Source organism: Cupressus sempervirens, chromosome 4, assembly GCF_028749045.1.
Source record: "Cupressus sempervirens isolate cs-2001-9-10 chromosome 4, ASM2874904v1, whole genome shotgun sequence".
Lineage (NCBI taxonomy): Eukaryota > Viridiplantae > Streptophyta > Pinopsida > Cupressales > Cupressaceae > Cupressus > Cupressus sempervirens.
This window is the reverse complement of record NC_143121.1, coordinates 255,698,196-255,842,374: the sequence shown is the minus strand read 5'-3', so window position 1 is coordinate 255,842,374 and position 144,179 is coordinate 255,698,196. Positions and strand designations below refer to the sequence as shown.

General features: G+C 32.9%; 1 protein-coding gene across 1 annotated transcript; it reads left to right on the top strand.

Annotated features, from left to right (window-relative positions):
• The first annotated feature begins 59,077 nt into the window (after nt 1–59,077).
• LOC149560951 (putative nucleoredoxin 1-2) lies at nt 59,078–128,147 on the top strand. Its single transcript, XM_089827713.1, has 3 exons — nt 59,078–59,167; nt 120,989–121,405; nt 127,485–128,147. Exons 1-3 carry the CDS (start codon nt 59,078–59,080, stop codon nt 128,145–128,147), a joined length of 1,170 nt encoding a protein of 389 aa, XP_089683839.1.
• Nucleotides 128,148–144,179: the final 16,032 nt, after the last annotated feature.

Genomic DNA, 144,179 nt, shown 5'->3' with positions numbered 1-144,179 from the left:
CATACTCCTTCTTAGTGTAGAAGGATACTTATAATCTCAATCATTAAAGATATTCACTTCAAGATCATCACTTTATCTTGATCATCAAATGACTAATGAATTCTCACCTACACAATATTTGATAGCATGTGTGAGGTACCAACTTTCTTTTTCCCACAAGAACATCCTAAGACATGTAATCATCTACCCATGAGGGTCATGAAATATCCCCATACTAAAAATGGTTCAAGTAGGAATGAAACATTGGTTATTATTCCCCCCACAATGTAAAGTGCATACTCTTATATCATTGAACTCTTTTGCATCACATCAAGTTTGATGAATTCTTTCTAATTTACAACTTGCTTTTTTCATCCATAGAAGCTCCAAACATTCATTAAGCTTAATAGTAGAATTAAATATGTCCTTCAATTTTCTTAAACTCATTCTTGATTCTTATCTTGCTCTTTTTCCTACAAGAACATTCTTGAAAGAAAGATCAAGGCAAAATAGCTCTTATAGGACCGAATGTAATAAAAATAAGAGAGACAACTACAATACTCAAGGATAATAATAATCAAATTTTCATCATAAGAGTGTGATATTGATTCTTGCCTCGAGACAATATCATTTTTCTATTCTTTAATGTCCAAGTGACATTCTTATAGATTGATCTCAAAAAATAAAAAACAACCATTTCTTTAAAAAACTTAAGGTTATCTATATATATAGATTTTATTACAAAATGTTATTTTAATTTATATAATATCCATATCCATATCCTTTTAAACATATAAATGAATACTTTAAAAATTATCATTACTAATAAAATATAACAATGATTATGAAATTCATATTAAAAAAATAATGAATAACCCCTACATATTTAGAAATCTTTTCTTTATCAATACCAAATATATTTAAAAATTAGATGTACCTTGATCCCTAGTCTTTAATTATCATATTCAAAAAATAATCTAATAATATAGAGATAAATACTTACCTCTACATCATTCTTGTCTTATTTATTTCCTACGCAGGATCTTGGAACAACCTGGGTTTGTCTTAAACAAGCTCCACTCTCTACAGATGTACAATAATTGAATTGGAAGGTGAACTAGACTAGACCACTAATTCAGTTTGAATTGGACTTTGATATGGCTATTCACTTGGGTAACATAGCATATATGTGAATAGAAAATATGAGTAATATTTTGTTACATGCACTAAGACAAGGAAATCTAGTCCCTGCAATGCATAAAGGGTTTGGGTGACTTTTCTCTAGATAATTGTCATGTTTGGTTAGATCAGTTTGTGATGGCAATCATTCCTCTTGGTAGAGTGGGTTGCTTTGGAGGAGAGACATTGATATTGATCCCAAAAGAATGCTCTAGTCTCAAATACAAATAGATAGGTTACAAACATTGGGTTTCTTGTTCTGTCTATCTGGGAATGAGAAATTGCTTTAGACAATGAACTTGCAAGGCATGTGAAAAGCTTAAAAATTAATTGCAAAGATTTCTCTTATTTGATAGATTGGATAGCCTACCTTCTTGGTATAGAGATAACTAAGATTTGAAATTTTCTCTCAATTGATTATGTATTCATTATTGTAGCATTCATGTATTCTATAGGATAATATTTTTATGCATATATATTATATACAATGGAACTTATTCATTAATTAGGAAGTTTGTGTGGTAATCCTTTAAGTAAGAAGCTCCTTCATTACATCCCTAATGATCTTGAGTATCTTTATTGGATGAAGCTCTATATCAAAATAGAACCAAGGTTTCTATTTTTGCCATCATTGAAGATCCCATAATAGGATATGACTACCATAATTCTATCCATATTTTTTTCATACTCCTTAAGCAATGAAGTTAAATTATAATCCTATGGATCTTGGAGTTGTGTTGATCTAGACTAGGATGGCACATTGTCATCCATACATATCTTGACTTGAAGTTCTGAAGTTTTCTCCAAATGATATTTGAAGTAGCTAAACTTGAATGCATTTAAGTACTTCTGTATATTTGCAGTTGGCTCTGATACCATGTTATTTTTCTAAGATCATTTCTGCAAATGTAATAACATTACCAATGTGATTGATGTCCTCCAAGTACAAATTTAGATCTCATATAAATATGAGAGGAGGAGACATGTCTCTATAGTTACTCATCATTAGTTAATAGATAACTATATGTATAACTTGTCTTTAAGCATATATGTAATATTAATATATTAACCATAAATGTAATATATTATGTATAATATATATAATATAATATATATTATATATAAGATATTTATCTTAAAAATGATTTACCATCAATAAGTTATCTCATGATAAAATCAATTTGACAGAAGTGACAACCTATTTTAATAATATTTGGATTATTTATCATTCAAATAGTTTAATTATTGTAAAATTTGAGATGATGCAAATTAATGTTTTTTAAGATTATTTATATGCATATATATGTTAAAGAAAGTCGGATACAATTTTCTAACTTTAAGAGATTCAGATAGGGTGACAAATAGACACATTTTGTAAATCTTTCATAGTAGGCCATCTTTTGGGGATACATGGGAGAAACTGTGTGTGTGTGTGTGTGTGTGTGTGTGTGTGTGTGTGTGTGAGAGAGAGAGAGAGAGAGAGAGAGAGAGAGAGAGAGAGAGAGAGAGAGAGAGAGAGAGAGATTCATATGGTAAGGGCCTATCTCATTAGAGATAGCCTCATGTGGTTTAGTACAAGGTCAAAAGCCCTTATCTTCCTAGTTCATGTGGTTTTGGAGTTTGTGTTATGCTAGCATTACTAGTCATATTAAAATCTTTTTACTTATTTTTTATTAGTAATAGAGTGCTTTATATTGATAATTTAAAAAAGATATTAAAAAGTATGATAAAGAAAGAGAGACTACACAACACATCCATTTTATCAACCACAGTACCAAAAACTATTGCCCTTGTACAATATGTTATTCTTTGACAAAATGATCATAGGCTAAGAAAAAACTGAGATCTTGTATGAGAGAAAACTCTCCACATCCAACCTAAATAGATACCCCCAGACACCTAACCCAAGAACCATTTTACAACTTCTTCCTTAATGAAACATGGAAGGTCAAAACTAGCGATAAAAATACCATGCATACCACAAACCAACTTTTTCTTAGGCATTGGTTCTCATTCATCAAGTAGGGATACATCAACCCCTGCCACAAATGCATGTCCAACCCAAGTCAAGTGACTCAACCCCACACCACCATAATGAAGTGGCTTTTGCTGCACATTAACAATTACCAACACATACATACCATCACAACCCAAACCCCACCATCATCCATCCTAGAACCCTTTTAGCGAAGCCTCGCTAAAATCTTCCATTGAATCCTCAATGTACCATCCTTACTGAATAGTGCATTCGACTTCACTAGCATCATTTTTGCACCTCCTCACCACCCTATCACTCACCAAGATTCATGCTTGATCATTCAAGTGAAAAAAGGACAATAATTTACACCATTCCAACCATGCATTTAGAAGATGAACTTCTCTAGGGGCACCTAAATACCATACTAGCATGGGTTGTTACTCACCCATACCAGCACCAATCAACCTCTAGGAATGTCTTTCCATGTGAATACCAACACCCAACTCTTCTATTTGAATGGTGTGTTGAATTCCACCACTCCATTTTGGCTCCACATAAGCTCTAGCTAAATACATCACCTCTAGATTGGAATCATTTACAATCAAAGCTAATGCCAAAAATAAAAGGAGATATCTAGATTTGATCTTTTCCTCCAATCCATCACCAAATAGTCTTCTCTGAAGAGAAACTTTTAGGCCTCTAGAATAGATCATCATCAAGCTTAAATACATTCCTCACTTAGGTAACTATGATCGACCCTTTCAAAGAAGGAATCTTCCCATCAGTTGTCAAAGAAAAAAAATATTTTATCTCTCTGCACCTAAACTATGTTTATTATCAGCCTCTCTAATATTTTGCATTAAAAGGAATGTTGAGTGTAGGATATTAAACATCTACAAAAGCCTCTAGAAGGATCAATTCCCAAAGATTACTGATACTTTTACTAAAAGCTATCCAATCTCACACACACATGCCAAAGGCATAGACTCTTAATTGTCTATTGTCACTCCAACTCTATCTACATATGGGAAGACTATTGTAAGATTGTAACCAACATTAGAAGCATGAATTCTGATGATATTACTATGCGGGAGTATTGTAGATATGTTATAATGATGATATATTACATTCATGACTGAGTTTTTCATTGATGTCAACACACTAGTTTTTTGTAGTATATGACAAAAGAATAGCAGAAAGATCAAGTTTGTGTGCATGACTAGTTGAGTATTCTCACTATCCAAAGTTATGAGAGATACTTTTAAGAATCTAGTATGTGCTGTTAATTTTGGATGAAAAAATGTTATGTCTGGAAGAAGTTATGTAAGTTTCAATGATGTCTATTCTGGTAATCTTGTTATATCTCTTACCAGCATTGTTATTCTAAGAATTGAGGTTGAGGATGTGTAGAAGACATGTTGATGATGATGTGGTCAAGCTCTCTCATCATAATATTGCATGTGCAGAAAAATATTCAAGTTACAAGGCAGTAGATTAATGTTATCGCTAACTGTAATGTTTTCTTAATGTGGTCCTATAAAAATTAACTAAGAAGCTCTAATAGTTGACTCAAGGAATTGTTTTATGGACTTGGTATAAAAGAAGGGCATTTTCCTTTATCATGTGTATCAAAGAGAACTGATAGTAAGCAATAGAGAGAGTAGAGTGAAAGTGAAGGAAACTTCATTACTGAGGTTTTGATGAGTGATATGAGGTGTGATATTTGGATCCAAGGTTTATGACCTAGTCTACAAGGTTTGGAAATGATTTTTTTGGTTGATAGAACAAAGGAAGGAGAACATAATAGTAAATTGCATGTTTGAATAGTGAGCTCTTCTTGTAGTTGAAATTGCATGTTTGGACAGTGGGCTCTTCTTCCATACATTATACTACAACTCCTAACAAGGATTCAAAGTCTCCTAACAAGAACTCATTGTACTAAATGTTGAATAGACTCCTAATAGGGTCCATCCTCTAACAAAAAAATATTTATATTAGTACATCATCATCTGAGCATCATTTCCACTAGGGTTTTCCCTTTGATCAATGGTTTCCCTAGTTAACATATCTGGTGTAATTTTCTATGTGCATCTTATTATGGTTATTTTTTACTTTGGTTGAATGGTTAAGTTTTCTTAAAGAATATAAATGTTTTAATTGTTGGATAGCTAATTCAACCCTCGCCCCCCCCCCCCCCCCCCCCCCCTTCTTCTCCTCTCAATTTTCTTGGTAGACTATTGTTTCTAACAATTGGTATTAGAGCATCAAGTCCTTGAAGACAAAGTTTAACAACTTTGTGAGATCCATAGCAAGCATGTCTAGGAAACAGAGTCCAAAGTTCAATGGAACAAATTATGATAGTTCAAAGGAAAAGATGAAGATATATCTATTGCATATGGGTTTAGGATATTGGATCTTGAAAAATTAGGGAAGAAAATCATTGCTGAAAAAGATTTGAAAAATTGTACTGAGGATGAAAGAGATCTTTTTATGTGTGACATGAGAGCTAGAGAACCACTATTGACTGCACTTTTTGAAATTGAATATAATAACATAAACTCACTTGTTACTTCACATTTGATTTGGAAAGCTCTGGAAAATAATTTTCAAAGTGATGCACATTCTAAGAAGGTGAGGTTACAAAGTTGGATCTGTGCATTTTAAGATGCTAAAATGATGGAAGATGAATCTACAAGAACATATATAGGTAGAATTTCAAAAATTACTACAGGTATTAAATCTCAAGGAGGAATCAAAGAAGACGATGAGGTTATATGGAAGATATTGAAGACTTTAACACTACCATTTAAGTCAATAGTTCAAATGATATAGTTGTTGATTTCTTGTACCAGTGATTTCAAAAAGGAGACATTGCTTGGAAGAGTTTAAGTATTTGAGAATGAGCTTAGATAGTCTAGAGAATTGACCAAAACTGAAATAGCTCTTAGAGCCTTGAATATTCCACCTAATTTATCAAGAAGCACAAGTGCTAGAGCAGATTTTGCTAGATTTGATGAGGATAGAAGGATTGAAGGAGTAGCCCTTCTAGTAAGAATAGAGAAAAATGGTAAGAAAATATTTAAATGTTGGACTTATGATGAATATGGTCATTATGCATCCAAGTGTCCTAAAAGAGAGAAAATGTATAAAAGAAATTATAAACCTAGAAGAAATAGAGATTGTTTGTATGCAAATAAAGAAAATGATTCTGATGAACAAGAAATAAGTGCTAGTGATGATGAGATAGGATTTGTTACAATTAAAGAAGAAAGTTTAGAGAAAGAAGTTTTGGTGTCATAGGTTGAAAAGAAATCTAGTTGGATAATTGATAGTGATTGTTCATATCATATTACTAGTGATGTGAACAAGTTTGTTGACTTCAAATGTCAGGATGGATGCATGATTAGAGTTGCAAACAATGCAACATGCCAAGTTAAAGGTATTGGATCTATAACTCTTAATGGTAAAACTAACATTGAGGATGTATATTTTTTTGATGGTTTGAAGCACAATCTTTTGAGTGTTGGAAAACTAGTGGACAAAGGTTATCAATTTCAATTCATAGATAAGACAAGCATGATCAAAGACAAAGATAGATAGGTAATTAGAACATGAACTAGATCCAGAAGTAATGTATTTCTATTGAATCCTACTAAGATGACATGTTTGGTTACAAAGGTAGATGATGGTTATGGCATAAGAGATTTTTTCATATAAACTTTGATAGTATTGTGAATACCAGTAGTATGTTTTCAATTAGAGATTTGCCTAAAGATTGTAAAACCTACTAACACAATTTGCAAGGAGTGTGTATTGGCAAAGTGTAACAAAAAAAATTTCCTTACAAAAATTTTAATACTATAGCAAAATTGGAGATAGTACACATTGATCTTAGTGGTCCTACAAAGATTAAAAGATTCAATGGTGAAAGGTATATTATCATTCTAGTTGATGACTTTTCTAGAATGATGTCGGTTGCATTTCTTAAAGAGAAATCTAAGGTATTTGATAAGTTTAATATTTCAAGAATAGAGTTGAGAATGAATCTAGTATGAAGATTAAATGTTTAATATCAGATAGAAGAGGAAAATTTACTTCAAATGAGTTTAACATGTTTTTTGAAGAAAACGGAATCAAAAGATAGTCATTAGCTCTAAGAACCCTTGAATAGAATGGCAATGCAGAGAGAAGGAATAGGTTAGTTACATAAGAAGGAAGAGCCATGTTAGCTGAGAATGACGTATCTAAGAGAAGCTATGAATACAAAGATCTACACTATGACCAGAGTGCAAGTTGAGAAACAAGACCCCTTATGAACTATGATTTAGTCACTCACCTATAGTTAAGTATTTTAGGATTTTTTGTAGCAAGTGTTCTATCAAATGAGATGATGATATTGGTAAGTTTGATGGTAGAAGTGATAAATGTATGTTTCTTGGTTATTAATTGAAAAGAAAGGCTTATAGATACTATAATATGAAAATAAAGACTATCATGGAAAGTGAAAATGTAAGAATTGATCAGAAATTCAAGATACAAGAGAGGATAGTTGATTACAATTCAAATGATGATGTTGTTACTAAGCCAAGGAATGATGAAGTATTTATTGAGACTAACAATGATTTGCAGAATGAAGGAGAGCCAAGCCAGGAACAAAGCTCAAAACCTTAAATGGAGCCAAGAGTTGAGATAACAACTCCTACTTTGGGAAATAATATGATAAAAAATCATCCATCTGAGTAGATCATTGAAACAAAGATAAAGGTGTGATGACAAGAAGTAGTGTCAATGAAGAACTATGTTTGATATGTCAAGTTGAACCTAAGAATGTAGATGAAGCATGCAAATATGATTATTGGAAACAAGCTATGAAAGAAGAATTGGATAATATAGTAAAGAATGAGACATGGAAATTGGTCCCCAGACCAACAGATAAGAATGTGATACGAACTAAATGGGTATTTAGGAACAAGATGAATGAACAAGGAGAAGTTGTATGGAACAAGGCAAGATTGGTATGTAAAGGTTACTCACATCAAGAAGGAATAGACTATGATGAGACCTATGCTATAGTGGCTAGAATAGAAGTAGTAAGGTTATTCTTAGCCTATGCAACACAAAAGAAATTGAAAGTATATCATATAGATGTCAAGACAAATTTTTTGAATGAAGAACTTGAAGAAGAGGTATGCATTGAATAGCTTGAAGGTTGTTCTTTGACAAATGACAAGGACATAATATGCAGACTAAAGAAACCATTGTATGACTTGAAGCAAGCACTCAAAACCTATTATGTGAGGTTGGATAAGCATTTGACAAAGCTTGGATATAGAAAAGGTAGAAATGGTAGGTATCAATATTGGAAAGAAATTGATGATGGTTTGATGATTTTGGTAATTTTTTTTTTTATTATATCATATTTGGAGGAAATGATAAGAAAAGTGAAAAGTTTGCAGAAGAAATGAAGAGACAATTTGAAATGAGTTTGATAGGAGAAAACAAATATTTTCTAGGATTGCAAATTATACAAAATAAAGAAGGAATCTTTATTTCTCAAACTAACTACTTGAAGTATTTACTAAAAAAGTTTATTTTGGAAACATGTAAGCTTGTTAGAACACCTATGGTAATTGGACACAAGTTATCTACAAAGGATGAGACACCTACTATTGAGTAGTAGAAGTACAAATTTATGATTGGAGGTTTGCAATATTTGAATCATACAAGGTTGGATATTGAAAATGTAGTTGGAATCGTCAAAAGATTCTACGTTGATCCTAGAGAAACATATTATAAAGTAGTTAAAAAGATATTTAGATAGTTGAAAGGAACATTAGAGTTCAGATTGTGATATGAAATTTCTAATGATTTTACTCTAAGTGCTTATATATGATGTTGATTAGGCAGGCATTATGGATGACAGAAAGAGAACAAATGGTGGAGTCTTCTTTCTTAGAAGAAGATTAGTTTCTTGGTTGAGCAAGAAGTAGGATTGTACATCACAAAGTACAATAGAAGTAGAATATGTAGTAGCAACAAATAATTGCAATCAAGTTGTTTGGATGAAGTAGATAAGTATGTGCAGGATCATGGATAACCAAACTATGCTCTTAAGTGGCAATAAAACAATAAAAAAATCAAGATTATGTTAACTTGATGTGCAATTTTCTACTTGTTATTAACTTTATATCAAAAAGTTGAAAGAAAAGAATCTCTAGAAAATTGAATCTAGTTTCTATACTACTAGGACTTATCTCAAAAAAATAAAAAATTGATTGGTCAAAAATTTGAATTCTAATGCAATATTATAACAATTTCAGAACAAAAATAAGAAGTAGACGAATGTCTAACCACCTTAATCAAAATCAAATGATAATATTTTTTAATAATATTCTAGATATAAGTAATAGACTCATGCTTGGATGTGACACATATTTTTGGGTATTTTTATTCTAAATAAATAATAAATAATAAATTTTTGACTTTAGTATTTTTGGAATAAAAAAACTCTCGTATCTAACCATTTTAACTAATTCAAAACTCTACAAAATTCAAATTTTCAATTTTTTTCTCTTATAGTAGAAGAAACATTGAATGTGATGCATCTTTTGGATTTAAAAAATGTTGTACCATTTGAAAGCTCTAGGTGTTTTTCAAGTAGTGTGTTAGTCAACACTTTATACTTAACTCCATTAAAAAATAAGTAATAATTACTTACTAAATTCATAATTTGACAAAGTTTACATTTATGGAAAGATAAGAACATTCTTAAAAAACTCTTTTCATTTCAAAAAATTTTAGTTTTAAAAAAATCGTCAGCTACATGTTTAAGTAAAAATCACAGAAAATAGGCCAGAACTCATTTTTAGCATGTTTTTAAAGTTGACCATAAAGCACTACTACACGACAGAGCTATTTAGGATGATAAATAAAGAAAAACTTTTATTATCGTCTAAAACATATTTCATATTTTAAATCATATTTTTTAATTTTTAACTATTTTTTAATAAAGACAAAAGCATGTTTGAGTTTAATAAATTTATCATTATTATAATCTTCAACTCTTGAGCGGACTAAACGGTAGGTGTCGCCGCTAGAACTCATCATCTGCTACATCTCCAATGGTGCGGACTGGGGCTAGACGATCGGCTGATTTTATCACAGAGGCGGAAAGGGTCATCATGCAAGGCCTTGATCTTTTTATATGTAGGAGGATGCCATTTTTTATTTTCTATGCCCCAGTTGTATTCTTCCATGGTTCTGCGCTTGATTCATGACCAGGTAGAGGGGGAACAGAGTTAATCATATAAGGCAGAGTGAGGGGCACAGGGGTAACCAGGCCTTCCTTTTATGTAATTGGCCGGTGAATCAGACAGGTATAATATTTCCATACGAACCTGTAAATCTCATGGGTTTTCATTTTGTAATGTTACATTTGCACATGTATTAAATTTTTTATCAGGGTGAAACCCCTTTTTTTTCATTTTACAGTAGGCAAGTCAGAATAGTGGACCTATTCACCGTGGGAAATTGTGATATTGTGGAAAGAAATAGAGTGTCGAGCAATATACTCTGTGGGAACCAACTGCGATCTATCTAAAGGTCAAACGCTGGCGATCACCTATTCAGGAAGCTACATCTTTTCCTTGGCACAGACATTTGAAAATCAGTGGGACATTTGCAATTGCTGGAAGATGGGTAATAGTAACCCTAGATTGGAAAAGGGCAAATAAACATCTATATCTAAAACAGGTGAGAACCATAACCATTAAACTCTCGTTGAGACTTGATATCAATTTTTCATTTGCAAGATGTCGGTAGCTGTTGACAGAGACTTTCCTTTGATTGAATCAAGAATTGGATGTTGGGTTTTTTGAAATATTACCTTAAGTGTTTTCTTCCTTTTGTATTTGGAGAACTATGTTCTGTTAAGATCTATACATAGTTCTTTAAATTTGTTTTGTACCCAACTTGATGACATATAATTATATAGAGAATTCATATTACTTAGTGTGGAACAAGGAGTCCCATTATAGAGTTCCAACTGTTTCTTTCCTTTTCCTTTGATTTGTATATATTTATATGTGTTATGAGAGTAGAAAACTAATGTGATTCTTGGTGACTTAGATTTGTGTCAAATTGCTCCACTTTAGTTACACACGTCTTATAAATAGGAATATATCTACATCAAGAAGGTTGTCCTCCTTGATCAAAGCATCAGCGTTTTTTATTTTTGGTACTCTGTTTTTGGTCTTTGAATTATTTTTCTATCTCCATTTGTGATTCTAATATGGCTGAATAGCAGAAAAATGTATGAAAGCCAGAAATATTGCAGTGTAAAGTTGTGAACATAATTCTATAAGCATTGATTGTCTCATTTTCAAGGGAGATCCTATTTATATGATTAGCTCTGTACATGATGTTCATGTTGGCTCCTCTCATGCCAAATCACATGTTTAGGAGTTCACAAGATTTTTTTTGAAGTTAAACAACTTCTATATGCCCTATTTGCCCGAGATTTTCGTGATTACCTTACAATAAGTGCTATGTTTTGTAATTTATACCAAAAGGTTGCTTCTTCCATGCAAGCCATGTCACTTGCTTTCTGGATTATTGATATGGGTAGGGTGTGGAATGATTAAGGCTTGATCATTGGGTAACTGTTTATTTATCATCTCTAAGTTTTTTAATATATCCTACTTTTGAATTCTTTTTTGATGGGATATCACTTAAATATGGAATAGGGGGGTTGGGAGGGAGGCATGGGAAGATACCCGAGGAAAGCAATTGGACATAGCTCATGCTTTAGAAGGATTGTCAGTAGATGTAAAAACTGGGGTCTAGGCTAGTTCCCTTAGAATAGTAAGGTGTTTCAATGAAGTGGGTGAGGGTAAGGCTTCCTAATTTGGATCGATGGATGGCTGTATAGGACAGGGCTCAATAGCATAAATTCCATACTGTGAGAGGGAGGCACATCACTCTACTATTTCATAAGCAACCCCCTATTATTCTATGGCAAGAAGGATATGCTACCCCTAAAAATTCTATGCAACTGCTAAAATATAGGAAATGCCACTTGAAGGTGTCGGAGAGAAAGATAACAGTCATATTCACTATGTACCCAACTCCAAGCATGCACTGTTTGTTGTATGGTAGTGCTACATTGGAAGGGTAGCCATTCACAAGAGTTGGGGATGTAAACTATGTAATAAGATATTCATGGAAATTCTTTCACAAAAAAGAGAAAAATATCTCTAGGAGGGATGTCCACAAGTACTTAATCATTTCAAGGTGCTTGTGGATGTCCATCAAGTACCTGGTACTCTCAAGGAGCTAAAGGATGGCTGTGTCTTTCCCAGAAAAAGAAGGTAACTATTTGTAATAATAAATATTATTATTTTCTTTCTATGGCCCAGCCCATGAAGCTTTTCCAGATTTTTTTCCAACCAAACAAAATTCCTATGTTTTGATATTTCTTTGTGTTTGGGGGTTGTGTCCCTTCTGTTGGTGATACTATTACCAGTAACATGAATTGTTTGGAAGGGGAGGGAGAGCGGTGGGGTTGATGGGGAACATAGGGTGGAGATCTTTTGATACTTGTCATTTTTCCTTGTATCAGTTTTTACCACAAAATTAATTAAAAGTATTTTTGTCAAATACAGACACACACCACCCAAATTTTATATAGACAATAATATATCTGCAAAAATTATATATCCAGTAACTTTGAACAGAAAACTTTGCTCTAGTGGTATTAAAATTTTGAATGCATTTCCATTGAGGCCGATTTTTTGATCATACATGAAATGTACATTATATCATTGCTCACGATTCTATTATATCTTGAAGCTTCCTAGATGCATTTTTCTCATCTGCTAAAGTGAGAAGCAAAGTCAAGAGATATAATTGTACACATACTGAGGCATGTCAAATATTACAATTCATAGCCTTACAACAAATTTTTGCATATTAATTTGCAAATGAATACCCGCATACATATATATTCAGAAGTAGAGATGTCAATTGTACATCATAAACATGAAATGCATACACATTCATACATATTAAGATACCCGTGGTTAAACTCTATGATCAATTTTACACAGTCATTGGAGAAAAGGGCAAGGAATTAAATGATTTATTTTCTAACCTTATAATACAAAATTAAATGCTAAATAGAATGTATTATTTTACTAAATTTTGTAAAATGCAAATTGAAACAACCATACATAAATTTGTAGAATAGCATCTAGATGAATCAATGATATCTTTAGTTTATCACATAGAGCTAACAAAATATTTGTTAGAGTACTTAAATGTTTTGATTCTTAGATATTCTTGTTAACCATGCTACTATGCTTACTCACTAGTTTTTTTTCTATAGTATCTACTCAAATTTCTTGTCTCTTGAAAGCAATATAGTGGCATCCAAAAAACTCACTCGAGCTGTCAGTGACTTTTTCATAGCCACTACTAGTTTATGATTTACCAACATGAGCACCTCTAAGGAGCCCAAGGGTAAATCTATTCCCACTCCTGATCTCTTGAATCCAACTAGTTTTATTATGCATCCTCTTTGGATATGAAGTAGATCTACAAAGACACTTCCATTTGAATAATATTTTCTAATTAAGTAGCATTCTTATTTCTCATATTTATTATGTAAATAATTAGTAAATTGAACAATTTTAAGGTGCCAGATAAAGTTCACAATTTCAACAGATTGTCTTCTCTATTAGAGTCAAGATTTGAATTTTTTTAATCTGCTTCAGAGTAGTTACTAAAAGAGACCACTCTAAGAGTATCATATGCTAAATTCATCATAGGCTATCATACACCAGCTATGTTCAATGTGGAACTATATCCAATGATGTTGTGTGCTTGCACTAAATTTATTTGGAATGACTATACTCATTCTAGTGAGACAACTTATAACAATCATGTTTGAAAGTAGTGTCAGATCTCTTGTGTTTTTTATTTTAGTAACATATATACTATCACTATTGGAACGTGGATAAAGGAAAACATTTCCTTTGACATGTTTTTACGTTATCCAATTATGTTTATGTTTGATTTTTTTGTAAGGTACTAAGAAGTGTATGTCAAAATATGGCCCATCTATTGCTGATTTAAATATAGTGTCATGCTCCAGCTAAAGCATTAAGAAATGGATATTCTAATTTAAACTTATTTTTCTAAATGCTTCATCATACTTTATCATTGAAGGGCAGTAGGTTTACAGTCATTCTGTGGCATGTAAGTTGCATTGGTCAATTGCTAAAGTATTCAAACTTGATGTCACTAGTAGCATTGAAACTTATTGTTACTAACTCATCACTAAAAAAATAAAATAACTAATGAGTGCAATTTTGTGGAAATGTAGTGAACGTTTGATTTATTATAAATTGAATGTTTTAACTCTCCTATTATTGGCATAAAAATTATAGTAGAAACCCTATGTTTGATATTATTTCTTTTTGAAACTTAACCAATCAAATAGAGATGTATGTTTTTAAAGTATTAGATAGCAACCAAAAGGACGGGGGGCTGACGCCGAAGTACAAAAAGGCTGAAAAGTCAGTCGGAGGTTACCTCCATGTCATCTAACTGATTTTGTAAGATACTACCTAGAATTCAAAACTAACAACATGATGTTTCAATAGATTATGCATTAAAGAATTTCTATTTTATATTTATTACTAAATGAATTGACACTTGAGATATGAGTTTCTGAGTTTGGCACATGAAAGAAATGAATTTCTGATTTTTATTTATAGCTAAATGGTTGATGTTTGAATGATTGATGAATACATGATGGCTGTTTGAATGATGAACGTTTAAATAATTGACATTTGAATGATTGAATTGATGGATGAATGGATTGATCTTTTAATGCTTGCTGGTTTGTTTGCTTGAATTCAAATTTTTTGAGTTGATTGAGTTTTTTGGATTATTGATGTTGGGATTGATTTTCTAATTAGATGAATAGATTGCATGAAATATGCAAATATGCATGGGGATGTGCATGTGCATGTGTATCTGCATACACATACAAATACACATACACATACACATACACATATACATATAAATATACAACACATGGAAGAGTCACAGTTACGTCGTTGTTGTGCATCAATCTAAGAATGGCGAGATTTGATCCTTTACCACTAGGTGGCTTTTGAAGAGAAAAAATTCCTCATAAACTCTTGATAGTGTACAACAAAATGTGCATATTCAAAACACCTGCAATGTCTGAAAGGAATATTCATGTAGTTGAATATGTGGGACTGGTACTATCCATTCTTTGTCTACATTAAAACTAGAAGAACTTTGTGGTAGTAGTGTGGAACTGGTGTGTAGTATCATCTGAGGTGTGCAGAAGTTTTCCTTACAAATTGTTAATTTGTAGCTTAGAATGATACCAAAATTGTAGTGGTAGGTATGGAGGGCAGGCCCAAACAGGAACTGTCATGAAAGAGTCTTTGCTGGGGTCAAAAGAAGGTTCGAAAGGATTCAAAAAAATTCTTTTAATTCCAAAATGATGACCCTAAATTGAATATCACATTTTTGTCTACTTTTGTCTTACAATAGATAATGATGAAACCTTTCCTGCAGGGAAACAAGTCATCAATCTCTGCGTGAAAAACCATGAAACTTGAAAACATTGCTCGATGCTTTAGGAAAATTTGGGAGGTATAAATGAGTTTCTCTGTATAGAAAATGACTTTGGGGATAGATCTGATTTACTTTCGGAAACGAATGCGACCAGTTTAATCACCCATTTTAAGCATTCTAAAGAGGGTTTACAATTCCTCTTTTGCAGCATTTTGAAGACTTTTCTGAATATTAGCTAGATAAAAAAATGCATTGAGAATAATACTAGTGTCCATATGCATAATGATTGTAAATAAGTATTGGTTCAGATTGTACCTTCATGTACATTATAATTGCAATGGATTTCTTGGTTATTTCTAGAAATGTCTATTTGCCTCTACAGTTTTCTAGTTTTTGAGTTTTTAATGTTGTTGTGTCAGTGAATGGGTTGTTCAGATACCAGTTGTTCTTGTAATGGGAATGGAAACAACTGTCGATGCTTTAAGGAAACTACTGCCCTTAAGTGCAATACAACATCTAAATCCTCAAAGGTTTAACTTAAAGTATCCTCACGAGTGCCTTGAGGCTTTTCTCATTTCCATATTGATTGAATCCTTTTGTGGATTTGATATTGGGTTCATGGTTGCAAGGTTTCTGTACACAAACTTCTTGAGGCAGGATGGTACTGCAACCTTCTTTCTAACGGCACTGAAGGTTAGTTTCAAAATTTAATATCTTTTTATATAGTGACTTTGATGTTTATATTCTATTGGGTCATACAAATATATGTTGTCTTGACTCACACTGAACTTGGACTTTTTATGTTGTCAATTCTGCAGATGGCATGCATGGAACATTTTTACCACGAACCATTGAGCTTCTTATGCAATGAACTAATGAAGAATATGAGCTAGGTTTGTGTAACATGTCACCAATTGTTATTAGTTTTACATTAATAATCATTGTTCTTAGAGTACATAGTTGGCGGAAGCATATAAATCTAGGTGAGCTAGAAATGTTAATTTTGTTGGTGGAGCTTTGTTTTCATGTTGCTAGGCACTTAGGTCTTGTTTATGAATAGTTTAAGTTGAAATAACAATGTCTTGGTATATGCTACATGTATTAGTTTTCCACAAAGATGGAATGTTTGAGAATTGTGATAAAATTCTGAAATTCAAGCACTAATTTTTGGAAGCTTGGGATGATATATGCAAAGAAATACCGAAGGTTATGCTGAAGTATGCTGCAGATCTTCCCTCAGTTAATGCATAAGAGTTGGATGCCTTATTCTTTTATCATTTGCTTTTATGTTTGGAGGCTTTTACACAGAATGACTTTCTAGTTATCATACGGTTATTCATGAATTGTTACTCCTATTGAGTTCTTTAACTATTGGTCAATTTATATTTAATCTATTTTAGATTTATTGTGATGGTTGTGAGCAGACAACTTAAGTGCAACGATGGAGACATAGGTCTGAATTTGGCTGCTGCATTGTTGGATATCAAGAAAAGAAAACAAAACTGGAGCAGAGTACTTATGGTAAGTAGCTTGCAATAGTGAAATTTAAAATTTAACTTGTTCGTTTCCATAATAGTCATTTGAATTTTCACCATCAACTTCATTGTTGTATCATCTATTAAAAAAAAACACTTCATTGTTGTAAAAAGGGAGCTAGAATTAAGAGTACAAATAGTAATGTGACTTCAAAAGTTCCAAACAATATTAGCAATGGTTAAATTAAGACTTGTCTCCATATCCATTTGATCATTGTGGTGTAAATATCCACCTGAATGGACTAAACAAGTCCAACATATTTTTTTTCAGTGTTGTCTTTCTTTGGAACAGAGTCTACTGGTGGCTAGAAGTGGGGAATCTGCTAATGTAAGAGCTAGTCTAGAGCTGAAATTGGAGATATGATCTCATAAACATAATAGATAGTTGTTGTTTCGTTAAAATGCTATTAAAATATAGTTGTGAAAAAATAGTAGACAAGTAGATGTAAATATGCTTTTTATGAATAAAATACTGTTATAGGTGAAGTAACAGGGTTGGTGATTGCTTTTCGTATAAATTTGAAATTTAGGAAACTTTAGAAAACACAAAAGGGTTCAAAGTCATAAAATATTTTATTAAGAGTTTTTGTGGAAAAAATTAATTAGTGGCATCCCTAGGGGTGCCTGGGCATGATTTTCTGGTGTTCAACTGAAGCTTTTTCCATTGCCACTGTTGTTTACCAGCGGTACCTGCTCTCACAATTTTGACATCTTCCTTTTTTGGCTTTCTGTGGAGAATTTATTTACTAACCAAATTATCTGCAAAAGGTCAAAGAAGGATCATAGGCATCTATCATATAAGATTGCAGTTTGAAAGAGACACATGAAGTAACTGACAGTCAGTTTTTATTTCCAAATGGTTTCAACTTTTGTTTTGGATGAAGTCTTAGGGAAAAACAAAATGCAAACAAAAGAGGGATATTTGAGATGTGTGAAGAGTGGGTTCAAATTAAAAAGGAGCTATAGTGGCAAAATAGTAACAGAGGAACCTTTTTAAACTCATGATTCAAAGTATATGATGCAGAGATGCTGACATGAATGGAAGAAAGATAAAGTTATTTTTTAAGTTAAAGCTTTATGGCATTACTATGATAGTCTTACAACACTTAGAGTTTTTAATTAATTTTAACTTTCAGGTTTAAAATTTAATTTTTATTATATTCAATGATTAATTTATAATTATTGCAGATATAACAGTGTTTAGCATTAACATTCTGCTTGCTATGACATGCATTTTACTTTCCAGATAGCCATCTTGTTTGTGCATGTTTCTAACAATGGATTGCAATTTGGGGTTCTTCAAGTCTTTAAAAGTTGGGATGGCCAAGTACCTACTGGGGGTGGGGGTGTTACAATCCTTTGATCCAGCTTCTTAGCAACTTCTGCCTGCTTTGTAAGCTAGAGAAAGTAAATTTCTGATTTGTCTGTGTTAACTTGCTGACCCCATGCAGTGGTATAGTTTCTAAATGTTTTTTTGATTATGCCTACTTCTTGAACTCCTTGAATATGTTGTTACTGATTTGAAGGTTGATGATCAAGGTCATATAAATTTCAAAGGATTATTCATACATAATAGAGATTTGAATTGAGATCTTAAGTTTATGCAACTCCTATTTTTTGTATTTTTTATACATAAGAAATTTATTAAGTAACTCACCACTTTGAACAATGCCCAAGTGTCTTGAGCTGCTTTTACAAATCCTTTCTTGTATGTTGCTACCTGCAAATAAATTGCCGAATTTAATATTTCTCATGGACCAGATGTAATTGAAAACCTAGAACCTTTTCACATTTAATAGTACTCCCTTCTTTTGGTTTAAATGATTGAGCCTTTTAGGTTTCCTATCGTAACCTGGCCCTAATACTACATTAATTTCCATGAATGAACTTAAAGATTCGAATCTATAACCATCTGTCTCCTTTGAAGTTTTGGGTGTGGCGTCGTTCTTCCAAATTATTTAATTGCTAAAAATAATGTCATTGAAATGAGAGTATACTTGAACAAAGGTCCAGTTGTTAGCAAACTGAAAAATGTATTCCATTAATCTTAGGTAACAGTGAGCATAGGAGAAGAAAAATTCGTCTTCTCCTTCAACCATATTCATTTTTAGTCCCTGCCATACAAAAAATAAACTTATGGCCCACCAAAAAAGCTAAATTAATTTTGATTCTTCGTATAGGATAATTTTTGGAAATAAGATGTTCATGTTTGATTATGAGGACTTGAAGAACTTCTAGAAAAGGTACTAAGACTGATCCCAGATTGATGCTTCCCAAATATATTTTTAGGGCTCTCTAGAAAGAGAAATGAACGTTTCATTGCATTCCCCTTAGATAAAACAATGCCAAAACCCTTCTAGTTGTGACGTGCACTATATTTCTGAGTACCTCCATCACCCATCCCAAACATAGTATGAACGCCACTATGCTCAGGGCTGCATATTTCTAGCTGATTGCCCCTACAATGTCCAATATCTAGAAACAGATCCATATGAATGCAATAAAAATGACCCAGTAAGACGGGCGTATCAGCTCTGAGTATTTCTTAGTTTGAGATAGAGCCTTGGGGATCTGCTTTGATATATATTTTATCCTGCAAGTGACATTGGGAAACGATTTATACATGAGAGGGTTTTGAAATATGCCTGTCCGCTATCTTACAATTAACATCCTGATTCCACACAAGATATGCACAATCCTATTGAACTTCTAATCATTGCACATCACATCAGTCATGCATGAGGTAAACTCACATGGTGGTTGAAATTAGAATCATAGTCACAACAATCAGGCACGATATTGGAGTTGAGGATTAGAAAATCATTTTATATAATGTGATTCCTACAGACCATTTTGCTAGATTCAGATTACAATTTGTTTCATTACTAAATTATTTTCTTGTGGTTGTGGAAATTTGTTCTTTATAAAAGAATCCTTTTGCAAAGACAATTTCTTATTTTCTTTGGAAGAAACTCTTTTGCTTATTTACAGGTGTAGATCTAAGTTACAAATTGTCATCATCCTATATAAAGTTATTAGTTTGATATTGCCACTTTAATATGCAAAAATGGTCAAATGAAATTCACTGGGTCAATAGATAATAAAAACGTTGACCTGTCATAGATAGTTGATTAGTTGAAGGTAAATTGTGTCTTTGCAATCTTGTTTTCCAATGTTGGATTTTGATGTATTTTAGTTTTGTATTCTTATGCTTGTCGTCAGTGAAGATGCTTTCTTATTATTTGATCACATGCTTTTTTCTGTGTTGTGGTTCACTTCATACATTGGCTTACTATAGATTGAATATTTTTGTCATCTTGCAGGCAAGAAGAGTGTTTAAGGGTGTCTGAATAAAACCAGTTCACACAAGGTATTTATCAAATAAAAATAAACTTCTTTCGTTTCTTTTGAGAGTCTGTCTTTTGAAGAACACATCCTTGATTTCAAATAGCAACTTGCGGTTACAATAGTGTTAATGATCAATTTCACTGGTATACATATTATGTCCTAGAAAATTATGGTACCATTTTGAGCCTCCATCTAATTCCATTCTTGATGAGGACCTATTTTGTCAATGCCTTGGTGATTAGATTTCTTATAGCAATGTAAAATGGTTGAACAACATTCATTATAAATGGTTCAAAAGATAAATTGTATTAGGCCTTTAAGTATCACAGATGGATGTACTTAAGGAGTGTGAAATGCAGTCCATTGATCTTCACAAGGAGAATTTAGCATCTGCTCTTTTGGAAATGATAAACTGTATTGGGCCTTAATTATTTTTATTCCTAGTTGAAGCAGTGTGAAATGTAGTCCATTCATCTTCACGAGGAGAATTTAACAACTTCTCTTTCGGTAATGATTTTATTATCTCTATTTCAACATTACTAGGTAGAAGATACATTATAGAGGGAAGTAGGATTGTTGCTCTTTTTAAGGGCTAGAAGTTGCTCAAAATAATGTATGTGTTCCTCCACTGCATTTACTGAAGATTCATGTCAATATCATGCCTTTATAATCTACTGTAGATGTTCTCTCATCTCTACTTTGTATTCCCAATAGCATCATATTTTAAGTCATCTTTTAGTGAGGTATGTTCCCAATAGCATCATATTTTAAGACATATTTTAGTGACATTTGTTCAATTTTGTTTCTATTTAATCTTTGTTCCTAATAGCCACTATTGTGAAGATATCAGATCTCTGTTGATTTGCAGACCGATATATAAATCTATTTAGTGCTCTGAAGCCCACTAACAATACCCAATGAACATTAATGAATAGGGGTTTCCTGTAGTAGAGAAAGAATGTCCGAATCTCAAATCATTTCTTCATGCTACCTCTTTTGCAGCCAGCACATGGAAAGTAGTTCAAGATTTAGGAAATACTTATTGCATCTATTGGAAGTGAACATTTAAATTCCTTGCAGCTATTAGCTCCAAACTATTGTAACTAATGTAACAATTCAGAATCTATTCCATTACTCTGTATTTGAGTTTATCAATAAATCTGAAAACATGTGTCCATCTTCATTCTGTGAAAAGTACAATGTATTGGTCTAAAGGAAAAACTAAATACCCCTAGGGCTATATTCTATGTCACTATAATCTATCAGTCAGTAAAGAAGCACAGACAACAAATGGTTGGATTAATGAATTCCTGGAGGTCGGCCATTAGTCCTCTACCAGTACACATTTGCAAATTGTTTGACAAAATTTCTTCATAGTTATACTTCAACATCATATCACTTGATAAAGCTAGTACATTTATTTTTCCATGAGTATAGGCAGTCGCAAATGGACTAAGATTTATTGATATTTGTGGCTTCTTTTAAGCATCCAGTTTTAGCACCCAAAAACTTCTGCCTCTCTGAGCCTGCCAAGTCAACCAAATGGAGATGTTAGTATAGTGTCTTGTTCAAAGAAATATTCTACAATTTTCTAGCAATACATTCGATCAAAGTGTCATCTTCACGCTATTCATTTTTGTGTTTCACTAGCCTGACATGAACTCAACATATCACCACTAATCTCACACATTACGTCATAAATAGAGGCCCCAAATTTTGTTAAAAATTGGGCTCCATCAGGATGGATTAGAGCTTGCTAAGCAGCTTACAATTTCTTTCGAATTATGGTCAATGCATCTTATTTTTGCGTTTCTATTGAAACTAATTCAAAGGGAAATTGAATTCACATTAAATTTTCAAAAGAAGTTATTATCTATTAACCATATTTATCGTAGACATTTTTTTAGGAAAATAATTAGATGTGTGCTTAGAATTACGCTACTTGTATTTATTTGAGTATGCTAATTGGATAATAAACTAAATATTTTTGATTTATTTTTTGAAATCTCTAATTAATTTATCAGGAGTGCCTTTGAAGATTATGAGAAGGAAAGAATTTCTCATGGCTTCGTTATTTCTAAAAAATCCTAGTCCATCGATGTTAGACTAACCGATGAATTCTTAAATTGGTTGTACACTACTATTCCAAAAGGCTAAATATTGTAAGTGTTTACACTATGATGAGTTTCTTTTATCTAAGTTGCTATTTTTTTCCTATAGAAAAGTTCTCCTTTTCAATGAATAGGATTTACAGACTTACTAGCCATTAGATATTTTGTGTTCTGCTTTTTTGTGTCAATCAAATTAGACAAATTGAGCTTCTGATTCAACCAAAATAAAATATTCTCAAGAATTTCTTATTTGGGAACCATAAATCTATTTATTAGTGGTTTCAGGTTTGATGGAAAGTACAAGAAAAGGTCAAAGTTAAGAAACCATTTCTTGCATGGTAAGTAAAACATATCATGTTTTCTTCTAACTCGTGGACATACTATTGGCTCTAACTGTTGGTCTATTTTTTATCATCTTGGAACTATAGGTAGTATGCAACAACATACTTCAAATTAGATGGGTATGGTATAATAAAAGTTTGAGCATTTGTTGTGAAGATGAGCTATTTAAAGCTACAAGCTTTGCCCCTTGGTTTTACCTATAAAAGAATAGAATGAAATAATAACCATGGGGCACATTACCACAACTACCAAAAGAGAAAGACATTCTTCATCGTCTGGTCAGTTCTTTTGCATTTCATTGATTTTTCTTATGCGAATGCATTTCATACATAACTATGGTGCATTAGTTGATATTTGAAACAATAAGTTTCAAGATCCAAAATAAGGTGAGTATTGAAGTATATGGCATTAAAATTTATACTAAATGGATGATAATTTTTTCCCTCTAATCAATTTCATGAAGTTAGAAAACATTTGAGATTGCACCATGGCTTTGATCACAATTTTTTACTCTATTGTATATCTAATTTGTTTTCCTTTATCCATTAAACTATAGGCATTGCATTTTTATGTCCATCTTCAACATCTAAATATGGTGAATGTTTTAATGATATCATTAGGTCTTCTATTGCATCCCATATCAAGGAAAAGATGTTTTATGCTACCTCCAAAGACATACTTAAAAGGAGCTTGATGGTGTTCACTATGAGTTGCAGGTCACAAAACCCACTGAGATGGGCATTCACGTCATTAGGAATTGATATCTAAAGAAGATCTTTCCTTATGGTTATCTTCATAAAAATATGTATTTAATGCAAGGATTGTTTGTACTACACCATTAAACTTGGTTGACGTGTAATATGATGTTTGGGTTAGTTTGGCTACTTGACTATGAGGCTATAGAGTTAAGGAAAAAGATGTTTTATGCCCTCAAAAGAAATACTTTGAAGGGAGCTTGATGGTGTTAACTATGAGTTGCAACCCACAAATCCCACTGAGATATTTCCTTATGGTTTTATGGTTTTGTTCATAAAAATATGTATTTAAAATAAGGATCTGTTTAACTACACCATTAAACTTTGTGGACGTGTAATATGGTGTTTGTGTAAGTCTAGCTACTTCATTACGAGGCTATAGAGTTAAAGGAACTCAATGTTATTATTCAATGATGGATATGGCATATCTACAATATATTTTATTGGTTGCAGTGGACATAAGAAATGAATATTGGAATAAATTAATTAATATGATTTTTCTTGACAAGTTAATTTGATATGCTACTTTCTTGAGTGTCTTATATGAGATATTGAAAATAATTATAGTGAATATTTGTACTATTATTTTTTGGAAACATTAGATGTTGAAATTGTAAGAAAAAATATTAATTAAAATAATAATAATAATAATAGATTTTTTAAATAATGTCCGTAAGAGACAATAGCTGGATGTAAACACTATTGTCCCTCTAAAGACACTAGTTGGGATTAAAATAAATTGTCTCTAAAGAGAGAAAATTACTTTTGTTTCATATTGTCTTATAGAGACAATACTTCAAGACATAATTTAAGACACATGGTTGAAGATAATATGTGAGACGATATGCAACTTTTGTATTGTTGTAGATTAAGACAATTGGTTAAGGAATTGTCTAAAAAAATGTCTTTATGATAGAATTTAGGGAAACTATTTTCATACATTCTGACAACACAAGCACAATAAATATGTTTAAGAATCTAGTGTTGTATTCAAAGACTAAGCACAATTCTATTAAGTATCACAAGTTGAGAGAGAAAGTCGTAGAAAAGGAAATCAGATTGGAGTATGTGTGTACTAAAGAGAAGATTGCAGATATATTGATTAAGCCTCTTCCTAAAAGGACTTTTGAGTAATTGTGAGGTATGCTAGGGATTATGCCCCTCCCTATATTAGAGTAGAAGATGCAAGGATGCATCACTATAACAGAGTGCCACTATTTGTCTACACTAAATGTTGATGCTTCTTGTATGGGGGAGTATCTGTGATGGATAGATTCATCTAGGACTCTTGTTGGATGTTGTTTTGAACATTGTCTTTAGATACTGGAGCTAGTAAGAATTAGTGTTGCAGAGTTCGATGCAGGAAAGTTGGTTGCTAAAACCTTTGACATTGATGTCAATTGGGGTGAAGATGTGCATGAAAAACATCATGAGGAAGAAGATCATGATGAAGTACAACATGGAATGAAAGTTTGATAGAAATCACATTTGGGCATATCAATGGGGCATAATGATTGATGAAGAGGATTTGAAAAGAAAGATAGATAGTCTTGTATTTGTATTTTTGGAACGAGATGTTTTTCATTGATGTTTCCATCAATGCCAAAGAGAGAGATTGTTGGAAGCATGACTGTTGATGATATTTCGATGGGGGAGTATTGTAAATATGTTGCTATGATGATAAATTACATTGATGATTAAGTTTTTTATTGATGTTAACATAGTAGTTTTCTATAGAATCTAATAAAGGAACAATGGAAAGATCAAGATGGTATGGATGACTAGTTGAGTATTCTCACTATCAAAAGTTATGGGAGATACTTTTGAGTATCTAGTGTATGCAGTTAATGTCGAATGGAGACATGCTAAGTCTAGAAGAAGTTATATCAGTTTTGGTGATGTCTATTCTGAGATAAATTTTACAGAGGCATGGTCTGGTAAACTTATTATATCTCTTAGTAGAATTGTTATACTAAGAATCAAGGTTGAGGATGTGTAGAAGACATGTTGATGATGATGTGGTCAAGCTCACTAGTCATTAAATCATGTGGATGGAAAGATATTCAAGTTGCAAGGTGGAAGATCAATGTTATTGCTAAGTGTAACATCTTCTTAATGTGGTCTTATAATAATTAATTAAGAAGATCTAACAACCAACTTAGGGAATTTTATATGGGTAAAAGTACAAAGTTGTGTAACCTGTTAGGCTCACTTATTAGAATGATTGAATTTGAGTATTTCTATCTAAAAGCCTTATTTTCTAAATCATATGATCTAAATAAATTCATTCTAGCTAAGTTATATATGGTCTTACACTTTTCCAATTGGAAATGTATATTAAATGCATGTTTTGTACTAGTTTGTATCCAATTACTAAAGAAATAAAATTATTTCAGAAAAGTGGCATTTCAATAAGTCTAACAGTTTCTTATGACATTTTTTTAATAATATGTAAACACCATTTTATAATGCTCAGAGTCAAGAATATAATCATATAGAGTTTATAGTATGTTAATTAGATATAGTATACTATAATTAGAAAAATCTACAACCATGTATTTTGAAACCTGAAAAGATGTTGGTTTTGAGAAAGAAAGAAAGAATAGATCATATCAAAAAAAATTTAAAAATTATATGACATTCTAGAGGAGAGAGTCCTCTTCTAGAATGTATAATTTTTCTCCTAGTTAGAATAGATTTTTTTTGAAAAATGTGGTGGGAGATGAAAATTGCCAGTTTATGGTTAGGTGAAATTTTAATCTTCATAAAAAAGAAAATATAGGTCTAAAGAAATTTTTTATTTTTGATTGTTCTAGATATCTATGTTATCTATAACATAGTCTGAGATCAAAGAGAAATAAGTTTATTTCCATATAGTTTTGTGGTGGGAACTAGACCCCCAAATTCTAGCATTTTTCAGCACCTAAAAAATTATCTATAAAAATTAGAAAAATATATCAATTCTTATTTCAAATAATTATTAAAAATTATAATACTAAACTTCATCCACTTATACACATTTTATTAGTTTGGTTCATTTCCAAGTTCAAAAAGACCAGTTTTATGTCATTAAAGGTGAACAATTATACTTTTGTTAGCCTTTTCCTTTACAAAAAGGTGACACATGTTTTTGTTTCTACCCTTATGGACTCAATATAAATGAAGGAAATCTTCCTTTATCATTTTTACCAAAGAGAAGTGATAGTAAGAAACAAAGAGAGTAGAATGTGAAGTTGAGTAGAGAAAAATAGAAGAGAAGAAAACTTCATTGCCAAAGTTTTGTTGAGTGATCCAAGGTTTTCCATTAGGATCCTAGGTTTGTTACCTAGTCTACAATGTTTGGCAGTGATTGGTTTAGTTGATAGAACAAAGGAAAGGAGGACATAATAGTAAATTGCATGTTTGAGCAGTGAGCTCTTCCTGTAGTTAAAATTGCATGTTTGGGAAGTGGGCTCTTCTTGCATACATTATACTACAACTTCTAACATGGTTGGAATCTCTTAATAGGGATTAAAAGCCTCCTAATAGGGACTCATTTTTCTAAATGTTGTAATAGAATCCTAACAGGATCCATCCTCTAACAAGGAATATTTATATTAGCACTTCATTTTGTGGGCATCATTTCCACTAGAGTTTTGCCTCTGATCAAGGGTTTCCCTAGTTAACATATCCGGTGTGATTGTCTATGTGTATCTTATTATGATTGTTATTTATTTTGATTGAATGATTAAGTTTGGTTAAAGAAGATAAATGTTTTTTTTTTTTTGATATCTAATTCATTGCGCTACCCCCCCCCCACCCCCCCCAAGTTATCTTAGTTGACTATTATTTCTAACAATGACTACTTTGTGAATTTTTATCTATCATGAAGGTTCCAACTTACATGTGTCAAAATCCCAAAAATACTCTATAAGAACTAAGTTTTCCATGTTATCAAAGAGTTCATCACCTCATTGTCTTTCTACATACAAGGACTACCTTTGGCAAAAAAATGTTGTCAATCTTCCTATGACATCTAAACTTACCATCTCTATGACATAATAGGGGGATTCAAAAAATATCACCTACGAAAGGAATATTAGGTTACCAATCCTCACCATAATGTTTATCATGATGATCAACATCATATACTAAAGGAAATGATCTAAAACAAAACAATGTCATCTGTGGTCATTCACAAGTTCAAATCCAAAGGCTAGATTTGGATTAAGTCTTCCCTAATTTCTATGTTCTCATGTAAAGGACCCACCACCTCCACCTTTGAAAGTTTTTTGACTAGGGAATTAGCCTCTCTCAGTACATGAGATGGGAATGAATAATTAAATAAAAGTATATAATTGTGTATGTAGGATGCACCTTGCCTAAATCAAAGATTCAATCTACCAAGTTCATAAGTAGGATTTTTCTTATCACAATAATCATTTATATTAAGAATCAACATAATCTCACAAAAAATAGGGATACCATTTATTAAAAAGGGGAAATACTGGGGAGGGCAGGTGAGTCAGTAACTCACAAACACTTTCCCAACTATGGATATCTTTAATTATCATTACACATGCACATATGAATAAAATAAAAAGTAAACATAGCAATAACATAATGCAACTCATAACACCATTATTTATTAACTAGGGAAACCTTGGCCAAGGGAAAATCCTAGTGGCGATGGTACCCATAAAATGATCCACTAATCAAAATTATCCTGTGAAAGATATTAACCTTGTTAGGAGTCGATTACATTTTTATAGTGTATATGTCCTTTCTATAGGCTAGGAATTGTTAGAAGCCTTAGCCCTATTAGGATTTGGTGTTATAATTCAAAAAGTATGAAATTAAAGTCCACTACCAAAACATGCAATCACAATGATATTTTTTGTACACAAAAGGTATAGATACATAAATCTTTTGACAATGTTGATATCTTCAATATGTGATTTTTCCTTTGTAGCTCTTTTTACATATGTTCACATATGCTTTAACATAAAGTTTCCATCATATGCAAAGGGTATTTCAATGTCCAAAGACATCATAAAGCTTTCCATATACTAATTTTCCAATTATACCTTTATGTTCTTTCCTCTAATATTTTAAGTCTTCACACATGTCCCAAAACACCAAATTGATCTTTTCCAAGTTATGGTTAGCATCTAGGATGTTTTATCCATTTTTTGAAGTAATTATTTTGGTAAACCAAAATAATTCCTTAACACAAATTATCATTTACTTGCCTTTGCAATGTTCTTCCTAGACATGGCTACACTTGATAAAACTTTAATAACACTCTATGTACATCTCATCATGACATGTGCTATGAGATGTAGGGTTTTTGTACCCTAATCTATCTTCCCTCAAATGTGCACATGAAATTTCACTCTCTATGAACTTTACAAACCAAAAACTTATCAGAATAATGCTCACTTAATATAGATGATATGTTGCCATAAATGATAACCTTTATGTATTTCTATATTCACCTCCTAGCCAAATTTCCAACAATACCTTGATGCATTAAATGGTTGGAGAATCCCTAGAGGAAATGTTCTAGCCCCTAGAAAATAACCATACAATAGAAGAATATCAATAACTTAGAGTTTTAGATCAAAATAACAAAAATTATTATTATAGAATCATAATATTTTTATCGAACATACCTAGATGTATGGCCTTCACGGTTATGGCCAAATACAAAATAATTATTATAGTAATTCTGAAAAACCTTGCAAGACCCAACCACTACCTCTTCTAGACTTACAATATGGTAAAAACTCTAGGAAGGATCTAAACTTGGGCTCACAAGCCACCATGAAACCTTCTTGCTTCCCAAGAACACACTTACTACTAGCTATGTTGAAATTCACTCCTCCCAACTACTCCATCTTATCGATGCTGAAAATCAATGACTCTAGACAAGACATGACAATCTACTTATACAAAAAAAGGCCACAACATGGCCTCACAAGTTACATTAAATAAAGTCCCAAGCCATGTAAGTTAACTAGGAAACATACATTAAATACATATAAAATAACTAAATACTTAGGATAAGCTCAAATTTTACAATGCTTGACTTATTTATATGACAAAATAAAATTATGCACCCTTAGACATAGGTCCACGTGTCATGCAATATCCGAATCCAAAAGGGCATGAGCCAACTGCCATGGATTGAAGATTGCAAAGACAATCTTCAAGGTTTACTAGAAGATGAGGAACATGTTACCAACAACCACAAAAAAGGCTTGAAATCCAACATGATTAATAAAAACTTCATGTGCACTTTGGACAAGCTTCACCATTGTATGCCAAACACATCACCAAATGCATAAACTATAAGTAAATGAATTTGAGCTTGATGCTCCCACATATTGGATGTTTTTACTACCCTAGGACAATCCTACATTAGAGACCCCAACTACAACAAAAAAAAAATTCTTAATATTTTGGAGAGCATATTCCAAGGTTCAACACATAAACCCCAATCTGGTTCTTCACATACATTATATCAAGGGAATTATCACTGAGGAGAAACACATATATCAGAGGCATATATAGAAATTTTTAGAGGCATATTTTATGACAATGACAATAGAATCATATTAAAGGCAATGATAAAAAGTTTCAAACTGATTGTTATGTACAACACAAATATCAAAATCATATCATCACAAGCCATTGGACATGGAATTGGTCTTTATATATACAAAGAGATCTTTTTAAAGTTGCTTATTACATATTAGCACAATAGAAAAAATATTCTAGCTGCATACATTTTGTATAATCTAAATAATAAAACAATAAAAATCACTCAACACATGCTTAGTGACAAGCCATAACCTAGTTCAATTGGTGTAGCTTCTCATTAGCTAGGTTGATTACAAATTCTTGTAGAATTGTCATCAAATTATGTACAATAAAATGAACAATCAACTATTCCTAGCTAGCATTAACTTCACTAGTCTATTTAGACCCATTGATTATTGTCACAAGCTTTTAAACATAACTATATAAGGAGTGAGTTAGGACTATAAGAATTTTCCTTAGGGAAAAATCACCCAAGATCAAGAAACTCAAGCACAAGCATAGAATGGACCAAAGTATGATCAAAATAATAATATGATATTCAATTGATGTAATCTCATGTACATACACACTAGGAGTGCCTAAATATAAAGGACTCTAGAATGCTTCTAGAATGTCTAGGAGTTAACAATATGATAAGCCTCACAACTAAGCACATGTCCACCAAGAGTGGATTATCCTGCATTAAACATAGGAGTTAGTGTGATGATGAGAGGATAATCCTACAAAGATATGTTACATAAAATTATATTGTAGACATCATGTGCTTAATTAAGAGTATGAATAATTGTGTTGTCAACATGGCAACTCAGTTAATTATGCAAACTCTAGTGTTGTAGATACCATGTGCTAAATGAGAGTTGCTTACTTCTCTATTGTCAACATGACAACTCATAAGAGTATGCAAACTCGTAGGTATAAAACTAATAAATAATAAAATAACACATTAACATAAGTAAATTTAAGTAAAGTGTAATAAGTAAATACTTATTTACACCAATACCCCCCTTAAGTGAAAATTAGGAGAATGCACTTAAGCTCACAAAAGCTAGGATGAAAATGCATGATGGGTCATGGCCACTAGGCCATGTTAGGTACCCATGTACAAAAGCAATGCAATATCTCATAAAGCAAAGAAAGAGGAAAAACCTCATGGGAAAAACCCTTCTTCAAAAAAAGAGAGATGATAAAACAAGATGCATGGATGGATGGAGTAATCAAGACTCCCCTATTACAACATACATCATGTATATACAATAGAGAAGTATGAGAATAACACTATCCCAAAAGAGAAAAAGGTCTCCCCCATAAAAGAGAATAAGAAGCAGAAGAGAGGAGACAAGGTAGGTCTGTCCCGCAATGTAGAATGCTGATTAGTGATAGTTATTCCAATGTAGAAGTTCATCCATGACTACTGAATAATGTTCCTCCCTTTGGGAAGAAACAATATTGTAGGTACATATGAGATGCTTCGCCAATGTGGAAAGAATATCGATGATGAATGGTGTCTCTGAAACCTGCTCAACTATCCCTCTGTTGATACTGACTGTCACCCCTTCAAATTCTACTAAAAAGAACAATTTTAGATCTAGCAAAGACAGATGTAGAACATATTCCAAAGAACCACATGTCTCCTCAAATGATAAAGAGACCTCTTGAAATTTCTATACATAAGGATCCATAATCATATCAACCTGAAAAGACTAATCATGTAGAGAATCGATAAGAGGGTCAGAGTGAGCCCTCGCAACAACTGAAGAAGGATCTTCATCATCAAAGAGAAGATGTATATCATCTATGGTCTCTCCCATATTTTCTATGCATGACTATACAAACAAACCTAAAATATTTGTCACGTAGTCATCCCCTAATGCTAGAACTAGAAGACAAGGTGTAACCAACTGTACTAAATTGCATGGACCTATCATTGTAGCAATGTATGCATGTGGAATGTGTTGATGCTATGACCTCTTTTTGTATCTGTTAATAGGATCCCACATATTTGAATCTATTAAATCACTATCATTGTTCTCACTATCAGTTTCCATGATGTATGAAGTATGGAGAGGATTAAAGGATAAGCTAGGTGAACTTTCCTCAAAGTGAACATTCCACTCCATAGAGATCTTATGAGTCTTAGGATCCAAAAGTCTATATGTTGTAACACTATCTTCATATCCAATGATAGTACAAGGCCTTGGAGGTGGTGCCTTGCATTCCCTTAAAGATATGTTTTCCCATGTTGGACAACCAAAAAATTTGAAGTGTTTCACAACTAATGTTTTTCCACACCATGCCTCAAAATGAGTTTTTCCATCTAAGACATAATAAGGAGACCTATTAAGTATGTGATTGGCACTGCTTAATTTATTTGACTTGAAGAGATGGATCAAGAGACTTGTCTTGAATCATGCAAAATGCCATAGACTTAAGAGTTTGAATCCTCATTACCGTAACACTTTTCTTTTGCGTACTAAATGCTACTAGATTCTAAAGATCAATACCATAAAGTTTACAAAATACTCTAAGTCTTGAGTTCACATATCTACTTTCATTGTCCATAAAAATAACCTTGATGGCTTTTCTTGATTTATTTTCAACATGACTCTTGAAGGCTAGACACTTATCAAACACTTCATTCTCGTGATCAAGAAAGTAGACCCATGTGTAGTGCGAAAAGTCATCAATAAAAGTGAGAATATAGTGACCCTTGCTAATTGATGTCACTACAAAAGGACCTACTAGGACTATGTGAACCAACTCAAGAAAAAATAATGCTCTTGAAGCCTTCCCTTTATCAATCTTCTCTTCTAGATGCATATCCATTGAACAAGTTGAACATTCACCCTAAACAAAATTTGATTTTAGGTATACCTTTGATCATATTGTTTGAGGTAAGTTGATGAAGATAGTAGAAGGCAAGATTTTCATACCACTCATGCCATAATTTGGTTTGTGATTGAGATTGTGTTAGTAAGGCATGTGTAGGAGACTTAGGCACAAAGTGGGAGAAGGAATAAAGCCTTGTGCCATGATTGGCTTTACCCACTACAATCAATGAATCATCTTAAGATTGCACACCATTACTGAATTAGGAAGGAACTCAACTTTATTGCCATCTCCATAGTGAGTGATTTGGTAAATTGAAAGGAGATTAGAGCTAAGGTTTGGAACATAATGAACATCTTTAAACTCTCTATTTTCCATCTCAACTTGTCTTTTCCCTTAAATTCTATTTTTGTATCATCCCCTACAAAGATGTGAGGTACCTTAGACTACTTCAATGAAGAAAAGTCTCCTTTTGAAGAACCCATGTGATATGAGGCACTTGAGTCAAGAATCCATTCCCCTAAAGAACTTGAACCAGCCATAAGTGCTTGCCCTTTTTCCTTTGAAGTGGATGGAGTTGAATCCTTGGAAGCTTTTGGGACATTGATTTTGTTCTTCCTAAGTAGGTTTTCCAACTCATCGATTCTCTTAGTCTTGCAATGATGCTCATCATAATTTGGTTTCTTGCAATATGCACAAAATAGTTTATCCTTCTTATCATTGTTTCGCTCCTTGGTTGAAGAAGAATTTCCTTACTATGAGGAGATAGATTGTTGTGTCTCTGATTGTGATTTTTACTTCCACTACTATTTCTTGTTGTTGGTAGAACTTTTTCTACCTTGATTTTATTGGTTCTCATTGTTAGATACCAATGCTTTGGTCTTTGATGACTTGAGAATTCCCATATCTATCAACTTTGATTGTTCCAACATCAACATTTCTACAAATGCATTAAATGAAGGCTTAGAGATGGCACTTCCCATGGTCAACCTATGAGTGTTGTATCTCAAAACAAAAGATGCATACTCTAAAGGTAGCCTCTTCAAGATGTGATGAATCAATTGATCATCCTTCACAAAATTACCACAATCCTTAAGTAGTTCTCTTAATTCATTGGCTTTGTTGATATAGTCTTGAATTGTGTCAAAATTCTTAGGATCCAAGAGAAGTAGATCATCCTCAATTTGGAATCCCTTTTCCTCATCCACCTTACCATACAACACTTCAAGTTTGTCCCAAGCAGCCTTGGCTTCCTTAAAGCTAGAAATGTGGAAGAAGAGACCTCTATAAACATGTTGCCTAGATAATTTTATGATAAGGAGAGTTAATTGAGTTAACTAATAGAGAGATGGAGAAAAAATGAAATAATTATTATTTTCCACTATTTCCATATTTTCTCTCTCCCCATACTCCAACTTCTAGAGAGAAGTTTGAGGTTTGAGTTTGAGTTTCATTCTCTCCTCAACAATTTTCTATCTCCCCATATTACCTCTCCTTACATACTCAAACTTTTAGAGAGAAGTATGGGTTTGAGTTTTCCTTCTCTCACACAATCACTCTCTCTCCACATATTAAAATACTCTATCACTATGTACTCTAACTTTTTAACCTAATCCTAACTCAAACTTTCCAACCTAAACTCCAACTTTAAAACAATTGCAGGTGGCAGATGAAAAGCAAAATTTTGAGCACATTAATCCTCAAGCAAAGCATGTGACTTCTCCATTTCATCTCCTAGTAAGAATATGTAATCTAAGTGCGAGGATCTTCACTTATTTCCCAAACCTATAGCATTAATGGAAACTTAGATGGAGCATAGAAATGAGTTGTTTATACACATATCTGAGAGGAAGCTTTGAAAACTTTGATCACTTTTACATTTCCAGCGCTTGAAGGAATTGTCATGGCATGACATGGTACAAAAACAAGGCATGACCAAGAACATGAACCATCTAATTAAAGGTCCTCCTTGAAAATCTGTGGCTTTGATAGAACATAGACTAGGCACGGGAGCTATTTAATCCAAGCTCTACATCCTTAGCTTGACCATGAAAAGGGCACATGAATGGTTTGATATAAATTCTCAAGCTAACATAGGCATGGAAAAATCCTAATCTCACAATGGAAATGCACAAATAATATGTGAGAGGCCAAGAAGAATGCTATTGTCATAGTGAGTGCAACATGGCTGCAAAAATAATGAAATGACAGAAGAGATGCAATAAAAGGATACTCCAATTTGATGTGTGATGATAGCAATAAGTCATTAATCATTTCCCACTCTTTATGCATGAGTTTGGTCATAGATGTACAGCTCTGGCTATAGTGCTGCCAAGTCAACTAGTTGCTTCTTATTTACAAGTTCCCACCAAATCGAACCATAGACAAGAATATGAATTGTTTAATTTGATATCATCGAATCATTGAAAGTTGGCAAAGCATGGACTGATTATTGAATCATTGATTATAACTTTGTATTATTATATTCAACACAATTGGTTTAGAGATTGAATTCAAATGCATCCCAAATGATTAAATAATTGAATCAAACTTAGCAATGTTAGTTTGTAACAAAGGTGTATCAGAGAAAAACAAGGCATGTGACATGTTTGGTAATAATTATCCAGTAAAGGCACTCGAATTGTTTGATTAAATTTCTATCTAAAATAAGCCATTTCTAAGTCAATATAGGCCTTAGACCAAACATGTGAGTAGACCAATGCGAAGAAAGTTTGGAGGAAATTTTGTATTCCAAAGATTTGACACAATGTGTTGACATATTATAAGGCAAAGAACTAAGTTTTAATAATACTCCATCATGCACAGAATTGATGCAAATGCAAGTGGCAAATGTGTAGCAGGATTTCTAGCAAGTCCCAATATAAACCAAGCATGCTAGTTGTTTGATAGAATGCCAAATATAAGTTTACTCACAATCATCTAGTAAAGCTATTGAATTGTTTGACGAAATGCCTCTATTACATATGAAATGTGTGCATTTTTTATAAGAAGTAAATAAACCAAAATTGTATTGGTAGGGGATTAAAAATGTCTTTTGAATGCTCCAGATAAATGTTGGATCCTCCAAGTCAATTAGAGATTTTGATAAAGTTTCATAATTGCCTAAAGAAAATGGAACACTGAGTTTGATACAAATCAAAGGGAATATTGACTTTACATTCGACATTGCACTAGGATAGTGATTCGGTAAGCGATACTATCAGGTACAAGTTTCAAGATAAAAAGCCTCTTGTGATATTAAAAATCACACTTGTTGAGATATCAGATACAAAGATGGGACATAGGGTAGTTGCAGACTTGCAAAAAATGATGATCAGAGAATATAAATCACCCTTGGCACAATGAACATTGGAAAGTGGTCTAGCCCATGCAAGAGGACACTCGCTTGTAGTTCAATGTGAAAAATTTGTTTTAGAATGTATCAAGGCATATGATCAAAATTCAAAAGACATCAAGACCTCAGGAAATAATGCCATAGCAAGGCTAGATCCAGTATCTATCTCCATCACATTCAGATTACTAGTAAGAGAGGAATTTACAGAAATCTCTAAAGAATGTGCCCAAGGATACTTCCATCAAAATAAGAAAACATGTCTAAATGCCATTGCTAGGAGTTGGCTGGATCAACCTAGATGAGGACAATCATAGTTGCCAAGAGTGTTACATAGGAATATCTTTAATGAATACATTTCTGATATGATAATTCTTCTTAATAGAGTGGTGGGAAATCAGACAGCTGAAGATTTTTAGGATTGGATGTTCTTGTACATTAATACCATCACCACTGGAAAATAATTAATAGATTGGGGAGAAATGATTAGCAATGCCCTTCATCACCATTTAATAGGATTCAATGCAAGTCAAGTGTTTTACATGTCCTTATACCTAATGTACCCAATTGCCAGTATAAAGTCATGGTCCAGTCTTAATCCTTATGGGGAGTATAACTTAACCACAGAAATTTATAATTATTACCCTCAATTGCAGTTAAAACAAAGAAATGCAGACTTCCATAGGGTGAATGATGCTTTTTCTATGCTCACTGCTAGGGAGCTATAGGGAGATATAGGACTTCCAATTTCTCTTGAAGCAACTAGTCTCATTAGTACTTATGTTAGTTTTTTCATACAGTACCCCCAATTCACTTACATTTCCATTGGAGGTTTTCAAGATTGTCCTCTCATGTTGCCTCTCTTTGTAGATGACAAGTTGGTACTTTCAGAAGTTTGCAGGAAAATTAGCCAGGTAAACAAAAAGTGTAGGAACAAAAGATCAATTCCTTTCCCAATTGGCATTGGACACTACAATTGTCTTTTCTCTTCGGATGCTCAAAATATCAAGAGATCCATGGTGAACATAATTTTACACTCTTTCCATGGATGCTTCCCATTTGATGGTAGCAAGTATGTTAAAAATAACTTGGCACTTGGACCCAACTATCTCCATTTCCCTACAATGGAAGATTATTGGAAAAACTATGAAAATGACTTCAAAGTGAGAAGAAGGGACTGGATGAGATTCGCAATAGAAAAAATTATTGATTACTAAATGGGATGTGATGTAATAGGCATTATAGAGGATGATTCAAACTTGATTGATCATTTCTTCTTTGAGCGGATACAATTATTAGAATTTCCATATATTAATTGGTCTCTACTAGAATTGAAAGACCTAAAGGAAAGGACCTTCTTTGTGATTAAATGAACTAAAAATTGGTTAAAGAATAAAGTCAAAGAAGTCACCACTACTAAATCAACAAGAAGAGGTGGTGCAAAGAATAATAATAATTCTTAGGAAGGTACATTAGTTTCAACCATTCCATCTTCTATCCCTACTTCCTCAGGCTCTTTACATAGCACACAAGGAGAAGGTGATGGTGAAGATCTAGATAAAGGAGTTGATCTAGTTTTAGTATGTGAAATCAATGCAGTCACCAAAAAGAAGAGATCAAAACCCAAGGAGAAGACTTTAAAACCAATTCAACAGATGATAGATGAAGTTCCCAAAATGAAACTTTTACCATAATTTGTAGATGAGATGATTCAATCCATAGCATCTCCTACATGTTCATTGTCTCTCGAAAGCACAGAAGAAACTCAAGAGGACCACTTGTAGAAAATGAACATAACTTAGATTTATCATCTATAGTCCTACAGGTTCCTTTAGTAATCATCCCATCTACCAGTATTTCAACATCTTGGTTACAACAAAGTTTAGAGAGAAAGAAGAAAAGGATGATTCAATTAGAAGCACCAAATCTAGATGTTGTAGTCGATTTAATGCATAAAGGTGCAAAGATAGAGAAGACTAGAATGGATTCTAGACTAGTAGTGAATCCTACCTTAGGAAACTTATTTGTTGAAATTACACAACTAGTTATAGAGAAGGACATAAATGAGGCAAATGAATCTAATTTCAGCATCACTAAAGTGGATCTAGGCTAGACTACCTGTGAGGGAAGAGAACAAGATTTTCAAGTGTTAGCTACTATCCTAATGGAACAATCAAGGAGAGATAAGCAAGCTAAGAATCAACTCAAGTGTCAAGTTTGAGTACTTTCTTCATGCATCTGATTGATGGTCTGTGATTCCTTTCCAGATCCTAGCTCATCTACAAAAATCATAGGAGATCCCAAGAAGATTTTTGATGAAGAAACCATTCACGACATAGGAGAATGTCAAACTTATGGCAAGATGGTGAAAGCATGGGTAAAAAGCATGAAAGAACAAGCATCAAGCTTAGTTCAGGAGGTTAAAGTTGCATTTACCAAAGTGGTTCATATACATCAAAACATTAAAAAGGAGTTAACAATGTTCAATGAACAACAAACATTCTGGAGAGAAATTGATGCTAATTTAGTAGAGATTAAAGGAATGGACAACAATATAGTCAAATCAATAAAGTTAATCACCAGTGGAGAAGAAGAGCCAATTGACATATGGTTGGAAAACATCAGATGGAAGAATGATAGCATGAATCAATAATTGGGTGAAGGAGAGCAATTCTTAAACTCATGCAAATTATTGAAAAAGAAGGCCTTGGGGGATATACTAGTGATCATAGAAGGTATTCTTATTAGTGAGCACACTCAAAATCTAGACATATCATCCATTTTGGAATGCATAGAGGAAAAAATCAACACAAAACTTGGTAGTAAACAAAGTTTAGATGCTAGTATTATGACAAGATTGAGTAGTCTCTTAGCGACATTGGAATCCTATACTCAAAACTTGCCAAGTTACATCATAGAGTTTGATGAAGTTAGAAAGAGACATGAACTATACAAGTTGAAGATGCAGAGTTTAATTTGGCTTAGGTCATGAAATCATTTAGAGCGTACAAGGAAAACATTACTCAGCTACTCATAGCACCTACAGATCAAAGAGCAAGCTCAGGAAATATCAATGATCATAGTTAAAAGTTAGAAGTGCAAGGTTGTCTCAAGTTTTTATTTATGTATTTTGTAAAAAGGTCAATTTCAGAATTAACTTTGGGTTTGGTCAATGTCTTAATCTTTTCTAACTGTAGTTAAGCATTAAAAGTTAGAGTTGTTCATGAACTCTTCAAAGTAGCCCAAACTCTAACTTTTTAAGTAGTTACAAACCCAAAAGGTTAGTTATTCTAAAATAGCTATAAATTCCTAAAAATCAATGTAATAAGGGACTTTTTGGACTTGAAGATAGGGAACACTTATGTTTTAATAACAAAACAATTTTTGGAAAGTGCATACAATTGTTGTTCTTGTAGTCAGTCATTTCTTATGTTCGTGGTGCAAAGACATAAAAGAAAGTACATTTGGTGTTCTCTTTCTAATGAATCTAAATTGTTGAAGTGTTGATTCATCATATGAGTATTTTCATGGTATGGTGTGAGTATTTGTGAATCACTAAATTAGCATTATGTCAGTGATAGCTCTCAAGCGTAGTTCTTGTTTGCTTTCATTAACAATTTACATTGTTTTTTATGGAAACATGGAATTTTTGTGGTGCATTCACTATCAATGGTTTCCTTTTTATTTTCTAAGTTCTATTCATCTTTATTGAAAAATCAAAAGTTTAATTTTACGAGGGAGCTGCCCCTCTAAACATAAAGGAAGGTCGGATATCAAGGGCCTATCCAACTATTGGAGGTATCAATTTGCCACACACTCTATTGGGCCAAATTGTATATTTTCTAAGTGACAAATCTATTTACAAACAGAACATAACTCTGAATAATTCCTAAAGTTTGGTTGTCTTTAATTTTCCAATCAACTAGTGTTATAGCATTAGTGGGTTTGGTGATTGTACCATCAACATATAGATTTAAACCTTTTTCCATTAATCTACTCCATACAATATCTTTCCATGTAGTATAATTGTGTGAAGTTAGAAGTGAATTTTAGGTGAACCCGTGATGCAAAAAATTAAAAGAGCACAAGAGAAAAAAGAGACACAAGAACACAAAACATACCCCCTTATTCACTCAATCAAAAAACCCCCCAAAAATGATGCTTTTGGCACTCTTTATGTATTATGTGTATAATAGGCCACTTGTCAAAATGTACAAAGTGGACTTCTGATTTTGCTATTTACAATTACATTTTGAGGTTCAAATCTAGTACCTAAGAATGTAGCTTAGATGTACAAAAATTTTAAGGAGTGATCAAAGAAATAAAATGCAAAAAAAAGGACCTAATTTTGAAAGTGATATTTTTGTCCACCCAAGCCTATAATTTGATTGCACATTTGGAAAGTAGATGAAAAATTATGCACTTAAAAAAAAATAGAACCTAAAAATGTGTCTAGATGAGCCCATATAGAGTGTTTGAAATTGAAAAATGTAGCATTGGATAGGTACAGTCACCAAAAAATGCAATTTCTAAAAAATCCATGCACCACAACTAGAATCTAATAGCACCATTGAAAAGCTCAAGAAATTATACCCAAAAAAAATTTAAAAATCACACTTGATTTGGAGTCCAAATGACAAAGATATGGCCTCCCAAAGTTGGACTGTCAAATCAAAATTGAATTTAGAGAGGGATCTATGCAGAAAACTGTGAGGTTAAATTTTGATGTTCAAACACCCATCACGATAGTACAATTTGGCTTGCAAATGACAGTCAAATGGTTGTCAATTTTAATATAGTGAAAAGGTGATGTCAGAAAAAGAGATCCCCTTGGGTGATATTGACATTTGAGTAATGATGTTAGCATGATGTGTTAATGTACAGATGCACCACATGGCCATTGAGTCAGATTGTACAACATGTGACATGGGTTGTCTACGTGGCTCCTTTTTGTCATTGGATGACACATGTCTAACACATGGGTGGTTGAAATGGAAAGGTTTGCATGTGTTGGTAGGTCATCTAATCACCGTGTGGCAAGTGACTTTGTAGATGAGGTGTCAAAAAGCCAAGTTGGTGGGGCTAACAATTGATGGTTGATAGAGTAGTGGCTATGCTAACATTGAAATAGTGATCGACATTTGTTTTTTGGTAGGGTGTTTCGTTGTTGGTGTAGGGAAGGATATGCAAGTTAGCCATTGTGGATATGAGTTTAATCCCACATTTCCAAAACCAATAAAAATGTAGTTCTTAAAACATGAAAGCCGCGGCAACCAAAATAAAGTGAGGCTGCTAGGGTATGTAGCCGCTGGTTTGTTGGTGCCAGAATTTGTGAAAATACACATAGGAAAGTGATCATTGCTTGTTTCTATAATGTATGAGAAACATTTTGATTTAGAGTGAATATTCATTATGGGGGCCGGGGTTCACCACCCGAATCCTATAAAAAACAATTTCTTTGTAGGCCTGATGGTTTTAAAAAAATTTGAACAAAATTCTTAGAAAATAATCTAAAAATTGTAGAAAATTTCTAGTAAAGTAAATTAATATAGATCTAAAATTAAATTAAATAGATCTAAAAAAATGATTATATTGAAGTTGCTAATCGAGCCTTTGGGTGCTAGTTTGCAAAAAAATTTGCCTCAAATTCAACTATGGCGTCAGGTAGGTGAATCTACAGTCAAATTTCATTGAATTGACACTGTAGATGCAATGGCAAGGTTTTCTTTGGCTCTAGATGCTCCCAATGACTACAATACTCTGGGTCCAAGTCAAGGTCCTCCAAGAGGTGAAGCAAGAAAATGTTCTTCAATGGCTATGTGAAGAGAAATTCCCTTAGCTGTGATAGCATGTGAGAATTTTCCTTAGGGAAAAATCACCCAAGATCAAAAAACTCAAAAACAAGCACAGAATTGACCAAAGTATGAGAAGAATAACAATATGATATTCAATTGATGTAATGTCATGTACATACACATTGGGAGTGCCTGAATATAAAGGCCTCTAGAATGCTTCTATAATGTCTTAGAGTTAGCAATATGATAAGCCTCAGAACTAAGCACATGTCCACCAAGAGTGGATTATCCTCCATTAAGCATAGAAGTTAGTGTGATGATGAAAGGATAAGCCTATAAAGGTGTGTCACGTAAAATTATGTAGACACCATGTGCTAAATTAGAGTTGCTTGCTTTTGTGTTGTCAACATGACAACTCAGAAGAGTACCTAGACTCCTAGGTGTCAAAATAATAAATAATAAAATAATTTGCATTGACCTAAGTAAACTTAAGTAAAGTGTAATAAATAAATAATTATTTACACCAACAAGGACATATATAGCTTAACCTTAGATCAACTATAAACTACAACACAAAGGTTGCACTAGGGTATTAGAGAATTGTAATTATAGAAAACTGCTTGATTCACCTAAGTGGGTGTATGATGGTGAAGACCTATATTAGGTGAGTAAAGGTCACTAGTGGTTATAGGAATATAGCTACATCAAAAAAATTAGAATTAAAAACTACATATTCATTATAGTGAGTAGTTCAAGGGTCTTGATCCTATATATATATTTATATATATATATATATATATATGGGTCTATAGGCAACTTGGTAGGTAGAGTATGCCTCTAGTGTGCAGATGCCTTGGACATAGTTAGGTAGCACTCAAACCATGTATTTATTTTTATTTATCTTTATTTGTTTATTCATATTTATTCCACTTGGAATGAGTACCATTTAATTCACTTCTAATAAACTCAATTTCATCGCTTTCCATATCCTTGAACACCAAAATCTTTGCCTTGGATAGATAATGCAATGAAAGATTAGTGATGACATCTCATAGAAGATTATTCTAGATCGGTAGCACATTGCATCTAGTGACTTTGATATTCTTTATAATACCCAAAATATAATTCCTCTCCTCCTTCAAAATCTTATCCATCATTGTATAATTAGAGACCACAGTGTTTTTCTCAATGTACGTCTTGGGAGGCAAAATATGGAACTGTATTATGCCAATCTTCACATTCTCAATCTTGGTGAGGCCTCTAGCCATATGGCTTTCCTTTGTATCTAATAACAAACCCTTAACCATCTTTGTATCATCAAAAGTCCCACCCAATTTTTGTAAAACTTTAATGTCCCTCAAATCCACAATGCCAAGCTTTGCAGGATCAACAACATTAAGGACAATGCCAACAACAAGTGGGACCAATAATGTAGAATACTAGTTGAAAACCTTTATTATTATTATTTTATTGTATATATATATATATATATATATATATTTGTATGTATGTATGTATGTATGTATATGTATGTATGTATTTATGTATTCCACTTGGAATGAGTACCATTTAATTCACTTGTATCTATTTATAGTAAAGGTAGCAACATCATACTGGTTAGCATGGATGGTAATTATTTATTCTCTTCCTTGAAAGCATTCTTGTGTCCTTAATCCTTTCTTTATCAATCCTTATCATTTTAGTTGTAGTTGTTGATAAAATTCTAGAGAGGAAGAAAATAAAGAGCCAGGGTATGTTGCACTAAATATTTTGTAATGAATTTCTAGCAAGTGGTGGCAAATTGATCTTGTGCTTAGTACATTTATATGACATTTTATTCTATTTTTGTGAAGTAATTATCAAGTTCTTTTCACCTTGAGCTCCACAATGGTTTGAAAAAGAATAATTTCTCATTTTGTTTAAAAGATAATACACAATGAATAGTATAGATAATACACATGTTAAGAATAAGTTTAGAAAATCAAGACCAACAATGCCATCTAAATAATAAATTTAAATTATTAAACACATACACTTTAAGCCTCATGGATCAAAATGCACTGCGTAAATTATTAAAGACATCCATTTTTACCCCCAACTTTCCCCTAAAGTGTTCAATATTAGCATTCGGTAAACAATTCAATGTCTTGGTAATGAACTCGATTTCATCCCTTTCCACATCCTTGACCACTAAGATCTTTGCCTTGGATAGATAATGCAACATAAGATCACTAACGATATCTCATAGAATATTCTTTTTGATCAATAGCACATTGCATCTAGTGGCTTTGATCTTGTTTATAATAACCAAAATATAATTCCTCTCCTCCTTCAAAATCCTATACATCATTGTATAATTAGAGACCAAAATTTTCTACTCAATGTCCATCTTGGGAGACAAAATTTGGAATTGTATTATGCCAATCTTTTCATTCTCAAACCTAGTGAGGCCTCCAACCATATGGCTTTCCTTCTTATCAAACAGCAAACCATTAACCATCTTTGTACCATCAACAATCTTCTCCAATTTTTGCAAAACTTTGATTTCCCTCAAATCCAAAATATTAGGCTTTACAAGGTTGACGACATTCAAGATGGCACCAATAGCAAATGGGGTGAATAATGTAGAATACTAGCTAGCAACCTTATTGTTCAAAGAAGTGCTCACACTTTTCATGAAATAGTCATGGTCTACCAATTCGACAAGAATAACTATGGCAGTAAAAAAATTATGGCCTTTTCAAAAGCCCTATGAAAGGCCTATGAAATAATAGTAAGATGAACACCCTTAGATAAAAAAGTTCACCCATTGTTTAAGAATTGCACCGGCAATGACAACAACTATTTTCATGCCTTCACCGGAAACAATATCTTGAGATTTAAAAAGCTCTACAAGAATTTTACCTTACCGGTGCTACCTGCTAGTGGTGTCATGCGGTCACCATTTTCAAATTCTTCCAAAACTTCTCTATGTTGTCTACTTCACCTCTCATGACCCTAGTAGCAAATCAATAGATCAAATACCCTCTAAAGAAACTTTGAGTGTTAGATTGAATCCCTCTCACTTGAACAAGTTCATTCTTACTTTTCAAAATGCGCTGAAGGTGTATTGTGACCCAATTTTTTTTGTGAACACTCTACTTTTTGTCGCAATTTTGACATTATTTTCTATTGACAATATTACAAGCCATTAAATCATTTATTGTGGTGTCAGTAGTTCGATGTGTTGAACTAGTCATCTGGCACTAACATGTGACATATGTCAAGCTGATTTTTGACAAATATTTTTGTTGATACATCAACACCTATCGAATGCATCAAACTTTCAATGACAATTCAGCAATGAAGGTTTTCAATGGGTAATTGTCAAAATTTTGATAAAAATGGCATAAAAAAATAGGTCTAAATTTACTAGTATCTCCTCCCCCACCTCAGGTTCATTTTATCCACATTGTCATGTAAAATAGCAACTCTTTTGGGTATGTATTGGATCATGGTCAACCAAACTATGTCCTTAAGTGGGAATGAAAAATTAGAAAATCAAAGTTATGCCAACTTGACATGCAATTTTAAACTTGTTATAAACTTTCAATCAAAATAATTTGAGAAAAGAATGTGTAAGAAATTGAATTTTTTTTGTAAACTACTAGGCCTTTTCTGAAGAACGAAAAAATTGATTGGTAAAATTTTTGAATTTTAATGCAATATTACAAAATTTCAAGACAAAAATAAGAAGTGGGCATATGTTTGACCACCTTAATCAAAATCAAATGATAACATTTTTTAATAAGATTATAGAAATCAGAAGTAGTAACCTAGATGTGACACATATTATTGGGTACTTTTATTCAAAATAAATAATTAATTAATAATTTTCTACTATAGTATTTTTAGAATAAAATGGTCTTGTGTCAGACCACCTTAACTAATTCAAAACTTTAAAAAATTTAAGTTTACTTTTATTTTTCTTATAGTAGAAGAGGTATATAATGTGACACATCTTTTGAATTTAAAAAATGTTTTACCATTTAATTTAATTTTTTTTTTCAATTAGTGTGTCAATTAGCACTTTTTGCATGACTCCATTAGAAAATGAATAATAATTTCTTATTGAACTTGTAATTTGATATACATTACATTTATGAAAAGATAAGAACATTCTTAAGAAACTCCTTTCATTTCATCAAATTAGGGTTAAAAAAAAAGCATCATACACTTGTTTGAAGTAAAATACACACAAGAATAGGCCAAAAACATATTTTTAGGACATTTTTAAAGTTGACCATGTAGGGTTGGTATCCAAAGAAATATTAGGCCTTATAAACTAGGTACTAATATTTTGGTTTGGTATTAGGATGGGTGGGAAAAAAGTTAAAATATATTTTGAAATGCTTTGAGGCATTTTAGAACTATATTTGTTTAGATCGGCAATTTTTGGCACACCATGATCACACACATACCATTTTATCACTAACCTTCTTAGAACATTCAAAAGATCCATGACTTTCTTCTCCTCATTTGAAACAAGTGTAGTTAAATGCATCTCTACATGTTCTTCTCTTTTGTTCAATAGATTATGGTTCATTCTCAAAAATTTGTTTCTTTTTCTCCTTCTACTCCTTCCCTCAAGAATTACATTGATGTCTTCTATTAAAATCTTCTTCTTCCCTTTTAGCATAGTAATAAGAATCCTACAAAACATCAATCTTAAACATGCCAATCTCATCTTGAATATTTAATCTCAAACCATTAATATATCTAGACACATTTTCCTTAGAAAGTTCTCTATGTCCAGACAAAATTATTAACTTATTGAACTCGATAGTATAATCCTTGCATTCATATCCTTTCGCTTCAAATTTTGAAACCTTTTACACAATTCAAGTACATAATTAGTAGGAATGAACCTACCCTTCAACTTTGTAACCATCAATCTCCACCTTGTGATCTTTAGTTCGGCTTCTTCTTCTGTATCTCTTTGCAATTATTTCCACCATAAAGAAGCATGTACTAGAATCAGAGCTTTGGAACGATTATATTTTTTATGAATCTGTAATAGTAGAACCATCTGATCTATCACCTATGGACCCTTCTTGAATGAACCAAAATAACCTACCTACTACTGAATCAAGAGTTCACCACTTTGGTAATGTTGAACTAAACCAAAGAACAATTCTAGGAGCATCAAGAAGTTGTGCTCTTGAAATATTCAATTTATCCTTAACTAGAGCTCTCTTCATACATGCCCATGATCCATCATGTTCCCCTTTCCCATCCCTAGATTAAAAAAGACTCCAAATATGAGGCATCCCACTCTCTATTTGCATCCTACATAACTAATAAAACATGTGAGAATTCTTGAATTGACCTATGAAATTATCTAATGAAATGATATGTGTATTCATAGTAATGTAATGCTCCTTTTAAGAAATAAAAATTATTCTCTAAACAATGTTGCACAAACTCATGAGAGTGAGATCTATCATCACTCTTGTAAAAATGGTACTCTCTAATAATCTTCTAATTATATTCCAAACTATTAGGGGTGTATCTATATGTTATATGGAAAAACTAATAATATAAATGGAGTTGAATTACTGAGATTGTGTCTCATTTTGGGGCTGCAATGTGTAGTTCTTTGCAAAGTCAACAACTGATATAATATTTCCAATGGGAAAAGTCTCCTTACACATTCTAAATTTCTAATCCAACTATAGAGACCTATGACTATGCCTTGCATACTTGTAAAAATAATTTGTCTTGACATCTAAAATAAAACTAGCCACACTAATTTCTTTCACAACCAATTCACATGTAGAGCCCTCACCTTCACTCTTCAATGTGTATTTCACTAATTCATATAACTTTTTTACTATTATCCTCCCAAGATCTTGTTTGCACCCCTCATGGAAACATTTGTCAAACTTGGATAAGCCACCGCATTTTGAACACTTCTCATTTAAGCAAGCATTTCTATAAAAGAAATGACCATAAACTCTAGGACATAAAAATTGATCTAACAAGTCTCTAGATGATTTTGGAAGTCCACTATGACCACAATTCTCCAACATTTCATTACTGTGCAAAGTAGAATGGATAAAGTGTAATAGTTTTTGGTGCATAGAAAACTCCATATGATATTTAAAACAACTTTTATTTCAAATCTTAAGTGGCACACAATAAAATGGCTTCAAGGATTCAAAAGCCCTTTGTGATACATGCAATCTTGTACAACTCTCTCTAATTTTTTTGAACAACATAGCTTGACTTACCTCCAAATAATGTTTAGGATGTGGCATGTGGTCTCTAATGCCAATTCTAAACTTCAACACATCTTTAGCATTACGTGGGACTCTTGATCTAGAGTGCCAAAACTATATAATTTCTTGCTTCACATCATCGGTTAGATTCTTATCAAAATATGGAAGTCTCCCACCAAAATCTCATGAATTATTTTGAAGAGGATCATCAATTCTCTCTTGTCTAGTAAGTTTTCTTCTCAAAGTAGCACAATATAGATTCAAGTCAATACGAGTTTGTCTCATGTATCTACTCTTGCTCAAATTATGATTTACCAAAGAAGTTGTAATAACCCTTTGAGCATCTCTCTTATCCTTCTCCCTACTATTTTTCCCAACACTACTGAGAGAACTAAAAAGATTCTTCACAATAATGGCATTTCTTTCCCATTTTCTTACTGACACAAATCTTCAATTTGAAAAGCATAGGTCTCATCGTTTTCATCTTTAATAAGTGCATAAAAAGTTGGCATTGCTCCATCATTCTCTTGTTGTTGAAAAACATCATATATAGTCATAAAGCCCATAGTTGAATATTTGTTTGTGATTTTTTCCCTTCCAAATTATTAATAATCATTTCAAGAATTTCAATTATCCATTTTGGTGATTCAGGACCTTCATTTTGGTTATAGTTAGGAGATATGCAATGTTCTTGTGCATTTTCATTTTTGACATGGTCAATCATGGAATTTATATTATGAACTATTAAATTTTCATTCTCCAAATTTTCATTCTCAACATTCTCATTATCAATTGGTACATTTTCATTGCCCCACTGAACATAAATATTTTTTGATTGTGTGATTTCACCTTTGATCAATACATTGCCAACTTGATTCACATTTAAGATTCCTTGTCTCTTCCTTTGGTGATTTACCCTGCCTCTTTCCCCATATGTTTCAATGACTTCATTAGATACCTTTCTTTTGTGGAGATCCTTTCAACACGTAGTGCTCCCCATTTGGACAAGAATACTAGACATATAACCTTTGATCAATACATTCCCAACTTGATTCACATTTAACATACCTTGTTTCTTCCTTTGGTGATTTACCCTACCTCTTTCTGCATATGTTGCAATGTCTTTATAATATACCTTTCTTTTGAGGAGATCCTTTCGATACCTAGTGCTCCCCATTTGGACAAGAATACTAGACATATAATCAAATATTGTAGAAACCTTTCTAAGCAATAGGCCTCAAATAAAGCCTTTTCTACAAAAATGTTAAAAGGCCAAAAAAAAAATGTATTTGTTAGGTCTACAGTGACAAAGAATATTTTGGTAAAATTCTACTAATAAAAATATTCTGGTACATGATCCCATCTTTGGTAGCTGATAGTATCTGGTACTCAAAATCAGTGTCCAAAATTTGGAGGGAAACTTATTGGGAAATCAATTAATATTATATATTATTCAATATTATTACTATTATGTAATAAGTATAGTATTAATATATAATATAGTAATATATATTAATTATTATAATATAATATACTAATATATTATTATTATTGTATAATATAGTAATCGATGTACTAGGTTGATTTACCTACAACCTCATTGAACCCATTGCATTGCGATATGCATCCCTAAAGGTCCTAGGACATATGGTAATTGATCATATTGGTCAAAAGGGGTAGTAAGCTAACCTACAACCCCTAGGTACATATGGTAATCGATCATATTGGCTGAAAAGTGTTGTAGACTAGCCTATGACCCGCTTCAACCCATTACATCACAACATGTGTCCCTAGGTCTCCAAGGACCCCTAGGGATGGACATATGGTAATCGATCATATGAGTCAAAGGAGCCTATGAGCCCCTTGGCCCATTTCATTATGACATGTGTCCCTTAGGGTTGTAGGACCTCTAGAGACATATGGTAATCAACACAATGGGTCAAATGGCCCACAATAGCCTTCAACTCATTGCATTGTCACATGTGTCCCTAGGGGTTCTAGGAACCCAAGAGATTTATGATAATAAATAATATGGGTCAAAGGGTCTTGCAGGCTAACCTACAACCCCCTTTGACCCATTGCATCACAACGTATCCCTAGGGGTCCTAGGACACCTAGAGATATATACTAATCGATTCAATAGGTTGTAGGAGGTTGTAGGCTAACATACAACCCCCTTTGACCCATTGCATTACAACATGTATCCCTAGGGTTCCTATGATACCCAGGGACAATGGTAATTGATCATATAGGTCAAATGGGATGGTAGGCTAACCTATGACCTTCGATGCATTGCATCATGATGTGTGGGACACATGTAATTGATTGTATTGTAATTTAATAAAGTACATAATACTATGTAATAATTTCTAGAATACTATGTAATTTTTATTATTATATAATATAGTAATTGATGCATTGAGATGAATGGAGTCATAGGCCAACCTAAGAATCCCTTCGACCCATTACATCATGACATGTTTCCCTAGGGATCATTGGACCCCTAGGAACACATGGTAATTGATAATATGGGTTGAATGGGGTGGTAGGATAAAATCCAATCCCCTTCAACCCATTGCATCGTGGATTTGTATGTAGGCTTCCTAGGACCCCTAGGGACATATGGAAATCCATTATATGGCTTGAAGGGGGTCTTAGGCTAACCTATGATGCCCTTTGACTCATTACATCATGACATGCATCTCTAGGTGTCCTAGGATCCCTAAGGACATATAGTAATCAATCATATTGGTCAAAGGGGGTGATAGGCTAAGCTACAACCCCCTTTAACATACTACATCACAACATGTGTGCCTAGGGGTCCTAGGATAGTTAGGGACATATGGTAATCAATCATATGGGTCAAAGGGGATCATAGGGTAACCTATGACCCCATAACCTAAAAACCCCCTTCGACCGATTACATTGCAACATGTGTCCCTAGGTGTTCTAAGATACCTAGAGACATATGGTAATTTATCATATGGGTTGAAGGGGGTTGTAGGCTAACCTACCACCCCCTTCAAGTCATTGCATAATGACAAGTGTCCCTAGGTACATATGGTAATTGATCATATGGGTTGAAGGGGGTTGTAGGCTAACATACATCCCCATTTGATCTATTGCATCATGACATGTGTCTCTAGGGGTCTTAGGACCCCTAGAGACATATGGTAATCGATCATATATCTCAAAGGTGGCTGTAGCCTAACCTACAACTACTTTTGACCAATTACATCATGACATGTGTCCCTAGGGGTCCTCTAATCCCTAAGGACATATGGTAATCAATTTATATGGGTTGAATGGGGTCATACACTAACCTACAGCCTCCTTTGACCATTGTATCATGACATGTATCCCTATGGGTCCTAGAAACCCTAGGGACATATAGTCATAGATTATATGGGTTGAGTGGTCTCTGACCCCCTTCAATCCATTGAATGCAACAAGTGCCTCTAGGGGTCCTAGGACCCCTAGCAGCATATGGTAATTGAAGCAATGGGTTGAATGGGGTCATACACAAACCTATGACCTCCTTCAACCCATTGTATTAGGACATGTGACCCTAGGGGTTGTAGGGCCCCTAAGAACATATGGTAATCAATGGAATGGGTGAAAGTGGTTGTAGGCTAAGTTGCAACACCCTTTGACCCATTTCATCATTACATGTATTCCTATGGGTCTTAGGACCCTTGGGAACATATGGTAATCAATGAAATGCATCAAATGGGGTGATCCTCTTGAACCCATTGCATCATTATATGTGTCCCTAGGGTTTCTAAGACCTCTAAGAACATATGCCAATGGGTTTATGGGGTAACCTACAACCCCCTCTGACCCATTACATTGTGACATGTGTTCCTAGGGGTCTTAGGACTTCTAAGGACATATGATTGTCCATTATATGTGTCAAAGGGGCTTATAGGATAACCTATGACCACTTTGACCCATTGGATTGTGACGCGTGTCCCTAAGGGTCCTAACAACCCTAAGGATATATTGTAAGTGGTCATAAGAGTTAAATGGGCTCATAGGCTAACCTACGACCCCCTTCGACTAATTGTATCATGACATGTGTCTTTAGGGATCCTAGGACCCCTAAGGACATATGGTAATTGATCATAGGGGTGAATGGAGATGTAGGCTAATCTATGACCCCCTTTGACCCATTGAATCACGATATGTGTCCCTAGGGCTCCTAGGAGCCCTAGGGACATATAGTAATTGATGTAATGGGTTGAATGGGTTGTAGGTTACCCTATGAGCCCCTTCGATCCATTACATTGAGACATGTGTCCCTAGGGGTCCTAGGATCCCTAATGAGATATGGTTATTGATCATATGGGTCAAATAGCGTCGTAGGCTAACCCCCTTACCCAAGGTCCCATTTGACCCATTGCATTATGACGTGTCTGACATAAGGCAATTTATGCAATGGGTTGAATGGGGTCATAAGCTATCCTATGACCCCCTTCGACCCATTGCATTGTGAAATGTGTCCCTAGGGGTCCTAGGAGCCCTAGGAACATATGATAATTGACACAATGGGTCAAATGGGGTCATAGGCTAACGAACAATCCCCTTCGACCCATTGCATCATGACATGTGTCCCTATCAATCCTAGGATCCCTAAGGACATATGTTAATCAATCGAATGGGTTGAAGGACCCCTATGGACACATATTATGAAACATATTTGTAAGTCTTTTGGTTTAAAATGTACAATTAGTTCCTACTATCTAAATTTTTTAAATTTTGTGTTTTGCTGCCACATTTCGGGTCCCAATTTGAAATCGAATACCTAATTCAAGATTGGGTACATGATTAGGCTTGGTATTTACCAAACCTCTTTGGTCAACTTAAAAAACATGTTTGAGACATATTTCCCTAACATTCAGACTTCTATTGGCCAGCTAACAATATTTTTTTCATCCAAATTCAATGAAATGAAAAGGGTTTTTTGAGAACATTATCAAGATTCCATCAATATAGTTTCTATGAAATTATGAGCTTGATAAGTATTTATGAGTTAATTTGTAACGAAGATGTCTCTAAATTGTTGATTGATATACTGATTTAAAAAATAGCTATGACTTTCAAACATTATAACATTTTTGAAATTCAAAAGTTGCATAACATTCTATGTTTTACCTAGTATAAGATTTTTTTGTTTTAAATTTTTTTGTAAAGTTTTTAATTAGTTAAGGTTGTCATACATGTGATCATATTTATTCTAAAAAAGTTATAGTAGAAAATTTATATTTAATTCTTTATTTAGAATAAAAATACCCAAAAATATGTGTCACATCTAGGTATGAGTCTAATTTTTATATCTATAATTATATTTAAAAAAATTATCATTTGATTTTGATTATGGGGGTCACACATACACTTTCATTTTTCTTTCACCATGAAATATTTGTAGTACTACATTAAAATCCAAAATTTTTACCAATCAAATAATTTTTTCTCCAGATAAGGCCTATTTGTTTAGACACTACATTCAATTTACTATGAATTTTTTTCCTTCAACTATTTGATATAAAGCCCATAACTACTTTAAAATTGCTTATCAAATTAACATAACCCTAATTTTCTAGATTTTCACTGCCACTTAAGGCCATAGTTTTATTGACCATGATCCTTCACATACCCATTTTAAAATTATAAAAGTGAACTGAAAAAGTATGGAATAGGAGGGAAGAAATAAATTTTGAAGGTTAAAACTATGAATCCAAAGAGCTCCTAAGATCAAAACACTTGGAATGAATATGAATATCCTTGACACAAGTTGATTGGGGAAGTAATTAAATTAATTGATATAGTCGAGAACTTTTGAGCCCTAACTCCATGATCATTGGGGATTGGGCCAACCAAATCCTAGACTAGGTCAAGATGGGTTGACCTAGCCTTGGTCAACCTATTCCTAGTAGCAAAGTTAGAAAGCCCAGAAAAAACTCTAGATTGTGGTGTAGATTAAACTAGAAAATAATGGATAGAACAATAGATATGGTCAAAAGAGTATCAAGATGATACCTAGACGACCATGCTAGAAATCAAGAGATGATGAAGGAGCATGAAATGGAAGAGGAGATGAGAAAAAGAGACCAAAACCTCACTAAGAAGGGCTAAAAGTTTTGAAAATGAAGTGCATCCATTTAAAGATCATAGAATTACAAGAAGTAAAAGTACGTTACTAGTCACTATCTTCTAGTAATAGCATACTCACTGTAGTAATTCTTAGGCACCCAAATATCTACTAATCATCTGTGTCATCTTCATACATGCTTCTTCATACCCTTCAAAATATTTTTCACAATCCTCAACACTATCTTTCACTCTTTCCAAGTGAACAGATTCTTCAACCAACTTTGTTTTCCAAACTGCCTCTCTAACTTATCACAATCATGATATCATTGATTTACATGATTCTATCTTTCATGGTTGCTCTAAACCATGTAGAATAGGTAGTTTTCCCATACTTCCATACCCCTTCCCAATATGTAACTTATTACATGTCCCTTGTGGTAGAGCTTAGATCTCCTAAATTATGAGATACCCTAACAGACGATTCCAATAGATTTGTTCAAATCAAGAGATCTAAGTGTATAGAGTGTTAAGTGGAATGGGTTGAAGGCCAAGAAAATCTTAACACCTAAACTATTTCATAAACAATAGTGTTTTGAATTATTAATGTTTGAATTTCTAGAAACCACTGGAAAGATGACTAGTAGTTTAGAGTGATATGTTCCTAGTTATTTTTACATTCTAGTTTTGGATTGTATTACTCTTAGTCAATGATTCTTTTCAATGTCACACCTTTATCCTAATCTTTGTAAAGTAGAGATTATAGATTCTATTTTTTCCCTTATTAGTCTTTGTCCCTAGAAGAGCCAATTGTTACCCAAATTTTACTCCCCATTAAAATTTCACCTTTCATAATATTTTTGCATGGTTAGGGAAACCTATTTAAGGCATATTCTTGAATGCCAATTTTTGGCTTGAGTTATAGAATAATTTCTAAGACCCAATAGATCATTTGGAACTAGTACTAGAATACAACTCCTTATTCCTTCCAAGTTTAGTCAACATTGTTCGAATTCTCACTTCTCCTTTTAGTCCTCAACACTTTACTTTATATTGATTTTTTAATGTAGGTTTTCTTTGTTTGGTTATGATGTGTAAAGTTTAACCTTAGTTTTTTTCTTAAAATCTATCTTCATGTCCAAGTTCAAATCAAGCATTACACTTCAACTTTGGTTCTTGAACCATTGATAGGATTTGACATTGAAAATACTACCAAAATACAAAGGATAAAACACAATTTTTTAGATACTCAAATCAAGAAGTGCCACTAGTGTCTAATGGAAGTTTCTTATGAGACATTTTGGGGCCAAAGAAATGTTCAAGAACTAAGCGTGGATCATGACATCACATAATATATTATTCTTCTCTTCTTCATGAAGAGGGTTATAAATGAAGAGGTTACAAATAAATCAATTAAAGTGAGATTATACACATGGAGAAAAAAAACAAAAGGTAACCACAATTTTTTTGAAAAGTGAATAGGTGACATAGGCAAGGCTAGAGGCAAACAATTATACAATGATAGAGTGGAAATCATAGAATTGAATTGTTAAACATTAAGTTCAATTTCTTTTGTTTTAATTTCCGTAATCTCATCATTTAAAATTCATTATATAAAAGATAGAAGAAAAGAAATTGTGGGGCAAGTAGAAGGCATTGCACAAATTACATGTAAACTCTCCTACTAATTTATTGTAATTGAAGCTTGATTTCACTTTCTTTTTGAAATCGTTAAAATGCAGAAAGTATTATGCTTTGGTATATCAATTGTGTTGAACTTAACTACAGAGAAATCAAAAAAATTATGAAATATAAATATTTAGAATATGGTCACCTGAATAGTTCAGATTACACAATGTCAAATGTGGGTGATACTAAGTTGGGATATTAGAACTTTGACAATTTTTTTGAAAGAGTAAATGACATAAATTCTCACTAAATTACCCAAAGATTAGTGGATAGTGGATTCCTCTAGGAAGTTGTGCTCACTTTAGCTATGAAATGTGTAGATTTGGCACTAGAGTACATTCACAACTATAACCCAAAAACTAGAGATATCAAAACCAAGGACAAGAAGCTCTTAGCAACCCTCGACTAGAGGTTGCCATTAAAAATTTCTTTTACCTCCCAAATAGAGAAGATTATTCTCATCAATATATTTTTTCTTAATATGAATTTTAGCACTAAGAAAGGAGTGTATAGAAATATATTGCAAAAAGATTGTAGAATCCAGAGTCACTGAAGGACAGAAAGATTTGACTCAAAGGGCAAGGAAGCATCGTACAACAATGAAAAAATTGAAATGTTTTGATCTTCCAAGCAACTCTACATATGTCGACCCATGAATACCATAATAAAAGCACACCATACTTTCAATCATTATTTTTGTAGAACATAGAGCTTAAAAACAAAATATCCCTTAATGGCATTAATACAAGAACAATTGCAATGTAGCAATTTCAAATTATTAGGATACATCCTTTCTTACTTGGGTCAATTTCTTATTTGGGAGTAGCAACAAAGGCTCCCTTCTCCTCAATGGACTTCACATAAACTCTCATTTTGTAGGCTATAACTATTGTATTCCTAGGAAAGTCTCATAAAAATGATTTGGGAATTTCCCTTTTTTCTTGTATATAAAAAAGAAACTGTCATAATTCCAACACCATACATTATGTTGATAGAAATTCTAACAAACATAGCTGCTATTTTTAAAAAATTGTAAAATATTCACAATTTTCTTAGCTATCATAAATGGTGGTTAGAAATGACCCCCTAATGTATAGTACTCTCTAGGAAAAATGCACTAAAGATAAATAAAAGTCAAACTTAATTTTTTTCCACATTCAATAAAACACTGAATTTTTTTCTAAATTTTTTGCTATTTTCAATTACAAACTATGCAGATCATGAAGATAGATACTGAAAATTTTAGAAAAAATTATAATATATTTTATTTTCTATTTTTTGGTCAATTATCTAGAACTTAGCTAGACCCTAAATATTAATATCTCGATCAAAATGACCATCACTCTTTAAAATTATCCTTAGTACCTCATAATGTGTTTTGCTAATAATATTTGCTCTCAAAAATCATTGAATAAAAATTATGATATTGTATTATTTACTAATTACACATCTAGCTCTTTTAAAAGTTATTTTTTAGTTCCTTACTAGCTACTTGTACAAGAAATAAACATCCTTTCTATTGAAGCAATATAGTATGATTCATCCTCTAAGATATCTATAAGAAAGGGCTTGATTTTGTCAATATTTATATCTTAAACAAAAGAAAGAGATCTTGGATGTAACAAAATGATAAATGGATGAGCAAATGAAATGTCAACTTGAATACATGCACAACTAATAGAAAAATTATAAAAGAGTTTTCTATGGTAGATTCTACATTACTATGTTTGAAAAGATGCTAGAGAAAGACAAGAACCATCATTTCCATGAATTTAGTCATATGTGTGATAACCTCTAAATTAATTAGATAGGAGCAAATATCATTTAGCAAATAAAGATTATCATACCCTAAACCTTATTTAAAGGCTAAATATTATATATAAAATAATAATGGTCATTACATTATTTAAGACTAAGTCAAATAGTCATTTGTACCAAAACAAATAGACGAAATTGATTAAAAAAAATAAAATAGGAGAAGATTTATACCATTTGTAGAGCTAGGGCATTTGAATAAAAAAGTTCTTCATATTGAATTCTAATGGATTAAATGACATTCATGCTAGGTATAAAAATTTCTTAATAGAGGTTTTCTTAAAATATTTATTTGTGAAAGAGATGTTTAAAAAAAATAAAAAAATCTATTATCAAGTTACATAACAATATATCATTAACTAGTTATTATTAATATAAATATAATATTTAGATAAAAAAAAAAAAAAAAAACAAACAAAACAAAACAATAGATCATCATCTTTAAGGATAGTCATTATCCGTTTGTCACTGTCACAAAGCATGGTAAATGTTTTTCCCAAATGAGCACCTACGAAGAAACTGTGGTCATTGACATAGGGGAAACATAATTACAATAATATTCACATCGAATTTCGTTATATGTAGATAGCATTCACGTTGGTTTAAACCACAATTTGGGTTGTCAATGACATTTTCAAGATGCCGTAGAGAATAAAGCCAAATAACAATTTGATGAAAACCCAGAAGAAGACAATTGAGAGTAGACATAGCAAGGCGACGAGAACTTGGTTTCAATAAATAAAAATAATTTAAAACTCTTCTTGTCTATGCTCATAAAATATTGATAAGTTTTGAAGCAGGAAGAATCAAGTTGCATACAATGGCCGAGCCTGAAAACCTCAAAAGCCTAAAGTCTTTGCTCTACACCGAAGAAAGAGATATCTTCTTGATCAGAAACAATGGAGAACAGGTGTGAGTTTAACCATTTGGGCATTTTTATTTGCTAATTATATTTGTTCTTTTCTCTTCGTTTTTGTTTTCCTTCATTTTGAATGATATTAACTTCCTCCTGTCTACATGTGGATGGAAAAAATCATGTGTATATGGATCTGATATTAACTATATTCTATTAAGATTAAAATAGTTATGGGGAAGACAATATGCTGTTCTTTTAGATTATATTTGCTATTGGGTATTCTGTGTACAAAGGCGTGTTCATCTCATGAAATTTTCTAGTGTGTATTTTGCAGATTGATTTGTGATTGTTTTGTGCAATTATGTTTTAGGTTGAAATTTAATATTGGTCGTAGATTATTATGATGTTTTCGATTAAATTTGTTACTATACAAATTTTTTTAAGCATGCTATACAATTCTCATATTAATGACGATGGATCAAGGAGCAGCCCCTTTCTAAATATCAATTCTAACAAGGAAATGCACAGATTTCTAAATCAAACTCATTTAAATTTTTTAGTAATATTAAAATTGTTACAATTTATGGGGGCGGGGGCCCTAGCTCAGTTGGCTAAATCTTCCCTATTGCAGGGGGTTGGTCACGGGTTCTAGTCTCCTCCGTCTTCGTGGTACCGGTGGGCGTGTCGCGCCAGCGCTACCCGTGCAATTATGTTTTAGGTTGAAATTTAATATTGGTCGTAGATTATTATGATGTTTTCGATTAAATTTGTTACTATACAAAATTTTTTAAGCATGCTATACAATTCTCATATTAATGATGATGGATCAAGGAGCAGCCCCTTTCTAAATATCAATTCTAACAAGGAAATGCACAGATTTCTAAATCAAACTCATTTAAATTTTTTAGTAATATTAAAATTGTTACAATTTATGGGGGCAGGGGCCCTAGCTCAGTTGGCTAAATCTTCCCTATTGCAGGGGATTGGTCACGGGTTCTAGTCTCCTCCGTCTTCGTGGTACCGGTGGGCATGTCGCGCCAGCGCTACCGGTCACGTTAAAAAGTTTACCAGGTGCACTGCAGTTTATAGGGGGGCCGTGTTGCACTGATTCCTACAGTCTACAAAAAAAAAAAAAAAAAAACTATTACAATTTATCACTCAAATAAATTAGATTGTTTGAAATTATTTAGGTTAAAGTAAAGAAGTTTGAAGGAAATATGGTTTGTTACTTTTTTCCCTCTCATTCTTAACTTCTTATTTATAATATTAGCATAATTTTTTAAAAATCATATACAAACTGTCAAGATGATTGGAATTTTGAAATTATCTTCTCGTGTGAAGTTGAAGATGGGAAATGAGATTTTTTTGAGAAAGCATCATAAAAAGATGTATTGGTCTGCTTTATTACTATTAGATACACAAACCAATCAGAAATTATATTACTCTTTGATGTCACATCATTCTTACTCTTATTCTATTAGGCTAGAAGTGCACTACTCCTAGCACTCTGGTATGAGTATTATTAGAGGTTATGATGCCAATGAACATCCTTGAAATATCCTTATGTGTTTTAACAAAGCTTTAGGAAGTCATGAGTGAGATTTCTCTTCTCATGAATAAAAATTAAGGTTTGTACCTTGTTTGTATGGCTTTTTATTATGATATGAAGGATTCTCCTATTTATTTATTAATATAGATATGTTATACTTTGTAGTACACGTAGCATAAAATTTATTAATGATATTTTGTATAGATAAATGTAAATTATTCAAAAATACTCCGTCTTCATACATTGATAGGTATCTATTGAATCCAATAGGAAATATTGTTTGTCTCTTTGTCAACTTATTGATGCACTCCTTGTAGAGGGTTTGTTCCAAAGGTTATAAAATCATATAGCAATTTTAATCATATAGCAATTTTAATCATATAATGATTATGTTGAACTCAAGTGACTAAGATACATAGGCCTATGGGTGCTGGAAGTTGTAAAAGAAAATGTAAGGATGTGTACCTCAAGTACCCCCCTAAGGACAATCAAGTTACAATCAACAAAAGGTAGAAGCTAAAGAAACTTCATATAATCATGTATGTGTACCAATTATAAAAGATAATATATTTAGGTAAATATATCAATATATTTATAATGACATTAACCATTTCAAGTACATGAAACAACATATATGTGACTACCTAACAAATGAATTATTTAACTAGGAAATGGTTGACACGTGATATATAGAGAGGGATATTTATAAAATCACAAAGATTAACAACCACTTGAAAGTTCTACTAGGATTGTGTACGATAAAAAATTAAAAAAAAAATCTCTCATTCCTTGCATGATAACGAAAAACATAAATAGTTAGTTGTAAATATAAAAATTCTTTTGAATAGGCCTCTATCATCCCTTATAATCTAATATATCAGCAAGGTGGTTTCACTCCATTTGATTGGTTCTTGCCTACACTTATACATGGAAGCAATACTTTTGATAGTATTCACCAGTAGGAAGTAAGCTAGTTTATAATGCCCCAGTGTTGGACCAAATTGTTAGTAGACAAATCAAAACATTTTCATCTTTCCTAATTACATTTTCACAAATAACTATCCATGTAATTATATAATCATATAATATTAATACTCTCATATAATGGTGTCTCATTTATGTCTTCTAGTATACCAAAATAGTAAAGTGTAATGTATTATAAATACATTAGGAACATAAAAGTCTTAAATAAGGTCTTTAGAAACAAGATATAAGGATCATTAAACTAGCCTAACATTCCCCTCTAACTTACCAACTTGTCAAAAATAAGGTTTCAATAAATAATTCATTGAAAAAGTTACCTCTCTAAAGTCATCACATGAAGTGAACCCAAGATTGAGTGTAAAGGTATGATAGTAGAATCAATTAGACCAACTTATTTGCATTTATCTTGGATCCTCCTTGTTAGCATTGTACTAAGATCATCTCCAATCTAGTACAAGACAAAATGATAATGGAGGATGGAAGAGTAGAGAGATTTAGGTAATCTCCTTCCTACCAACTAACTATATATAGATTTTAATCATCTAAATCTCTACATGGAATTTACATAGGGAATTAGGTTACTTTATCTTAAACTTATTAATAAGATCCTTTAATCTTTGTGCAATATATTTTAACATACCCCCCTTGGTGTTTCTTGCTAATTCACTAAAAATTGCATAATTGTTTCTTCTATTCTATTATATGTAGTATTACATATATGGCCTATTCATAACATGACAAAATTATTCAAGGTAGAACCCAAGACTCTTTATTCTTCTCCCAACCCTAGAGAAAGTTTTTTTTTTTTTCTTATTTTTAAATTTTTTTATAACTAGTCATTTCTATATAAAAAATCTCTTAAATGAAGGCCATTAGCAACAAGGCATTCCATTCTACATTATAGGGTACAAATATGCCATGTCATAATTCACATAATTCATTAAGTATTTTAATAGATGATTTTTTTAATACATTGAATGTAATTCTCTGCCAAGAAATCCTTGAAACATAAGGTTAAATATGAACTAATTTTTGTTTTGTTTTTAAATAGAGATATAGTATTACAGGCATAATTTCATATCCATAACATTATTTCATATAAATTGAAGGAAACAAACCATTATTATTAGTCAATCATGCATGCATGGAAGTGTTAGAGATTTAGTTGAGTGTGCCAAAGACTGCTGAGGTTTTCTAACATTAGTGTTTTTTCATTGATGTCAAAATACAATTTGTTGTTGTAGACAATGTATTGTGTAGTGTTCAATTTGTTCATTCGAATGGTTTGGTTAATGCTAAAGGTTTTGAGATGTATGTTTTCATTTCTTGTCAACTTATAGAGGTTCACATGCTGATTTGAGTGAGTTTTGGTCAAGTTGTTGTTTACTAGCATTTCAATGTTACAATGTGTACATGTTGAGTATTTGGTTTGGTATGAGTATGATATGATCATTAAAAGGTTTCAAAGATGGTATTATCATTGTGCCTTATAATTTTATCTTTAGTTCTTATTGGTCATGATTATTAATTCAACAAGCTATCTTTTGATGTGAGAAAGTTCAGTACTACAATGTTCTTAATGATTGGTGCTAAATATGAGTTTAGATTTTGAATCAAAATTGATGCCAAGGTTCTTGATCCTATTCATGTTTCTTGTTTGTGTTCTTCAATCATGTGATGATCATGTTGTTGGTCCACATTGATTGACAAGATCTAAATTGTTATTTTGATAGCATGTGGGTATTTCTTTATTTTTGTCTTGACTAACTTGATGATCTAATGGCTTGCAATTTTTTTTTGCTATATTGGAAATGGAAAAGTGTGTTCATGAACAAAGATTTGGGTCCTATCTAAGTCTTAATTGACTTTATTTTTTATCATGTTGATGTTTGAGTATATTTTTTAAATATTCAACAATCTCATATACCTAGTGGTTGTTTATTCTTTGTGATTAATATAAATGAGAGAGGATGATATCAGAGAGGTGAATGAAAATTATGATTCATCAAAACTATATATAGAAGATGATATTTTCCTATTTGATTTTAATGGAATACTTTTCCATCATTTTTATAAATTGTAGTATAGATTGGTGAACCCATCTGAAGGCTAGATATAAGATTAAACTACGAGAAGTGTGCTCTTGGAAGTGTTCCTAAAAATTGTGTTTTAAGACTATGGGTTTTAGTACACTTTTTTTTCTCTACTTATTGTCTTAACTAGGAAATAAATTTAGCAAAGTAAATCATCTTGTGGGTTAGACTCCCACTAGGGTTTTCCTTAGTAGATTTCCTTGATAAAAAATCTTTTGGTCAAATGTTATGTGTTGTGGATATGGTATTTAGATTTTATCATTCAGATCTATATTATGTTTGAGAGGTTTTGAGATCCAGATATTATAACTAATTCACCCCTCCCTCGTTTATTATTTCCTTCTTTGGGCCTAATAGTTTTGGTACATAGATTGTTCTTTATGATTTTAACTCTTAGACACCCTAATTTGTGAACAATGATTTATTACAACAGTTGGAAAGTTGCTTCTAAAAAGACAAACTTCTCTCTAAATTATTAGGTATAGCTTCCTATTGCAAATTTGCAATGAATTTTGTTTATTCCTAAATCTAAAAGAGGTATGTTCTTAACTCAAGAATAGGAGAGGTAAATCGAGCTAAACACACACATGATTCAACTTAGGCAAGGAATGATTTAGAGCATTAACCAAGCTTATGGACTCACACATATTATGAACTCATAAGACTTAATTATTTAATAGTGCATGCCAACTGATGCTAAATTGAACTAATTAGAAACATAAAATGTAGAGAAACTAAGATTAACTTGATAGAAAAACACCTAAAGGATCTCTTTGAACCTAAGATGACAATACTTATCACATTCAGCTCTTGGTCTCAAAAATAGGGGAATGAATGTCTGTTCATTTTTTGTTTTAATCCAGATAAAAGAGAAAACTAACAACTAAATACTAATAGAAACAGAATAGAAAATAATTGATACAAAATACCATTCAATTGACTCTACAACATCAAGAACTTCACACCAAAAATTAGCCAACCTTTCATTAATTTTTTGTTTCAATGCATATAGGATTCTGAGATGACCATTACAATAAAAGTTTAATCGGTTCATCTCCTCAATACAAAGACAAATGGCAAGAAAATAGTTTGTTGTATTAGAATGATTATATCAAAATAAGAAAGAAGAGGAATATGAATCACTTTTCCTTCTTTCCATCTTTTTCTTTTTCTCTATAGGCCTTAGCAGTAACCATGATTGGAATTAATTTCTAATGCCTTAGTACATGCACATTGGTATATCTCAAGAGCCATCTCAAATGTTATCTAGCCAAATATTTGATGATATTTAATCTATCTTGCAATTCTTCCATGGCCACATGTACACATCTGCCAAGTTTCTGGAGTTTGAAAACTCTGTTTTGGTGCCCTAAAGATATGGTTATCAAACTATCTATAAAATTGGAGAAATTTGTCTACATGACAGTTATCCCAATTATTCCTTTTCCTTGCCCATTGTTCAATGAATCTATACGTAGTCCCTTCAAGAGTTTGTAATCCCTATCTTGATCTTTCTTTACCTTATCTTTGGTCTCCTTTAGGCCTTTTTCTATCGCCAAGATCTTTTCAAACTTGAACTGCCTGCATTGTAGGCATTCAAACAAAGGCTCATCTCCTTTGGGTAGAATTTTAGCTTCAATAGCCACCTTGAGTTTCATGTGGATGATCATCTTCAATAGTGATGCACAATCATCACTTTTAGTTCTCTCTACAACCATGGTATTCCAATTAGATGAAATGTTATCTTTTTCTATTTCTAGTCTTAAGATAACATTTCCAATTTTCTCTATAAGGGAGAACCCTTTTGAATTAAGCTTGTCACTCCATTCTTTACCAAACTAACCAAAATTATTATCTTGTTGAAGCTAGGAGATGAGCACTTAAACATCTATAGTATTAGGAAAACTAATCATGGGCATCCTAGAGATGCTTGTCAATGGAGTCACCAATTGCCTAATAAACCCATTCAATTCTTCTATCTTTGCCTTCATCCTAACCTTTGGCAATTTAAGTTTCTCCAACTATCCTTTAATTACCTTATTTGTTGACTTCCACAAACCAACCTTGGTATCATGGCTGGCTTCTCTAAGATATACTAAATGTACAGTAAAATTGTCATTAGACATATCTTCAATTCTTTTGTCTTTGGTGGGCTTCACAATCTCCATTGTTAGGTGCCTTGTTTCTAGGTCTTGTTTAAGAATAGACAAGGTCTTTTGCTTCTTGACCTTACTCAATGCAGATCCAATGTGAACTGCAAGAGATAAGGTATCCTTATTGGGAGCCCCTTCATCCTTTCCCTTTCTTTTCTTCTCTAGAGTGTCTTCTAACCATGAATTAGTGCCTATCACCTTGGAAGTCATCCTGAGTGAATCTATGCTAAACATCTTCTTCTTGACTGGAGTAGCTACTCTTGCCATCAAAGAGAAGGGATTCTTCAAAGTTTGTGAAACAAGCTTTGAAGAGTCTTGGCCTTTCTCTGCCTCTACATTCTTTTTGGTTGCTACATTTGATTTAGTGGATTCACTACCACTACTTCCTCCATCTCCTAAGTCTACTACCTGCATGTGAGGGCTACTGGGTAGGAGATGTATAATTCTTGTAGATGGAAATAGACTACTATGAGGTGAGGGAACTAGAGTAATAGCACTGTCATTTTGTTCATCCACTTTCTTCTCTACTTCTAGCAAGGCACCAATCATTGGGAGGGATCCATCTTGGCAACTCTTAGCCATGGGGATGTTTTTCTCTAGAGGTCGATCACCTCCATCTGATGGTTAAGTTGCTCCTTGAGTTATGGCCAAGGTTACACCTAATGTACCACCTTGGGAGGAGGAAGTAGGGGCAGCTATTGGAGAAGCTTATGTGGGTGTGCTTTTACTTGGACTCCTTCTTGCTGTAGTCCACTCAACCTATTTCCCAATCCTCTTGATGATTCAGGCCATCATGACATCTAGCTATTCTCCAACATCTTCATAGGGATTAGAACTGATAAAAATTCCTCTTAACTTCATCAAGTATGTATTACTATACATATTTTTCTTGTCATCTTCTACTCCTTCATCATTAATATTAATTTGATACAGTTTCACTTGACCCACTATGAATCTAGAAAAAACATGGTCTTGACTCTCAAATTCATCTTTGTAATCTACCCAATAGTCTTCAACCATTGTGATGTGTTTGATCATGCTCCCAATCTACAACACTTCCCTTGCATATCCATTCGAGTCAAACACAGGCCTTAAGACCTCACACATCTCCAACTTATATTTCATCTTGAACACCTTTAGCATGTTCTTTGCATTAGAATGGGACTCACAACTAAAAGCTCCCACCTTTATAGGGAAACCATATCCCTTCTTCTTCAAACTCCCACTCAACATGTTTAATTGGATTTCTTGGCTCATGATCTCGATCAACAAAATGATGTCGCTTGGATATCTAGGTAGCTTCAAGGGGAATCCATCAAAAGCTGTAAGACACAAATATGAAAAATATGAGAACTGGATGAGATAGCTCCTAAAATAACTAATAGCTACCATTGATTCTAGACTAAATCTCCTCTCCATGCATCCATGGAGCTCCCTAAAAATTCTCATTGTAAATGCATCATTAACTATTATATATTCTGCATAACTATTTTCTAGTTGCAAACATGGGTAGAACTCATAAGACTTTACATCATCAAAGAAATTTTCTAGCCTTGGGAGGCCTAACCACAATTTTAGAGAGGCTAACATGTAAATAAGAAAAGAGGACATATAGAAAGTTTTGTAAAATTTTGTAGCCTGGAGAGCATTGGACAGAATATTACTTAACTCATGAGCCCAATCAATATAATGGGTGTCAGAGTAGATAACTGGCACCGAAAGGAAGTATTGCTCAACAAAGTTAATGGCTTCTACCTAACGTTTCAATCAATGCAAGAGGAACAAGGTGTTGATGATCTCAAGCCTAAGATTAGTACCAAAAAGTGTTTTAGGGACCTTACACTTGGTGCTTTGTGGTTTCTCAAACCATGATTGCATGATTTCCTTTCTCTAGATCATTTTCTTCTTGGAAAACTCAAAGATGGATCCTCCAAATGTCAAATCTGAAAACTCCTCCCACTCAAGAACTTTGAGGAAACTCACCATAGTTTTCCTATCAATGGAGATCAAAACTATGTCATCTGGTAATACAATCTATCTAGTGTCTGGGTTATAAAAGTTTATGCATTCATATATCAATTCCATAGCTTGGACTACAACTTGGAAACCTATTGCTTCTACTAGCCCAATTCCTCAGAGCTTCTTAGTAATTGGATGGATGGGCTCTGATCTCACTCTCTTCTGAAAATCTTGCATGTCATAGAAATGGAGAGAAGTATCTATGAAATTCTGTAGTGAGGACTTGATTCCATTCAGTCTACCAAAACTTGCAAATCAAGTTGCCATTTTGTTTGTGAATGAATTTGAATCTAGAAAGCATGAAGGAATAGAAAATGCGTAGATACTAACCTTTTGAAAAAGTTGTGCAATTTAACAAAATAATTGATCAAAAAAGAGCAGTAATTTTGTAACTGTTCATATTTCCATCTAGATAGGAATTTCAATTCATTCATTTATCTTAAAGATTTGGCCACACAAATGAATTGAAGGAGAGATCTGTTGAAATATTAAATGTAATTTTTTAATGGATATCTTAGTGTCCTTTCACTATTCCGTTGGTCCAACTATAACTTTCTATCCTCTCATACTTACTTTCCCATTTCCCATTAAGTTTCAGGAAGTTATGAATAGAGTACTCTATAAGAAAATAGCCGCCAAATCAAATGTTGCTTAATATATTTTTCCCAAAATGGTTAGATTATTTCCATTATCATCTTAAGATTTTTTTCATAGAAAAAATGGGTTCAATTAGCTTATAGACTTTATTTTCTTTAAAATCTAGCAAATTGTCCTCATTGGTTGAAAACCCACTAAGAAGAAGACAATTTCCATTTCTCCACCCAAGCTTTCTTTTAACTTTACATTTTAACTTATTTCTTCGTTTGGGTTTAGAGATGTCCATAAGGAGTGTGAATCTTCATTAGGGAACCACCTCTTGTTTCCTTTCCTTTAGAATTGCCTTTTATAGAAAATAGACTTCATGGGTTCAAAACCTGCGAAAGAGAAGTCAATTTTGAGTTTTTTGCCTAGGATGATTTTGAGAGATGTGATGAATTTTTAATATTTCCTAAGGTAGATAATTGTAAAAGAAAAATGAATTTACTATAAGGCACCTCATAATCTTCCTCTTGTGACTCATATGCATCATTTCGTGACCTTCATGGGAAATCACCTTCATGGGTTGAAAACCTGCCAAGGAGAAGGCAAAGTGCAAATTTCCACAAGGTTTTGTTTTCACAGAGAAAATGTTATGCTACAAGAAAATATAACTCTTGTAAATGATCTATGCATGTTTCCTGAATCACTATCAGATTAGGTGCTAAGCTACCCACAACATTCTATGACACAAAGGGGAAAAACCCATTTTAGCTATGAAATATGGAGAAGGGGAATATGAAAAATTTGATTGAGACTCCCTCCACCTAAGGGGATTATACATAGACTTGGACTATACCTAGGACCTCATTAAAGCACAAATTTCCACTTTACAAATTGATTAGAGGATGAAAATTGTTGCAATAGCTGGTTCTGATTGGAGACTTTAGTAAGGCATACCCAAGCAAGGAATCCAAAATCTCTAGTTGCAAAATTAAAAAGTGGTTGCACAACAAAACTAGAGTAAGGAAAAACAAGGAAAAGTGGAAATCAAGGGAAATCTAACTAGGAAAACACAAATATGAACTAAATGTAACTATAGTATAGTACATGGGTTACTTGTTTTCAATTCAAAATTTGATAATGCTTCAAAACTTGACCATTGTATGTTAGGGGTAGCACTTTTCCATTTGGGTATGTCAATTTAAAATGAGTTGTTCCTGAACACTTGATGAATAGTGAACAGACCTTTCCACAAGGTATCAAATTTCTTATGCATACCCTTTGGCACTCTTCATTTATCCTACAGTTACACACTATCTCCTTCCATGATTTTCCATGGCCTTGCCCTCTTATCAAATAGGCTCTTCATGTACATCTAATGTTGTGTGATATGATCTATGATTTCTTCTCTTTCCTCTTTGAGCTTGCTCAAGTATAGAATTCTTTTTTCTAAGCCATCTCTATAGATATCATCTTCAATTACTATCCTTAGTTTTCTCATAGACAATTCCAAGGGTAATGGAAGGTTAGCTTCAGTCCCGTAGACCAATTCGAAAGGAGAGATATCAATTGCTCTTTTAGGTGTCACTTTATTTTCCCACAGTGCCTCATGAATTTTTTCGTGCCAAGTTTTTTGATTATCTGACACTAATTTCTTGATAATATTCATCAAATTTTTGTTACTAGACTCTGCTTGACCATTTCCTTGTGGGAAATAGTCAAATGAATGACTAACTATGATACCATGTTGGAAACAAAACTTGGTGATCTCTACTAAAGAGAAACATGCCACATTATCCATTACTAATTTGATGGGTACTCCAAATCTAATCAATATTTTTTCTTTGATGAACTCACATACTACTTTGAAAGTAGTTTTCTTAGTTGCTTTGGCCTCCACCCACTTACTGAAATAATCAGTTGCTGTTATAATGTACTAGTGACTAGCGTTGGATGTTGGGTTGATTCGACTAATAAAGTTGAGGCCTCATTGTTGGAAAGGATCTTCAATGATGATAGGTAAGAGAGGTAGAGAGGCTAATTGATGTTTTCCAGTGAACATCTTGCATTTTTTGCATTTTGACACCCAAGAGTAAGCATCCCTAAAAATTCTAAGCCAGTAATAACATTGTCTTAATATTTTGAAAGCTATGACCGAAGATGAGAAATTTCCACCACATACTTCATTGTGAAAGGTTATCAAAAACCTTTCCTATTGTTGTTTGTCTATGCATCTAAGAAATGTAACATCAATAGCCTTCTTAAACAATTTGTTATCCTAGATCACATATTTTGCAGCTTTCAGCTTGAGATCTCTTCTCTATTTTGCCATCATGCCTTTAGGACATTCTCCATATGTTAGTAAATAAATAATGGTTTCGAACCAAGAATCTTGCATGCCTACTACCAATACTAACTGCTTTTCTCTTGATTCCTTTGTTTCTTCAACAATCATATTTTTGGCAATTGCTCTACATAACGCATTCCCTCTCACAAGCTTAGTAAGTTTGATTTCAATTTCATATTCTTGTATTTGTTCTATCCATGTTCCTCTTGAATTGCAGCCTACCTCTTGTTGCATCAACACACTTTTTACTACATCTGGTATATAGACAATATAGTGCGACTATAAATTATAGAACTTGAAATTCTTTAGTACTTTAACTACTACAAAATCATGTTTTTCAATTTGTGAGTATTTCAACACATGGTTTTTTCAAAGGTATTCTCATAAAGGCTGTAGGGGCTTGTATCCCTTCTTTGTTATTTTGCATGAGGATAGTTGATAAGGTGTGTTTAGAGGCATGACAATAAATGATGAAATCCAATTTATAATCCAAATGGCATAGTACTGTTGCATTAGCAATAACAGTCTTTATATTCTGGAAGGCCTACTTCCCTGCTTCAATCCATTTAAAATTTGATTTTCCCTTCATCATGTCCACAATACACTTAGTGGTTTTTGAAAAATCTTGTACAAACCTTCTGAGGAAATTGACTTGTCCAAACAATGATTTAACTCTTGTTTTGTTTGATGGTAGGTTCAACCTTCGAATGGCTTCAACTCATTCAGGATGAATTCTAATACCCTCTTGAGAAACTATATGAACAAGGAGGTTTCCCTCTGTCACACAAAAAATGGACCTTTTGGGATTAAGTGAGATTCCATATTCTCTGTACCTTTGCAATACCTTCTTCAAGTCTTCTATCTGGTTTTTTTGTTTTGTTGAAAACACAATGAGATCATCTAGGTATATGATGATGATTTAGTCTTTTAGATCACAAATATTTTTCTCATACACCTTTGAAGCATAGCACTAGCATTGATGAGCCCGAAGGACATTCTGTGATATGAAAACCTAGTGGTGAAAGTTGTCTTATGTTGATTATTTTCTTCCACTTCTACTTGATTGTATCTTGAGAACTTTTTAAGCATGGACATCATTTCAGTTCTAGCTACTGTTTGAAGTAGGTAATCAATGTTAAGAAGGGTGAAATTGTCTTTCAAGGATGCCTAGTTCAAATTTTGGAAATCAACATAGATTCTTATTTCTCTATTCTTCTTCCTTGCAGGTACTATATTAGCTACCTAGGTGGAGTGGTGGATGGGATAGATGATCCTTTCCTTCAGCATCTTGTCCACTTCCCAAAATATAGCATTTACTACCTTAGGATTGTAATTCCTCTATTTCTACCAGAAAGGAAATACATCAGGTTTTGGGGGAATCTAATGCTTTATCTTTCAATTTCTATAGCTTTTCAAATCTTCATAACTATAGGTGAATATGTCTTGTTATTATATGAAAAGTTTCTTGGCAACTTCTTTCTCCTCAGATGAACAATACTTTCCAATATTGATCATTTTAGAATTCTGAACATCTCCAATATTCACCCCTTCATACTCACTAGTAGTATGGCCCTTTTCTATCCTCTTTTGCTTTATGTTGGCATCATGTCTATTAAACAATTTTTCCAAAGATATAAAGTATGGGGGACTAATATTACCTCATAATTATACTTCACCAGTTTAATCTTCTTTTTACTCATGATCAAAGTCTCCATTATTGTCTTTGTTAGATTGATGTTTACAAGTAGCCTTGTCATTTTCTAAAAACAACTACAAACTTGTCATCTTCAAAGACTTGCCAAGACTTTGCATTGTCAGGAATAAGGGCTTGATATATGATTTTGACCTGATACTTCTTATCTTTGAATTCCAGATGAGGTAGCAATAAGGAAGTAGAAATTTGACCAATGACTCTTCTTTGGCATTCATCTCTCTTGGTATGGATTAAATAGAAAAGGCATCAAAACCTTCTATTTTGTCCCAAACTCTATTTCTAGAATTTTTCAACTTGTGATTCTTTACAGAGTATTTCCCTTTAATTTGTCTTACATTGAGCTTTGTGTCACCTTGACCTTTAGGATCTTTATTCCTTTTTCCTCCACTACTATTATCCCTACTAGTAGGTTTTCATACTTCATAGTGTTATTTGTATTTCCAAACTCCAATTTGAAAGCCATGTGTTCATGTTCTCCTTCAAGAAGAATTAACACCACACCTGTGTTGGATCTTGACAAGGAACAACTTCCATCAAATTCCAATGTCCATATGGATGATGACTCTTTCTCTTCACTTAGGGCTTTCAGAGTGTCATCAGTAAATAACATGTAATTTCCAAGCTCTAGTTCCAAATAGAGAATTTGAGCCTTAGGGTCATTTGACTTTAAGATGATAAATTTTTCCTTTTCCTCAAGTTTTGACTTGACTTTCTTCTCCCTATACGTATGACTGCTCAAGACCAATCTAACTTTATCTCACCACCTAGATCTCTACAATTTTTTTTTCTCAAGAGCTATCCATAGCTTGCTAGAATATCTGCAACCAAAATAATTAGTAATAGTTTCTTTTTTTTATGAGAGGCTAGGGCCACATGAGCATCTTTAATTTTCAAAAGTAATGGGACTTGTTTAGCATCCATTGAATAACACCTTCTATGAACTTTATGAAGGGTGAGGCCAAAGGCTTTAGCCACAAAAAAAGGCATCACATTTTCAGATGTGCCTAAATCTATTATGCAGTTACTCAATTTGCATCTATTGATATATAGTGAGATGTAAAATGGATCGGGTTTTTGCCTAGGAAATCTTGCCAAGACCATGGACTTTTCTTGATTAAACAAGTTAGATGTTAATGGTTCATCATCTTTCTTAGTGGTAACATTATGGTTTAAATCTAAAGTGCCTCCTTTACAATGATCTACTAATCTCTTCAATTCAAAGGGATGAGATTTCAAATAACCTATGGGAGAGATTTGTATCTTTGATTCTTTACAAAGCTGGATGAAATCAAAAGGGCTTCTATCCTTACCTGTTTGGAATGTTGATGCTCCTTGATCAATATGAGTGTTATTTGATGAAGAGGTGGGATCACTTCCTAGAGCATGATGGGAAGATTGATTCTTAAGCTTTTGACTCTTGGTTAATACTATATATGTAGTTCCATCGATAGTTGCATAGCATTCACCTTTTGGTTCAGAATCTGACTCATACTCCAAAAATTAATTTCCAGAGTCATCATTTGAGTACAAATTTGACTTAGAACAAGGAGTTGCAGTATTCAACTCATTAGTGGATAATAACTGCATCATACAAGTAGTTTCTATATAGATCTCACTATCATGATCAATTGTCAAAAGAAACACACACATGTTTCCTTTCTTTGGTGTAGCTTCAATTGCCAACCTTGGTTGTGAAACTTGCAAAAATTTTCCATGATTATTCTTTCCTAGTAGATTTTGATAGTTTCATTGGTAAGATTGATTAAACCTAGGTAATTGTCTTTTTACTACCACCAATCCATTTGACAATTTTTGAATCATTACATTAGAAGAAGTAGTGTTACTAAAACTTCCTTTAGTTTGATGTTCTCATTTCCATTTTCTCATGGAAATCATGTCATCTCCAAATTCAACTGCCTTCTTTTATGCATATGCCAAATCTGTGGGATGTGCCCTTCTCAAATCATAATTGATATCTTGTGGCATAACACTTATGAAAAATGTTTTCAGATTACCTATAGTAGGTATATTGGCAATAGGAATCCTACTAGTAATCTTATTGAAATTTGCAACAAAATCTCTCATACTCATTGCAAGTTACTTTTTAATAGATATTAATTATGTTAATAGGACATGCTCATCTTCCACCATTTTGAATCTAGTTGCAAAAGTTGTTCTCATGGTATCCCAATTTGTGATTGAGCTATCATCTAGATGATAAAACCAATCGGTTGTGTTCTCCATAAGAGCTTGTATAAATGATCTTATAGCTACATCTTCATGGCATACCCCTAGGATATGAGTAGCTACGAGAAAGGCCTTAATATGTTAATCCATAGTCACTTTCACATTCCCCAAAATTTTTGGGAAATTCTTTCTTGCACTAGATGGGAGTGGGTGATAAGTTGTTAGTGCTAATGCTCTTGTCACTACAACCCATGGAGTAGCCATGATTGTTCTAGCAAGGTTTGGCAAAAAATTGGAGTAGTTACTTTGTGTAAGGCCAATACCTGACAAGAAAAATGTGAATAGTTTTGATTCCTAATAGGTGAAGGTGGTCTACTCCGACTTTTTCTTTCACCTTTCTACTTCAGAGTGTCTAGGATAGGGAAATCAAGTTCCCTAAAATTTTCAAAAATAGGGTCTTTCCCACCTTTCTCTTTGGTACTTCAAAGGAACGTAGCTTGTTCTAGGGTGCTAGATTAATTTTGCTTGCAAGCTTCACATTCTAACTGCCTTTTTGCTCTTTGGATTTCTCTTCTTTGAATAGCCCATTTAAGGCTTCAGGCCTTAGATTCTTCTTCTTCTTCTAATATTTGGCTAGCATTTTTGTAATGTTTTGCATTCCTCCTATGTCTCCAAGCAAATGTATTAAGTGATGAGATTAAATCTTCTTGGTCATGTCTTGAAACCCAAGATCAGGTTAGATCACCAGAAAAATGTTCTCATGAGGCAGTACCGTTTTCCCTTATGATATAAGCTTATTAGTCAAGGGATAGTTTGTCTCCGTAGTAGAGTCACCAAAAATCTATTGGTAAATAGATTGTTCTTTATGATTTTAACTCTTATATGCCCTAATTTTTGAACAATGACTAATTACAATAGTTGGAAAGTTTCTTTAGAAAAGACTAACATCCCTTTGAATTATTAGGTATAGCTTCCTATTGCAGATTTTCAATGAATTTTGTTTATTTCTAAGTCTAAAAGAGGTATGTTCTTAACCCGAGAACAAGAGAGGTAAACCGAGCTAAACCTATACAAGATTCAACTCAGGAAAGGAATGATTTAGAGTGTTAATCATGCTTATGGAATCACACATCTTATGAAGTCATAAGATTTAATTATTCAATGATGCATGCCAACTGATGCTAAACAAAACTAATTAGAAACATAAAATGTAGAGAAACTAATATTAACTTGAAGGGAAGACACCTAAAGGATCTCTTTGAACCTAAGATGACAATACTTATCACATTTAGCTTGTTGTCTCAAAGACAAGGGAATGAAGCTTTGTTCATTCTTTATTTTAATTCAGATAAAAGAGAAAACTAACAACTAAATACTAATAGAAATGGAATAGACAATAATTGATACAAAATACCATTTAATTGACTCTGCAGCATCAAGTACTTCACACCAAAATTTAGCCAACCTTTTATTAATCTTTCATTTCAATAAATATAGGATTCTAAGATGACCATTAAAATAGATGTTTAATTGATTCATCTCCTCAATAGAAAGAAAAATGGCAAGAAACTAGTTTGTCATGTTACAATGATTATATCAAAATAAGAAAGAGGCAAAATATGAATCACTTATCTTTCTTTCCTTTATCTTCTTTTTCTTTGTAGGGCTTAGTGGCGACAATGACTGGAATTAACTCCTCATGCCTTAGCACATGCACATTGGTATATCTCAAGAGCCATCTCAAATGTTTTCTAGAAAAATCTTTGATGACATTCAATATGTCTTATAATTCTTCCATGGCCACATGTACACATCTGCCAAGTTTCTAGAGTTCAAAAAATCTATTCTAGTGCCCTAAAGATATGCTTGTCAGAGTATCTATAAAATTGGAGAAATTTGTCTACATGACAATTATCCCAATTATTCCTTTTCCTTGCCAACTATTTTTTGAATATTTATGCACTCCCTTCAAGAGATTTTATTCCCTATCTTGATCTTTCTTTACCTTATCTTCAATCTCCTTTAGGCCTTTTTTCTATCGCCAAGATCATTTAAGACTTGAACTGCATGCTTTGTAGCCATTCAACCAAAGGCCTATCTCCTTTAAGCTTAATTTTATCTTCAACAGCCTCATTTGGTTTCATGTGGATGATCATTTTTAATAGAGAGATATAATCATCACTCTTAGTTCTCTCCACAACTAGGGTATTTCTATTAGATGAAATGTTATCTTTCTCTATTTTCAGTCTTAAGATAACATTTCCAATTTGCTCTATAAAAGAGAGCCCTTCTAACTTAAGTGTGTCACTCCATTATTTACCAATTTGAGAAAAATTCTTATATTCTTGAAGCTCTGAGATAAGTAGTTGAACATCTACAATAGTAGGAACTAGTCATGGGCATCCCAGAGATCCTCACCAATGGGGTGACTAATTGTTTGATAAACCCATTCAATTCTTGTATCTCTTCCTTTATCCTTACCTTTGACAATTTAAATTTCTCTAGCTATCCCTCAATTACCTCATTTCTTGACTTCCACAAGCCAACCTTGGTATCATGTTTGGCTTCTCCAAGATCTACTGAATGTAGAGTAAAATCATTGGCAAACATATCTTCAATTCTTCCATTTTTGGTTGGCTTCACAATCCTTATTGTTAGGTGCCCTATTTTTGGTTCTCGTCCAAGAATAGATAAGGTCTTCTACTTCTTGACCTTACTCAATGCAAATCTAGAGTGAAATGCAAGAGATAAGCTATCCTTATTGGGAGCCCCTTCATTTATTCTCTTTCTTTTTTTCTCTAGAGTGTCCTCCAACTAGGAATCAATTCCTATCACCTTGGAAGCCATCCCGAGTGAATCTTTTTTGAACATCTTCTTCTTGACTAGAGTAGCTATTCTTGCCATCAAATAGAAGTGATTCTTTAGAGTTTGTGAAACAAACTTCAAAGGGTCTTGGCCTTTCTCTTCCTCTACATTCTTTTTGGTTGCTTCATTTGATTCAGTGCATTCACTATCACTACTTCCTCCATCTCCTAAGTCTACTACCTACACATGAGGGCTACTGGGTAGGAGAAGTATAATGTGTGTAAATGGAACTAGACTACTATGAAGTGAGGGAACTAGAGTAACAACACTATATTTTGATTCATCCACCTTCTTCTCTACTTCTAGTTGGGCACCAATCATTCGGAGGGAGTCATTTTCACAAGTCTTAGAAATGGGAATGTTTTTGTTTGGAGGTTGATCACCTCCATTTGATGGTTGAGCTAGTCTTTGAGTTATGGCCAAGGTTACACTTGATGTGCCTCCTTGGGAGGAGGAAGTAGGGGTAGCTGCTAGAGAATCTTGTGTGAGTGTGCTTTTACTTTGACTCCTTCTTGCTGTAGTCCACTCAACCCACTTCCCACTCCTCTTGATGACTCAGGCCATCATGAAATCTAGCTCTTCTCTAGCATCTTCATAAGGCTTAGATGTGATAGAAGTTCCTCTTAACTTTGTTAGATATTTATTACTATACATATTTTTCCCATCATCCTCTACTCCTTCAAAATTTATATTAATTTGATATAGTTTCACTTGGCCCACTATGAATCTAGCAAAAGCACAATCTTGACTCTCAAATTCATCTTTGCAATCCATCTATTAGTCTTCAACTATGGTGATGTATTTAATCATGCTCCCAATCTACAACACTTCCCTTACATATCCATTCATGTCAAACATGGGCCTTAAGATCTCATACATCTCCAACTTGTATTTCATCTCGTACACCTCCAACATATTCTTTGCATCAAAATGGGACTCACAACTGAAAGCTCCCAACTTCATAGGGAACTCATATCCCTTTTTCTTCAAATTCCTTCTCAGCACATTCACTTGGATTGGTTGCCTCATGATCTTGATCAACACAATCATGTTTCTTGGATATCTGGGTAGCTTCAAGGGGAATCCATCAAAAGCTACATGACACAAATATGAAAATGATGAGAACTGGATGAAATAGCTCCTAAACTGACTAATAGCCACCATCACTTCTAAACTGAATCTCCTCTTTAGGAATCTTTGGAGCTCCCTACAAATTTTCATTTTAAATGCATCATTAACTCTTATATATTCTGCATAACTATTTCCTAGTTGTAAACATGGGTTGAACTCATAAGACTTACATCATCAGGGAAATTTTCTACTCTTGGGAGGCCTAGCCATAATTCTAGAGAAACTAACATGTAAATAAGAAAAGAGGACATATAGAAAGTATTGTAGAATTTGATAGCACGAAGAGCATTGGAAAGAATCTTGCTTACCTCATGAGCCCAATCAATATATTGGGTGTTAGAGGAGATAACTTGCACCAAAAAGAAGTATTTCCCAACAAAGTTTAAAGCTTTTACCTCACCTTTCAATTTGTACAAAAGGACCAAGATGTTGACAATCTCAGACTTGAGATTGGTACCAAAAAGAGTATTAGGGACCTTACTCTTGGTGCTCTATGATTTCTAAAACAATGATTGCATGATTTCCTTTCTACATATCATTTTCTTTGCAAAAAAATTAGAGATGGCTCCTCCAAATATCAAATCTGAAAACTCCTGCCACTCAGGAACTTTGAGGCAATTCACCATAGTTTTCCTATCAATGGAGATGAAAAATGTGTCATCTAGCAACTAGAAAATGCACTGCTTCAGGTAGCCCACATCCTCATAGCTTCTCAGTAATGGGATGGATGGGTTCTGATCTCACTCTCTTCTAAAAATCTTCCATGTCATAGAAATGGAGAGAAGTATTTGTGAAATTCTATAGTGAGGACTTGATTCCATTTAGTCAGTCAAAACTTGCAAATTGAGTTGCCATTTATTTGGGAATGAATTTGAATCTAGAAAGCACAAAGGAATAGAAAATGCATAGACACTAGCCTTTTGAAAAAGTAGTGCAATTTAATAGAACAAGAGTTAAAGAAAGAGTGGTAGATTTGTAACTCTTCATATTTCCATCTATATAGGAACTTCAATTCATTTGTTGATCTTCATAATTCATGCCACAAGAATGAATTGAACAAGAGATCTATTGAAATGGTAAATGAAATGTTTTAACAAATATCTTGATGTCTTTTCACTATTCTGTTGGTCCAACAGTAACTTTTTAGCCTCTCATACTTACTTTCCCATTTCCCATTAAGTTTTGGGAAGTTATGAATAAAGTATTCCATAAGAAAATATTTGCCAATTTAAATTATGTTTAATAGATCTTTCCCACAATGGTTAGATTGTTTCCATTGTCATCTTAGATGTTTTGTACATGAAAAATGGGTTCAATTAGCTTATAGACATGATTTTGTTTAAAATTAGGGAAATTGTCCTCATGGGTTGAAAATCTCCTAAGGAGAAGACAATTTGCATTTCTCCGCCTAGGCTTTCTTTGAACTTTATCTTTTGACTTATTTCTTCCTTTGGGTTTGGAGATGTCCATTAGGAGTGCAAAGCTTCATTAGGGCCCCAACTCTCATTCCCTTTCCTTTAGAATTGTCTTTTGTGGAAAATAGACTTCATGGGTTGAAAACTTGTTGAGGAGAAGTCAATTTTGAGTTTTTCGCCTAGCATGATTTTGAGAAATGTGATGAATTTTTAATACTTCCTGAGGTAGATAATCATAAAGGAAAAAGGAATTTACCATGAGGCACCTCATAATCTTCTTATTGTGACTCGTATGCATCATTTGGTGACCTTCGCGAGAAATCACCTTCATGGGTTGAAAACCCGCCAAGGAGAAGGTAAAGTCCAAATTTTTGCAAGCTTCTTTTATCTCAAAGAAAATGATAGGTTGCAAGAAAATATAACTCTTGTAAATGATCTGTTCATGTTTTGTGAATCTCCATCAGATCAGGTGCTAAGCTACCTACAACATTCTATGACACAAAGGGGAAAAACCCATTCTACTATGAAATATGGAGAAGGGGAGTATGAAAATTTTGATGAAGAATCCCTCCACCTAAGGGGACTTAGAATTAGACTTGGACTATACCTAGGATCTCATTAAAGCACAAATTTCCACTTTACACATTGATTAGAGGATGAAAAGTGTGGCCCAACAAATAGTGAGAATTAAATAACTTCCAAGAGTTCCATGAAAATCCCAAAACCAACTTAAATGAATATATATTTTGTTATAACACCCTCTAAGATTCTAGAGAATGTCAAAAAAATATTTAAAAAAAGATCAAACCATCACCTAAAATTAAAAAATAAAGGAGACAAGGTTCATCCATGACATAGTCACTCACTAGGTTAATTTTACAATTAAATTGAAAAGTTAGTTAAACAATATTAATCCAAATTAGAAAAGTGAAATTAAATATTGTTTAGTGAGGAATGTTAATCTCAAATTGGTTTTGACAAGACAATGACAAAACATTAGTCATTTTCTGGCATTATTATAGTGCACATTGAGTGATCAGAGATAGCTGAGCAATTAGTGTGAGCCAAGTGACTAAATTATGCCTAGCATAAGTTTCTAGACAATGTATGTCAAGAAATATACCTAGTCAGTGCCGAGCACCACTATGTGCCGAGTAGATTGTATCTGCCAATTCACTCATGCACCAAGCAATCTATACATGTCGAGTGATTTAGGACTTGAGCGAATAGTTTATGTTGAGCCATTTAGAAGCTGAGTTAGAATATTGAGAATGTAGTGATGGTTGAGCATTAGAGCTTTCAGATGGCAAGTGAATAGCTTTTTGCATACTTGTTTGTAATGACACAAACTTCTATGTAAATCATTTTTGGGCCAACATTCCAATTTTTTTACAATTCTAGAAGATAACTATGGAGGTAAATTGTGAATCCCTATGTAGTACATCCAACCAATTAAATTAAGGGATGAATTAAGGTGGAAATATTGATAAACCATAGCTGTTGATTCTTACCTAACCAATTCTACCTATGTTTATTTAACATGCAAAAACCTAAAGAGTTTGTATTCAATAAAGGAGACCAATGTTAAGTGAAGAGAGAGCATTCATGGTGGCTATGGATGTTGTGATAGTGATATGAATTGCAAAATTAATTAGAGAAAAAATAGGAAAGCAAAGATAGAAAAAGGAAACATATATGATCAGAAGGATCAAGGATTTATTAGTAAAGAGAAGATCTAACATCTAGCAATAGAGTGATAACCAAAGGATCATGGAGTTGAATCATTCGAATAGGTGATACAGAGAAAATCACCTAATAGAGTAGTCTTTATAGGCATTTGTAAATCTCTTAACTGAGTGCTTACTTTATTGTAAGTTTAAATCCTCTAACAAGGTGAGACCTAATAGTCTTTGTAACCCTTTAACAAGGTAAGCCCCTCATAGGTTAGATCATATTTTATGGTCAAACTCATTGTAACCATAATTGGCTACACTTTACAACTACAATAGTGAAGAATTGTGGGTGTCATCCCCACCCTAGTTTTATCTTCTCATTGGAGGGTTTCTAGTTTTAAAAAAAAAATGTCATGTGTTATTTGTTCTATTTTATGGATGAAAATGTATAGTTAGCTATTTTAGTTTATATCCTAAATTATGAGATGGATGTGTGGTGAATGTTTTATGGTTTAAGTTTTGACATGTTGATTCAACCCCCCCCCCCCCCCCCCCCCCTCAGTGTTTACTTTCTCATTGTTATTTACAACAATGGAGGTTTTGATAAATTCAATAATTTGAACTATCTGGGATGAATTCATAAACCAACCATTTATTTACTAACCCATTTAATACAAGAGATAGAGGGGCTTGAAAATCAATATGACCCTAGGTTATATTAGAAAAATACAACTCAATCAAGGGAAGAAAATTAGAAACCAAAAGTTTATAAGAGAACTATGCAATAAAGTCCTCTTTCACTGGAAATATAAATTGATTTAAGATTTGTAATGTGCATTCTAAATTGAACAAATTGATTTCGTGATAAGAGTATGATAGATGTAGGTGTTAATTATATGTAGTTGGCCTAATTAAAATATAAAAATAGGTCTATGCTAAGAGATAAAATAAATAATGAATAAATTACCTTAAAATATGTAAGAGAATATGTCTTTTCACTCTTATTAAAATTATTAATCTATAACAAAATTTTGGATTGTGGATCTATGATCATGATGAAAGACCTATACAACCATATACTTTTAGACCCTTAGGAAGATTTTGAGTTGATAGTAAAGTGTTTGGATACTTTATGGTAAGATGGACATGTTTCTTGGGAATTTTAGTAAAATTGACCCAATATCTTTTGAAAAGGGTCAATAAGCAGTTTATGGATTTGTGGTTGTAATTCATATATCCTACTCTTGCACATAAGAAAGATTGGTTCTATTTCTTTGGGGATGAATTTCCTTGGTCAATCAGTTTATTGAGGAATCAATCTTGAAACTAATTTAAAAATAAATCATGAAAGGAAGAAACAAAAATATAAATATTCACCTTTCTTGATGAAACCTTTGTCAATAAGGATTTGGCAAGGCTTGTGTATTGCATATGTTGAAATTGCAATGAATGATGTAGGACATCTTCAAAAATGCAATGGATCTACAGAAACTACAATATAGATCCATCAATGTAAATCCTTATGAATGAAGAATATGATGAATTTTATAATGTATATCTCGTCCCTTGACAACCAACTAAATGTGAGATTTTGAAGAGGAATTTTTCTCACAAAGGATCCTTGAATCTTGAGTACCTTGAATAAATTCTTGAAATGCCTTTGGAAGTATTATTTCTTGAGTTCTTGAGTACTTGTAATTTTACATTAATAAGATCATGTTTTTTTAACATTTTCCTAGGCTTCCTTTTACTCTATTTGTTGGGTGTAAAATAAAACAAAGTGACTAGTTCACCTTATTTCCAAATTTGCAACTGAGAGACAAAACTAGCCCTGGGACCCAAAGTCCTTCAAGAATACATTGACCTAGGTCATATTGTTATATAATAGGTTGACTTGGATTTACCTATTTTAGGGTTAAACCAAAAAGAGCTAACACTAAGGTCTAAAAACCCATGTAGATGAAAATGCAAGAATATGGATAGAATGGGAGAAAGAGTTGATTAAGCACAAATCCATCCATGGTCCATAAGGTCACTAAAGGGTCAAAGCTAAAATCTATTAAATTATGGGTTCTTAAACTTTAAGATGATAAAAATACCTTGAAATTATCTTTAGGATGCAATGAGACTATGGGAGAGGACCCAGTACTTGAATGTGTTCCAATAGTTATGATGGGAATTGTTGACTTGATACCTACATTTATTGACTTAATGCCCAATTTCTTTTACAACATTGTCCCAATACTTGTGAATATAAATTTATTAGTACAATTATGACTACCCAAAATTGAATAAAATGTACCCTTATCTATAAAAATTAACCAATAATGTGATGGCACATTAGTTGTGCAAGTATGGGTACCCTTTATGCATGACCATTGGTCTCACTTTATTTGGGTTGTTTTGGACAACTTGGAAAAAAGCATACCAATGTGGCATTATAATGGGTGATGTGGACTTGAAACCTTAGTTATAAGTAGATGACTTGCTCAATAAGCTTCTCTAAAAATTGGGAGTGATTTGAAATTTCCACATAGGATTTTGATAAGTGTGAAGTTATGGTGTTCAAGTACCAGGTCCTCTCCCCTAATTCCAAAACTTATTTTGAGAGAGACACTTAAGAGAAGAATATTGTTATAAATATGCATGAGAATGACATAAAAAATGTAGAATTTTGTTAATTCATGTTGTAAAGAAATAATGAATACAATAGTCTATAATAATAATTCGTAGGAATAGAGAAATAGTATGTATGTATAGGATCAAGTAATGAATCTATAAGAGAAAGTGATGAATGTAAAGAAACAATGAGCATATGCATAGAATTATACGAGTAGGATAAAAATTTATAATTTAAAGTATAGACACCAATATATGATATAATTCATCTTCTCTACAATAGGGATTTGAAAACATAAAACAAATAAGTTATTGATTTGATGCAATCAATAAAGGAGAGAAATTATGTAATCTACTAATTGTAATGATATGTAAATTAATCACTAAACCATAAATGAAAAGGTCTAGAATTGACCACATCCTTCTTGGTACTCCATGAAATAAATTACTAAGAAGGATGTTGGTATAAGACTTTAACTAGTCCTAAGGAGAATCCATTAACCAAGGAGCACCTAATAGTGTTGTTGTAACCCTTAACTGGAGAAGCTCCTAATAAAGGAGATTCCAAAGGAGTACAACTATTTGTGAACACTAATCTCACACATTCATTTTCACGCTAATCATGTTTCCACAAGATAAATAATAGTGTAATACTTGTGTTATTATTTAATTGTGTTGAATGCATGCTTAATATTTTAGTATATGATAATACTAATATAGGAAAATTTGAGTTACTATCAATAAACTATATGAAATAAGTTTGAATTATTATTTTTTTGTTAAAATTGGAAATTATAGATTAACTCCCCATTTCTCTCACTAATATTTACATATGGATAGAGGGGAGTGTCTTTTCTTATTTTTTAGTTATGATTTTTATAGTAAATATTGACCTTCAATTTTTCTATCCAAAATTTGGTATATGAAATCCATAATTAAAACTTTCTCTAATTATGAATTAACTAATTGATTTTTTCTTATTCAAGACTAGCTTATTGGCCTCCAATAATGCTTGATGTATATCCTCTAAGTATCAATATTAGGATCAAGTCCTTCATGTCCTAGTAATCCCATGAAAATGTTGAGCTATTTTCCTATGGTAAAGAAGTTAAGTGATGTTCTTATTCTTTAATCTTACTATTACAATTGAGATATTTCTTAGGTGTTAATTCTATCCATGTAATAATGAGATCCATCAAGAAATCATGTATGCATGTGGTCCCTATTGAAGTTGATGAAAGATCAAACCCATAGCTCTTAAGAATCACCTGAATGCAAGCACCTATCACAGAAGAGAAAAGAAAAAAACTATGGAGGCAAAAATTGCCACATCCATAGACAAGACATTCTTGATGAGAAAAAAAGTAGATTGCTATAATCAAATTTGAATTGGTTAATAATTACAAATAGAGATGATCCTTATAAAGGATATCAAAACCCTAAAAAGGTCTAAACTAGGTTGCATCATAATAATTAATAAAAGAAATTAATTATTAGATGCCTAAAGTTTTTTTTTTTTGCAGTGCACCTGGTAAACTTTTTAACGTGACCAATAGCACTGACGCGACATGCCCACCGGTACCACGAGGATGGGGGAGACTAGAACCCATGACCAACCCCCTGCAACAAGGAAGATTTAGCCAACCGAGCTAGGGCCCCCACCCTTAGATGCCTAAAGTTTAGCTTAAGAAACTAAAGTTAATTAGGAAATATCTAATTACTCTAACACCCCACTTAAGATAAACCTAGGGAGTAGCTAAAAATCTAGAAACTACTACTGAATGCAGAAATTGGTCCCAACAAACAAGGCCTGATGAGATACCCAAGCACAACCAAATCTCTAAAAAAAAGAGAAATATAGAAAACCACATGGGAAAAATCCTATTCCAAAAAGAGATGGAAATAATGCTGAAAAGAAACTAGTGAAGGACTGAAGAAGCCTTCAAACTAGGGAATGTCCCACAAGATAGGAACAGAAGATGATCATGAAGAACATTACTGGAACATGTAGAAGCTGTAAAGCTCTATCAAATGTACTTGCTGATCTGAAGAACCTCCACTAAAATTGAACCTGGCCAGGTAGAGAAGATGGTAATCCAAATTAAATTAGGAGGTACACAAAGGAAAACAACTAAACTCCAAGATACAAATGGCACCAAACACCAAAGCCTGAAGAGCTGATCAATCAAACCAAAGAAGCATGAGAAACAACAGAAGAAACCCCCCTAATGCAAACAAGGGTGAGGTGAAAGGTAATTGGAAAAGTGGCCAAAAGAACTATATTTTAAGGAACCACGATCAATATGCACAAAAGAGTACATATGTGTGTACTAAGGTGATCAATCTTAAACACACCATGAGGCAAATGTCACAGAAGGGATACTCATTAGACAAAGGAAGATGACAAAAAAAGGAAAAACATCAACCCCCTATGGAAATTTATCATTAGTAGTGCATGAAAAATAAGGCATAAGATATGGCGAATCCTAGGAATACAATAATTTGCATGAGTGTCCTTAGATGATACTACTTGAATCAAAAGGCAAAATAAGGCAAAATAATTGAAATGAAAATACACATGCAGTATGACACTTTATCTCCATGCATTTGCAAAAATGAATTAAAAAATGTCTAAATAGACCATAAGAGACATAAGACTATTACAATAGATAGTACAAGTCATGAGGAATCATTTAAAGTAATAAAATTGATCCCCAAACCTAAAACAACCAAGTTATCTACCAAAATGGAAAATGTAGAAGACTAAATAGAATGTTCCTAGAGTAGAATCTGGAAAAATAAAAAAGCATTGTTGAAAAGAGGTCGAAAAGACCTTTCCAAAGATATAAAGAATTCCGAAATTGGAGATCAAATGCTCAAGATATGTCTCCCAAATTCCAAAATGAAACTCTAGAATTTGACAAAAGAAAAATTTATAAAAAAACATCAAAACTAAAAATGAACTGTACCATTGTGATAGACTTGGAACCAACTTTTCGATGATATCTTGATTTTGGAAAATGGTGTCAGTATTCCCTAGATATAAGCCAAAATATGAAGTAGGTCCAAACAGAGGCCAAGAAGGTGATAGGAAGTGGTGATGCAGTGTTGATGTTCATAAGGAACATAGGTATTCATACCTAACCACCATAGTCCCACGAGAAATATTAAGGCCTCTCATCCATATGACAACCTAAAGTGTGTAGTATAGATAGCAATATTTAACTGGATCCACTCTACATAATATTGAAGTCTATCCAAGAAAAAGATCAAATGATGGTTACAAGGACAAAATTAATAAGTATTATGATATTTTTATATCAATGGAGCATCTTAATTATATTGGGGTGGAAGGGATGAAATTTACCATACTTTTCTTGGGTCATTATAAGGAGATTTTTACCTTGACTAATAAACCCTCTAAAGGTAAAATATAGAAAATGGACTAGACCAAAGGGTTTAAGTTTTAGATTCCTACAAAGAGAGAATAGTATACTCTTCTACCTCTTCACCATTCAAATACACATGTGTACTATCTCAAAATGGAAGAATACATCATTTAAGACCTTGTAGCTCTCATCCTCTAGCTATTTTATGGACCATGGGTGAATTTTTTCTCATTTTTTCTTTTCTCTTACAAAGTTCCTTGTTTTCATATTCCATTAGTATAATTTATGAGACTGGTTTCCCCTTCTTACTGTACCCTTGGTTTTGGTCAAAATAGCCAACTTATACTAGTATAGGTTAACCAGGTTGACCTAGAACCCATGCTATTTTGGTCTTAGGGGATACTTTTGTCTCAAGGATTTATTTTGGAAATTCAAGTGACATTGTGAACTTGCTTTATTTTTTATCCAAAAAACTAGTATAAAAGGAATCTTAGGAACTCATTTTCATATCTAAGAACATCTAATCGACATCAAGAATAAAATACAAGAAATATTAAGGACACTTAGGATAGAGAATCCAAGGAATTTTCAATCACTCATCAATAATTCAATGAGTTTTCAAGATTGAATGATCCTTTGTGAGAATTTCCTCTACAAGACTTAGCATTTTATTAGCCACCAAGGGAGGAGATATAAATTATGGTATTTATATTCTTCTTCTTTTGTACACATTTATATCCATATCTCTATGATTTTGTATTAGTAAGCCCATCACATTCACAAATATTTTCTAAATGCTTCACTAAAGATTCAATATCAACAACATCAAAGCATTGTAGATTCCTCATTGACAAGGGTTTCATAAACAAAGGTGAATATTGAATAGAAAAATCTTACTTTCATGCTACACATTTTATTTTCTTTGAAGGTCAATTCCTAAATGTGGCCTAGTTGACCAAGGAAAACCCCTCCTCCCCCAAAAAAATCTATTTTTCTGATGTTCAAGAATAGGGTATCAAAACTGTGAGTTTGGATCTATAAAGTATCAATTGTAAGATTTCACACAAATTTGGGGCAATTTCATTCTTGTTATATGGGTACATCTCTTTTATCTCGTGAGACTACTCTTGTCTCAACTTGTATTTAGAGATCTAGGATTTTTGAGTTTTTCTAGGTTTTATGCTATGATCAAATATCTAAATTCAGAATCTTAGTTGTTATTTGAGATAAGCATCTTTTGGAGAAAACAAAAAAAAAAGCATTTTCCTTTGCATATTTCAAGGTATATTTTCCGCCATTCTTTTTATCTCTTAACCTAGACCTATTTCTATATTTTAATTTGGTTGATTTCATACATATAACTCCTAGATCTATTTTACCCCTATCATTTTAACAATTGGTTGAATTGGAATTTACATTGCACATTTGAAGTTAATTAACATTGCATTAAAGATGAATTTATTGTATATTTTGTTAATATAATTTGGATTTATTATTAGTATCCCATCATCTTGTTTGGGTTTTTCTAATGTATCATGCGTTATATTAAGAGTTATGTTTGGAATCCATTGTTTCCATTGTATTAACTACTTAGTGTGAATGTGTGTTATTAATAAATTTTATTTACATTTTTAAATTTATTAATGTCATTTCCCCCAAAACAACATCAAGAAAAGTTCATTTACCCTAGCTAACATGTCCATGAATATGTCAAGAAGATTCTAGATGTTTTATTCTCCTTAGAGGAGAAGAGCATAATCTTCTCACTTTTAACAAGATCACTCATAGTCAAGTCTTTGTTTCCTTTGGGAATGTGATGAAGGGTACTCACCTTAATACCACAAACACATAATATAAACAAAGAAATACAATATGCAAACTCACATAGACACCTTCCTTACAATAATTTATAATATCTATGAACTATCACCAAGAGTTGTCGCACCCAATTGATGAGCATTCCTTATATAGGTAATTTTACACCACTTGGAAAGTCTCTAGACATCAAATTCTAACTGTTGAAGCTAACCAACCATAAAATTACTTACACAGTTGGCTCAAAATAATTATGACATTTATTTTTGAAATTTCAGTTTTCCATGTTTCAAAAGACTGTAACTTTTGAACTGTTGACCTGATTGGTTATTATAATCTCATTCTAGAATCCTCAACTTCTATTCTATAGGATATGACTCACACAAGCTTTAGTTTTCCTCATTTTAGAGCTCATCTATAGCCTCTAAGGCCTTAAAATTTGAGCCTAAAGTTTTTGTACCAAAATTATACACCAATATCTATATTAACTTCATGAATACTAATGATATGACACTAAGAATCAAGTGGTGGGCTGATATATCCAATATGCACATCCACCTATGATGTTAGGAAATTAAAAGCTTGTATGACTGAATTACTAAGTGGAAAATCTCCACAAACAACAACTCTGCATTGAGACAACCCTTATTCAAGAAACATAAAGGAAATATGTTTGAGTGATGCAAGACTACTCTTACATGTAGAATTCTCTTGCATCATAAATCCAAGTTAATTTGAGAAGTGACTTAGTTGTATATCAGGTAGATAGTGGAAAAATAAGATTGTCAACATCCTCCCCTACTATCCATGATGAATCTTCTACCTGTCTTCCATTTCCATTTCATGAGATATTGTTCATATGTTGTATTCCTTATACTCCTTCAAACACAATTGTCTAGTATATCCTAAATCTCCTTCATACCTGAAGTAGTTGTTGGAATACTCCACTATGCTTCAATAAATTCATCTCCATCACCTCCTTCATGATACTATATTAGATCTAAAATATTAAATGCCATTAAAATATTTTGTTGAGAAGGAAACTCTACTTTATAGGTATTTCGAGAATTTATCTTTTTTAGTATCATAAATGATCCAAACTTCTTCATTTTTAGCTTATTATATGTACCCCCAAGAAAATGTTGCTTCCCTAGATGAACCATGTCTTCATTCCCAACCTAAAATTTCTAATACCTTCTTTTCTCATCTATCTTAGCCTTGTACTATGTATTTGTTAGAAAATAGATTTGTTCTTTGGAAAGAAATGTAAATGATGACTCAATATGCTCGAAAAGAAGAGAAAAACACACTAACAGTTGAACAAGTTATCATTGATTGATAAATCTCATTTGAATTGAGAGGTACAACTCCCTCTTGAAAGATTTATAGTGAATTAGATGAATGGTTATGTCTTTTATGTGAAGACATGAAGGTTCACTGACATTCATCCATCAACATGGAATGAATGCAATTATCAAATTTAAGAATAAAATAAAGAGGGAAAGAATAGAAAATAGCCACATGACTACACATTAAATCCCCTTTATGTCACAGAGAAACAAAGAAAACATAATATTATTCAGCAACTATGAATAAGTAAAGGACTAAATTCAATATGTGAAAGTAGCGACCATACAATTAGTAGTGATCCCAGAATTACATCTTCAGACCATAAGATCTAATGAACATAAACTATTTTTATTATGAACTCATAACAGAAAATCATACGATTAACATATCCCTTCAATTACAAAGAAATACATAATAACAAACTAATTCCTCAATCCTCTATTACAATCAACCTTTACAAATATGTCTTCTTCTTGCAGCCTTAGGAACTGTAGAAAAAGAAGAACTCTTACCATTGCTTTGTTACAACTTTAATACTTGTTGATTCCCATAAGATTTCAGTTACCCAAATAACTGATTCTTGAAAATAGACTTTTTGAACTACCAAACTTCTCCTTCATTTGTTCCATAATGAGGAGTCACCACATTTTATTTATGGATACTCCCGAGAATATAACTTAGCCCCTTTTAAGAAAATTCTTCATAATGAGGAGTCACCACATTTTATTTATGGATACTCCCGAGAATATAACTTAGCCCCTTTTAAGAAAATTCTTCATTTTACATCTTTCAGGATAAAATATTAGAGTATTTTGATAAATCAATGATCTTCTACCAATTATCCCAAATCTCATACTTTGTTGTGTCCACATTAGATAAATATATCAAAGTAATTGGCGAATGTCAACTGTTGAGCGTCACTAGTTGTCCCCTCGGTTTGATGACTAAGAAACGCATTTGACTAAATCATGTATACTTTTACCCGATTGTGTTCCCTGTGTATTCCCAACATATAGATATCGGGTTCAACCAAAAATATATCAAATCTTTAATCAACAAGCGATACAAAAGATTTGGTGTTTCTTTATTTACTATATCCATTGTTGATGACTTTTGACAATGCTTCAATGTTTTCTCATTGATGGAGGATTCATTTGTGCTATACTGTGAAACTCTGTCAGACATCCCATATTATGATGCTCGGTGTCTATAATGATGAAAGCGTGACATGGAATGGAGTTCTTCCAAATCACCTTAACACCGAGAGTCATTATAACATGGCCATGAGCCCTAATGGTCAGTGAGATCATAAGGCTCATCCAATTTAATGAAGTTTCTTTATGCATTTCCATCTTCAGGTTTGTCAGGGACCAATACTAGTAATCTGTCCATCTTTCGTCATTGGCATTTTTGAGTGTGAGGTCACAACTCAATCATCATTCTTTCCCTTTGATCAGGCTTTCCACTGTTGCACAGATATTGGGGTCTTGATTATTGGTGCCCCTTCCATATGTAGAGTGATGGCTCAATGTTTGTCTAACCGGCCATGCTACCCACTGTGGGTCGAGACCCCTTATCCATATTTATCGAGCCCAAGCATTTTAGCAGCAAATCTACGCTATCCCACGTCTTGGACTTCGATAAGCTCATCAACCATGCTATCAATAGGCCTATATCATGAAAGCTTTTCCATGTTACTCATCCCCATGCTTATGAACCCAATGACTATATCAAAAGATTTTGACATTATTTCTAGAGAATATAATATTGAGTCGGGCTTGTCGGTGTTGATTATTCTGATGTAGAGATCAAACATCATAAGCATGATGTAATACTACTTGCGGAAATAGTGATGCCCTGCGAAAATTATGAGTCTCAGACTTGGGTGTCGAACTTCGCACCATTTGACTATGGAGACTGTGTGGCATTATCTTCATACCTGTGAGCTTCGGCCATGACTTGATGCTACCATTTTATCAAATACTTCACCGATGTTCTCCACAAGCTCACAACCCTGTGTTCTTATTAGAACATGATTATAATGATAATTGCCTCTTCTTTAAGAAGGCGTATCCCAAATTTTGTATATCACCGGGTGTTTGGATCGGCTTCTCCACCTGTGGTAATCTGATAATAAAAATAAGACCGTCCCAATCATTGTATTGTTGGGGTATTTTGTTTAATACCTGTTGTTCTTCATTATCATCAATATTTTGAGTTTGTTCTATGGTATACTCAAACCATTAGCTCCACTCATATGGCTTGCACTTGGATGCCTCACCATGCTCTTCCATGAGTTTGATTAGTGCCTTCCATCAATGGACATGTGTCAGGCCACAAGTTAGAACCCACAAGTTAGTTATAATCTTTCATATCAACAATACAACCCCAATTCACTAGCAATGATCATTTGTACATCTTCTATAAGCTTCATTTATATTATCAAATAAAGTTTTGAATTTGGTCCTCTTTGATTATAATATGAGATTTTCAATGTAAGATCTCTTAGTCATATTGGCAACTTGGATCTAAATTGTGAATCTGCACCTTGGATAATGCATTTTCAAATCCTTGAACTTGATTTTGAATCATAAACTGATACTCTGATTCTTGAACTTAGAATCTGAACATTTAACCTCAAAACTTAACATTGGTGTGCACCTTTGAACATATGAAATCCAAGATCTTAATCAATGATGGGGTCAATATAAACTTGAATCCTTGACGCATTGAACTGCATTTCAAACCTGATAGGGTGAACTTCTAAACTTTAAAAAATACATCTAAATGTCAAAAAATACAATCTACATCTTGAACTCCAAACTTGAACTTGAACTTGAACTTGAAATTTTGAACTTTGGGTTCAAGTTCTGGTTCAACATACCCTCAAAACTACACCCTCTTAACAAGTCAAATTCTAAAAAATTATCATTAGCAATAAAAACAACCCAGAGATTCTTTTTATGGGAAAATTGTGAAGTTTAAAATGCGAGGGCTAAAAGAATGTTTACAATATTCATCTTTAAAATTTTCTTCCTCACCTCCTCATTGGTGTTGTTCAAATGTTCAACAAAATCTTCCACTTCAGCACTTCATATCTCTCCTTTATCCAAATTTCTTCATTTGGAAGGATTTCTTAGACTACTCCCATATACAATCTAAAATGGTAATTTACTAGTACTCCTCTCGACATAATTATTATATGTAAATTCTTCATGTAGTCAAATTAGATCCCATCATTTTGACTAATCTCCAACCAAAAATCACAACGCATTTCCTAAGTTCTAATTAACAACTTCTATCTATTCATTAGTATATGGATGATGTGATCACATGAACTTTAAATCTATGTTCAACGTCTTCCATAATGTATTCTAGGAATACCCAACAAATTTGGTATTGTGATTTTAAACTATGCTCTTTGAAAAAACCATGTAGTCTCACCACTTCTTTGAAAAATAACTCCACCACATGTACAACATTACTAGTCTTCTTGTAGGGAATAAAATGTTCCATCTTTGAAAACCTATCAATCATAACAAATATTGAATCATTCCCTTAGTGATTCTTTGGTAAACCAAGAACAAAATCCATGTTGACATCCTCCCATGGCTTCTCTATTACAAGTAATGGTTCATACGAACTATGTTCTACTTCACTCCTTTTTCCATCTAATATACTCTACACCTTTATACAAACTTCTTAGCATCTTGCTGAGACTATGGCCAATAATATTTCTTAGCAACCAAAGAAAAGGTTTTATCTCTACCAAAATGTCCAACCAATCCTCTACTATGTTTCTCCTTGATGGTATTCTCCCTCGTTAAACTTATTGGATTGCACAACTAACTTAAATTCAATAACATACCATCCTAGATTATGAAATCTAACTACTTTTTTCTATCAAGTATAAAAGGATATGTACAATATTTCCAAGCTTAAAAAAAATTAGGATCATCTAGATACAAATTCTTGAGTTCCACGAACCTAACCACCTTATTCTACATCTTTGTCAACAAAATTTTTCTTTTGCTAAGATCATCTAAAAATCTACTAGACTTCCCTCTCTTGTGTTTCAAAATAAATGCATAACTTTATAAAAACTTAACCCATTTCAAATGCCTTTGTTTCAACTTCCATTAACTATTCAAATATTGCAAAGGTTGATGATTAGTATACAAAATAAACACCTTAGGAAGATGATACTATCTCCACTTCTTCAATGCTTCAACTATAGCATAAAATTCAAGATCATAAGTTATGTAATAGTTCCCAATATCATTATTCAAACTTTTACTAAAATAAGAAACACATCTACCTTATTGACTCAAAATAGCTCCAATTGGAGTACCACTATCATCATAGTCTACTTAATATAAGTTGTTAAAATATGGAAGTGCTAAAATAACCTATTATGTAACTTTATGTTTCAACAAATTGAAACCTTTATATTCTCCTACAATCCTCTTTGTGTCCCCTCTCATTACTTCAGTGAAGGGATCATAAATATTACAAAAACCTTTGATAAATATTCTATAAAAACTAGCTAGTACATTGAAAGGTCTTACCTCTATAGCACTCTATGGCGTAAGTCATTCAAGGATAACCATGACTTTCTTATAGTCCATCTTTAGACCTTCTCCCAAAACTACATATCCAAGGTGCACCAACTCCTTCTTCACAAAAGTATAATTCTTTAGATTTATTATAACATTTTCTTCCCTTAACTTCTCAGATATCTTAAAATAATTCATTATATGCTCCTCTAATCTCCTACTAAAAATCAAAATATCATCTTGGTAAATAATGACAAACTTACCCAAAACTTCCTTCATTACATCATTTATAAGTCACATGAAAGTACTTGATGCATTTGTTATCCTTAAATTCATGACCAACCACTCATACAATCCTTCAATTATCTTGAAGGTAGTCTTCCATTCATCTACTTCTCTTATCCAAATTTGATGAGACCTACTCTACAGATCTATCTTTGTGAAATACACAACCCTAATAAAATAATTTATTACATCATCCATCCTTAGTAATGGAAATCTATACTTAATTCTATTCTTATTGATAGCCTGATAAGATATACACATCCTCCATTATTCTTTTCTACAAATATAGCTAGTAAAACACATGGACTCGACTTATTTTGAATCAATCATTTTTGTAATAACTCAAGCAATTGTTCAAGTTCAACTCTTCACTTTCTACTTGTGTCATTTTGTGCACTCCCTTGTTTAGAAAGGTGGCTCCGAGAACCAAGTCCATCTAGTTACTAATCTTCCTTTCTAGTGGTAATCCATCAAGTTTAGTATCAAGAAACTCTTTCAATAAATATGCAACTTCTACATGTACCTCATCTACTTCTTCTTTAACATCTTTTAGAATTTTATCAAAAACACATATGCTCCCACCTCATACCCACTATTGTGATATGAAGCCTAATTAGACTCAGATGTTCAATCAGTGTAGTTTCCCAATAGATTATTTCTTTGGGAGTTTTGGGAAAATGCCCCCAAAATAGGGTAAAGCTTGTAGAAAATGGCTTTAGATAAGGGATTTCATAATGTATGATGATATTGATGCTTCTTATAGTGGTATTGAGCTATAAGGGATCCCAAATTGTAATAATTGTATAATATTAATATTAGGCTTGATGTTGGTGAATGTAGCCTTGGAATTGGGTGAACCATGTTAAATCTTTGTGAGTTGTCCTCTGGTCTATGCATTTTTTTATATACGGATATTGGTTATATTTGCATGTAATTGTTATTTATGTCTATGGTTGATCCTAATAAGTGGTAGCAGATCCAAGCTATCATTTTTTTTTAGCTCATGCTATCATCATTTTTTTTCCTATTGTCTATAGGAAGGTCTCACAGTTGAGTAGGAGTCTCATGATTGAGTGGGAGAGATGGTAATAAGGGTAAGCTAAAGGTTGAGAAGTTTAATGGGAGGAACTTTCAATTATGGAGAATGCAAATGGAAGACTATCTTTATTAGAAGGATTTATGGCAGCCATTGGAAAGAAAAGCCAAGAAATAGGGAACTTTGATAGATGAGGAGTGGGAAATATTGGATAAAAAGGCACTTGGAAGTGTTTGATTATGCTTGGCACAATTAGTGACATTTAATATTACAAAAGAAAAGATGACAAAAAAGTTGATGTAAACCCTAGCAAAACTATATGAAAGAAGGTGGATCTATTTAGATAATTTAAACGAGTTTAATATTGCTACTAGCTAGTTATATATTATAAATGTTAATTTTGATGAAGAAATTAGGGCTTTCTTGATTTTGTGTTCTTTTTCTAAAAGTTGGAATTGCTTGGTAATGATTGTAAGTATAATTTTGTTTTTGGATCTAATACCCTAAAATTTGATGATGTGATTGGTGTCATTCTAAGTGAAAGTCATAGAAAAACCTGAGGTGGATCTACATCAAGAAGTGCTTTGAACAAAGAAAGAATCTACCTAGGTAGAACTACTAAGAGAGGAAGTAATTCTGGAACTTATGGGAAAGCAAGAGGAAAATTGAATGAGAAGAGGTTTCAATCCAAAGGACCAAGAGATTGGTGGTACTATTGGAAACCATGACATAAGAAAAAATATTGTTGTACTTGAAAGAACATTAAAGGAGATAAACCAAAAGGGAACAAGGAGGAAAATATGGTAAGTAAAAAATCCAAAGAGGATAATTTCCTTCTATCATTAGAAAGTGTTATTGATTCTTGGGTTTTACATTTTAGGGATTTATTTTATGCTACACCACATAGATGCTATTTTATTGATTATGTCCAAGGGGATCTTGGGCTTGTTTATTTGGGGGATAATGAACCCTATCAGGTTATTTGAAAGGGAAAAGTTAAGATTAAGCTGCAAAATGGGAATCATTAGCTACTACATGAGATAAGACATGTTCCAAGGTTGGGTAGGGATTTAATTTCAGTAGGGAAACTAGGTGATGAGGATTACATAGTTACTTTTAATGAAAAAAATTGGAAGGTTTCATAAGGTTCCCTTGTAGTAAAAAAAGTGTGAAAGTAGGCACCTTATATCTTTGTATAGGTTATAGTATTCCTTCTACTTTAATTATTTTATAGAAAAATGAATGTTCAAGAAGAGTTGTTGAAGTTGAGATATGAGAACAAACAATTGTTGTAAATTTTGATACATTGCTATAACACAACAAAATTGGGCACTTGAGTGAGAAAGCTATGAAATTACTTTATTCAAAGAATATTTTACTAGGTCTGAAATGTGTCAATATATGCTTTCTGTGAAATTTGTGTGTATGGAAAAAAAAAAGAGAGTGAGCTTTATGAAGAGTGGGAAGGAAAAGAAAAATGAGAAATTACAGCTTTTGCATATAGATGTATTGGGAATAGCTCAGGTATCTTCCCTTGGTAGCTCTAATTATTATATTACATTTATTGATGATGCAACTAGAAAAGTATTAGAAATTTATTTCCTCAGATAGAATCTAATGTATTTGTAACTTTTAATAAATGTAAATGCTTGTTTGAAACAAAACTTGTAAGATGCTAAAATGTCTCAGATCTAATAAGGGTGGTAAGTGTTGAAGAAATAAATTTTTGAAGATTATTTCTCCACTAATGGTACTCATAAACAAAAAACTGTTCCAAGGACTCCATAGAAAAATGGAGTCATAGAATGCATGAAAGTGTTGTAGAAAGATCTATTGCAGCCACATGAGAAGAAAAAAAATGATGAATTAGTGTTGGATGAAACTCCAAAAGATAATGGTCTAACAGTTCTTCATGCTATGCAACAACAACAACAACAATAAACACCACATACCCTAGTGAATGTTAGACAGTAAAAAAGGCTATGTGGACCTCCAAAAATATTTTATCTCTCTTTATATTCTAATTTTTTAATAGATTTTGGTGAACCTAGATATTATGATGAAGCTATGTAGGTGGATACGAAGATTCAATGGGAGTTTTCAATGAAAAAAGAAATGGACTCCTTGCTAAAAAATCTAACATGGGACTTATGCAAGTTGCCTGAAGGTACATGATCTTTATAGAATAAATAATTTTACAAGTTGAAAGAAGAGGATGGAGGTAAGAAAATATTTAAAGTTAGGTTAGTTGTAAAAAGATTTGAATAGAAAAAGGGCACTAATTTTGATGAGATATTTTTTCATGTTGTTATAATGACTACTATTCATCCTTTATTGAGTATTGTGGCTACTAAAAATTTCCATTCAAAGCAACTTGATGTTTGAAAAACTTTTATTCATGGTGATTTGCATGAGGAGGCATATATTGTATAGCTATAGGTATTTGAGGTCAAAGGTAAGGATAACTTAGTGTGCAGATTGAGGAAATTTTTATATGGCTTGAAGCAAGCACCTCTGTAATGTTATCTTATATTTGACATTTTTATGAATGAGAATGGTTATAATCAATGTCATTCTAACCATTGTATTTATTTTAAGAGGTTATATAGTGATAGCTACATTATTTTATGTTTGTATGTTGATGATATGCTTATAGCTAGGTTTAACATGGATCACATTAGGGGGTTAAAAGAATAGTTAACACATTAATTTTCTATGAAGGATTTTGTGGCAGCAAAGAAAATCCTTGGTATGCAAATTTTTAGAGATAGAAAGAACAAAAAAAGGACATTATCTCAAGTTTATTATATTGAGAAGGTCTTGAAACATTTCTTTATAGTGAATGCTAAAGTTGTCAGCACACCTTTACCTTGTCAATTGAAATTGACTAAGGAGATTTTTCAAAAGACACCGGAAGAGGATGCTAAAATGTCCAAGGTACCTTATGCTTTAGTTGTAGGGAGCTTAATTTGTGACATGGTATGTACTAGGTTAGATATTTCACATAAAATGGGAGTTGTTAGTACATATATGAGTCATCCAAGGATTGAGCATTGGAATATAGTTAAATGGATTCTCATATTTTTAAAAGGAACATCCAGTAAATGTTTACATTTTAAGGGTTCCACTACCAATTTATAGGGCTATGTTGACTAAGTTTTGGAAGGAAATATTGATATCATGAAGAGTATTATAGGTCATCTATTTACTATAGGTGGGACATCAGTGATTTTGATTTCTTGATTACAAAAGGTTAATAATTTATCCACTAGAGAGGTAGAGTATGTTTTTGCTATAGAGTATCCAAGGAGATTATATGGCTTTAGTTCATCATGAAAGAATTGGGACACCCATAGAGGGATAATTATTTGTTTACAGATAGCCTAAGTGTCATTCATCTTGCAAACAATTTTTCTCTACATTCGTAAACAAAACACATGTAGTTGTGGTAACATTTTATTCTATCAAATTTGGATGATGGACACTTACATTTGGAGAAGATACATATAGATGATAATCCAGCAAATATATTCACCAAGGTAATAAAAAGGGAGAAGTTGAACTCCACTTTATATTTAGTTGGTCTTCTAGATTGAACATAGTAAAAAACTACTAGAGTCTAGGATGGTTTGAAATTCCAGTGGGAGCTATAGGTTTAGTGTTGCTATGATCATTCTCCAAGTGGGAGGTTATTGTTGTGAAGTCTAATCAGTCTCCAAGAAGGTGATTATTGCGATGTGGAGCCTAATAAGAATGAGAGGTTTATTTGGTGCATCAACCCCCACCCCCACCCCCCGACTCCTTGCCCATATTATTTCTATGGGGGTTTAGGGGTAGTGCTCCTTGTAGGGTCCTCTAGTAGTACCCTGGTGTGCTCCCTATCATAATATAGGGTGGAGTCGAGGGCCAATGCCCTTATAGGGGGTTTTTGGGGGCGGTGCCACCAAAACTAAAAATGAATCTACTATTGTAATAAAAGGTGTTGGGTGGTATTTTTCTATTATATGACTTATTTTAACCCTAATTTTTTAAGAGACAAAAAATTGTATAAAATAACTTAGTGTTAGGGTTTTCATAATGTATGATGAGATTGTAGCTTCTTGCGGTGGTATTGAGCTATAAGGGATTGAAAATTTTAATTTTAGGATAATAATAATATTGGACTTTTTGTTGGTGGATGTAGCCTAGAGATTGGGCAAACCATGTTAATCTTTGTGTCTTGTGTTCTCGTCTATGCATTTTTTTTTCCTTTTGATATTGCTTGTATTTACATGCAATTTATATTTTTATTAGTGGTTAATGCTAACACCCTCTAGGAACTTCTTTCCATCAATAAAACATACTATAGCTAGAAATACATACCTTTTCATCTATATCCATCATTTGATTTATCTTATGTTTCATTACATCCTTTGTTAGTGTGTAAGTATTCACATGCCAATCATGTACAACATGCCCATAAAATTTCTACAACGTTCTTAAAAAAATATGGCATATGTCTGTAGGTATTATATAGTAGGGCACCTCATCCCAAGAGCTTCCAATCTTGAACTTCACTAGGCACTACTTGTTGACCATGACATTGTGGTCATCCTATAGCTAGGTAATATAGTATGGACATGAATGTTTCTACATCATGAGTTTTAACTTTGTGACCATCTTTTCTAACATGATATTTCTAGTTCTTCCACCATTAAATATCACATTACAATACTTATCTTCTTATTTGTACCTTGTATGAAAAAAGATCCTCCTTTGATCAAGTTCATTCTCACCACTCAAATATAGGACTCTTGTGTTAACTAATAGTTTTCCTCTTTCAACATCTTCACAATGTGATGATTTGGCATATTCATCAATGTGCACAACTTTAACTTGACCATCATTTCTCCTATATATCCTTCCTTGGAACTAAGGGCACACAAATTCCCTTTGCCCTTCTTCTTCATGGTAAAAATAGGTTCTACAAAACTTCCTCCACCAGATCCTTTCCCTCTTCCTTTTCTACTTTGATCTTTGTTATTCTGATCATGGAAATGATTAGAATTATTTCCCCTATTTCTTTTACTACTACTATTGGTCTCATCATCCTTTTGATCTTCATGTTTCCTCCCATAAGACGATCTACTAGATCTTCCACCACAACCTCTACCGTTATTCTTATTATCAAAATTCTTGTTCAAATTTTCTTCAACTTTTAGGGATAATTGGTATGCCACTTCAATACTATTCCTTTGAACTCAACTCATCCTCCTAAATAATTGACCTTAACTCGATAGGATAACATAAAAATTTCTATGTTAGCTTCTACATGACATAATGAGAACCCAGTAGAACTCTTTGGTATACTCTTGAACAGATCTTCCCACTTGCTTCAACCCTTGCATTTTATTCAAAAAATCAAGCTCATAATCTATAGTAATGAACTACCTCTTTAACTAAGCTACCATCTGATCTCATATTATAATTTTATCCTTTCCTTCTCTATTTTTTCTCTAAATGAATCTCTTGCAACCAGATCCTTGTGTTGGTGTTTGAAAATGTTACCCATTTCCAATTACCTTGATGAGAACAAAACGCATCTAGGGGCAGCTAACTCCCATTATCAACACATCCATTCAGACACTAGGCCAACTATAAGGCTAGACCCTTCTTCTTCAAGCTTTGCAAAACCTAGGTGGGTGGACCTATAGATTCCTTATATGGTACCAGTTGTCAAAGCATACACTGAATCTAATGTAAAGCAGATAAAAACCCTTATTTCTCCTGATAACTCATGAAGTAACATCAATCTACAGTAGCTAAATGTAGATCTAGGAACCTCATAAGCTGAGTGAGGGCATTCTATTATAGCTCTTCAACATGAAAGGGGAAAAGCATTTGATTTATAATGTTGATTTCAACAACCCTCAGATATGCAGTAGTAAGAAAGTAATGACCCTATAGCTGATCAGTGCCTAGTCCATTGGGAAAATTCATGGATCACAAACATACATATGAATATCTGAGACATATGTGTATCTTCAGATATAGATCTATCTATTTAACTTCTAAATAGACATCAATGTTCAGTTTAAAATATCATTCTTACTTGATATCCTCCTCAATAAATTTGCAACCCTATTGATTTCTATGAAGCATTTACACAATTCTTTGAAGTATCAGCAACAATGAAACAACATACAACCTTAGGGGACTGTAATTACAACCTAAACTCTTTGTTCAAAGATCGTAAAACATTGAAATTCAATGAGAATGGAGACAAGATTCAATTGAAACTTAATCATCTGCTGCTCTTTGCATTATTTCCTTGAAAATATACAATCATATGCATGAAATTAAAGACATGAAACAACCTAACAGATTTGAACTATCTGTATTTATCTTCCTACTGCTGTTCATACAAGAAGAATATTGTTGAAAGAAAATGGTGTACAGTCATGGGAATGCAACCAGAACAGGATCCAAGACATTGGTATCACAGTAATGTGCAGATTTTCTCCAAAGAACTGGGACTTCCCAAAAATTGGAACCCTTACAATTACAAAAAGAAAGAATGATATAGCCCAAATGAATTCTCGGATCTGATCTACAACTACCATCTATCCACTTGGAAATCAATCCTGTGCAACTGAGTAACCTCTTTCTTCTTTCATCCCATCTGATCTAATTTTGTTTCATCATTATCTGCAACTGATTTGCAAAATATCTCTGCTTAATGATTAAAGCTTTTTGAATCACCAAAATATCTGATTGCCCCATGAAAAAGCCAGGTAAAATGAGTTTTTACTGAGTAAATTTGAACAAATACGACCCTAACTACATTTCCATTGCCTTCTACTGATATTCAGATCATTATCTTGAAAAAAAATCAAAACTGAACTTCCTGGTCTGAATATGGTTGTAATTTAGGTACTTGATAGAAGACCTCATGTAGCTCAAACTAACTCCTACCTGTGCAAAAACAGACTCCAGAATCAGAAAGTTCATCTTCTCCCAATTTTGGCGATATATAACATTGCCTATCTGGCCTCTCAAAAACCTCTAGAATCTTATTTCAAAAATTAGTCCCCTGCTAGAAGGTTCAGGCTTGCAACTTTGATTTTTTTATAAAATTAAAAAAATTCTAAAGTATAAACTTTAGAAAATGTTTCTCTTTGAAATTTTTGAATGTGCATACCCACTGCCCAGAAAAAATAAAAAATTGTTTTTTATTTTCTACAAATTTTTCCTTGCCCTTTGAATCCGGGGTCAAACTGACTTTGACCAACTGGCCTGTGTCTGCATTTGATTGGCCCACATGGTCTGCATCATCTGCCACGTGTCATCTTGTCACCACTTCGCTATGGTTAACCGATGAGAAACATCGATTAGTGAGATAATGAGAACCTCTGGATGTGCCACGTGTCGTCCTCTCTCTACTTCGCCATGTTGATTCTCGTGCCTCTTCTACTTTGGCGAAGTAGCGACACCCATTGGATCTTATTCGCCATCGCTGAATTTCTGAGTTCTTCGACGACTGCGCCACTTTTCCAATTGGAGTTCCCAAATTTTTCAAGCTAGCGAAGTGGTGACTAGCTGAAAATCTGAGTTTTCGATCATCTTATTCCGCCGATGTCATCGGCTTTGACTTGCGTGACTGTTCAAAATTTAACCTCCAATGTTCAGGTCGAACCCACCTATAGTCACATGGCTCCAAAAAAATCCATCTTATTAGATACTCATCATTGTGAGTGCTATGTTATTTAAACACTTTACAAGCTAACCACACAAGAAATGTGGGATCTAACATTGTAACTCTTTGCAAGAAACTTGAGCGCCTCCTCCAATCAATTCACCATGTTCAAATACTGGCCTCGCCTTTATAAAAGCTATGGGTATTATTTTTAGTTTGATGCTGCAGCTTTCACTTTATGCACTGCCTTTTTCTCAAAATGTGGTCCTCTATTGTCAACAGCTTCTCCAGATTATGGAGTACCTATCTATGCTTTGGCGCTTGTCTGTGGGTATTTTATCAGCTCTTGGTGTTATTTTTTTCTTTTGCCTAACTTTGAATTGTAAGCTCCTCTATTTAGAATGCTGGTTCCTCTCTCACGCATGGAGATGACCTTCTGCGCTCTTCATAGCACTAGCTTTGTTTCTTACATCTCTTGCCCTTTCACGCAAGCTTCCAAAAATACTGTGGGTCTGCTCATCAATTCGTGGATGCCTACTTCATGCATAGCGTGGGATTCTATTTTAAACATTTGTTGACTGATTTAAAACAATGGCATCTTCCATTGTTAAAATGGGGCCCTGCTTACACGTTTATTCCTTGTTCAGTGCTGGATCTTCATGCTAAGACGTGAGGCTCTTTTCTTTTCCTGCTAACCGAGCCTCTATCTTTATGTAGGCTACTTTTAATTTTGCACTTTTATACTTTTGTTAGCTTCCAACATGGCGCTTATGCTTTTGATTTGGCATTCTCATGTTGTTCTACTCATGTGAGTTACTTATCAAATTGCATGCGTTTTCTCCTTATTCTCATGCCATGGCCTGTACTGCAGCTTCCTTCACTAATGCAGCCTTTTATAGCGCGAGGTTCTGTTTTGCTTAAGAACAGGCTTCCCCTCTTTACATCATCAAGGCACCTTCAAGATTCTACAAAACTCGAATTCTCCACTTGGAATTAGTCGGGCCCAAAGTGGGTTCGACTAAAAAAAATTTTGTTTCTGAACAACTGAATCCTTAAATTGATCCACTGACCTTCTCAGACTAATTAGAATCAATTTTGATCATAGAATGATCGTTAAAAGCTCAGTTTGACTGTTCTCTGCAAAGTGTGATTTTTTGATGGCAGGGCCTGTAAGCTAGTCTTAAAAACTGATTCAAACACCTAGCCGGGCTCTGGAACTCTGGATATAACATCTCTCTGACACGTACAATAAGCCTGCTAGATCTCATTGCATGACGACATTGGGGTCAAAAGATATCGACCCCCGAAGTTGCCAACTTAATTTCACCTGCAAATAAACATGTCAAAAAGCTGAAAATTGCATTTGGAAATGGCCTGGAAAACTAAGAAAATGGGCACTTGAAGCTCTGAAAATTGGGCTACTAGTAGATTTTCATGAGGTGAGTATGATTTTACAATTTTAGCTCATGACAAATCACGGGACACATTTTGAAAGCATGAAAAGTAGGCTACTTGGAATTATTGACTGGAAACATTGACAAGATAATGATTTTTTGCAAATGGAATTGACCTAGATAAGTGTGCATACGGATTTGTCAAGTTCTAAAAACTGGAACACTTGGAGTATTTTTAGAGTACATCACAGTGGTGCAATCCATTCAATCTTATCAATCATGAATCTCAAGTTATGGCATCATGAACAAGGGTACTGAAAAATCTGCAAATGTTGACACCAGTAAAAAGTTACGAATTGTGTTTGGAATCACATTTGAAAACTGATCAAACGGATTCATCAAAAGCTAAAACTTGAAACATAGTAAGTCTCTAATGTCTAAAATATAAAACAAAAGGAATTTTATCATTTGGGTCAACTGGGTCAAAGTTATAGCATGCCAAACAGGGCTTCCCAGAATTACGTGCAAAGTGCATCAGCATGAAAACATTAAATTGCCAAATTTGAGGGATTCAAAACCTAGTGAAATGGACTTGAAATGACTCGAAATTTAAAACATAGGTTTTTGGGTATGGATACTAGACACTCCCAAAGTGGCAAGTCATGAAGCAAATCTAGGTGCAAGATATTCATTGGCAACCACAGCCTCCTGTCATTGTTCAACACTAGGGCAGAATTGCAAATTTGACAAATGCTTGAAATAGGACTTCGCCAAATGACTCAAAAACTCAATTTAACTTCACAAAACGTTTAGGCATGCTGAATGAAAGGTGATAGAAGCATTAAACACCTTAGGGGTCTCAAATGGACAGCCGGGTACAACCAGACACATGCATTTTAAAAGCATTTAAAGGCTTGATTTTTTCAGTAGTGTTGAAAATTGACCATGCAATTTTTAGCGCCAACACCTTGCATGACCCTTCAATTTGTCCTTCATAAAATTGAACCATTAGGATCCTCAATATGTTCATAGTCAAATTATTCTTCTAATTCATTGATCCAACCAATAAAAATTTTCTATGTTAAGATTTCCTAAAAATGTGGGAATCTCAAACTTAGGTCTTTTCCCAATCATGTGGATGGCCCTAAATAGCCTCTCTACTTTAGGGTTTGAGCTCTTCTTTGTAATTTTCTTCTTCTTCTCCTTCATCCATACTTTTATCTCTAACATAAAGATCTATTTCTCTGTGCATTTTTTCTTCCAATTCTTTTATTTGTCTTTGGATGGCTATAAAACCCTTAGGTGTATCACTTGCATATCTTCCACCTCACTATCTTCATAAAGGAATTTTTGTGCTTTTTTTGAAACCCTAATATAAATTATCTCATAATTGGTGAAATGTTTATAGGCACAAGCCAAACCATGGTTTTAGAGAAAATTGCCTTACATTTGGTACTCTGTACACATACTCAGGAAGTCCTCTAATACCACTTGATGAAGGGCGCTCCCCTTAATACCAGTAACACACAACAAAAAAAAGAAATATAAATAATTTGTTAGAAAAAAATATGAGATTCTTATTATTACCACAAGTGCATAATTATAGAGTTTTGAAATACAATATGGAAACCCACATGGGCACCTTCCTTACAATAATTTTCAAGATAAAGTTGTGAACTATCACCTAGAGCTACCCTAGGCAAAATACAATCATTCCTTATATAGAAATTTTTTTCACTATTGGGTAAGTTTCTAGACATCAAACCCTAACCCTTAAGGTTGACCAACCCTAAAATTACATATAGAGTTGGCCCATTATTATTATGACATTTATTTTGGAAATTTTGATTGGCCCAAATTTAGAAGACCATAACTTGTAAAACATTCAACTAATTGGCTATTATATGCCCATTTTGGAATCCTTGTCTTCTAATCTACAAGGATTGACTCACACAAGACCTAATAAACCTCATTTTGGAGCCTGTCTAGAGCCTCTAAGGCCTTCAAAATTGAGCTTGATGTTTTTCTATCAAAACCACACACTAAAAATATGCAATAGCTTCATGAATACTCATGATATAACACTAATCCTCAACTGGTAAGATGATATATCCATGATGAACCTCCATCTCTAAAAATAGGACATTCAAACTTATTAGTAGAAAGCCTCTAAAAACAACAACTGCACCCTAAGACAACCCTTATTCAAGAAACATAAAAGAAATATTTTTGGATGATGCAAGATTTCTCTTACACCTAGGATGCTCCTATATAAGAATACCTCTCTCCTAAACTTGTCTAAGTTTTTAATTATCATAAGAAGTGGAAGAGAATACTTTCCTTAAAGTCATTAAGATCAGAAAAAATAACACTGCTTATTACTTGATTGATAATAAATCACTAAGCAAGCTCACCATTGCAAATCCACATCAAAGGCATTCTACAAGCCAAAAATTATTAGTTATCATTATAAGTATCATTCTTTGACAATTATTCTAAGTCTAAAATCCTACAAACAGATGTTAGGTTGTAAGATTCAAATCACACATCCATCATTAGAAAAACTTCAATTATAAAAATAGAGTTACTGGAGATGACTAAATAAGTGTTCTCATTTATGACCCTTCCCTAAAACATCTCAAGAATCTATAAAGGAAACCTTTTAACCCTAAAGGAAACCCAAGAAGTCCTAAAGGTCAACCTTTCTAGAAGAGACACAAGAATCCCCATACATGAATCTTTATGGACTAAATGAAGAAGAGTTCCCAAAAATGATGCTTTCACCTCAAAAATGATCCTTTAACCCTAAATGTAAATTTTTATCTACAAAACCAAGAGTTAGAACATGAAAAATAACTCAAATTTAGTTAGAAAGATTTGAGGCTAGGTCCCAAAGTGGGCACCATAAATATGTGTATGAAATAGTGTACTTGCATAAAAAAATGTACCGCAATATAACATTATATTTTTAGTCCATAATGACAAAATCATGCAAATATTATCAAAATAAATAAAAGATATTTCTATTTCTCTCTATATAGAACATGTATGAAATAGATTTTGAGGTGCTCTCACACATTTGATATCAACAATTAGTGACCATGAAATAATCTATCTAAGATGATAATTTTAAGACTAAATGATTTTATTCTATAATGACACTGAAGCTTTCTAAATGCAAAGTGCACCATTGAGCTAGGCGAGTATGAAATTCTACAACATGTACTTAAGATTCAAGAATGTGTCTTATTTAGACAACATATGGTTAAAAACCTAAAAGTATGGATCAAATGAGAAACAAATTCATTGCTTTTATAGAAATTGAGAGAAAATGAGTGCTTGCAATTGATTTTTAATTTTTTATCAAGATTAAATCTTAATTGATGCATGTCTGGTAACTCCTATTGGTTCATTCACAACTAATTTTTTAGTTAGTGGTGAGTTGTAATTTAGGATATTTTAATAATTTATTATAACTAATTACTTTAGATAGAGATTTAAGGGGATTGATTTAATTAAATAAGCCATGGTATTTAATGGGGATTATTTGATTGATTAATTATGAAAGTGATCACACAATCATACCAACATAACTAAAGAGTATGCTATGATTTAGAGAAAATAGGACTTCTATTTAGACTAGACCTTTTATGGGTGGTTACAAGATAATCATAAATTGTACAAGCTATCCTCATTATTAAAGTTTTCTAAGAAGATTTTCAATCATCCCTTTTGGTTTGACAATAGAATTATCTCCTAACTATAGAAATATTTGTGTTTGTGTTAGGTTATATAGTTGTAAGATTTTCATGGTTTCTCTTTTCGTTACATCAAGAAAAGTGCCTAGACTAATCAATCTGTTATGTATTAGTCAACTATTAATTATAACATTGACCAAATTAATTATTGGTTCATTAGACTTGGAAATAACATGTCTATCCAACATGACATGTTCTATTTTTCCCATAACATGTATTATTGTAGGATATTTTCCTTTTCTTCCTAGCTTCTTGATACATAGTTATTTGACAATTTTGTTATCAATTGAAACATATTTTGGTGTGTTAAATAGAGGAGTTTAAATATTGAAATTATATAGTTGTTCTATGAAATCAAAATATGGTATATCCTCATTATTTTTCTCATTCTTCCTATTAGAAAATTGTGGATGTTATTGCCCATTATTTGAAGTTATATTTTCATTAGATCACTAGCTACCTATAAGTCTTTTCTCATGTGAATGTGGATGGGATCTTTTTGAAGATTCATCCTCTTTAATCATAGTTTTAAGATTATATTTTATGCCCTATATTTTTTAAAACCAAACTAGAGATGTACATCATTAATATTTGGAACATAAGTATAGACTTCTTGTGTCTTTCTAGCATTTTCCTACTAAGTAAGAAAATGATTTGAGTTAGGTGTAGGATATATAGGTATTTGATTAGTATTTTCAAAAGAAAGAGAAGGGTTATTAATATTAGGTATTACATCTTGTTGAATGAGAGATCCCTACACTTATTTATATTGATATCTTAATTTTTTGTTTTCCTAAGGTTGATTAACTCTCCATTGTGGTTTCTTTTTTGCCAATTTTTTTTGGTAGCTACTAGTTAGGAAGTTGTCCTTTAACTTGGAGTATAGGATATCCCATAGGTTTTTGTTATATAATGAATAACCATAATTAGACTTATTCATAAAATCTTACAAGCAACATTTGAAACTATAGGTGATGAGGTGCTCACACCACTTATAATAAAATTTTGTAGCAGGGTGAAAGTACAAAGTTGTGTCACCTTTCAGGCTAACTTATTAGAATGACTAAATTTGAGTATTTTTATCTAAATATCAATTTTGTTCAAACATATGACCTCAGTAAATTTATTCTAGCTAAGTTATATATGGTCTTAGACATTTTCAATTGGAAATGTCTATTAAATGCATGCTTTATAGTAGTTAGTATCCAATTACTAAAGAAATAAAATTATTTTAGAAAATTAACATTTCTATAACTCTTACTATTTTTATGAATTTCTTTTAATAAGATATAAACACCATTTATAGAGCTCCAAGTCAAGAATATTCTCATATAGATTTCATAGTGTTTTAATTCGATATAGTACATTATAATTAAAATAAATCTACTAGTACCTATTTTAACACCTGAGAAGATGTCAATTTTAAGAAATAAAAAATATTATATCATATTAGAGAAAATTAAAAATTATATGACATTCTAGAGGAGAGAGTCCTCTTCAAGAATTTATAGTTTTTATTTTGGTTGGAACATGTATTTATTTTGAAAAATGTGGTGGGAGATGAAAACTATCGATTTGAATAAGTTTAAATTTGAATCATAATCAAAGATAAAATATAGGTCTAAAGCCAATTTTTATTTTTTATTGTTCTAGCTACATATGTTATCTATAATATAATCTAAGATCAAAGGGAAATAAGTTTATTTTCGTGTAGTTTTGTGGTGGGAACTAGACCCCTAATTTTTAGCATTTTTTGACAACTAAAAAGTTGTCTTTAAAAAATAGGAAATTGTATCATTTATTTTTCTAAATAATTATGAAAAGTTATAATCATAAAATTTATCCATTTCTATACATTTCATTAGTTTACTTCATTTTCAAATTCAAAATAATAATACAAGATTTATGTCATTGAAGGTAAACAATTATACTTTGGTTAGCCTTTTACTTTGTAAAAGATGACACAGGTTTGTGCTTTTACCCAACATAACTACTTATCCTATTCTTGAGAGGAGGTTCATGTAAAAATATATAAAATCTTACAATATATTTACAAAAGTTAAGTAAAAATCACATAATTGAAGCACAACACAAAGCAATGATTAATGTAAGAAAATTCCAATAGTCACCCAACATATTATTTAAAATTCATACCATATTAAACTATACTTTTGGATAAAAGGCTCCCTTAGGAATATCTCCAATTAGATATAGAAAAGGAAACTAGATATAGTTGTATGACTCTTTCACCTACACTCCATTTCATACACATAATATATAGGAGATATAATACATGATATCATCAAATTTTAAACAAAACCCCATATTTCCTTCATGAATAAGATGTCCTATGACATGTAAAAACAAACATCAATAGACGTAACTTCATTTTACAAATTATTTATGTGTTGAAAATGTTTTTGCATTTCCTATTTCTAGAGGCTTGACTTTTGGATGCCATAACTTTTGAATTTGGTATTTGATTCATAAACTAATTCATATAATAGAAAGATCATGACATGTTAAAACACATAGTAATTGACTACTCTTATTATAGATATTTTTAATAAATTTCGAGGATCTAAATCCTTCAAAAATGAATTCATAGAATTTCATTAGCAAATTAAACTAAAAACATGTATATATCCAAAACTAGACATAATCTTGCCAAAATAATTTACTCACAAGATGATCTATTTTATCCAAACTATTTAATTTTTTAAAGGAAAATACACACATAAATGAGACTATAAATATTAATCATATGTAAGTCAAGGTTGAGACACATTATCTCGACAAGTTTTTTGCTTATTGATCCAACTAATTGCACCAGCAAATAAAGTAAACACAAGAATTGGTGGATATTCTTCTAGAAATATGCCCTACCCATCTTGATTCTACATAGATAAAAATATAAAAATAAATCTTATCTCCTATCAAATTACAATGATAACACAAAAATACTCTGAACTACCCATAAAATATTTGAATACTCTATTAAATCCATTGCAATCAAATATTGAAGGACTAGACATAGTTTTGGAAAGAACTTTCATTTCTATGTAAATGTTTTATCTAGTACAAGACATATGATACATCAAAATATCAATTTATTTCTAGTTAGTTAGTTTTCTAATGTCTTCCATATATGATGGGGATGTAGGAAAAAATAGAGAAAATAAAATTTCTAAAAAAATTATAGTATTTCTTGATGCTCTATTATCCTATCCTTCTATAAAATTAAGTCAATATAATTAATTTTGTTTAACAAACCTTACTACTCAACAAATATATCACATAATCAACATAGGTATTTTATCACTTACTCAACATAGGTATTGTTTCAACCACTTGTATGGTTGTCCTATTAAAAAAATACCACTAAACTCCTAGATAATTTTGTCAAACAATTCAGATCTTTTTTTCATTTACAAGTAAACATTTGTTCATTTCTTTGAAACTAAAATTATTCTATCAACTAAGATGAAGGGAAAAAATAACTATATGTCTTTAGGGTTTCATTAAATATTATTGAAATTTTAGTGGCAATTTAAATAAGGCCATCCTCGAAGTCACTTCATTGGCTACATGATGTATAGTTTGGATGAAGCCATGAAAGATGAATAGAAACTCTTCTCACTTTATTTTTTGCAATCATGGAAGAGGGTTCCATTTATGGAATTGAGAGAGTTTTGAATAAAAATATGGGATCAAATCCATAGAAAAGCCTAAAGCCCCCCCACATTCCTAGTCTATAATAAAACTTTTCTAAAATCCAAAAGGTTTTCCAAATAAAGGTTTTGAGAAATTTTCTAGGCCCACCACAACACTTATTGAAGGCTTTGCAAATGGGTAACAAGGAGAGTGGGTTTAACCATGTAGAAAACTTTGTAGTTAAGAATTATTGAATTAGAATAGTATTGGGATGAGTGTCCTCTTGGGAAGTCTCGGTGCCTCACCTCTATGAGCACCACCGAGATCCAATGACTGCTAAGTGTTCCTTTAATTATCATGAGAGATGGACTCAATAAACAACCACTCATGAGAGATGGGTTCAATGAACCACCACTCATGAAATATGGGTCAATGAGTTTAACTCACAAATAACACAGTAACATCTTGATAGAAATATCAAAATTTAACTTACTATAAAATATTTCCTACTTATCAATTGATGATCTTAAGAGGCTTTATAGTGAATGGTTAATAAGGAAAAAAATTTGGTGAAGGTTTTACAAATGGGGTTGCAAGAATAGCATATTTAATTGTGGAGGAAACTCTTTAGTTAAGTGCACTCAAGCTAGAGTAGTAGTAGAATGGGTGACCTCCTGAGAAGTTTCAGTGCTTCACCTCTATGAATATCACCTAGATCCAATGAATGCTAAGTATTTCATTCATTCTCATGCAATATCAGTTCAATGAACCACTACTCATGAAATATGGGTCAATGAGTTTGACTCATAAATCACACAGTTAAATTCTAATAGTAATATCACAATTTGACTTGTTATGGCTCAAAATATCTCCTACCTATAAATTGATGAGCTTAAGGGGCTTCATAAAAAATGGTTCATATGACACAAAACTTGAGGAAGGATATGCAAATGTGGTTGCAATAAAACTAGATTTAACCATAGTGGTAACTAAGTAATTTAGTGTCCTTGAGCTAGAGTGGTACATTGAAGGGTGACCTCCCCGGAAGTCTCAATGCTTCACCTCTATGAGCATCATCTAGATCCAATGAGTACTAAGTGTTCCATTAATTCTCATGATAGATGAGTTCAATAAACCGCTACTCATGAAATATTGGTCAATGAGTTTGACTCACAAAACACAAGGTTAAATCCTGATAGCAATATCACAATTTCACTTGCTATGGAGAATATCTCCTACTTATCAATTGACGGACTTAAGGGGATTCTTAATGAATGTTCAATAAGGAAAAACACTTAGTGAAGATTTCGCAAATGGGGTCATAGGAAGAGTATATTTAACCATGGAGGAAATTTCATAGTTAAGTGTGCTTGAGTTGGGGTAGTATTGGGATGGGTGACCTCCCGAGAAGTCACAGTGCCTCATGTCTATGAGCATCACCTAGATCCAATGAGTGATAGATGTTCCATTAATTCTCATGAGATATGAGTTTGATGAACTTCTTATCATGAAATATGGGTCAATCAGTTTCACTTAGAAATCACACAATAAAATCCTTATAGCAATATCACAATTTAACTTACTATGGAAAATATATCCCACTTATTCATTGATGAGCTTAATGGGATTCATAATGAATGGTTAAAAATACAGAAAACTTGGTGAATTTTTTACTAATTGGGTTACAAGAAGAGTGTGTTTAACAAGGGAGGAAACTCTGTAGTTAAGTGCGATAGAGCTAGTGTAGTAGTGGAATGGGTGATCTCCCATGAAGTCCTGGTGTTTCACCTTTGTGAGTATCACCTAGATGTAATGAGTGCTAAGTATTTCATTAATTCTCATGAGAGATGGGTTCAATGAACCACTACTAATAAAATATGGGTCAATGATTTTGACTCACAAATCACATAGTTAAATCCTGATAGAAATATCACAATTTAATTTGTTGTGGAAAATATATCCTACCCATAAATTAATGAACTTAAGGGGCTTTGTAATAAATGGTTCATAAGGAACAACACTTTATTAAGGATTTACAAATGAGGTTTCAAGAAAATTTGGTTTAACCATGGAGGGAACTATGTATTTTAGTGTGCTCAATCTGGAGTGGTATTAGGATGGGTGACCTCCCAAGAAGTTGCAATGCTTCACCTTTATGACCATCAACTATATTGAATGAGTGTTAAGTATTCTAGTCATTCTCATGAGAGATGAATTCAATAAAAAACTACTTATGAAATATCAGTCACTAAGTTTGAATCACAAATCACACAACTAAATCATGATAGCAATATCACAATTTGACTTGTTGTGGAAAATGTCTCCTACTTATCAATTGATTAGCTTAAGTGGCTTCTTAATGAGTTTTTCATAAGGCACAACACTTGGTAAAAAAAATTCAAATAGGGTTTCAAGAAGAGTGTGTTTAACCATGGTGGAAACTCTATGGTTAAACATGCTCAAGATAGATTAGTACTACAATTGGTGATCTCCTTGGACATCCCAGTGCTTCACCTCTGTGAGCATCACCAAGGTCCAATGAGTGTTAGGTGTTCCTTTCATTCTCATGGGAGATGGGTTTGATGAACCACTACTCATGAAATATGGGTCAATGAGTTTCACTCACAAATCACATAGTTAAATCCTAATAGAAATAGTGACAATTTGACCTAGTGTGGAAAATATCTCCAACTTATCAATTTATGAGCTTAAGGGGCTTCATAATGAATGGATCATAAGGGACAAAATTTGGTGAAAGATTTGGAAATGGATTTGAAATAATAATGATTTTAACCATAGAGGAAATGCCTTTTATTAAGTGCACGTGAGCTTAAGTAGTATTGATATCAGTGACCTCCTAGGAAATATCGATGCTTCACCTCTATGAGCATCGTCAAGATCCAATGAGTGCTAATTGTTATTTTCATTCTAATGAGATATGGATTTTATAAACCACTACTCATGAAATATTTGTCGATAAATTTGACTAAAAAATCATAGAGTTTAATCTTGATCAATAGGAATATCACAATTTGACTTGTTGTGGAAACTAATTCCTAGTTATGAATTGATGAGCTTTAGGGGCTTCATAACGAATGGTTCATAAGACACAACACTTGGGGAAGGTTTTAAAAATGGGGATGCACAAAGAGTGGGTTTGACCATGGAGGAAACTTTGTAGTTAAGCATGCTCAAGCTATTGTAGTATTGGGATGGGTGACCTCCCAGGAACTCCTGGTGCTTCACCTCTGTGAGTATCACCTAAATCCAATAAGTGTTAAGTGTTCCATTAATTCTCATGATAGATGATTTTGATGAACCAATACTCATGAAATATGGGTCAATTAGTTTGACTCATAAATCACATAGTTAAATCATGATAGCAATGTAACAATTTGACTTCTTATGGAAAATATCTCCTACTTATCAATTGATGAGGTTATGTGTCTTCTTATTGAATGGTTCATAAGACACAACACTTTGTGAAGGTTTTTTAAATGAGGTTGTAAGAAGAGTATTTTTAACCATGAAGGAAACTATGTAGTTTAGCACACTCGAGTTGGAGTAGTCATGGGATGGTTGACCTATCGCAAAGTCCTTGTGCTTCACCTCTATGAGCATCACCTAGATCCAAGGAGTGCTAAGTCTTCCATTCATTCTGATGAGAGATGGGTTCAATAAAAAATTGCTCATGAAATATGGGTCAATGAGTTTGACTCAAAAATAACATAGGTAAGTCCTCACAGAAATATCACAATTTGACTTACCATGGAAAATATCTCCTATGTATCAATTGATGAGCTGAAGTGGCTTTTTAATGAATGGTTCATAAGGCACAAAACTTGATGAAAATTTTGCTAATGGCATTGCAAGAAGAGTGGATTTAACCATGGAGAAAACTCCTTAGATAAGAATTCTTGAGATGGAGTATTACTAGAATGAGTGACCTCTTGGGAAATCTTGGTGCTTCACTTGTATGAGCATCACCTAGATCCAATGAGTGTTAAGTTTTCTATTTGTTCTTACAAGAGATGGGTTTGATGATGTAATACTCATATAATATGGGTCTATGAGTTTGACTCACAAATCACACACATAATTCCTCATAGCAATATCACAATTTAACTTACTATGGAAAATATCTCCTACTTATCAATTCATGAGATTAAGTGACTCCATAATGAATGGGTCATAAGGCACAACACTTGGTGAAGGTTTTTCAAATGGGGTTTGAAGCAAAGTGGGTTTAACCATGGAGGAAATCCTATAGTTAAGTGTGCTTGAGCTTGAGTAGCATTGTGATTAGTGAAATCCTAGGAAACTTGGTGCTTCACCTATGTGAGCATGACCAAGATCCAATGTGTGTTAAGTGTCACATTCATTATAATGTGAAATCGGTTTGACATGAAATATGGGTCAAAATGCTTGACTCACAAATTATACAATTAAATTATGATGTCAATAGAACAATTTGACTTGTTGTGGAAAATATTTCCTACTTCTCAATTAATGAACTTAAAGGGATTTTTAATGAATGGTTCATATGGCACAACGCTTGGTGAATTTTTTTCAAATGGGGTTGTAGCAGAGTGGGTTTAACCATGAAGGGGACTCTTTAGCTAAGCACACTCAAGTAGGAGTTGTACGCAGATGGGTTACCTCCTGGGAATTATTAGTGCTTCCCCTTGGTGTGTATAACCTAGATCAAATTAGTGCTAAGTGTTCCATTCATTTTGATATGAGATAGGTTTTATGAACCAATACTCATGAAATATGAGTCAATGAGTTTGATTTACAAATCACATAGTTAAATCTTGATAGAAATATCACAAAAATTACTTGCTATGGAAAATATCTCTGACTTATCAATTGATGAGCTTAAGGGGTTTCATAATGAATGGTTCATAAGGCACAACACTTACTGAAAGTTTTTCAAATGGGGTTGCAAGTAGAGTGAATTTAATCATGGAGGAAACTTTGTAGGTTAGAGTTTTCATCTTGGGGTAGTACTAAGACGGGTGACCTCCCAATAGTCCTAGTGCTTCACCTATGTGTGCATCACCTAGATCCAATGAATGCTAAGTATTCCATTCATCCTCATAAGAGATGGGTTCAATGAGTCACTCCTCGTGAAAAATGGGTTAATGAGTTTGGCTCATGATCACAAAGTTAAATCCTAATAGGAATCTCACAATATGACCTCCTATGGAAAATATGTCCTACTTTTTAATTGATGAGCTTAAGGGGCTTCATAATGAATCGTTCATAAGGCACAACATATGGTGAAGGTTTTACAAATGGTGTTGCAAGAAGAGTTGGTTTAATGATGGAGAAAAATCCATTGTTAAGCATGCTCAAGTTGGACCAGTATTTGGATGAGTTACGGCCCAGGAATTCTCTGTGCTTCACTTATGTGAGAATCACCTAGATCCAATGAGTGCTAAGTGTTCCATTAATTCTCATGAGAGATGGATTCAATGAACAACTACTCATGAAATATTGGTCAATGAATTTGACTGACAAATCACAAAGTTAAGTCTTGATAGCAATATCACAATTGAGTTGCTATTGAAAATGTCTCCTACTTATCAATTTATGAGATTAAGAGGCTTCATAGTGAATGGTTCATAAGCGGCAACACTTGGTGAACTTTTTGTAAATGGGGTTGCAAGAAGAGTGTGTTTAACAATGTAGGAAATTCATAGTTAAGCGAGATCAAGCTTGAGTAGTATTGGGATAGATGATCTCCAAGGAAGTCTTAGTGCTTCACCTTTGTGAGCATCACCTAGATCCAATGGTTTTTAAGTTTTCCATTCGTTCTCATAACAGAATGGTTTGATGAACCAATACTCATGAAATATGGGTCAATGAGTTTGACTAACAAATCACACAGTTAAATCATGATAACAATATCACAGCACTTAGAAATATTTCATTTCAGTATAGTGTTGAAGGTCTTAGTTTGATAAAATGATTAGATTATACATTATGCACGGAAAAGAGCATTGCTAAGTGCAATTAATATACCTCATAATTAGAATATAGCCCATTTTTGTAAGTGCAATTAATAGTGCTAGGTTTAATCACTTTCCATATAAAATTAGTATTAAAGAATTGCTATAGACACCATTTAATATATTGTTAATATCATTATCAAGGTTACAAATCATAAGAATCGAGATATGTCTGATGAAATTGGAATGCAAACATGGTGGATGAAAATAAGATAATGATATAACATAGATGAATTATAATAGTTTTGAAACTTACATTAGATGATTGGGATGATTGGGTAGAAGAAGCTTTTCTTTAAGTGTATATAGAACACATAAACATTTGATTCATGCATGATGCTCAAAAATGAGTTTTCATTACAATACTTTGTTAACATACTATAAAAGTATTTTATAACCACTCGGTCAATTTATATTTATTTTCCCACTCATTTTCTAGCTTATATTTTGTACATATGTGAACTATTTGAATAATGAGTGTTGGGATTCTCGATATGTGGATTCGGAATTTCATAGTTAAGCATTTTATATTTTGAAGTTTTTGCATTTTGATCACTTTTTGGCTGCTACGATTGTAAGTGTTTACATGGGCTTCTTGGGATATGCGGATGCATCCATATCTATTGCAAATCTCATTTAAAGATTCGCTAGGTACATATGAAGTCTTCTAAATTTTTTGATAGCTTTATCATTATTAAGTAGATCAAGTGGGCATGTAAAATATTTCATTAGAGTGATGGTCCACCAGTGGGTGGGTTGGCTTGTGATAATTATATCATGTTATATAGATCAAGTGGTGTGTGATATTCTTTTGTTACAATGGTTGATCCAAGAGGTGGATGGGATGATAGGGTTGATAATAAGGTTGGTAAGAAGAAGATTTATTTTAAGGTCAATAAAAAATACCCATTATAATATTGAGAAAAGTTCTCATATTGGAGGATCATTAGGAACCTTATTCTAAATATTAGGCTATTGTTATACACTCCTATTATGTTTATACATGCAAATCTCAAATCATTAAGTTTTATATTCATTATTTGAAGGTGTTGTAGTTTTCCATGTATGTGATCGAGCAGCTTCACTTCCATAAAGAATAACTTTAGGCCCCGTTTGGTTGGGGAAGATAAATTTGTGCCATACCCAGGTTATCTTATAACCAGGTTTTCGAAAACTTGGTTTTGTGGTTTGGAAAGCCAATGGTCCGTTTGGTTGACACGGAAGATGAATATACTGTGGACCCCATAATATTATTAAAAAAACTGTCATAAAATTCAAAACCTGGTTTTAATTTCAAATTCCACCTTTTTGTTAGAAGAAACTTCTTCCAATTTTTGACCAAATTGGAAGATGAAATTGAAAACCAGGTTATAATTTTAACCAACCAAACACCAAAGTTTTTTGCAAAACCTGGTTTTACCCCTGAGAACCCGGTTTTGGCCCTCATCTTCCAGCAACCAAACGGGGCCTTACTGAATAACCAAATGAGTAAATGCTTTAATATGTCTCGGTGCCCATCTAGAGTTATTGCATTTTCAGGTTGGAAGCAGCTGACATACGCGCTAGAAACTCATTTGAGCCAAAAATGGGATGATCTTTCTTGACCACGATTCTGCTGCAGGTGCCACTGTCTGAGCTCACTGGAAAGACTGTTGGTTTCTATTTTTCTGCTCATCAATGCCCACCATGCCGTACATTCACCCCAAAGCTTATACATGCATACAATAAGCTCAAGCAAAATTGGGAAGCTTTTGAGATTGTTTTCCTGTCTAGTGAAAGAGACCAAGAAGCTTTCAAGAATTACTATGCAAGCATGCCGTGGGTAGCTCTTCCATTTGGAGACAAAATCAAAACAGATTTAATCGAGTATTTCCACGTTATAAGAATCCCATCTTTGATCATAATTAGCCCTGATCGAGACACTGGTACATCAGATGGCAATAAGATTGTTTCTTTCCATGGGCTTATCCTTTTATCGATGCTTGCGTTGCAAAGCTTATCCTTTTACCGATGCTTGCGTTGCAAAGCTGGACAAAGAGTTAGAAGCAGCAGTAGAGAAATATCCAAAAAAAACAACGCATGGCCTTCATGAACATTCTCTAGAAAGCAATCGGAGGGAGAAATTCATATGTAATGGGTGTGAAGAACTTACGGTTTGTTTGGTCCTTCTACTGCCAAGCATGTGATTTCGATCTTCATCTAGAATGTGCTTTCAAGGATTTTGATGGAAATGAGAAACAACAGAAACAAAATAAGGATTTTAATAATAACAACCACGGAGAAGAAGTCATTTGTGAAGGAGATGTTTGTCGAAGGGTTTAAGCAAGCAAGAAAGTATAGCTTTCCTAGGGATTTTTAAAATAGTCTTTTTGATTTAGTACATGGAATATTATACGGGTTGTGTTAGTGAACAGATTTGTTCTTCGGAAAGAAACATAAACAATGACTCGACATGCCTGACGATAAGAACAAAATGCACTAACAGTTGGACGAGTTATCATTGATTGATAACTGTCCTCTGAATTGAGAGGTACAGCTTCCTCGTTGAATGATTCACAATGAACCGAATAATAGGATGTATCTTTAACCGAAAGATACTAAGGTTTCCAACATTCATCCATAGACATGAAATGAATGTGATTGCTAGATTTATAAACTGAATATAAAGAGAAAGACGAATAAGCAGCCACAACAATACCTAACCAATCTTTCATATTACAGAAGAGAGGGAGGAAGTTACAAATATCCTTATGCAAAAATGTCAGTACATGACCACAGAACTACATACATCACATTCAATGTAGTAATACAGGACTGTATCTATAACAGGAAATAAAAGAACACGGCATCCTTCAAAATCCAGATATATAAATATACACACCACAGGATCAAGCATGCGTATATTCCTCTTTATTTCAGAAATATGACAAAATAATAATAGTATTTTTGTATCCCTCTATTACAATCAATCTGCATAAAACAAATCTCCTTACCCTATTACAAATTATACTTCTTCTCTGCCGCAGCCTCAGGACTAACAGACCGGAAATAGAAGCGCCCTTTTTCCTATTCACAGTACCTTTTTATTACTTGACTATTCCCCTTACATTTCGGTTATGTTTGTAACTGATTGTTTGCAATATCATGATTTGCCTTCTTTAACCTTTCATTTCTTGAGGGACTTCATTACATTTCCAACTTAAAATTTAAAACCACTAATAATGATGCTCCATTAGATATCAAAGCCACATGTCACTTGGAGGATTCGGTTTGTATAGAAACTAATCATTGTTGCCCTTGGATGTATCGACCATGTGTATAGTTGGATTTTCGAAGGTCTGCAACAAACCGCCGTACATATACCCTGTCCGATCCAATAAATCCCTATGTGTGCGCTCTTTTATATCAACACTTGCGTGCCACTTTCAGGAATATGCATTACCTTCCCCTTGCTTGCTCGGGCATATTGCCAACTACTTCATATGCATTCGACATGCATCTTCTAGCTTGCCTTAATAATGTCGAGTTATGAATTATAGGAAATAAGTGCACTGGTGGTACTTGAAACTCACCTAGGAATGGGCTTGATCAACTCAGGTTCGCACTCGTTGTATTCATCCCTGCACGTGTTCGGTGATTACTGCTAGAAGCTTAAGCCCGGGATAGCCTCACGTTTGTTCAGAATCTTCATTCATTCCCACTCTATGGTCGATGTATGTGCACTAGTATTATTTACATACTCCTAATATGAGCCAGCTCTCGTGCTCTTCCTTCAGAAGTACATAATCTCCCAAGTCTCCAATGGCAGCAACATCTTTCCAGCATTTGGTTTGCATTTGCATTGACGCCTTTCTTAGCCACGGCATTCTGTCAAACAGTTTGCGTGTTTCTCATGCATGAACAATATTGGGTTCAAAACCAAACTTAAAACCATAATCACCAATTTCACGTGCTTCATTTGTACTTCCCAACTGCTGTGGGTTTTGTCAATTGGGAGGTTAGGAGAAATCATTCTTCAAGCAAGAGACAGTACTTGCTATCGAGCCAACAGGTTTGGATGCTTCCGCAATCGCACTTCTATCGAAGGTTTTGTTATCATGGAGATTAGTTCATCCTTTGCAATCACGAAGGTAATGATTTAGGCCAATTGGAGTACTCGATATTACATGCATGGGTTACAACCATGAATTTAAGAATACATTCATGTTTATATGCAATGTCTGTGCATCTTTTTCCGAACTTTCCAGCCAATTTGTGATCTAACATTGAAACTATTTCAACCGCCACATGTCCAAATCACTGTCACATTAATATGTCAGCTTTGCGAGTTGCATAACATTAAACCTTTTCTTAAATGATTCATTACTACCCTCTATCCCTTAGACTATTGAATCTGCAACATCAAGATTTGGATATGAACTCAATGCTTGTATACTTGGACTGGTGACCTGGAGTTCTAAAATTAAATCAGCAAACTACTAAGGGACCATTTATTAAAACATGGCACCTTTCAAGAAATTTTAAATTCTTGAATCTACACTTGTTAACTTGCACATAGAAAGATGGTTTGCATATCGAACTTCATTTTTTGAATTTGCAAGTTCAGTTTCTAACTTTGAACTGCAAATCTAAACATCATGACTCTGATTCTGAACCCATACCCTTAGAACTGGCTGAGCTCAGACAATGAAACTACATTAATAGTCGTGCCTTTGAACCTGCATTTTAGCCTTGAATTGAGACTTGATAATGAATTTGAACTCAGTTTTGAAGTGACGGATCCCGAAAATGGTTTTGACCTTGGGACCTCAAGAACAACATATTTCTGAAGCCAAAATCTGCTCTTTTGTACTGAAGGAAACTACCTTGAAACCTGAATTTTGAACTGATATTTGGGATGGAAAATCTGTCTGTAAAAAACCTCGAACTCAAAGCTTGTGGTTTGGAAAGACTTTCAAACCAATGAAACCGAATTTTGAACCTTTGAAAATTGAAGCTTGAACATTGATTCTGCAAACTCGAACTTGAAGTTAAAGTTAATCTTTGAAACCTTTGATTCAAGTTTGAGTTCAACTCAACCTCGAGACGTTGTCTCTTCACAGGTCAAACCTTAACAAGGGGTGGTTAGCCATAAAAACCAACAAGACACTGAAACGACCAAAGAATCTTTTCCCATAAGACATCCTTTTAAAGCTTCAAATATGGGTGCTAAAAGTAGGCTAACAGGCTGTTTGAACATTATATCCATTTCTAAAGTTAGCAATATTGTCAAGATCCTTTGAAGACATGAAATCATGAATAAATTTGTCTGCGGAACCCTCCCATAGTTTGTGAATGTTTACGAATACTATTGATAAGCATTTTAATGAATAGTGATGACATTACTAAATTTCTAATAACCACTCATTATTCCCATAGAGGTTATAAAGAATCAGTACGAGTTTTTTTTGAAAGGGAAAGAAGGATGAATAGAAACATATATGTATAGTTATAAAAAAAGTTATTACAAGATATTATCTAATATTGAAATGTAAAAAATGATTAAAATAAATCTTTTCAACATTAATAACATAAAACATTATTTGATTTCATAATATTTATTCTATCATATATATTACACTACACATATTCTCAAAATCACTAGAGCTTCAATCCATTCTTCGTTGTTGAAAATATAAATGGGAAAGTAAGTTTTGAGGGGATGAATCAACACTAAAAACTTCTACCTTAAAACATTACACCATTCATCTATCTCATAACTTAGGATATAAATTGAAACATGCATCACATCCATAGCATAATGTAAATCAACCCATAGCACAAAAGATTTTCGTTACCCATAAACCCTCCAAGAAGAAGGTAAAATTGGGGTGGGGATGACACCCACAAATTTGAACACTACTACAACAATAAAGTGTGACAAATTATGGTTACAAAGTTTTGATCATAATCTATGATCTACCCTATGAGAGGTCTTCCCTATTAAAGGCTTACAAATATTGTTAGGTCTCACCTTGACTAAAGGATTTAAACTCACAATTAAGTAAAAACTCTATTAGGAGATTTGCAAAAGTCTTTTAGGACTACTCTATTAGGAGATTTACCTTGTATCATTTGTCAGAATGATTTAATACTTAATCCTTCAGTTGCCTTCTACTAGATGTCAAATCTCCTCTTTATAGTTTGTTTCTTGATCCTTCTGATCGAATATATCTTCTCTGACTTTTCACTGCTTGTCTTCACAACTGGTTCTACTCTCATCAACTAGTTATGCAATGCTTAACCTTCACTTAAGCATCTTTTCCATGCCTCTTTCACACATGATACTCTCCTTAGTATCTCTCTTCACACACTTCTTCCCCTTAGAGGTTACCTTTTTAAATAGGCATTATGGAGACAATCTTAGGTAATAATCAATGGCTATGGTTGAGTGCTATTGTTGTCTAATGCTGCCCTTCTTCTGATTGGTTCCATGGGTTACATAGGGATGCATGATATGTATTCACCCTTATCTCTTGATATCAAAAATTTGAGATTATGTCAACCAAGAATGGTTTACATAAAATTGTGTGCCATTACAAATATCTATGTCATTAACTAGTTACTTGGCATCAATAGGCTTCCAATGCTTGGCCTTAATTGTGGTCTTGTGCTATTTCCTTGGCTCTTGAATCACTCAACACACACTATCTACTCGATGTTAACTATTTGCATGACATTAATTGAGTTGTGACATACTAACTGCTTGGTACCTACTAGTGCTCCACACTAGCTTTCATATTATTCGACATCTATTGTCTAGATACTTATGTTTGGCATGCTCTAATCACTTGGTTTGCACTAATCACTTAGCTCACACTGATCACTTGCTCACTCTATTCACTCAACATGCACTATACACTCAACCTAAATAATGGCTCAGTCACAGTGATGACCAACCAACCATGCTAGATAATGACTAAGTATTTTGTCACTCCTTTGTCAAAACCATAATGAGATCAACATTCCTTTCTAACAAAAATTTTCCAACTAATTGTAGATGCTAATTGTTAATTATCAAATAGCAAATCTAATATTTATTCTTGTATGTATAAGATATTTATAATTGATTTCCGAATAGAAAAAATGTCCACGTGTATGATTGATATTCAATTTTAAAAATTCCCTTAACTACAAAATCATAAACCAAAATAGGAACACTAAAATACTAAAAATCAAAATGTTGCTGCTAATGTACAACTATTTTTTACATCAATATCATTCTTCAATAAAAAATGCAATACAATAAATATAAATAATTGTCCCTTTAGCACTATTCTACACTATTCGAGAGCTTATAAGTTTTAGGCACCCTTCAACATCACACACTAGAAAAAAAATTAAGTTTGGAAAAAGTAAGTAAATTTTGACTATTTAACAATTTTAATCTTAGAATCAAACTTTAGTGTGTGATGTTTAAGGCATTCAATGAGTTTGACCTAATTACCACCCTAATCAACTAATTATCCATATTATTCTACTCACATGTAGGGTACTTGATAGCTTCCATAAGACACCATGTATAAGATTATAGGTGTAAGGCCTGAAATGCACCAATTCCATTGTTACAGAAACAACTACTTTTATAATTGTAAAATAGATTTGAAAACAATGTTAAATTTATTTCTTCCAACATTTGTGTCTTCTTCTAGATTTCACCATTTCTAATTTTCCTTCTAATCTTTTACTTTCCAATCGTTCGAGTCTATTTTCATGCTCAACTTTTCCCTCCCAAACATTTCTAATCTCCTTCTAAAGTATCCTATTTTTCTTTTCAATGGGTCTACAGTGGGGAAGCTGAAACAGTGAAAGTGAAAAGTTGCACTCCTAACTCATGGAAATCTCAGATGATTGACTTGTGTGTTTACTTTAAGGTGCTGTAGCTTTTTTAACTTTGTGAATAAGCAGATTCACTACTCAAAAACCAAATCACTTACATGCTTTAATTTTTTCACATGCCCATCTGTTATAGTTCTTCATTTTCAATTAGTCCTTTCCATTGTAATGGGTAGAAATGTGTTAGAAGCTCTGTAGAGCCATAAATGAGATGAATACTCTGGACCATGATTCTCCTGCAGGTGCCAATTTCTGAGCTCGAAGGCAAGATGGTTGGTTTATACTTTGCTGCTGATTGGTGTCCAGCTTGCCCATCATTCACACGAAGGCTTATAAATGTATACAATGAGCTCAAGGAAAATGGAGAAGACTTTGAGATTGTTTTCCTCTCTAGCGACCGAAGCCGATATGGTTTTAAAAAACACCATGCAAGAATACCATGGTTAGCTCTTCCATTCGAACACAAATTAAAGGAGGATCTAAGCGAGTACTTTGAGAATAAAGAAATTCCATCTTTGATCATAGTTGGACCCGATGGAGAAACTGTGACAAAAGATGGGAGCACCATTGTTACTCTCCATGGGGCCAAGGCTTATCCCTTTACTCCTGCATGTGTTGCAAAGCTGGAAAGAGAGTTAGAAGCAGCGGTGGAGAAATATCCAAAGGAATTAATGCATGGCTTGCATAAACATTCTCTCGAATTGACTCGGAGGACGCGTTACATATGTAACGGGTGTCTGGAATTTGGGTTTTCATGGTCATTCTGCTGCCAAGGATGTCATTTTAATCTTCATCCAGATTGTGCTTTCAAAGATTCTGGTAAACAATCTGATGGAAATAAGAACCGATATGTGATGATCAGTGGCTGTCGAATTTGGGCACGTCATGCTTGTCGAAGGGTTTAAGAATGTAAGAAGGTTAGATCTTTGCTAGGGCTTTTTTAACAATAGGCCTTTCACTATAATGTATGGAAGACTATATAGGGACTTGCAGCTTAAAATATATGGTTGATTATATAGACTTTCAACATAATGTATTGAAGATTTTATGGGCACTTTAAACTTTATATATTTTCTCTATGACCATAATATATGGAAGATTATATAGACACTTTGAACATAATATTTTAAAAATTATATAGACAATTAGAGGTTAATATATGGGTGATTATATGGGTAATGTAAGTGTAATATTGGGATGATGATATAGGAATTTTGGACATAATATATGAAAGATTATATAAGTACTTTGAACATAATATCATCTCTCTTTTTTTTTTAGTATAAATTCTTATAACGTAATTATTTTTATTCTCTTTCCAAGTTTGTATATAAAATCTTTAATGAGCTAAAATTTGTTTGGTGGTTTTATGATCTCAGCATATCATATGGAATAGGATATTTCATCACGAAATATATTTCAACTGATTTTGGATGTCTATGTGTAGTCTTTGGTGCTTTTAAGTATTATTTGTGGGTTTTATCTTGCAAATGGTTTTCAGCTTGGGATTGTCAGTAAAGAGTACAAATTCTTCTATTAGTGGCATAGAATTTAGGACAAGTTTTTTTGTGAACCATAATTGTATACATTGTAGTCTCTATACTTTTATCATTTTGTCTTTCCCCCCTTTATACTTAAGGTGGTGGCTTCTACAATTAGTTCTATAATAACATGACAACTTATTTCTCACAATGGAAACATACCCCTTATGTGAAGAATGAAAAAATATATATATATATATATAGAATTTTTTTATAGGTATTGGGTTGAAGCCTAGATAAATTATTATTAGTCCTTGCCATAAGATAGGAGACTAAAGTTTTCAATTGCAACTCTAACATTAATTTATTTTTAGAAAACTATGCAACATTCTTTTAATCTTTTTTTTAGTTAAATTAGTAAACAATTTTCCATAACAGTTGGTGTTGTATCCAAAAACTAAATAATAATATTATTATTTGCACCACATTGAGTGTTGTATCCAAAATCTAAATAATAATATTCTGATAATAATACTCCTAAATGTTTCTGAAGAATTCTCTGATGTTAATTATGTGAAGACAAGTACTATGCAAGGTGATATAAATGGAAACTTTTTGTGAGTTTCTATGCTAGCGAAGCTTGTAAAAGAAAATATAACATTTTGTGGATGCTTCCAAGTTAAAATTTGGAGTCTCATGCACTACTCTAGTGGTGACTCACAATTGGAAATGGGAAACCATTACCAAAGGCAATATTTTAATAAAGAAATCCAAATCCATAGACATTGTGTAGAAGCATCCTATCAAAAGATGGAGCATTTTCTTTAACTACCAAGTTTTAAATTAAACCCTTTTACTTTGGACAAACCTAACTATTTGTTATGAATTTATCTGTAAGGCTAAAACTATTTTGTGTGTGATTTAAATTTCCTTATTGATTTCCTTTAAAAAAAAATCTCTTTAATATAATATCTTTCCTTCAACCATTAAAAATCAAAGATGTTGGCTTAAAGGTATTTTTGTAATGTCATGGATAGTTGCAAGAGGATATGATTTCTGGCACTTCCTTTAAAAAATGTTTAAAATCTCATTCTAGTAAGAGCTCATAAATTATAACATTGAGAATAATGCATTCAATGGTGATATCATCTCTAATTTTGTTTTTCCTTCCAACTTGAGCTTAATAAATTTATAGTAATTTCATCTTATTGGATTCCAAGCAGTTGGAAAATGAAATTTTATATGGTAGATAATAGTGAAAGTGACAAAAGCATCCACGAATGAGCACCCTTCTTTAATAGGGTCGGAGATTTGGATGATTGTGCTAAAATTTCTCGTGCTCCTCTACATTACGTGATTCGTAGCTGATTTCTTTCCAATAATAGAAATGAGAAAGGGTGGTTAGTTTCTCACCATGATTTGGGGAAAAGTTGTAGAGACATTTCAACATTAAAATAACTCATTAATATATAAAATATAAAATCTAAAGCCAAACCAGTTTGGCTATATTTGGAAGGCTAGATACCTACTGTGCTAGTGTGGCCTAGAGTTCTTAGGATTTTGTTTCTTTCCCATAACTAGTTTTTGGTCATGTGTATGTTGAATCAAAGTGGAATTTTTTTTTTTTTTAAACGGGCCATCTTTGAAAGCAAATTGATTATGTGTATACAAATGACATGAAGAAATACTTTATGTTTCATTACTTTGGAGTTGTTGGAGTCGTGTCAGGTCTATTTTTTCTTCCATAGTTGATATCCCTTTTCTTTTCTTTCTTGTTTACTTCATGCATGGTGATGGGTGGGCAACAATAGAGAATTTTGCATTGTTTCAGGTCTATGGAAATTTTAATGGAAATTCTTATCAAAGAATTTTTTTATGAACTATGTCCCAAATTATGCCCAATGATAAAATAGTAATAGGATAGTCATGCCAAAAAAAAATTTCAATGTTGTAATGACTAACAAAAAAAACAAGAAAAAGGAAAGATCAATCATTAGGGGAGGTTGTTTTGGATATGTAAAATGTGAGAACCTACATTGTAATAAGGGTTCTACTTTTATTCTTGCATTGAGGATTCAACAATTAAAATTATCAACGACTTGAAATTGTTTACTAATGGATTGCTTAAGTAGTTTAGATACTCAAGTAGGCTACAAGATATACAGGAATGTCACCATTCCTCTTTTGCCACAACAATTAGCTATGGACAATAACTATTTATGTTGATTAAAGTTAACAAATCTTAATGTATAGTATTTTCTATCATTATTTTATTTTAAGGGATTGTGTAATGTAAAATAAATTTAATTAACTTAAATTAGTTAAATATAATTAATTAGTTTGATATTTTCAATAAAAAATATCAGTCTTGATTTAGCTTATATATTGAAGAATCATTTCATCTAAAAGAAATATAAATAATACATTTCTCAAAAAATAATTATGCTATTTATTTTATCAATTATTAATTGTATTCAAAATTTAGAAGTATTATTATACTTATATTTTTGGTTAAAACATTTAGTTTTGTTAACTATTTTATTGAAGAATTATTTTAGAATATAATCATAATATTTTTTTTTTAGTTTAACAAGATAAAAGTTTATTTTAGTTTAATTTAATTTTTGCAAAATTATAATAATATGAAAATTATTTTTAGTATGTTTTCTTATCTAGTTTGTAACGTAGATTTTTTTAAATCTATTTTCTATGTAAATTTAATTTAAATGTTTAAAAATCACATATTTTGTTAGAAAGTTCTAGAATTTGTTGGCTTATATTCTTTTGTGTACAAAAAATGGTTCAACGAGTTTTTTTTTCTTGTTAGAAATGAAGCAACATATGCTCTAGATGGAGTTAGAAATATAAAATAAAATATGTTCATATTATATAAAATCACAATCTACCCAATCATTAAATAAACTAAATACTTTACAAGAGTGATGATCTTTTGAATCAAGGTGTGCAAAGGTGTGCATTTACCTAGAGATTATATTATTCCAATATGATAAAGGATTCTGCTTGAATTGCTCTTCCTTTGCAAGTTCATTGTTTCTTAGTTGTTTTGGTTAAGGTGTGTTTTTCACTTGAAATTATATCATTCCAACATGATAAAAAAATTTAATTCCTCTTCCTTTACAATTCTATTGATTCTTAATTGTTAATGTTCTTGTTATGTGTTTGTTGAGGATTAGCTCTTCATTAAATGACAATTCTTGTTAAAAGAAAAAGTGTATTGCAATGTTGAAAAGGTGAGTACTTTTGCAAGTGTTGTAAACTCATTGAAAAGAACACTATATAAATAGAAGAATTTTAGTTACAAGACATATTTTTCCCTTTGTCCATGATACCAAATAATTTTCTATTTAGATGGATTCTTTGGTGGTAAATTCTGTAAATATAACTTTTCATCTTTCCATCAAAAGTTGTACTGTGTTGCATTACGTGTCATACAATTCAACTATTATTTTTTAATGTAAATTAACTAGGCTTAATTTATTTTCTAGTTTGGTGATTTCCTTCTAAAAATCAATCACAACTCTTAAAAATGTTGTTAGCATTTTAGATCTTTGATGTAGCTTTCTAAATTTAGCACTTCTACTGTGTTCAAATATTTTTATAATGTGTGCAACATTTTAACATGCAGCTTGCAATCTTGTGTGAAGGCAATAGTAATTCTTGTACTAAGCATTAGTATTGGTGAAATTATATAAATTTATTATTTTATTCGAGTCTTTGATGTATACCTATGCTCATATTTTGAAAATTGGGTATAATACTTGAGAATCTTGTTGTCTACTATATCTCCAATGACATTATATATGAATAACTTTTAAAACATATAGAGTTCAGAATATATAGAATAGTGCATATGAAACTTTAGTCAACCCATGCCCAAGAATTTAGGTAACAAAAGAAACACATGAATCACCATTTTTGTCTAATGTTTCACATTCAAGAAGTCTTGTTTACACTTATCTTCCAATCATTGCATTTCATGAGATAAAATCTCCTTGAAGTATTTTATCAAACCATTCATGTACCTTATATCCTAAAGATGTTATCTCTTTGAGGAAATTTAAATAGTAGTATCATGTTATTAGCTAGCTTTTGTAAGCTTTCTCTTACATCCCTACTTTAGGTAAGGACTTGAGCTATGTGCAACCCTTGTTATTTATTGAAACTAATTAGTATTAAGTATTATTCTTGAGTACAATTGAGCCTAGTACCTCTCACATGAGTAGCTCACAACTTACCATTATTTTGTAGGCTCTCCCTTCCCATGTATAAGATGTTGTTACTACAAGAAATAGCCTAAAATTATTGTGTCAACTCTATATTGGTAAAAAAATTCCCACATTTATCTATTATGTCTGAGCTCTCTATAATTGTCTACCTCAAATATTTTAAGCAATCCTTACATCACTTTCACATTGACAAGATTCAACTAAACATAGTAGTTAGTCACCCAAAGAGGCATATAATTATTAGTGTCAGTATAAAATGAGAAAACCTTTATACATTTCTTTTCAAACCAATATAAAATGTTCTTGGAGGATATATTTTTATGAGGTTTAATTTAATAGTAGGTATTATTATAAATACCTTTCATCATTATGCTATCACGTCACCTAGTAATTTTTATTTTACTACTAAAGTTGGTTTTACTTATTTTATAATCTTTTGAATGCTAAGGCAGTTCTACATTTTTTTATATTGAATATCATTTATAAAATTTATGCTCATTTGAGAAACAACATGAGACTTACAATTCTATTTGACATCCTTACAAGAAATGAAACTAGAGACAACAATTGGAAGATCAAGAGTCACCACTTAGAATTCCATAACGATGTTCATCTTTGGATCTAAACCCCAATCTCTATAATGAGAACTAATTGTTTCAACCAATTAAGCTAAACTACTTGTACGGAAAAAATTATAATTAATATTGGTCTCTTTACTTTTATATAAAAAATATTTCAAATTCATTTGCGTACTTATATGTAAGCAAAGTTGTGACCTACTTGGATACTACTTTTTAAAGGATTTATTAAGAACCATATTATACTCTTTTTCATTTCTTCCTAAGAGACTTATTATATAACTTCTCATAATAGAAAATAAAAAGCTCAGTCCCACCTACTTTACTTTATTAGCCCTTTCAACTTAACAATAATTTCACACCTTCAAGAGAATAATGTAGAAAAAGGAGTTACCCATACAACCCATTATATGAAACAAATCATTAGTAAAACACTTAACTTGAAAAAGGTTCCACTCAAAATCCATCTTTATGATAGTAATTAGAAGAAACACTAACAATCAATAAATTTTTCGTAAAAAGGAAAGAAACTAGAAACAACACTAACAATTAATAATAAATTTCTCATAAAAAAGAAAAAAACTAGACTAGATTATTGTCATCTCTCATGACTAAAATCTATTTACACCTATAAGGATAATGACATTAAGTAATATATCCCCAATCTTGAGAGATTAAACAAATATTAGCTAAAAAAATTCATATAATTATTAGCTTCTTTTAGAGCTTGATGAAGTTTTTACTATTTCAAAGAGGTCAACATCCTCTTGGAGTCTTCTAGAAGGTTTGGAATTAGAGGCTCCTTCTATAATGGAATTTACATAGTTCATTTTCATAAGGAATTTCATATTATGACAAGTGGTAATAGCCCCAACATGATTATTTGATCCGTAATTGAGGCAATCATTGAATCAATGAACAAAATGTCCATTTTAAACTTGGACAGCTCTGTCAACAATTAAAATGCCATAATTTCCTCGGCACAAAACAAAGCACTGCACTTATGTCATCTCTCCTCTAGAAGAATCCACTTAGTTAACTTCTCATAATTTTCATTTACATAATATTGATAATATTCTTGTGGATACCCTACCTAAATTGTATTCTTAATTGTAGAAGGTTGGGGAATGTCTTCCCCTTTGATTATGGAGAAACATTTATATTTTCATTAAGCTTTTGTTTGATGATGTAGAATAGGAAAAAGTTATTTTTTATAGGTTTCTAAAGATTAGATAGAATTTTGTTTCTTCCAAATATTCTAAGAAAGGTAAGGGCTATTTATATCTATAGTCTTGATTATCAAATGATTAATAATATTTAGTAGGGACAACCAATAGCATCACCAATATATCATATATGGGTATTTTAAAAATAAAAGATTGATAATTTAATGTGTATAGAAATCATCTATTTGTCAAAGAAACTACCATTCTATTAAGATTATACTTGGTAAGGATCTTCTCATAGGTAATGACCTACCAAAAACACTTGATCTTAGGAATCAAATTAGGTATCTAGATAATCTTAGATAAATTTGATTATTATCTTGCTCATTATCCATAGCCAAATAAATTAATTTAACAGAAAAAGAGTCAAAAGTATTATGTTTTGATACCCACTTATGGCTACTTGATTGGAAAAAGAGAGAAAACACATGTAAGAAAGCATTCAAAAAACTAATTTTAACTATTTAATGATCTATAGACATGTATTCCATTACTTTACTTTTCTTAAGTTTATCCTTAAAGTTATTCCACTGAGCTCTTTTTTCATACAAAAACTTGTAGTCATTCATAAATGATCTATTATTTCTTTTTATGCATATATTGATATGGTTTATGTTGTTAATATTTGCAATGGGTTTATTTTGTGCCAAATATCCTACTAAAATATAGATTATTTATCATCCCAAATAAGTTTCTTAGTACCTTTTTTTTAGATATACTTAACCTTAAAGAGAGAATGTTGGAAAGGTGTGTTCTTGGGAAGAATACTTGTAAATTTTATTTGAAAGCTTTTTTTAATAACAATGAAGGTGAGACATAAGAAAGAGAAAAAAACTAAATCTACAAGAATAAGATCACCTAATATAAAAAATGGAAATCATGAACTATCATTTACATTTTATTAATGCACATTAAAATTGCAAAATTTGAATCCAGAAAATTTTCTAAAAAGACATGATTTAAAACTCTATAACTATTTATTTAACTTTGAAACCATTTATATTTTATTCTCATTGTTGATTCATTGCATTTCACATAGCTAATAACTAATAATAGAAGGTAGATTTTTCCAAATTTTATCCGTAATAACAGAAGGTAGATTTTTCCAAATTTTACATGTTTGTGTTATAGTTATAATCATTTCAATCTCTAGATTCCCCTCATCATTCACACATATTTCTTTATTTATAATTCTTCGTTCTTACATTCTGCAACAACTCTAACACAGTTTTGTCAAAATCAAATGGTAAATATAAGAAGCCCTTCCAAAACCATGAGATTATATGATCCGTTAAAGGTTTCATAAACTTCGATATTTTCTTTAAGTTTTTCTTTGAGCTCATTATGATGGAGTATTACAAACTAGTGGGAACCTAACTGGCTGAATGTGCTCTACGTTAACACTTTACTATTTCATTTCTAAAATTATTAAGATTATCTACGGCAACACTTTACTATTTCTTTTCTAAAATTGCTAAGATTAGTTTGTTTCTTCAACAGACTAATCTTTTCACAAACAGCTAGGTCAAACTTCTAATAGAAATCAGTCATCATAGGCGATTAAATATGATAGATTACAAGAATGACTAACGATGCAAAATGTTGGATGGTTAAAAAATACAATGCAAGATTCTAGATAAATTACGTGAACAATTTTTTCTAATGATTCTTGATCTATAAACTATTATCTTTTTGTTCATTGTGTTCTCTTGCATTTGATCAAGATTTACATAGTGTAATGTGAATTAAAACATTAATGAAGAAAATCTAATTCAAAAATTTAAACTTACATTGCAAATTGTAAATATTAAGTAATTTTAGGTAAAAACAAATCAAACTACACTCATCTTCATGTCAAAGACACATAATTAAATGACTTAAACATCAAACACATGTTTAATTCCTAGGTTGAAAGTGTTAAATAATTGAAATTGACTTATTTTTCCAAATCTTAATTTCTTTCTTAATGTGTAATGTTTAAAAATAGATACTATTCCCTAGATAGAATTCTATCGACAATCTTATCTACACATTTCATATCTACACTAAGTAAAACATATTAGAAATGAATGACCAGAATGTAACACAATGACCTAAATCTCCTCTTTTTATTGCAACCATTAAAGCTGTTTAAGCATCGATCTCTCCACTGATTTGTTGGCCTTTAGCTGCCATCGCATGTTACAGAATATCAATCCACACTACCTTTATATACTTAAGTTACTTAAGCCGGAAAGATGGTATGTTACAGAATGAACTTCTTTCCTTCTTCCTCCGCTCTACTAGACAACATATTTTAGAAACCGAATACATTCAAGACCGATTAAATTTTCAAATCTTTGAGTTCCCATTGGGTTAAAGTATTTGTCCTTTTCTATGTTGTTCTTAGCCTAGGGTGTCTTCCATTGACTTCCAAAAGATGTCTCCCCAGAGCAGGGTAACAAAAGAGAAATAGAGACTACATTTTATGCATCAGAGTAAACAACAATATGAAAAGAACTTTTTTATAGTCATTTTAGTAGTATAAAAGTATCATAACGTGAAGAATATGTAGGTTGTAGATGAGGTTCCTTCATAGTGGTTAGCATTATTTACTCTTATAATAAAAAGATTACAATGATTACATCTTCCCTGTAGAATAGTCAAAACTATTGATCATAATAAAATATGTTTCGAGTGTAGAAAGTAAAATGAAAATGTTGTGAGAAATATAAATCACAACTTAAAAATTTTGCATGGCACATGAAGGTGTCGAGTGCCAATTTTTCTCGGCACCAACTATAGCCGAGTGCTAGTTTTGGTCGGCACATGAAGTTGCCAAGTGGAAATGTGCTTGGCACATGAAGGTGCCAAGTGATAGTTTTCTCAGCACAAACTATTGTCGAGTGATAGGCAGCAGGTGCCGAGTTAGCTCGGCACAAGAACAAGCCAAGTAAGCTCGGCACACAAAGGCCAAGCTGAGTAAGATCAACACTCAAAGGGCAAGCCGAGTAAGGTCAGCACTCAAAGGGCAAGCCAAGTAAGCTCAAAACTCAAAGGGAAATGCTCGGCAATAGTGGATGCTGAGTGAGCTTGGCTCAAACTGGAAAAATTATAACTTGGAAAAATTTCAATGTGAATGCTTTCACCATTAAAAATAGAGAGCCAAAGCTTGAAGCTTCTAAACAAACTTCTCAAATGCAATGAATAGAAAAGAACAACAATGGATTCAAGTATGCCTACTTTCTTTCTATTCAACTTTGATTAAAAACATTACAAAATTTGGAAGCATTTGCCTTCAACCAAAAAACCCTAAAATAACCCTAAACTAGTAAAAAATTCAAACTTCAATAAACTTTAAACTTGAAGCTCTAATGGCTGCATACAATGGTGCCTGGAGCAATCACTGCTTCAACATGACAAATCCAACAACAACGAACTTACAGAGTGAACAGGGGAAACACGTGCAACTAGAGAGATTAGATTTGCTAATCACTTTCTTCTTCTTCCTTCTTTGCTGTACTCTACTCTACTGAACTCTGAACTGACTCTCTTCTTTGTTCTGTTGAACACACACTGAATCTCTTCTTTGTTTTGCTGAACACCTAAACTGGTCTGATCGAATGAATCTGAGACATTACTTTTGTCATATTTCCCCCCCTCTTTTCCTAATTTCAAAACTCACCCACCACATTTATGTTTTATGTCTATTCTAGAGTTCGTCAAGGGTAGGTGGGTGTTTGGCTCTAGGGGCAAATGTCAACAGCATTAAATTCCAACACTCCCCCTTTGTCCCAAGCCAAAGAAACAAATATTACTACTGATCCAAATCAACTACACCAAGACATTCTCTTAGGTGTACAAAACTTCCAATGCCTAGAGGCTTAGTAAAAATGTCAGTTAGCTGCTACTTAGACTTGCAAAATTTCATCTTGATATCCCCATTCTCCACCAACTCTCTGATGAAGTGATATCTAATCTCTATCTGTTTGCTTCTACCATGGAAGACTGAATTCTTGGACAATGCAATCGATGCAATGTTGTCACAATAAATTATGGTTCTATCCTCTTTCCTTTCATTCAAAGCTGTCAAGATCCTCCTTAGCCACATTGCTTGACATGCTACTGCATTTGCTGCTCTATATTTAGCTTTTGCTACAGATTAAGCAACAATAGGTTGCTTCTTGGATGCCCATGAAATTGCACCCGATCTCATATGAAACATGTATCCGAAAGTGCTCTTCCTATCATCTATACTTCTAGCCCAATCACTATCAGTATAACCCACCAACTTGAATTCATTTGATGTAGTATATGAAATTCCAAATCCCTTGGTACCTTTCACATACTTTAAGATCCTCTTTCCCGCTTGCCAATGGGAATCCTTTGGTGTTTCCATAAATCTGAAAATCAAACTTACTGCACACATTAGGTTTCGCCAAGTTGCAATCAAATACATTAAACTTCCAAAAATACTATTGTATAGTGTTGGATCCACTCTCTTGCTAGAGTCTTCCTTGCTCAAATTTAGACCTACTACTATTGGTGTGGGGGTTGCCTTACTGTTTTTCATTTTGAATCTCTCCAAGATTTTCCCTGCATACTTTTCTTGAGAGATGAAGATGTCATCATGTATTTGTCTTACTTCTATGCCTAGAAAGTATTTCAAGAGACCTTGGTCTGTCATTTCAAACTCATTTTTCATGGCCTCTTTGAATTCACCTATTAGATCCTTATCATTATCAGTAAAAATTAAATCATCTACATACAAGACAACAATCAACACATTTCTCTTTACTACCTTGATGTAGAGTGTAGGCTCACCATTGCTTTTGCTAAAGCCATTGCTCATCAAATATGAGTCAATCCTATTGTACCATGCCCTTGGAGCTTGCTTGAGCCCATAAAGAGATCTCTTCAATCTATATACTTTATTCTCTTCACCTGCAAATTCATAACCAGGTGGTTGCTCCAAATATAACTCTACTTTCAATACACCATTTAGGAACACAGACTTCACATTTATTTGATATACCTTCCATTTGTGCTGAGCTGCAATTGCTATGACAACACACACAATTTCCATTCTTGTAACTAGGGCATATGTCTCATCATAATCTCTTCCATACTATTGTTTGTAGCCCTTGACTACCAACTTTGCCTTATGCCTATCAATCTTGCCTTCAACATTGTATTTGGTCTTGTAGACCCTTTTCACTCCAATCACTTGGTTCTTGGGAGGCAATTCAGTTAGCTCCCATGTCTCATTTCTTTCTATAGCATCTATTTCCTCATCCATGGCCTTACACCATTTCTTCTCCTTAATAGCTTGTTCAAAATATATTGGATCACTATGAGAAAATAATGCAAAATTAACACTCATCATAATCTTCATTCCTTTCATCTTGGTATATCTCCCTAAGACTCTTGGTCTTTCTTGGTAACAAAGAGGAGAGTGTGGGATCAAAATCTTCACTGCTACTACTTTGCCGACTAGTTCGATCTTCACTGGTACTTGACATTGACACTCAGTCATGCCTAGAGGAGCTCGATAATGATTGAGGTTGCTTTCCTTTTCTTCTATTTGCTCCTTCTTCTTGTTGTTCATTAGCATCTTTTTCACTCATAATTGGCACTTTACTTGAAGTGCTCAGTGACTCATCAGTTGGACCATACCAAGACTGATTTTCAAGAAATTTCACATCAATTGAAAGAATCATCTTATCGTTCAATGGGTCATACAATATGTATGCATTTGATTCTGAGCTATACTTTGTGAAGATGCACTTCACACCTTTGTCATTCAGTTTCTGCCTTTGCTCTTTAGGCACATGTGCATATGCAACACATCCAAACACCCATAGGTGTTCAACTATCCATCTTCCTCGTGACCATGCTTCCATTGAAATTCTATCATGGACTTACTTTGTAGGACACCTATTAATTAGGTAAACTATTTTTGCCACAACCTCTCTCCAAAATTCAGTTGGGAGACCTTTCTCTTTCATTATGCTCCTTGCCATTTAAACAATAGTCCTATTATTTCTTTCAGCCACTCCATTCTGCTGTGGTGTATAGCTAGTTGTGAGCTCTTTCTTTATGCCATGTTTCCTACAAAAAATTACAAAAGAATTGGAGGTATACTCCCCTCCTCTATCTGATCTTAAGACCTTGATATAGTGTCCACATTCTCTTTTAGCCTAGGCTTTAAATTCTACAAATTTATAAAATGCTTCAAATTTATTCTTTAATAAATACACCCATGTCCTATGACTGAAATCATCAATAAATGTTATAAATAAGTACTCCCCCCAATAGAAGTAACTTGCATAGGACCAACTAGGTCAATATGTACTAACTCTAATGGGTATTTAGCCCTTCTAAAATTTATAGAATTAAAGGGAAGCTTATGTTGCTTACCCAAAATACAAGCCTCACACTTATCACATGAATTTTCTATGCATGGAAAACCTTCTACCATTCTTTTATTTGACAACAAATTTAAACTAGCATAGCCTAGATGACCATACTTGAGGTGCCATAGCCATGAGGGGTCTTTAATCACACTCCTTAGAGCTGATTGTGTGGGAGGTGCAGCACTAACTTCAGATGAGAAGCATGTTTCAATCCTCAAGGGAAACATTCTATTCTTTGTCATTTGAACTACTGCAAGTAAATTCTTGCTCCCATTTTTTTCTTGAATGATACACTTGTCATTCTCCATTAGCACTTTGTATCCATTTTGAATGAGCCGACCAATGCTCATCAGATTGTGCTTCATAGTAGGGGCAAAATACATATTTTTTATTTCTTTTTTCTCACCTTTCTTGGTGTGGACCACAATAGATCCTTTGCCCACAACTGGTAGGGTTCCATTGTTACCAATTTTAATCTCAGATTTGAAACTCTTGTCAATGAATGAAAACAAGGTTTAATTACCACTCATGTGGTTGCTACATCCACTGTCGAGGTACCAAACCTCAGGGCTTCCTTCTTCACCAACATTACACATGATGAAGGCAGTGGGATTGTTTCCACTTTCCATGTTCACATCAACCACATTTTCTTATCCCAACTGATCATTTTGTTTCTTCCAACATTCACTTGCATAATACCCATATTTATGATAGTAGTAGAATTCTACATTACTCCTATTTGAGTTGTAGTTTTTCTTACTTCCTCTTGAAGTATTTTGTGAGCTACTTGCTCCATCTGCTCTTCCTAAGTTTTTTGCTATAACATTCTTTTGTCCTCCATTACCTTGGCCTCTACCTCTAGAGTTTCTGCCTTAGCCATTTCTTCCTCTCCCCCTTCCTCTTGGATTCAATTGAGCCTTGAATGCTTTCTCTTGGGAAGAAAAAGATGTAGATCTATTGATCCTATGCTCATGGGTTTGAAGAGTACCCATGAAGTCATCCATTGTCAAAATAGTGAGGTATTTTTCCTCTTCTATGGTCATGACCAAGTTTTCATATTTATGAGGTAAACTCTTCAATATATTTTCCACTATCTTCTACTCTTGATAGTCTTCTCCATTTGACTTTAGTTGGTTAATCACATTGGAGGTCCTTGAACTAAAATTTGCAATTGATTCATTTTCCTTATCTGAAGGTTCTCAAACTCTCTCCTTGTATTCTGTAGCTTTTCTATATGTACTTTATCAGTCCCCTTGAAATTCATCTCAAGTCCATATCCCATGCTTCCTTTGCATAATTTGCTACTGCAATCTTTGGGAATACTATCTTTGTCATTGCTACTTCAATAAGACTTAATGCCTTAGCATCCTTCCTCCTTGACTCTTTCAACTTAGTCTTTTGATTATTGGTAAAAGCAACATACTGAGTTGGGTCTATCACATCATTGAACCCATTAATCACAAAATCCCACAAATCATTTGCAACCATTATGGTCTTCATCTTCTTTTCCCATGTATCATAATTTTTTCCATTGAATGGTGGTGGCTACTGCCATATCTTTCCTTCATCTCCTGCCATGTCAAATATCCCAAGAAAAAAAATTCCCTAACTCATTGTGGATGTGGGGCCTCAAAACTCTAATACCATTTGAGAAATATAAATCAAAACTTTAAAATTTTGCTTACCACATGAAGGTGCCGAGTGGCAATGTGCTCGACACATAAAGGTGCCAAGTGACAGTTTGTTCAGCACAAACTATTGTCGAGTGATAGGCAGTAGGTGTCGAGTTAGCTCAGCACAAGAACAATCTGAGTAAGCTTAGCACAAAAAGGGAAAGCCTAGTAAGGTCAACACTCAAAGGGAAATTTGGGTAAGCTCGGCACTCAAAGGGAAATGCTCGGCAACAATGGATGCTGAGTGAGCTTGCCTCAAACTACAAAAATTATAACTTAGAGAAATTTCAACGTGAATGCTTTCACCATTAAAACTAGAGAGCCAAAGCTTGAAGCTTCTAAACAAACTTCTCAAATGCAATGAATATAAAAGAACAAAAAATGGATTCAAGTATGCCTACTTGCTTTCTATTCAAATTTGATTAAAAATATTACAAAATCTGAGAGCATTCGACTTCAACCAAAAAACCTTAAAATAACCCTAAACTGGCAAAAACTTCAAACTTCAATAAACGTTAAACTTGCAGCTCTAATGGATGCATCCAATGGTACTTGGAGCAATCACTACTTCAACAAGACAAATCCAACAACAACAAACTTACAGAGTGAATAGGGGAAACATGTACAACTGGAGAGATTAGATCTGCTAATCACTTTCCTCTTCTTCCTTCTCTGCTCTGCTCTACTCTGTTGAACTCTTAACTGACTCTCTTCTTTTTTTTGCTAAACACACACTGAATCTCTTCTTTGTCCTACTGAACATCTAAACTGGTCTGATTGAATGAATTTGAGACATTCCTTTTGTCATGTTTTTCCCCCCTCTTTTCCTGATTTCAAAACTCACCCATTGCATTTATTTTTTATGTCTATTATCGTATCCATTAGGGGTAGGTGGGCATTTGGCTCTAGCGGAAAACATCAACAACATTAAATTCCAACAAATGCTTTAGGACTAGAGATGGTATATGAAAGAGTATAGCATTTTTACTATCACAATAAACAAAACCATAATTTGAATGCCGCTTTTTAAAAATCTTTAAATTGTTTCTAGATTTGGTTGCATAATTCTTCATACATTGTTAGGGATATTTTCTTATGTTTCTTCACATAGTGTGATTTCAAATATTGATATAAAATATATACACAATCTAGTCTAAAATAAATTTTGAAGATTATTTACAAATTGTAGAAAGTTACTAGTTCTCACCTTCTAAAAAGTGTAATCCTATTGACAATGATCTATTTTTTGTTCATTATTTTATTCAAACAAAAGGAATTGGGTAATAATATTTTCATTTAAATGAGATTCTTTAAAGTGTTTATTTTGTTCTTAGTAA

Coding starts and splice junctions, on each gene's coding strand:
- LOC149560951 (XM_089827713.1), top strand. CDS start 59,078: ATGGCCGAGCCTGAAAACCTCAAAAGCCTAAAGTCTTTGCTCTACACC. Junction 59,168..120,988: donor TCAGAAACAATGGAGAACAG/GTGTGAGTTTAA, acceptor ATTCTGCTGCAG/GTGCCACTGTCTGAGCTCAC. Junction 121,406..127,484: donor GTTGCAAAGCTGGACAAAGA/GTTAGAAGCAGC, acceptor ATTCTCCTGCAG/GTGCCAATTTCTGAGCTCGA.